Source organism: Sorex araneus, chromosome 11 (genome assembly GCF_027595985.1).
Source record: "Sorex araneus isolate mSorAra2 chromosome 11, mSorAra2.pri, whole genome shotgun sequence".
In the NCBI taxonomy this organism is placed as follows: domain Eukaryota; kingdom Metazoa; phylum Chordata; class Mammalia; order Eulipotyphla; family Soricidae; genus Sorex; species Sorex araneus.
The window spans coordinates 26,157,641-26,298,899 of record NC_073312.1 but is presented as its reverse complement, the minus strand read 5'-3'; the positions used below and the strand labels follow the sequence as shown (position 1 = coordinate 26,298,899).

General features: G+C 53.0%; 1 protein-coding gene across 4 annotated transcripts; it reads left to right on the top strand.

Moving 5' to 3' along the window:
- Positions 1 to 43,026: 43,026 nt before the first annotated feature.
- Positions 43,027 to 135,715, top strand: PAX2 (paired box 2). 4 transcript variants are annotated; one of them, XM_055119060.1, is made up of 12 exons: positions 43,027 to 43,075; positions 53,378 to 53,488; positions 56,947 to 57,112; positions 57,752 to 57,949; positions 87,567 to 87,652; positions 88,845 to 88,964; positions 94,121 to 94,189; positions 112,884 to 113,059; positions 115,033 to 115,159; positions 130,821 to 130,922; positions 133,033 to 133,119; positions 133,561 to 135,715. In XM_055119060.1, the coding sequence occupies exons 1-12, from the start codon at positions 43,051 to 43,053 to the stop codon at positions 133,680 to 133,682; spliced, it is 1,389 nt and encodes a 462-aa protein (XP_054975035.1). In that variant the 5' UTR covers positions 43,027 to 43,050; the 3' UTR covers positions 133,683 to 135,715. The 4 variants fall into 4 exon arrangements, with proteins under 4 accessions (XP_054975035.1, XP_054975032.1, XP_054975031.1 ...); XM_055119057.1 differs by lacking the exon at positions 94,121 to 94,189 and having other exon boundaries at positions 133,542 to 135,715; XM_055119056.1 differs by lacking the exon at positions 94,121 to 94,189 and having other exon boundaries at positions 133,561 to 135,714.
- Positions 135,716 to 141,259: the final 5,544 nt, after the last annotated feature.

The following is a 141,259-nucleotide window of genomic DNA, read 5'->3' as shown; positions in this document are numbered from 1 at the left end:
TGTTTCTTTTCCCAGGATCTCAGGAGACCAGCAGGGGGTGCCTGTCAGGTCCCTGGGACCAGGATGGAGGCACAGGCATTCTGAGGCCAGCTTTGGCCTCAGTTTCCCCAGGGATCACGCTGGAGGTACAGTGGAGAATAATCATGGAGGTCCCAGAGAACCCCGTCCTTTTAACTTGGAACTTGGTAGTAAAGGTGGAAGGATTCTTGGGGGGGTCCTCAAAGTTGCAGACAGTCCCGGAGACAGGACTCAGCCAAATGGAACCCCCAGGCCTGCCACTGCTCCTTCCTGCCCACACCAGTCCCTGCTACCCCTACATCTCTCACCCATCCATTGACGCTGCCACCTCCTGCTCCTGGAGCACCCCAGCTGGGGACCCTCCAGCAGCCCTGCAGCCCCTTTGCCCCCTGCCTCCAAAGCACTGGGGCCTCAGCATCGTGGCTGGGGTTTGAATCTGGATTTTGTGACTTACTACCTAGAGGATGTTAGCAAGTGACTTCACTCTTGGGCTTCAGATTCCCACCTGTCAGATGAACGCTAGGCCGCCATCATGCTGACCCGGGTTTGTGATCGCCCTAGAAGGCCTTGTAGTCACTGTGGTTCCTCTCGTTTGCTCCCCTCCCACAGGCCGTTCTCGGAGGTTCTCAGTTTGCTTCGTCCTATTAGGCAGAGTCTCATCTTCCTCCCAATAGAAGTCAGAGCTTACACAAAGGCCAGTAAGAAATAATGTGCTGACCAGACCAGTCAAACCTTCCTCAAGTTTTAATCCAGTCAAAGTCATTGATGGGGCTAAAGAGACAGCACAGGAAGTAAGGCACTAGCTTTGATGTGGCTGTGGGTAGCGGTGACCCTGGTTCGAATCCCTGGCAGCACATAGGGTCCCGTCCTTCAAGCACCACCAGGGGCCACTCCTGAGCCCAGATCCAGGAATAGCTGGGCACCACAAAGTGTGGTCCAAAACCCCCCAAAAGGACAAAAAGTTATCGATCCCCCAGATTAAAGTCTTGCTAATACTAATCCCCTTCTCCTCTAGTTAACGGATCAAAGGCACCATTTGTCTGCCTGGTCCTCTCCAAAGTTATCACCAAACCCCACGGCTTCTATTGGAAGCCTTCCTAGATGACACCAAAGTTAAAAAAAAATAAACATGGGCTAGTGCTTTCTCCCAAGTTCAAACAAACATACCCGTGCTTCTTTCTGTGAAGAGCTATCACATTCTACTAAAGACAAATGTCCATGGGATAGGTGATGGAATGTCGTATGTGAAAAAAACCAACTGAAGGTGCTTTGCTAAAATAAAATTTTGGGGAAAAATAAAGCCAAAGGTTTGAGTTTGTCTGAACTAAACAACAGGCTCAATACATGAGTTTCTATGAGTCATACTGAGTAAGCCTGTGTTCCCTATCAGAAATGCAGACTGTCTCCTGGGGAGGGAAGAGCTTCACTGATATACAGAATGAGGGGGAGGGCCCGTGGGAGACACGCCCTGAAGAGGGTAGGTGCTGGGCTGACCCTCCTCTGGTAGAACTTAGAAGCTTGGCTTGGCCCGAGGAGAGAAGAGCAGTGGGGGGACATAGGGGTTAAACAGGGCTACGGAGTTTCTGATCTGTGCCAGCACATGCTGCTGGCTTTCATCCATGTGTTCTCTCTCCCAACCATCACTCCTGGAGATGTGCATTACCACCCCCGACATCGATAGATAAGAAGCCAAATTTGCAGACAGGAAAGTGACGTGTCAAGATCCCACAGCATGGTCCCTGAAGGCCACGCTCTCCTTCCTCCTCACTGTGGGGCCAGGTGTGTGCATGGAGAGGGGGACGCCTGGCTTGTGTGGAGCATGGCATGTGCCCAGAAATGGAAAGCACCCGGGTACTGGTCCCTGGCTAGGGGGCGTCACCTCTGTGACATCCCGCTCTCCTAGAAGCCTGGCTCATGGGCACTCAGGAGGAACTGAGAGGTGGGGAGAAGCCGTCCCCACCCCAGCTCCTTCCTCTCAGCCTTGGGTCACAGTCTTCCAGGCCTCATCTTCTCCGGTGCTTTTTTACCCTCTTTGCCTCACTGCCCAGCATCCCCAATTCCCGCTTCATTTGCGACTCCACCTTCTGTGTGCTCCTCCACAGGCCATCAATGACCTCAGCATTTCTTGGCTTGATCAGCCCAAGTTTCAGATTTTGTGTCTGTCAACGGGAATGATGGCATCACCCACTTGTAGCACTGAGCTAATACCCGAAGAAAAATAAGGAAGGAACATGTACGTGGGACAGAGTGAACATTTAGTAAATAATGGTGGGGGCCAGGCATGCGGCTCAGTGGTAGAGCACTGGCCTTGCAAGGAAGAGGTCCTGGGTTCAACCTCTGGCACTACTACACAATTAATGAATATTGCCTGTACTAATTTTCTCCACCTTTTTCCTGCTTGATCATAGATTCTGATGGAGGGATTCCAATTTGGGATCTGTGAAACCCCCAGATTCAGTAGAGGTATTTAGAGGATCCACATACTTGAGCTTTTATATAAATATCACTGTCACTATCACTGTCATCTCGTTGTTCATCAATTTGCTCGAGCAGGCACCAGTAACGTCTCCATTGTGTGACTCGTTGTTACTGCTTTTGGCATATTGAATACACCACGTGGAGTTTTTCAGACTCCACTGTGAGGGTCAGATACTCTCAGTAGTTTGCCGGTTCTCCAAGAGGGGTGTAGGAATCGAACCTGGGTCAGCCGCATGCAAGGCAAATGGCCTACTTGTTGTGCTATCGCTCCAGCCCAATATGTAAATATGGACTCTCTAAAATCTTAATAAAGGACACTTATTCACAGACATGTTATGAATGCAATTTTAACACATTAGAGTTACCATCATGATAAATGTGGGTATTGATGTGTTTTTTCTATCAATTAGAAATTAAAACTTGGGATTGGAGAGATAGTACAGTGGTTAGGCACTTGCCTTGCATAGGTTCATCCCAGTTCCGATCCATAGCATCCCATATGGTTCCTCAAGCACCACCAGGAGTAATTCCTGAGTACAGAGCCAGGAGTAACCCCTGAGCATTCCCCAACCTTCCCCACCTGACAAAAAAATATCAAAACTCAAGCCATCCTAACATGTGTCAATAAGACACTTCATGCCTCACTTTTATACATTAGCTGGTATAAAAAAGGGTGAGGGAGTTTCTACTAAGAATTTTTTTAAGTGTGAAATCCTTAGGTTTTGTTTTATTTTTGTTTATTTTTATTTATTAATTTTTTCCACACCTGACTGTGGTCAGGGCTTGTTCCTGACTCTGCGCTCAGGGATCCTTGATGGTATTGGGGGAGCCATATGCAGTGGTGGGATTGAACTGGGTTCAGCCACATGCAAGCACCTTAACTCCTGTACTATCTCTCTGATCTGGGAAAGATATTTCTCTCCAGAAGAAATTTTTTTTTCAAATTTTTAACGAATCACTGTGAGATACAATTACAGACTTACAAACTTTCGTGCATACATTTCAGTCATACAATGATCGAGTACCCATCCCTCCACCAGTCCCATTAATACATTTATTCCTTTTGTTTGTTTGTTTGTTTTTTGGGGTCACACCCAGCGATGCACAGGGGTTACTCCTGGTTCATGCACCCAGGAATTACTCCTGGCGGTGCTCGGGGGATCATATGGGATGCTGGGATTCGAACCCAGGTCAGCTGCATGCAAGGCAAACACCCTACCCACTGTGCTATTGCTCCAGCCCCTCTCCAGAAGAAATCTTTCGTAAAGCACAAAGAATCACAAAATCAGTTGGCAATTTGGTATAGCAATGGAGCTAAAGCCTTGATTATGTGAGGCCCTGGGTTTTATTCTTGACCTCACATCAAAAAATGAAGAAGAGAAGGTGAAGAAGGATGAAGAAAGAGGAGGAGGAGGGAGAGAAGGAGAAAGAGGAGGTGGAAGAAGAGGAGGAGGAGGAGGAATGAAAGGGAATCATGAGACCTAGGTCCCAGCCCTAAATTTGCCACTTTTTCAAGTTTCTTAAATACTTTGAGGCTTAAATTCACATATAGGTAGAAGAATACATGAGAAAAATGACTGGTACTCTACTGTGATAATAACAAAAGCTAATGTTTACCAAGCACTAATTCCAGAATAGGTCCTGAACTAAGAGTTAGCATATGGCATTGCATTTTATTTTAGCAACAACCCAGTAAAGGGAGCTTTACCATTAATCTCATTTACAGGAAGGACCTTAAGGCTTGGAGAGGTTAAGCAATTTGCCAAAGATCACAAAACCATAAACTGCAATGTAGGATTTTAATCTAGGCAGCCCAACAGAAGAGCCAGCGCTTAAAATATGGAGCACTTAATGAGGAGCAGGCACTGTTCACAGTCCGTTCACATGTTTTAATTCCTGGAAGCCTCACAACAGCTGTAGCAAATGGTGTGTTCCAAATGGAACAAACTCATTCATCACTAGAGGTAAAAGCTAATCCTTTGCCTCTGAATCCAGGTTGGCCACGTGATTCATGCAACCAATAGGGTGTGACTGAGAGATATTTTGGGTTTAGGCCTTAAAGGACCTTGCAACTTCCATAATGACTCACTGGAAGTCACCTACCCCGGGAGAAGTTGGAACTAGCCTGCTTGAGAGTACCAAAGCAAGGACGAGGCCCTGCAGGAGAGGACTGGATAGTATTTCAGCTTTCCAGCCAGCAGAAATGGTCAGACTCATCAGGGAGACCAACTTGGATATTTTGACCCCAACTGAGTTTTCAGATGCTACAGCGCCCAGAGTGAATGCATCAGCACCATGGGAGGAAGGATGGAAACTGTGTTTCTAACCATTGCTGATTTAGTCACTGAGAGCAAAGATGGTCTGTCACAGAGCAAAACAAATGAAAACTAGGTGTGGACTTTTATCTTCTTCTTTTTTTTTTTTTTTTGCTTTTTGGGTCACACCTGGTGATGCACAGGGGTTACTCCTGGCTCTGCACTCAGGAATTACTCCTGGCGGTGCTCAGGGGACCATATGGGATGCTGGGATTTGAACCCGGGTCGGCCGCGTGCAAGGCAAACGCCCTACCCGCTGTGCTATCACTCCAGCCCCGGACTTTTATCTTCTTAATTTACAAAGGAGAAGACCAGGGCACACAGGGCTGAAGATAAGTATAGGGGTGAAGGCACTTGCTTTGCTTATGGCCAACTGTGGTTTGATCACTGGCACCACATATAGTCCCCCAAGTGCCGCCAGGAGTGACCCCCCCAAAAACAGAACTGGGAGTTATTCTCAGTACCACTGAACATGACTCCCACCTCCCCTCCAAGAAAAAAAATCAAGGCATAGTCAGTTCCAATAAGATCTAGGATTAAGCCACTAAAAGGTGATGAAGCAATGGGGCTGGAGCCATAGCACAGCTGGTAGGGCATTTGCCTTGCATGCGGCCAACCTGGGTTCAATTCCCAGCATCCCATATGGTCCCCTGACACCGCCAGGAGGAATTCCTGAGTGCATGAGCCCGGAGCAACCCCTGTGCATTGCTGGGTGTGACCCAAAAAGCAAAAAAAAAAAAAAAGTGACGAAGCAAGACTTGAGTTGGGGCATTCTGGCTTTAGAGACCCCATGAATAACCACTGTGGAAAACTGAAAACATGTCCTTAGTCTAATGCCCAGGCCTGGGAGAACGTGAGTGTCCATGAGGAAGAGCTGTGTAAGTGAGGGGCAGTGAAGATCAGGAGAGTAGCTGGGGTCATCTGAGTATGTGACCCAGAGAGGGAGGCCCCAGGGGAAGTGATGTCATTTGGGGCCAGGAGGCTGGCAAGCAGGAAAAGGCAAGGACACAGGCCCTCTCCACAGCCTCTCAGCAGGAACCAACTCGGCCAACCCCTGGCTTCTGCTCGGTGAAGGATTTTTGACTTCTCACCTCCAGAACTGTAAGATAATAAATGTTGTTTTGAGCCACCAGGTCTGTGGTTATTTGTCACGACAGCAATAGGAGCTGAGGAGAGAGAGCCAGATTGAAAGGCAGCTGGACCCTGTCATGGGCTCAAGCCAGGTCAGTCTCCTTGTCATCTCCTGCCATGTTTGGTCACTCTGGTCCCTGCGAAGCATTTTTCCTCTCCATCTGTTGAATTTGTTTCTACTCACCTCTTCCAGGAAGTCTTCTCGGAACATTCTGGATCACCTGCTCTGTCCTGCCTCTGCAACCCTGGATGTTTGCACCTTCTTACTCAGCACTAATATCTGCGCTAATGTGCTGGCAGACAGCCCAGCGTGGCTTTAATGAGCGTGAGTCATCACATCAGAGGCCATCAGGCTGAAGAGGTCCTGAGAGAGTCAATCCCTTCATTTTCTGGATGATGAAACTGAGTCCCAGGGAAGGAAAGGGAGCCACTTACCCAAGGTCGTGGAATTGGGACTGAATGATGGCCTTCTGATTTCAAATTCATGAGCTCGTTCATTCAGCAAATACGGATAAGGCCCGCACAGTGGCCGGAGCTCCGACCTAGGTGCTGGCAATCACAAGCAGAAGAAATCTCAGTAATCAATGCTCTTGGGCTTGTAAATGAGATGCATGTTTAGGTCAAGACCACCCAGAAAGAGAATTTCTCACCTTGATAAGTATTGGGAAAGACAATGGAAATACAAAACATGGGGAGCAACCCTAAGCTAGGAAACGAAGTCAGACTTCACGGAGAGGAGACCTGGGAGCAGAGAGGCAACTCCTGCTGAGTAGTGTTCACATGGCCTGTCTAGGCCAAGAGGGGAGGAAGAAAGGGTTTCTAGGCTGAAGAAATGTCATGCGCAAAGGCCCTGGGGTATATGGGAGTGGTATAAGGGGGGAAGGGACAGGGCAAGAGGCTGAGAGACAGGGAGAAAGAAAGAAAGTGCAGAAGTGCCTGGCTGTGAGACCCTAGGCGCAGGCCCAGCTGTGAGATGGGATGGTTACACATTACTCTTCATCCCAATGGCCAGGGGAAAGAAGGGGTTAAGCAGGCAATGACATGATCATTTTTTGAATTTTATGATGTTTTCCCCCCCACCAGGGCCTCTCCTCTCTCTATAGACATGTTAGAGATGATTATTACAGGGAGTTTTATGCCACTCAGTATTCCGTGCCGGCCCTAGCCTTGTACGAAGCAGGTGCCCCATAAATATTTGTTGATTAACCTCCCAGCAGCCTGTGACGCTGTGGATCATTCTCTCCCCTTGCAAACACTCCTCCCAGGGCTGCCGCGCGCCCCGGCTCTGCCCTCCCCACCCCACTCAGAGGGGCCTCGGTCTTCCCTCTTCTTCCTCTGTCCACACTCTGTGCTCTGTGCCTCTCTTGGCCTGCAGAGGCTGGCGCGCTTCCTTCCGGCAGATCTCCACGGGGCTGCGACATTTTGTGCATCCTCAGAGCCTGGCACAGTGCCTGGCACCTCATAGTCACCAATAAATTTCTTGATGAGAGGATCAAACGCATGATCCTGTTTAATGAACCCAAGGCTTGCTGGAAGGATTCCCTGGGGACGGACGTCAGACAGTGGTTACCTGTGGGCAGTGGACACCGGGGAAGGGACACAGGGAAGTTCCTGGCACTGCAAGGCTGAGCGGAGAGTGGTCACAGAGGGATCTGCAGAGGTCAAGTTCTCTGAACTGCAAGTTTAGGATTAATGGTCTTCACTGTCTATGAAGCACTTCTCAATAAGGAGGTAACGCCAGGGCCCTGGGGAGAGGGTCCAGAGGCAAAAGCATAAGCACATGCCCAACTCCAGTCCCATCCCTGACACCACATGTCCCCGATCACTGTGGGTGTAGCTCTGGTGGGTCTGAGCATAGTTGGGGTGTCCTAAGTAGACCCGAGCAGCACGCACAGGTCCCGGCATTGGTTCATCAGGCTTGGCTGGCTGAGAATTGCTGGGAGAGGTCTGTGGGGTCCCCTCAGTGCCACTTGGAAGCCCCCAAATAAATAAATAATTTTAAATAGGGATTTTTTTGTTTGGGGGACATACCTGGAGGTGTTCAGGGGTTACTCCTGGCTCTGCACTGAGGAATTACTCTTTATGGTGCTCAGGGGACCATAAAGCATGCCAGGGATCAAACCCAGGTTGTCCGTGTGCATGGCAAGCACCCTACTTGCTGTACTATGGCTCCAACCCAGACATTTTAAAATAATTAAAGAGTGAAAATGGGGCAACCATTTTCTCCAGTGGTAGAGCTAGAGGTCCTGGGTTTGATCCCTGGTATTGAGTGGGCCCTGAGCACTGTTGGATATGTCCCTGGTAGCCCTCTGAGCACCAAACCCATTGAGCCACATTGACAGGAGGGTCAGGAGTGGCCCTAGGGTGTCCACTCTCCTAGCATAAAAAAGGTAAAAAGTGAATTCAATCTCATCACTCTGATTCCTAATTATTGGGGCGTCGACACAGATGCCCACCCCGTTATCTTGCCTATCCCCATGCATCAACTCTCCGGCGTTCCTGCTTCCACTCTTGTTTTCACTATGCCTCTCTCATGTACTTGCCAAGCCTCCAGCCATCTTGTTGCCACACCACCCCTTCCTCTATCTTTCCTTGTCCTGCTTTTCAAGACACATCAATTCAAGTGTTTACCCACCCAGCGGTTACCCAGTGGTTTACCCATGGTTACTCAGACTTTAGCGTACCCCCCACCCCTGACTTTCACCCTGGGCGACATGTGTGCAAAAGGGAGATTAGATGAGGTGGGGTAGGGAATCTTAGGGGGAAGTTATCACAGAACTCTTTAAAAACAGAGTTTTTTTTCTTGCTGCTGGGAGAAATTTAAAAAAAACTTTGGCCAGAGAGAGTCAAAGTTCAATAATGCACTATTGCTGGCTTTGAAGCTGAGGAACCACAGGCACAGACCAGCGAGTGGTGTTCCGGAGTGAAGAGTTACTCCCAGAAATAGTCCAGAAGAGAACAGGAGCCTCAGTCCTAGAGCTGCGAGGAAGTAGCTTCTGCCAACAGGAATGGACATGGGAGGAGATTCTTCTCCAGAGCCTCCAGATCAGAGCCCAGAGATATAGACACCATGAGATTGGAGGAAAGAAACCAACCAAGGCGTGAGATCCACAGCGTGCGTGTGTGCATACACACACACACACACACACACACACACACACACACCCATGGTCACCAAAACACCAAAATATCAACAACAGCAAAGGAAAGTAGGTATAAAAATAAGTTAAATTAAAAGAGAAAATAGAGAAAAAAGGAAAAGAAAGGAAGGAAGGAAAAGAAAGGACAGAAGGATAGAAAGGAAAGAAAGAAAGAAAGAAAGAAAGAAAGAAAGAAAGAAAGAAAGAAAGAAAGAAAGAAAGAAAGAAAGAAAGAAAGAAAGAAAGAAAGAAAGAGAGAAAGAAAGAGAGACAGAGAGAGGAAGGAAGGAAGGAAGGAAGGAAGGAAGGAAGGAAGGAAGGAAGGAAGGAAGGAAGGAAGGAAGGAAGGAAGGAAGAAGGAAGAAGAAGGAAGAAGAGAGAGAGAAGAAGAAGAAAGAAAGAAAGAAAGAAAGAAAGAAAGAAAGAAAGAAAGAAAGAAAGAAAGAAAGAAAGAAAGAAAGAAAGAAAGAAAGAAAGAAAAGAAAGAAAGAGACAGAGAGAGGAAGGAAGGAAGGAAGGAAGGAAGGAAGGAAGGAAGAAGGAAGGAAGAAAGAGAGAGAGAAAGAAAGAAAGAAAGAAAGAAAGAAAGAAAGAAAGAAAGAAAGAAAGAAAGAAAGAAAGAAAGAAAGAAAGAAAGAAAGAAAGGAAAGGAAGGAAGAAAGAAAGAAGAAAGAAAGAAAGAAAGAAAGAAAGAAAGAAAGAAAGAAAGAAAGAAAGAAAGAAAGAAAGAAAGAAAGAAAAAGAGAGAAAGAAAGAATCAAGTCTGTCCTGACTTCTGACCTGAATAACCAGGTTTTTTTTTTTAACTGAGTGTTGGGGAGCTGGAGAGAGAACTCAGTGGTTGAATGCAGCATGCAGAAAGCCCAGGGTCTGTCTGCAGCACCACATGGCTCCCTGAGCACTGCCCAGTAGAAATATTAGTCTCTAGGCCTCTCCCCAAACCCATCCATCCTGCCCACTGCCACCAGATTCATGGTCCAAAGTCATAATCCAGATCACATCAAAAATGCTTCCTCCGACAGTATAGCTCAGTGCTAATGGTCTCAGCTGAGGCTGCAGGGGAGGAAGCTACTCTTAGCATCTCGTGACTCCAGTTGAGTTGCTTGCCCTTACACACAAATTGGGAAAGAGGACCCTACTCAAAATAGCTGCCACGACTTACAGAAGAGTGCTTACAAAGATAGTTTGTATGGCCCAGGAGAGTCAAGCACCCTACTCTCTGAGTGGCTGCTGGTCTATCACTGTCCATGGCTCCAGGTAGCCTACAATTCAGTTCTTCAGTCTGGCCTTCCATTCACACCCCAGAGCCAACATCCTCCTTGTTCCCATTATCACCGAGTCACAGGCTGCATAGTGCAGGAACTGTTTTGAACACAGCCTGATCTCCTACCCTCACGTGGCTCCCCACTGCTCTGCTCTCAGTAGATTCCTGCGTTCCTCCCACCACCAGTCAGAGCCTGGCCATCCTGGCCTACTCCTCTCTGGGCCTCTCCTCTCCATCTCTCACTTGTCCCTCATCTCCTCCAGCTTCCCTCTGCTCCTGGGACAGTCACACTCTTCCCAGAACACTCTTCCTTCCCTTCCTGGCCTACCTAACCACCCTGTGGTCTTAACCCCATAACACCCTTCCAATCCCCAATCTAATGGGGGCTTCCTCCAGGAAACCTTCCCTAGCCTCTCAAAGTGGGCCAGACTCCTCTCCAAAAGGTCCAAACTGCTCCTTTGTATGCCTTTTCATAGGATTAACTTCTATCGCTCATGAACACCCCTGTGAGAACTGTACATGCCACATTCTTAGTATACAGCATGAACCTGAACACAGAATCTATGTTTGGTAAATGCCCAGGAAAGGGATGCATGAACAAACAATTTCCAGGACTCCACTACATCATTCCTTTCCTATGGACCAGATGCTCTCTCCTTTCTATGCCTTTGTTCACTCATGCCCCTCTACCTCACATACTTTCTTGCTGGCTCTGCTCTTTTATGATTTGGACTCATCCTGGCAGCCTCTGCAGAATCATCGTGCCCAGAATCTGGACCTCCATCCCTCCCTCTGCCTGCCCAGAGCATCTACAGATTGCATGATTTTATTCTGCCGGTGAAAGGGATGCATGTACTTTATAGACATTTTCAATAATACAGATAATACAGGAAATAGGAAAAAATACATTTCAAATGCTCCTACCAGGGATAATTGCCACTTTTATTGTAAACTTCATCCACTGTGTCCTCACATGTAATCATGGACATTTTTTTAAGCTCACAACAAATCAATGAGTTTATATTGTTCTTGTTTTGGAAAAAAAAGTTGCAAAAGAGAGAGAGAGAGAGAGAAAGCTTGGGTAAGTTTAATCAGATCCCAAAGAAATAGTAAAGAACAGAGTCCAGGGAGCCAGGGCAATAGTACAGCAGGTAGGGCATTTGCCTTACACATGGCCGACCCAGGTTCGATCCCCAGCATCCCATATATCCCTGGCACTGCTAAGAGTGATTCCTGAGTGCAGAGCCAGGAGTAACCCCTAAGTACCACTGGGTGTGACTCTCCCCCAAAAAGAACAGGGTCCATAGAGATAGCTCAATGGGCTGGAGCATAGGTGTTGAGCTATACTTGTCCTGGCTTCAATCATCAGCATCCCCTGATTCCCTACACACTCCCTGAACTGTCAAGAGCACTAAGCAGGGAGTAGTCACCCAAACAAAACAAAACAAAGAACAGAGCTCAGGCAATCCCCAGCCCAAAGGACTTATTGGTCTTTGCTCCCTCCCAGCCCTTCTCTCTCCCGTTCCCCCACTCCTCAGGCACCAAACCTCACCCCCATCTCCCCCAGATACATTCCCATCAGCCCATGATTCTGCTTTCAAGAGATTCCCCTGGAATTTTTAAAAAATCTTACTTTGCCTTCTTTTATTTTATTTTTGGTAGTAGATCAGGCACAAGCTAAGGTACATCAATTACTGGCCCAGTGTGTAATAGCACATTAAGACAATGCTCACTCGCTCTTCTCAAGAATAAAGGAAATCTTTTTTTTTTTTTGCTTTTTGGGTCACACCTGGCGATGCACAGGGGTTACTCCTGGCTCTGCATTCAGGAATTACTCCTGGCGGTGCTCAGGGGACCATATGGGATGCTGGGAATCGAACCCGGGTTGACCGTGTGCAAGGCAAACGCCCTACCCGCTGTGCTATCGCTCCAGCCCCAAGAATAAAGGAAATCTTCATGTGTTTCTCTGGAATAATCTCTGAGCTTATTCACTTTTTAAGAAGTCAAATGGGCCAGAGAGAGAGAGAGAAGAGATAAAGCACTTGCCTTGCATGCAGTCAACCCAGATTTCATCCTTAGCACCGCTTATGGTCATGATCACTGCCAGCAGTGACCTCTGAGCACAGAGCTAAGAGTAAGCCCTAAGTATAGTTGGGTGTGGCCTAAAATCCAAAATCAAAACCAAAACGCAAAGCCAAAACATAACTGTATGTGTATCAGTATATATACATATGTCAATGGATGGAAAATGTTTGGAATTGGAGAGATAGTACACGTGCTTGCCTTAAATCCCATAGGCCCTGACTCGAATCTCTGACACTATATATGATCCCCCAAGCACTGCCAGGAGTCACTTCTGAGCACAGAGCCAAGAATAGCCTCTGAGCACTGCAGGGGGTGGTCCGAAATCCAATATATAAATTAAATTTGAAAAGCAAAAATTTCAAGATATGGAACAGACCTGTTCAGTTTTCTCTCATTTATGAGTATATAATAATTATATGCAATAATTATATGCAGTGTTTATATGCAGTGTGTCTATATGCAAACACAACACCTGTGTAGTTGCTTCTGGGAAGAATCTAGATATTGAATGTGAAGAGTAGGAGGGAACTTGATTTTCGTCATATACTCAAGCACTGGAGCGATAGCACAGCAGGTAGGGCATTTGCCTTGCATGCAGCCAACCCGGGTTTGATTCCTCTGTTCCCCTCGGAGAGCCCGGCAAGCTACTGAGAGTATCCTGTCTGCATGGCAGAGCCTGGCGTATTCGATATGCCAAAACAGTAACAACAAGTCTCACAGTGGAGATGTTACTGGTGCCCGCTCGAGCAAATCGATGAGCAACAGGACGACAGAGCTACAGTGCTACTCAAGCAGAATGTTTAAGCTCTTGCCAATTTCATACCCCTAATAGGCAAAAACCAATATAAAGCAATAATATCCTCCAAGTTTTCTCTGACTCCTCAGGAAAACACTGCAATGTGAATGTTTACAGCTAAGAATGTATATTGGTCTGTCTGTAGTCCAGTTCCCTGCCTGGGGCCTGCTAAGTAAGGTGGACATGGACCTTTGCAGAGACTGAACACTTGGTCTAGCGGCCAGCAGGATCCTGGCCCAAGACTTGAGTTCCTGACTTGGCCCTGCCAATGGCTGTTGGTGGGACCTTGGGCAAGTCACTGGCTGTCTGAGACTGGATTCTGTCTCCTGCATCAGGGAGGTGGAGAGTTCTCCATCAGCCCCTGATTTAACCCTGTGGCCTTTAATCCGTCTCCTTGGCCGGGAGAGCACTGTCCTCCTCCCTCCCTCCTTACTTTTGCTCCCACTCTTGTTTCAGGACTCAGCTTTCATGTCACCTGGAAGGAAAGCCTTGCCGACCTCTTTGGCAGGGTCCTGTCCCCTTGCCCTGGGCTTCCCTAGAAGAAGCCCAATCTATGTGGCCTCCCTAAGGCGACCGCAAGCACAGACCTCCCACCATGCACAGAGCCTGGCACGTGGTTTGGGCTCAGTCAACATTTGCTCCGAGAGTAGATGGGCTGTGTTGCCCTGACCCACACCCTCTCCCCAGATCTTGTATCCTGAGACATCTGAGCAAGCTCCTCCCCATCTCTCACACAGGAACCCCCTGCTCTTGAGTCTCTCAGCATCTCCAGGGCACCAGAGTGGGCCATCATCTCTACCCTGCAGTCCCCAAAACGACCTCCTAGAGGTTCCAGCCTGGTCTCAGCCTATCCCTCAGGGTACGGGTCCCACCCAGACCTGGATCAGGCACCCCCCACCAACCCCGACCCATTCCCCACCCCCAGCCGAGTGTGAGAACACAGTGGCCCAGCCCAGCTTGGCGGCCCGGCCTATCAATCCTGCTCCCAGGGGTACAAACCAATTTCTCTTGCTTTCCTGAGCCCGTCTCCCTGGCGGAGCCTGGAGGAGCCTTCAATCGCATTAATCCCAGCCTGGCGGCGGTGACGAAGACAGATTTCTCGACCAAACGATCCATTTGTATCTCTCGTGCACTCACTTGGTTTTTTTTCCTTGTGTGGATGTTCAAAATATCATGAAAAAGGCGTTCGCCGGGTAGCTGTGGCGCAACGAAATAATAGAGTGATCCGGCAATGCGCTCCTGACCTTGCAGGACAGCTAATCCATCCGCACATCTATCTTAATTATTCCCGGTTACAAAAGAGAAACTCCACCATCCATTCATTCCAGGCTGGCAATTCCATTTTCCACCCCCACTCACGCCCCATTCTTTCTCCACCAGTCCCCTCACCAGATAGGCCCTCTCCCGGCTTGCGCTCCCGGCAGCCTCGTCCCGGCCAGGCCCAGGCCCTCCTCGCCCAGAGAGAGGAAGAGAGGCCTCCTGACTCCAGTCCCCTCAAATTCCATCCAATGTCCCTTGGTGGAGGACAAGCTGCCAACAGGATTAAGGCAGAGCAGGGACACACACACACACACACACACACACACACACACACACACACACACTGTCACCCTCACAAAGACAGCCTGACTCTCACAGGCAAACCTCCTCGGAACCCAGCAGACAGGCCCACCTGCCTCCCCACCCCAAATTGTTCCATTTTAACTCTCCTGCTGCCTGGCACAGACACGGGCACAGATGCTAGGATGGCATTTTGACGAAAGGCAGATGCCATGGGGGAAGCCCTTGGTCTGTCTGTCCACTACTCCCCAAATCCTCAAACCCCGCCGGAGAGAGGGAGAGAGGGACAGAGAGGGAGAGAGAGAGGGAGAGAGAGAGGGAGAGAGAGGGAGAGGGAAAGATAGAGGGAGAGATAGAGGGAGAGAGAGAGGGGGAGAGAGGAAGAGAGGAAGAGAGAGAGGGAGAAAGAGAGAGAGGGAGAGAGAGAGGGAGAGATGGAGAGAAGGAGGGAGAGAGAGGGAGAGAGGGAAAGATGGAGAGAGAGGGAGAGAGAGGGAAAGAGATGGAGAGAAATAGGGAGAAGATGAGAGAGGGAGAGAGGGGGAGAGAGGGAGAGATGGAGAGAGAGGGAGAGAGAGGGAAAGAGGGAGGGAGAGAAAGAGGGAGAGGGAGAGATAGAGGGAGAGAGAGGGAGAGAGGGGGAGAGAGGAAGAGAGAGGGAGAAAGGGAGAGAGAGGGAGAGAGATAGGGAGAGAGTTGGAGAGAAGGAGGGAGAGAGAGGGGGAGAGAGGGAGAGATGGAGAGAGGGAGAGAGAGAGGGAAAGAGGGAGGGAGAGAAAGAGGGAGAGAGGGGAAAGGAGAGAGGGAGAGAGGAGAGAGAGGGAGAGAAAGAGAGAGAGGGAGGAGGAGGCGGTGGCGCAGAAATCCTGCAAGTAAGTGGGAGACAGGAAGGAGGCAAGTCGGGAGGGGGCAGCTCCGAGAGAAGGTCATGGAAACGCTTGTGTGCAAGTGTCTGTTTGTGTAACCCAATTCGAGTTAATTGTAGAGATTCACTTCGGGAATGCCCGTGCCAGTCTCTAAAGCCCTTTCTAATTCTACCCCTTAACGTACAATTTTCAGATCCCTCATTCTAATGATTTTAATGCAATCAGCAAAACTAGGCATGTAATTGTCTTGGCTCTGTGCTTGGTCACGGTGGCTCCTGGGAGCCCCGGCTCCTGGTTCTGAGCCCCCTCCACTCATCCTCCGTTCCCTCCTCTCTCACCCCTCACTCAGGCCACCAGTACCAGGACTTTTAACTCTGGGGCTTCGGGAGAAGCTGAAGCATTTCATTCCCCGGTGGCACCGAGGAAAGGAAGGAGGGTGTCCAGGAGCAGTGGTCAGGGCAGGCTGAGGCCCCAGCCCGGCTAGATTAGATGGCGGGGTTAGGGCCCCTCCCCAGAAGCAGGAGGCAGCCTGGGCCAGGCCTGTGGGGCGGTGCGCAGGGGAAGGGCCATTTGTCCTGAGACAATGGCAGAAAAGGGGTCTCCAAGCGGCTGTTGAGAGCCAATTTGTAGTTGTGACGGCCTGGGTCGCTCCAAAGGCTGGGAACAGCTGGAGCTCCGGGTGACTGATGGGTGGGCCCGGGAGAGGGGCCATTGGTCTGGCAGACACAAAGGCCCCAATGGTGCCGCGGGTGGGGCCCGTCAAAATCATTAAGTGCTGAAGATGGGAGCCGGGGACTTCAGATGGGACCAGCGTGTGTGGGGGGAAGAGGTCAGGAGCCCGCCCCTCCCCCCTGCTGCCCCTCCTCCCCCACCATCCCGGTTCGGTTGGGAGACTTCGCCCCCACACCCTATTAGCATCTCATTTGCATAGACCCCCCCTCTAGCTCCCCCAGCTCCCAGCCTCCTCTCAGCTCTGTCTGAGGCCACCCCCAGGCCTTCTCTAGCTGTCCCATCCTCTTCTGAGGGGGCTGTTGTGGGGAGTGCCTGGGTGGGGGTGGGGAGACAGGACGGCCGCCTGCTCCCCGGCCCGGGGAAGACACTGCGGGTGGGAGTGTGATGCTCCTGATGCTTCTCTCTTCCACTCCGGTGGCGCTTCTCCCCCTGACGGGGGTGGGGAGGGGTAGGGGCGCAGCGAGGCCCCCCCGCAACGCTGGCTCCAGGAGGGAGCCAGTGACCCGGCCAGGTGGCGATGATGCGGCCGGCCGCGCTGGTCACTCTTGGCCGCTCCCTGCGCGCAGCCCGACCCCCCTCGCACGGGTCACGGCGCCGGCAAAACTCCCTGACACAGAAACGCCGCGGGGCCTGCGCGTGTCGAGAACAATCCTGGGCTGATGGGGAGCGACAGCCGCTCCGCCGGGCCGGGCGCCGCCGCTCCCCGCGCCGCCTGCCTCCGTCCCAGCCTCCCAGCCCGCCACCCGGGTGCAAGGAGGAGCACGAGGGGCTGCTGGGGTCGCGGGGTGGGCGCCTTCCTGGGGGGCGAGGTGACCCTTGCAGAACCCTTGTTCTGTTTTCCTTCCTTTTTTTTTGCTAACTGTGTGGCTCATCTCACGGGGTGTGTGTGTGTGTGTGTGTGTGTGTGTGTGTGCAGTAACAAGCCCTTATGTGAATTCCCCCAGAAGCATAAAGCTTCACCAGGGCCAAGGGGCTGTGGGCAGGGCGCTGCCACCCCAGGCCTGGCACTGACTCAGCAGTCCACAGAAGGGAAGTTAGGGTGCTCACCAGCACCTTGGTGTGTCCCCCTGACACTCCATGTCCCTCCAAGGCCAAGGGTGTGAAAGGACTGGCTATGGAGAAAGGCCCGGTTGCACTGAAGGAGCTTCTTCTCACTGTCTCCGGTGGATACTCAGCCCCGCCAAGCCCCTCATTCGCATGTCACCCCTCTTCACAGATCCTGGGGTCAGGCTCACACCCAGAACACTCATTCACAGTCACCCACAGCCCTACAGCACCCAGCCACGGTCTCCTCTCAGCCTTCCTCCAGACCACCCTTCCCCATTGAAGGCTTCCTTCACCCCCAAGTCCAGTTGGTCCTTCTCCAGATGCCTTCTGCTCTCCTCACCCAACCTCCTCCACACAGCAGCTGCTCCCATCCCCGAGGCTCCAATCTGTGTGTGTCGGGGTGAGGGGGACAGGGACCACAGAGCACAGCTGCCAGGTTCAGACAGCAGAGCTGCCACACAGGGGGTACCGGGGATGTGAACTCACCTTGCAAGCAGGTGCTCTAAGCCCCGCGTATTCCTCTGAGCCCTCCTAGCCACTGGTCTTGAGATTCAAGGAAAAAAAGCTTTCCTGCTTTACCACCTGACCTCAGATCCAGATTCGGTCTAGAAGAAGCAGAGCCTGAGGGAGAGAAGGAGGGAGCCTCTGAAAAGTCCCCCCCACAGAAAAGGCCCATGTGAAGTGCCTGTGGGGCAGCTCCCTCACCAAGCCTTCCTCCTCCTCCTCCTCCTCCTCCTCCTCTTCTTCCTCCTCCTTCACTCTTACCTCTTAAAATCTAGGGCCCAGATCTTCTAGAAGCTTCCTCCTGGAGCCCCCAATCCTGGCTTTCCTGGGACTACTGACCTGCTCATGCAGTCACCAAACCTGAGCAAGGGTCAGGGGCTCGGGGCGTTGCACTGTTGCCTCTGAGGCCTCAAGGCAGCAGTGTGCGACTTCCAGTCAGTCGGACCAGGAGGCCAAGGACCATGTGCTTCTATCTCCCCTCATCGACCAAGATGGTGCCATGTGGGGAGAAGTTGATTTCTTACCCCTGTGCTATCCCAACCCCACTCCAAGTGAGACGGTGTCCAGAGTGAGCTCCTGTCGCCGCAGTGAGCATCCAGCCTCTCCCAGGCTCATTCTACAACCCTGATGTCTGCCTCTCTGTTACCATCTGGGGCCACTGATTCTTCCTCTAGCTTGGAAACATATTTTCTGAAGCAAGAAACCAAGGTTACCATCCTGGCTCCTTCACTGCCCAATGCGGGGGGGGGGGGGCATCAGGCAGATCACTACCCACAAGTCTCTCTGCCTCAGTTTCCTCCAGGCCTGTGGGGTGGTGATGGGGGTGCAGCCGGTCTGGTCTGGGGTTCCAGCCAGCACCAGCAGCCTGAGCTCCCACTCACTGAGAAGGAAGGGAGAACAAGGCAACATCTCTCCCAAATTCGTGTACCCCCAGGCCTCCCAGAAGAGTTTGGACCCAGAAGGCTGGGAAGTGCTGGGAATTAATTGCCATCAGACCTCGGGCCGCTGTTCATCTCTGTAAACAAACATTTTAATATGCAGTAATTAATTACATCTGCCACACCGACCCTCCTCTCCTTCATCCTTCTTCAGCTTTTCTACTGCTCACCCAGAATCAACCTCCTCTCCTCAGTCTTCCCAGAAGCCAAGGAGGGCTTCCCTCCCCCATCTCTCCACCCCCTCAGTACACCCCCTCAGTACAGGTGCTCACATCTGCTAGGCGACTTTTTTTTTTTTCCTTTTGCTCTTCTCTCTACCCGTCTGTCTTTCTGACAGTCCTTTGTCTCTGGTTGTCTCCGCCTGGATTTCCCTCCCAAACAAAGTTTGATGCCAAGGACACATGCAGAGAGAGGGAGAGAGAAATGAGGAAGCCAGGATCTGCCCCAGGCCCCTGGCACATGCGCACAGGCTTCAGCCCCTCAGTGATCCAAGACCAGGTAACTCACTAGCAAGATCCCAAAGGCACAGTAGGTCCTGGAGCCTGCGGGAACCCTGAGAGCATTAGGAGAGCAGATCCTCAGCCCTTCCCGGATTCCACCCCCTGCCTGCATAGCAGCTCAGAGGGGTCACATCCCCCCGCACCGGGTGAGACACTCGCCCACACTACAAAGACATTCACCACCCCATGGGCCAGGAGTCGCACCACTGGCTCCACTCCCGCGCTGCCACCGTTTTGGTTTGCAGATTACAATGAAATCGTCAGTCGGGCACTGTGGGCACATGGGTGGCGCCCCCAATCCATAGGCTGGAGTGTCCCCTTTTCCTGCACAGGCTCGTCGTGTCCTGCCAGGAGTGTCTGGAGCGGGGTGGGGGTTGGGGGGGGAACACTGGATCCGAGGGGAGAAGGCCAGACCGGGAAGGGTGCACTGGGAACCGCGGGGCCCCAAGGCCCGGCCGGGCGGCGCAGGGGGAGCAGGGAGCGGGGTGGGCGGGGTGGGGCGGGCGCCACCAGGCGTGGCGCAGGGAACAGAGCAGAATGAAATGCAGATGCAAAACGTGCTCGTAAGAGTTTCCTCTCTCTCCCCATCTGCCAAAGCCGAGATTTTAATCTTTAATCCATGAGCAATCAGCGAGCAGCGGCGAATGGCACATTACAGATGTTTTACTGTCGCGGGCGCTCGCAGCTTTCGCGCTCCGCACAGGCGCGCCCCGCGCCCCCGCCCCACCACCCCTCCCCCTCGGGTCCCCCTTCCTCCTCCTCCTTCTCCTCCTCCTCCTCTCCCCCTCCTCCTGCTCCTCCCCCTCCTCTTCCTCCTCTTCCTCCCCCTCTTCCTCCTCCTCCTCCTCCTCCTCCTCCTCCTCCTCCTCCTCCTCCACCACCACCCCTTCCTCCTCCTTTGGGGGACGCTTAGCTCCACTCCTGACCGCCTGGAAGGTGGGAGTGGGGCGCAGGGCCATTAACCCTTATTAGCGGGCCTGGTACTCGGCGGGTAGCGGAACCTGCAGTAGCATCGACGGGACCGGGGTGGCGCTCTTGACTGCGCCGCGGGGGTTCTCCCTCCAGGTGCAGATGCGGGGTGGGGGGCGATCGAGGACGGGAACGTCGTCGAGGGTCCTGCAGGCCAAGCTCGCCCACCTTTCATCTTTTCCCCGGACTCCTCCACCCCGGGGTGGGGGGGGGGCTGCTTGTGGCGGCTCCAGCGATTAGCGCTCCAGATGTTCGCCGGCGCTGGGGCGCTGATAGCCAGATGTTGGGCACCTCTGTTCTCAAGTGTGGGACCCAAATCCCTCTGTGTCTGGAGGGAGGAGAGCGCCTAATCCGGGTGTCTCTAGGGAAACCTGATGGGAGGGCTTCGAGGGCCGCTTAATGAAATCTCACTTCCGTTAGTCGTGTTCTCTGTAAAATAGGGGTGAGGGGGGTGTGAAAATCCTTCCCACCTGGTGTGAGGAGGAATCTGGAGTCGTTGTCAGGTCTGAGCACAATTTGTTCCTCTCTCCCTCAAAGGTGAGTTGATTAATACCCACCCTCCCCAACACACACACTCTCACACTCAACTCTGAAATCTTTAACAGTGATCCTAGTTTGCAAAAATAAATAAATAAATAAATAGGGGTGGTGGGTATGGATTTTTTTATTATTATCATTTCTCTGTCACTTTTACTATGCCCTAAGCTCCACAAGGCCCAGAACTCTGCCTGGCCGTTGTTGGTGTCTGCGTTTGGCACAGGGCCTTGGCACATAGTAGCTCACCAAATAACTCACTGGAGGCAATGGTGCTTCTGCAATAGTCACCTGTCACATGTCCATTTTCACTGAGGACAGGCCCAGCATCCTGCGCACCCCCCAGCCGACATGCACGACACCCCTCCCTCCCTTCAGACTCATCCCAAACTGCCCCCTTCCTCCTTTCCAGGCAATGGCCCCTTTAAAGTCCCACTACTTCCCCCCCCCCCACTAAATCGGGCCTTTCTCCTTAGCCCCCCACACCCCCCACCAGGGAAATGTGTGTCCCACTCTGAACTCTGAACCAGGACTCTTTAGGCCAACTGCTTTACTCTCCCTAGGGTCCCCCCTTTTTTTTTCTTTTTTGGGTCACACCTGGCAATGCACAAGGGTTACTCCTGGCTTTGCACTCAGGGATCACCCCTGGCGGTGCTCAGGGGACCAGATGGGATGCTGGGGATCGAACCCGAACCCGGGTGGGCCTTATGCAAGGCAAACGCCCTACCCGCTGCGCGATGGCTCCAGCCCCTTCTAACTCTCTGCTTCACTCCCAGCTCTCGGCCTCCTCCCTGCCCTGGGCTGGCGGCTGGGAGACGAGCCCTGCCAGAGGGGCGGCAGAGAGGGGCGCGGGCACGCCTCGAGGCCGGTCCCAGGCCCAGGCGGGAGACTGCTCGGCAGAGACGGTTCAGGAGCCCCGGAGGAGGGTTGAAGAAGGCAGGACTGGAAGCAGCAGGAGGACTGAGAAGAGAGTGCGCCGGGGGCTGTCCCCCCGGGAACAGGGCGGCCGGAGGGCTGCAGGGGCTCCAGCCGCTGCGCCCGGAGCCCCCCAGACGGACGCCGCTGGGTGGTGGGAGGGGGGCGCTGCCCAGGGCCCCGCCGCAGGGCCCACGGGCGGCCCCGAGAGGCGGCGGCGGCCAGGGGAGCCGGAGTGAGAGGCAGCGGAGCCGTGTGTGTGTTTTTATTATTATTATTTCTGATTAAAGAGGAATTCATCTCGTATCTGCCTCCTGCCAGGGGCCGAGGCGCCGCCATTGGGGTTAACGGTGCGGAAGAATACAAAAAAATTTCATTGAGGAGGATTATAAAAGTTACTAGCTGGAACATTAACAGAAGAGTAACTTGTAAAAAATGCAATATTACAATATTCACAAGGACGGCAGAGCGTGGTAAAGCTATAAAATTCAACATTAAAATCTTCCACAGCCTAGATAACCTAGTTAACAAACATGGTATTGGAACTACTTTTCCGTTGGGCTGAGGGATACGAGCTGGGGGCGCTGATCACGCGTCGTGGCCACCGCGGAGGGGGCGGGGCGACCCAGGCCCTGCCCCGCCCCTTCCCAGCCTCAGCCTCCTCCCCAGGAAAATGGGGATAAGCCCCCCTGCCGAGTACTGGGAACCGCCTGGGGATGCCCCCCAAAACTTCAGGAGGACTGTTCGTTTTTGTGATTATTGTTGTGTGAAATGATAAAAACAGCTCAAAATGGACCAACACTGCTGAATAGAACGTACATTCCTTTAACTACAGAATATATGCCCAAGTGTGTTGTAGAGTTTTCTGTGGGTGTGAATGTGTTCTAAAGAAAGAATATGTGAGCACGTGCAGGGAGTGTGTATCCAGGGTTTTATATGGATGTGCATGTTCTGAGAAAACTATTTATTAATGGTATCTAAATGTGTATGTAGGTAAAGCACACAGGTTGCAGATATTTAGGATGTAGGGCTTGTGGTCATAAGGTCATAATGTGAATCTGTGTGGGCAAAGTGAATACATCAGGTGTATGTGTATGTGCATAGAACTATGTGTGGTGCGGGTGGATAAGAATAGGTATTTGCTGAGTGTGCGTGTGTGTGTGCACGGAGTATATTCATGAATAGGCTACATATATCATTGCAGGCATACTGTATTCTTTATAGCAAGATGTGTTTATAAAAAAGAGTGTAGGGGTCAGTGGGATAGGACAGTGAATAGGGTGCTTACCTTGCTCACAGCCAACTTGGATTCAATCCTCCACATCCTATATGGTCCCCCAAGCCTGGCCAAGAGTAATTCCTGAGCACAGAGGCAGGAGTAAGCCCTGAATACAAACAGCTGTGGCCCCAAAACAATAAAAGATAAAAAGAACATATAACCTCAGGCTCTGCTAATACATATGCACAAGGCACATATATTATGGGGCATTATGGGTTGCGAATATGTGCAAAGAGAATAGAAAGTACAACATATTTATTGTGTGTGCTAAATATGAATTAAATGTATAAGATCTGTACAGGATAGTGTATGTACACATGTGTGTATCTAGGGCATAGGAAGTGTGTGTAGGCAGAGAGTACAATGAGGATGTTTGAGAGGAAAGTGTACCCATGTACTTTGTATAAATATTCAGGGACCTGTAGAGCATTCATACACAAGCAAAACACACACATGTGAAAGGCATGTGTATTGTATGTCCATAAAAAGTACAAAAACATTATGTGAGAAATCTAAGTATGTGAAGGGTCAGTGTCTGCAGGTACAAACAAGAGGGTCTATTTCTATTGGGTCCCCAAATGTGATGTGATGACTAAAGGCACAGGCTCAATTACAGCTTTGTCATGTGCCAAGTGTATAACCTTGGGAAAACTGACTTTGGTTGCCTCATTTTCCCATCTGCAAAGTAAGGGTATAATATAAGCTCTACAACTGTAGAGTTGTTACTAGGATTCAATGAGTTTTACTTGCTGTGGTAGGTAGATTATTAACTAGTCCCTTCAAGAATTCATATTATAGGGGCTGAAGCAATAGCAGAGCGGGTAAGGCATTTGCGTTGCACGCGGCTGACCCGGGTTCGATTCCCAGCACTCCATATGGTCCCCTGAGCACAGCCAGGAGTAATTCCTGAGTGCAGAGCCAGGAGTAACCACTGTGTATCACCAGGTGTGACCCCAAAAAGCAAAAAAAAATAATTTATATTATAATCCCCGAAAACCTGGCATTGGGGTCTTGGGGGGAAGTAGGTAGGTAGACACTGGTGATGGGTGTGGTACTGGAATTAGGTATGCAGGAAACCATCACTAACAGTATTGTAAATCACAGAACTTCAATCAATTAAAAGAACAGTTTAAAAAAATTCTTCAAAACCTATGAAGGGGCTGGAGCAATAGCACAGCGGGTAGAGCATTTGCCTTGCACGAGGTCGACCCGGGTTTGATTCCCAGCATCCCATATGGTCCCCTGAGCACCACCAGGAGTAATTCCTGCGTGCAGAGCCAGGAGTAACCCCTGTGCATCACCGGGTGTGACCCAAAAAACAAAAAACAAACAAACAAAATCTATGAATATGTTAAAGATGTTGATGATGTGACTACCGTAAGGATTTTTAATGGGATTATTCTAGATTATCCAAGTATATTCAATGCTATCTCAAAGTCCTTAGAAGAAGGAAGCAGGTACCAGAGTCAAAGATGTGAAGATTGGGGCTAGAGCAATAGCACAGTGGGTCGGACGTTTGCCTTGCAAGCAGCCAACCCGGGTTCGATTACCAGCATCCCATATGGTCCCTGAGCACCTCCAGGAGTAATAAATTCCTGAGTGAGAAGCCAGGAGTAGCCCCTGTGCATCGCCAAGTGTGACCCCAAAAGCAAAAGATAAATAAATAAATAATGTGAAGATAAAAGCAGAGACCCAAGTGATGATGCAGCCACAAGCCAAGGAATGGTGGTGGCTTCTAGAAACTGGAAAAGACAAAAACTAATTGTACCCTAGAATCTCTAAAGACCCACCTTAGACTTTTGAACTCTAGAATAAATGTGTTGCTTTAAGTCACTACATTTGTGAAATTTGTTATAGCAGAAAGATGAAACCAAAAATTGCAAAGGGCTTACTTACAACAATGTCAACTCAACAGCAAGTACCTAATGAGTATTTGTTAAATAAATTCCCAGGATGTAATACTTATGGTCATAGGGAAGAGGCCTAAAAAGTTCATCAGGTCTCAGATTTGCCTTCCTCTTCCTGGGATCTCCAAGATTCTGGACCCTGCCAATCTGTGTCCCGCTACCATAAGTACCACACACACACACACACACACACACACACACACACACACACACACACACACACACTTTTCATGTGTATGTATTACTGGGAGGAAGGGGAATGATCCCTCAATGGCTGCCTGCTTAGTCATTATTCATGGGCTGGGGTAGAGGCTGCTATTAAGGATCTCAGTTGAGGCTGAGGGTTGAATGAGGCGTAGTCCTGGAGGGTGGCAGGTAGAGAATCTTCAAAACTGGTTCACTTGCATTTTGGCCCAAGCTTGACTGGAGAACAGCATTGCTGTAAGGGAAGGAAAACTCGTTTGGGAAGTTGTTGCCTTGAGAAGCAATGGAGTATACATGTGTCCTTGTACATAAGACCATTAGTTACACTCAGCCACAATTTAGCCATAAAACTCAAGCCACCAACAAAAGAGTTCTTGCATAATGGTTATGATTCGCAGATGGGGACAGGGACATCAGAGATATTTCCATGACATACTGGAATGAGTGGATTGATTGATACCACAATATATTTAGTAATTATTTTGGATGTTTTGTTTTGTTCCTGTTTGTTTGTTTCAGGGCCATACCCAGCAATGCTCAGGGGTTTCTCCTGGCTCTGCACAGTTTCTCTGGCAATGCTGGGGGACCATGTGGAATGCCAAGGATCGAACCTGGGTCGACTTCATGCAAGGCAAACACCCTGCTGGCTGTACTATCGCTCCTCCCCCTTCTTTTTTTTAATTATTTAAAGTTTAAATATGGAAGATGTGGGAGTGTATGATTATGAGCATCAGTTTCCTCACTGCAAAAAGCAAAGAAGAAATTCTTTCTTGCCTCGCTGGGTATTGAGACTCATAAGAGAGCATGCTCTACAGTCACTTGAGAGCGTTATTATTAATTTTACTTTCCAAATCCAGTTGGGATTATTAATGCCTAGAGCTCTGGAGGCAGACTCTCATTTTCTTGAGGCAATTGTAGAACATAGGACAGCACTGGGGTACGAATAGGAAGGGCAGGTCCCAAGGAACTCATGACCACGGCTACCACTTTAAGAGCTGTCTTTTCATCAGGGGAAAGGCTATGGGAAGCCTGACCTCCAACAAATATTTGCTTGGGAGCTGTGGAAAAACATTTCCATACAGTAATAGCAGGGCACAAAATGATAAAGCATTCTCAGGAAAAGCCAACAAGGTTACAAGAGTATATTATGAAAGTCTCTATAAGCATGGAAATGGTCAAGTACCAAACTCGGAAGGACCAGGTAAGGCTCCAAGGACTGCTAGGATGGCCCCATAAACCCCAGCTCTGCAAGGCCTGAACATCATTGCATCCTTGGGCCCTTGCATTGAACCTCTGACCTAACTGGCTAAATATCTACAGTGGAGCTCAAACGCCCTCCCGGGTATCTCTTGGGGGACCCTAGCAAAAGGATATTCAGGCAAGGATCTTGACTTGCCCACTCCCTAGCCACAATCTGGGTGGTATAACTAGCTTTTCCGCCTCAATTTTCTTATCTATAAGATGGATTATAATAGTTACAGTTGTTGTGAGAATAAAATACAAGAGGAAGTATTTATCAAAGGGCCTCACACAAGGCAAAGCTCTCAATAAATGGTGATTGTGATGATATTGTTTGCATCATTATTCCTCCCCCTTCTGAAAAGAGGCAATGAAGTTCTATGTGGTCTGTTTGCCTGATACAGACCTGCTTGGAAGTAAAGTTTCACCCCCAGAATAGCAATTGTGCAGCTTTAATTCAAATAAGCCCCAACTTCCTTATCTATATAAAATAGGGGATCAGTGTTACCAAACTCACAGAAATACCTATGAGTGTGAGATTTTTATAAATATATGTCCACAAAGCCATGGTTGGCCTTTAGCTGGGTTGACTGGGCCTCCACTATCTGTCACCTATGCAATTAGTGCCAAAGCCAAAATATATTGATGGGGCCAGGATGAAACTCAGCAGAAGAGCATTTGCTTGCATATATGAGGCCCTGGGTTGTCCCTGGCACAGCAAAGCAACAACAACAAACTTAAATTATAAAGAAAAAAATATGTTCTCTGTTCACCTTGCTCACTTCCTTGACAGAAGCACTGGTTCCAGATTCCTATGTCTTTCCAGAGCTCATCGACACCACAAAAATATATGTATTCATGCACATATGTCTCCTTTTCTGTTGCCATTAAATAGTACTTTACATATTGCTTCATGCCTCCCTTTTTTCACTTAATCCACCTTGGAGATTTCTCCAGATCTATATATGAAGATTCATTTCATCCTTGGTTAAGACTATCTAGTATTCCATTGAATAGATGTTTACAAATCATTGAATCAGCCTCCCACTGAGGACATTTAGTGTACTTCTAACTTGAAAACATTTCAATGACTACATAACCATCATTTGATCATCTGACTAAATAGGTGGTCTTTTCTTTTTTCTGTGCTGGGGATCAAACCTAGGGTTTCACATACAAGGCACACACTACTATAACCAGACCTATATCCCTAGCCCTGGTTATATTGTTTTAAAACCCTTCCCAGGAGCTGAAAAGTGATAGAGTTGAGTGTAAGTCGCTTGTCTTGCACGTAGTCAATGCTGTTTTAATACCAGGCACCCCATGTGGTACCCTGAGCACAGAGCCAGGAGTAAGCCCTGAGCACCACTGGATATGGCTCCCAAACTAATACTTTCCGATGAATTTCAAATAAAAACCAAGATTTTTCTGGTTAGTCTAAAAAAATAAATTAAGTTTCATATCACTAGCTCCCATTTATTCATGACAACCACATTTCTTTATTGTCCTTTTTGGGCCACGTGAGCGCTCACAGGCTCCTTCTCCTTCCCAACTCTGGGCTTAGAGGACCACATGGTGCTGGGGACTGAGTCCAGGCTTTGTATAGGCAAAGTATGGGTTCAGCCCACTCATCAGTCTCTGCCCAACAATCACGGTCACATTCTTTAGAGAGATCTTTCCCTCTCCAATTGTACCCAAGCCTTGTTGTCTTCCCAGTCCTTTTGGTGCTTCAAAATAAGGCCTCTGAGTTTATGAATCCCTGGTAAGACATACTGTATATATGTCAATAGTACCTGGTAGCTAATAAACAATTAAAGCTTTTATCACTTTTTCTTTCATGGGGGAATTGTTCATCTCCCATCTTTGAAATGGGTCTCTTTTAGGGGCAGAAATTCTTATCTTCATGCATGTAGGTTGTGTTCCTTTTCGGGAGGTCATAGTGGTGGTACTTAAAGTCTACTTCCAATTCTTTTCTCAGAGGCCACTCCCAGAAGTGATCAAGGAGCCAGAACTTTGGTGCCAGGAATTGACCCTGGGGTTGGCAGTATGCAAGGCCATAACACCTTTACCCCAGTACCATCTTCTCTGGCCCTGGATTGTTTCCTTTGTTAAAAAAAATAGAAAAGGAGGGATTTTGGGCCACACCTAGCTGTGCTTATGGCTTACACTTGGCTCCACACGCAGGGATCACTCCTGGAGGGGCTTGGAGGATCAGATGGGATGTCAGGGACTGAACCTGGGTTGACTACATGCAAGGCCTTACACTGTACTATCCTTCTGGCCCTGAGGTTTTTGTTTTGGTTTGTTTTTGCCTACACCCAGAGGTGCTCAGGGCTAATTCTGGCTCTGCAAGCAGGAATTATTCCTGGCAGACTCAAGGACTCTGGGTGATTTGGAGGATCAAACCTGGGTTGGCCACATGCAAGACAAATATGCTCTCTACACGCTATTCTATCACTTGGCCCCTGGTTGGCCCGTCATATTCTTAATATGAGGACTGTGATCCAAACAGAAAGTTTTGCATGTTCTAGAAGATCTTTACTCAGGCACTCAGTCCTTCCACAGAACTTAAAGGAGAGAGGAATTTCCTTCTTTATCTGTCCTGTCCTGTCTGAAAAGTGAAGATCAACCTGACAGGCTGACCATTAGCCACTGGCCACAATTAAATAATTAAATCAACTTTAAATAAATATAATTAAAAATCATATACGCAGGCATGACTTTTTTGGTGGGGATCCATACCCAGCAGTACTCAGAGATTACTCCTGACTCTGCTCAGAGATCGCTCCTGGAAGGGCTCAAAGGGACCGTATGGGCTGTCAGGGATTGAACACTGATTGACCACACATAAGCACCCAGCCCACTGTGCTATCTCCGCAGCCCTTGAATTTGGATTAACTAAGAAGTCAGGGGCTGGAGCAATAGTACAGCAGGTAGGGCATTTGCCTTGTACGCGGCTGACCCAGGTTGGATTCCGAGCATCCCATATGGTCCTCTGAACACCACCAGGGGTGATTCCTGAGTACAGAGCCAGGAGTAAGCCCTCTGCATTGCCAAGTGTGACCCATAAAGAAAAAAAAAAAACGTCATCTCAATACAAAGCTGGAAACCAGCTATACCCCAGGAAGTCAGCAGGGTCACCCCCAAGATCTGAGGACTAGAAAGGAAAGAGCAGAGCCCATCAGAGGGGACAGCAGGAATGTTCAGAAGACAAATTTCTGCTCTCATCAGAAGCAATGAAAAGCCCTGTCTAAACCATACTGGGCATGTAAGCTTGAAATGGGGACACCCACTAACCCCCAAGATCAGCTGAGAGCAAGTAGGGCTCTTGAGGTAGCTGGATAAAAGCTGAGTTGTTCCTCGAAATAGGAGAAGTACCCACTAATCCAGAAGCTGTTCCAGAGACGGAGGTGCCTGGTGCAGCATAGTTAGGAGCTAAGGAAAGGGAGGAAGAGGAGCAGGGAGAGAAGCTGGGCAACATGTGTGACCTCACATGTCCACATACCTGAGTGTTTGGGACATAGAATTTGGTAACTTCTATTGCTTTGTGCAGTGGCTGTGTGTGTACTCAGGAACTGTGTGTGGTATGTGATGAGTTACAAGCACAGAGATCAGTTGCATTATGGTTTGGAAATTCTGGTGTGTATCTTAAGGGCTATATGTCTTGGGGACTATGTAGCCTATGTGATGGAGACAGTGTGTGTATGGGTACAGTGCATGTGTGTGTTGTGTGTGCAGTGGGGTTGTGACTGGATAAGGACCTGTAGGGGGTTGCATGTGTGTGTGTGTGTGTATGTGTGTGCATGCATGTGTGTGTGTGTATGAGAGGGGCTGTGTGAGTGTTAGAGACTATTGGGACATGTGTCATGATTTGTATGAGCGTAGCTGTGTTTGTGGTATGAGGGTATGTGATATGTGGTATGGTGTGTGTGTGTTAGAGGCTGTTGGGATGTGTGTCATGATTTGTATGAGTGTGGCATGGATGGTAGCACTAGAAGAGATGGAGCTGTCTTCTGGGCTGGGATTCTCAGACCCTGGATGTGGGTTCAAATTTACCCTAGGAATCAACCCAGGAGGCAGCAGGGGTGCATGAGGGGAGGCTCAGGAGTTCCCTCAAAGGGCTCTTCTTGAGTCTATCAGGAAAATGGAGATGTTGCTTGAAGAGAGAGAGATGCTGCTTGTCAGAGAGAGGGGAGAGAGAGAGAGAGAGAGAGAGAGAGAGAGAGAGAGAGAGAGAGAGAGAGAGAGAGAGAGAGACCAAGTGGGGACAGGGAAGGTCATGCAGAAGAAGGCAGGGGAGGAGGGGGGTGAGGGGAGAGAGAGTACAGCTTGTAGGGCGCTTGTCTTGCACGGGCCCAGACCGACTGGACCTACGGGGGCTCGATCCCAGGAGGCACCAGCAGGAGTAATTCCCGAGTGCAGAGCCAGGAGTTGGCCCTGAGCATCGCCGGGTGTGGTGGTTCGCCCCGCTGCCCCGCCAAAAAAAAAAAAAAAGAAGAAAGGAAATGGTGGGGAGAGTCTGGCTCAAAGGCCAGCGGAAGCGATGGACGCGGGATAGAGGAGAGCAGAGAAAAGGCGCGGCCTGCGGGAGCGGGGCGCAGAGAGCGAGGCGCGCGGGGCGCGGGGCCGCGGGATCAAAGGGCGGAGCGGGGCGCGGGTGGGGGCGGGGAGCGGGGCTGGGGACCGGCTCGGCGGGGGGAGTTGCGGGCGGGCGCTCGGGCGCTCCGAGGCGCGCGGCTCCCCGGGGAGGCGGCAGACATCGGCGGAGATGTTACCCGGGAGTTGGAGACGATGATAAATATGATAATTTGTATAAAATCTGAATGGGTCTTGTTTTCAGGGAGAATGCCTCGGATGATGAATGGGCCCGGCGCTCAGATAGATGGCTGATAAAAAGTGTATTGGATTGTTGCAAGCGATTTTAATTCTCATTCCGTACCTGCAGACGCCGCGCCCGCCGCCCGGCCGCCTCCCCCTGCCCGCGGCGCGGCGCTGGGCGGCCGGCGGCCCGGCCGGCCTCGGCGGCTCAGGAGGCTTTTGAAATGACTCTAATTACAGAGTTATTAATTTTAAGAGGAGGGTGAGCGGGGGGTTTATGATTATTAATCGAGCGCCGACGTGCGGCGTGCGGGTTGGGGCCGCGGGCGAGCGCGCTTGGAGTGCGGGGGACGCGCCGGGCCCTCACGCAGCTCCAAACCCCGCGGGCTGCGCGACCGTGGCGGCCAGACCCTTTCTGGGTCCGAGCGAGGGGGGGCCCCCCAACTGACACCTCGGTGCACGCCCTGTACCCACTTACCCCGCCCCCACCCAGGGAGCCCCACGAGCATCCAGCCGGCCTGGGCCGCGCCTGCGCAGCCAAGCGTCCCGCCTGGCTCTGGGCAGACTCAAGGGTCGCAGCCGGGCGGTGGTCGCGGGCAATGGTCCTCCCGGCGCACACTCAGGTTGAGCACCAGCGCACCCCGAGTCTGGGACCACTCCGGGTGGGCTCTTTGAAAAGATTGCCGCTGACAATCATCACATTGCGGGGAGGTGGAGGGGTGGTGATTAATAATGGTCCAAGCGCTGTTCAGGGCGCTTTTGCGCTTCCTTCTGCCCATGAAAAGGGATGAGCCAGCGCACTTGTGAGGAAACTTAAGACTGAGAGTAACTTGTGTTTGGGCGGGGATAGATTTACTTCAGGGATGCTGCGGAAACACTCTACCATCGCTGGCCCCAGGCGCTACAACCCTCCTGACAAAGAGCTTGTGGGTGGGGAAGCCAGAGGGAAAGGTTCCGCTGCTCATTTACCTCCATGCAGCTATCTTTAACCCACTGCTCTGGATGGCCTGGCGGTTCCCTCTTGGAGGGTTTTCTCAAGCCGAGGCTGCAACTGGGAGGTGAGAAACAAAATGGGCTTTGCTCCCCAGGACCTTAGGAATAATATCTAAGTGGAGACAGCCACTATTTTGAAAATCCTGGCAAAGCCATTAGCAAGAGCCATTTGGTCGATTGGACGATTGGTTACATTCTAGTCAAAAAGTGAAAGCTGTTAGGGAAATGGCTCAAAGGTCTGGAGCACAGGCTTTGCGTATGGGAGCCCCGGGGTTCCAGCCCTGCACCACATGGTTCCCCAAGCCTGGGAGTGAGCCTTAAAAGCCAAGCCAGGAGTAGCCGCTCAGCACTGCTAGGTGTGACTCAGAAATGGAAGGAAGACCCTTCCGCCCTATACCCTCGGTCCTTCCTGTCTCCCTCTACCCAGATGGGCGATAAACTGCAGTTCATTAGTTTTTGTTTGTTTGTTTGTTTGGGGGGGTCACACCCAACAGTACTCCTGGCTTGCTCCTGGCTTGCATTCAAGGATCACTCCTGGTGAGCTCAGGGAACCATATGGGATGCCCGGGAATGAACCCAGGTCAGCCATGTGTCAGGCAAGTTCCCTACCTACTGTACTATCACTTCAGGCCCTGCAGTTCATTATTCTATAAGAAGGCAGGTATAGGCTCCACAGAACTCGATCAGTCCTGAGCTTTTCCAACTTCTACCTTTAGTCAATAACTCTGCCCAAAGACAGACAACCATGGGCCTACAAAAAGGAGGACCTGTAGGGTATTCACACTCCCTGGGAAAAAGAACAGCTGGTCCTCTGGTCTCAGTGAGGCCTGCGGCTGGTGGGTTCTGAGGGCAGCCATGGTACTATACTAGGTGGGCCCAGGGGAAGTTAATGGAGACGCTGAGCTCAGGAACAGGAACCTCTGAGCTGCTTCAGTTCCCAAAGCCCATCAGGGTTAATCCAGGAGGTTCTGGTCTTGGCTAGTGTTAGGATCAAAAGCCACCCTGGCCTGGTCAGGGAGTGAGCACGCAGGGCTGGGACATGGGAGGGTACAGGTCTGGGATGCTGTGGAGTGGAGCAAAGCCTGGCAGGGAGAAAACCTAACATTATCTGCATGAGCAGCTCTTAGGGTGCAGGCTGAAAGTTTCCACAGAGCCGGGTGAGGGCTGGTGGCTCTGCAGTTTCTTGACCCATCTGTTCTGGTGCCAACTCTAGTTTTCATATTCAGAGCCCTGGGGAGAGGAGAGAGAAGGGTGGGAGGTAGTTAAGCAGCACTTGGGGAAGACCTGGAAAAACAGAAGAAAAAGGTTGGGGCTGGAGTGATAGCACAGCGGGTAAGGCCTTTGCCTTGCACGCGGCCAACCTGGGTTCGATTCCCGGCATCCCATATGGTCCCCTGAGCAAGGCCAGGGGTAATTCCTGAGTGCAGAGCCAGGAGTGACCCCTGAGCATCGCTGGGTGTGACCCAAAAAGCAAAAAAAAAAAAACAGAAGAAAAAGGAAAACGGAAGGGCTCCTGGATTTCACCAACTAGATGTCCCAAAAGAGTCTTTTCTTTTTAAATTTTTGGCTTTGGGGGGTCACACCTCGCGATACTCAGGGGTTACTCCTTGCTCTGCACTCAGGAATCACTCCTGGAGGTGCTCAGGGGACCATATGGAGTGCCAGGTATTGAACCCAGGTCAACCTTATGCAAGGCAAACGCCCATCCCCCTGTGCTATAGTTTGGGCCCCAAAATAATCTTTTTAAATACTTTGAGTCCCTGACACTAACCAGCATCCCTTCTTTTTCTTCCCTTTGGGCTCAAGGGACATTTAGAATTACTGGTAATTAAGAATGTCTGTTATGGGGCTGGAGTTATAGCACAGCAGGCAGGGCATTTGCACGCGGCTGACCCAGGTTCAATTCCCAGCATCCCATATGGTCCCCCAGCACTGCCAGGAGTAATTCCTGAGTGGAGAGCCAGGAGTAACCCCTGTGCATTGCTGGGTGTGTCCCAAAAAAAGAAAGAAAAAGAATGTTATGGAGGCAGTAAGTAATACAGATGCCACCTTGGCCACTAATTCAGTGTGTGACTGGGGAAAAGTCACTAAAACTCTCCATGCCTCTGTCTTATTATCCAGAAAATGGGGTTAATGAAGGACTAGAGGTCAAGCACCTGGTACCATAGCTAACCTTCAGTTATCCCTAGCATGCTAATTGTTTTTACAATCATTATTATTGTTGTTGTTATTACTCTTTTTCCTGGCCTTTACTCATGGGCCAATTCCTCTATGTGACTGTGATTTGTACCCTTGATTCCTTGTCTCCCAAGGGGAGACATCAGTGTTCCATCAGTGCATTGCAAAAGCACAAGACTGGATTGGCATGGGAAATTTGCTAGTGCAGTCAAACTTCTTAGTTCTAAGAATTATCCAATATGGTCCAAGGCCTCCAGTGGATTCCTGAAACCTTGAATCATGTTAGGCACTACCAGTTCTTCTACTGCTAGGCAGAATATCAATAGGAGTAGCCCCAGGACCCCAAGCTCCAAGGAGTGTGGCCTCTGTTTTTTTTTAAAAAATAAAGATTTTACTATAGAGCCAGAGAAATAACAAATTGGGTAGAATGCTAGCCTTACACACAGCTAACCTAGGTTCAAGCCCTGGAACCTCGTATGGTTCCCCAAGCCCTGCCAGGAGTGATCCCCAAGTGAAGAGACAGGAGTAAGCCCTGAGCACACTGAGTGTGGCCTAAAAATAAACAAAAATCTTATTATTGTAGCAATTAGTTCTAAACTTCAGTTTGGTAAACTGGAAACCAATGATATGGGAGGGACGACCACTGAACCCTTTATTTAATACCATCTAACAATTTCATAAGGCTGTTATTATTTTTCTTCTTCTTCTTCTTCTTCTTCTTCTTCTTCTTCTTCTTCTTCTTCTTCTTCTTCTTCTTCTTCTTCTTCTTCTTCTTCTTCTTCTTCTTCTTCTTCTTCTTCTTCTTCTTCTTCTTCCCTCCCTCCCTCCCTCCCTCCCTCCCTCCCTCTCTCTCTCTCTCTCTCTCTCTCTCTCTCTCTCTCTCTCTCTCTCTCTTTCTCTCTCTCTCTCTCGTTGGGGGCCATACCTGGTGGTGCTCAGGGGCTACTTATGGCTTGATGTTCAGAGGTCAGCCCCAGGGAACCATAAGAAGTGTACAGGAGATCAAACCTGGATTTTATACATGCAAAACATGTGCTCCAGGCTTTACAACTCCCTCTCTTCCCCAAAGGCAAACATTCTTATCCTGTTAAACAAAGTTAGATACTTAGGCATAATGAGCTCAGTTAAGTGACCACAGTCACATTACTGGGCACATTTGGATCTGGGAAGGGGAAGCCTACCATTTCTCACTGGGCCCTGCTTTCCTGCCTTGGGGTTGTTTAGTGGGAAGGTTTCCTGTTCTGTCCTGCATGTTCTTCTATGCCACTGCCTGAAGTGCAGAGGCACGGAGGCCCTGCCCACATCCCCAGCCTTATTTTTCTTGTCTGACCTCTCACCCCACCCGCAGAGGGGCCTCCCAGAATTCTTTGCACTTTCCCCAGTGAGTCAGCACCTCCCCCTGATGCTTTTGCTCTGGGACTCCCATCTGCCTGGGAATGGTCTGCTAGACTCTCCCCTGTTACTTAGGGTATATATGATCATCTTGGAAGATCTCAGAAGCTTCCAACATCCCCAGTTGTTTCTCTGCCTCCTAGTTAACCCTCTAGAGTGAGGACCTTCCAGGCTTTCTTGGTGTATAGTTCTCTCTTTGCTGCTAGAGAATGTCCTAGAAAGAAGGGCCTTGTTGGCTTCACCTCTCCAACTGGGGTCTCCAAGCAGAGCAGCCGTAGGATGATTCCTGAGGTGCCCTCTGGGCCAAGGCAGCTTGGCAGCTGCCTCCAGTGCTCTCCAGACCCACACAACCCACAGTAGGCCAGGTTTGGTCAGTGCAAGTGCCAAAGGACAAACAAGCAACTTCCTGGAGGCCACCCCACCCCAGAGTCCACTCCTTCCCTGACCGGACCCAGCAAGGCAGGCAGGACAGGCAGGAGGCGTGGACTGGATTGGACCACGTTGACAGGTAAGTTCCAGGCTGAAGAGTTTCCTGGTAATTGTCAACCCACGGCTGTGGAGGGAAGCCTTCCCCTCCTTGTAGGGGCTCAGAGGTTGTCTGCAGCCGAAGGGGAGGATGGGAGAAGTCAAGAGTCCAGCAGGAGTCAGGCACTCACAGAGATGGAGACCACCAGGATGAGTGCCCTCCCACCTTTGTCAGAGCCCTTCCATCTGGAGACAGCTACTCTGCAGAACTTCCTCGTTCCAGCCTTTCCACTCCACTCTCGCCTCTCTCAATTTCTCTTCTGCCTGTTGCCCCTGCTCCCTCCTAGCTGCTGTCCCCTCACCTCTCCTTTCCTCCTCCCCGCTAACTCCGCGCGGGACGCGAGTTCCGCGTCGGGAACTGCGCCCTCCGCTGGTCCCGAGTGTCGTTCTCGCTGCGTTACTCTTTCCTCGCGGCTGCGGGCGGGCGCTCTGGTCTGGGCGCGGGGGAGCCTGTCCAAGCCGAATGCTAAGAGGCCCTACGGAAAAGTGGGTGTGGGGGAGATCCGAGTTGCGGGGACCCTAGGGGTGTGCACTAAGTGGCCCCGGCCAGCCCGGCCGGGGTCCCCATCTCTTTGCGCGCCAGAGCTGGAAGTCTCAGGCGCCCCAGAAAGAATCTCTAGCCTTTTTTTTTAATAACCACCCCTCCCTGCCTCGGATGGGGTGACCCCCGCAACACTCACTACCCCACCTGTGACTTCATCCTCGTCACAACATTGCTTCTAGGGCAGATTCTCCGAAGCTTACAGCTCCGGGGAACTTCGCCTTGGAGTCGGGTTCTCCGCCCTCGGAGTGGCCTGGAGCCCTAGGGTGCGCTGCGCTCCCCTCCAGAACTGGGATGGTGGAGGAGGGGTGGCAGAGACCCTGGTCCAGAGCCCTGGACGCGGGCGGTGGGGGTGGGGGATGGTCCCCTGCGGAGCGGGGGAGGGTGGGGAGTTTTTGTAGATAGACAAAAGCTTTTGCGCTTTTGGTTTTCTTTTATTTTCTTTATTCTTTTGTTCTCTCCTTAATCTCCTCTTCTCTAACTTCTCTACCCTCTTAATTTCCTCCTTCTTTTCATTCTCTTCTCCTCCTCCTCCCCCTGGTCTGCATCTCTCTCTCTCTCTCTCTCTCTCTCTCTCTCTCTCTTTCTCTCTCTCTCTCTCTCTCTCCCCCCCCCCATCAGTCTCTTTATCTTTTACCTATTTCTCCCTCTTCTAATAATAGTGGCTTCTTCCAGAATGTCTCGCTTCCTTTGGGCGTCCCTTCCTGGCCCCTTTAGTCCCTGGGCTAAAGTTGCGCTGTCTCCCTGCGTCCTTACTCCGGACTCAGCGCTTCTTTGTCACTTTTTCGTTCTCCTGCGGCCCTAGCCTGGCTGGCTGAAGTCTGACTCCCCCCGCCTCCGCCACCGTGATTTATTCTCCTCTCCCAGCCGAATCAGGTGCTGAAGCGAGCCCCGGGAACGAGGGAGCAGATTTCTCCCAGGAAGGGTTTTGTGAACTAAACGATGCTAATGACGGGGTGGGGGACGTGCCGCCCGAGCAGGGGAGGCGGAGCAGAGCGCTGGGCGAGTCCAGAGGCCAGGCCTGCCCGGGGCCCTCCCAGGCCGCCCGCCTGCCCGCCACCCCCCACTCTCCTCCGCCGGGCTTTCGTCTTTCCCTGGGAACTTTCCCGTCGGAGTTAACTATTAACCGCTGGCGAGAGGCAATTTTCTTCGGAATTTCAGCGATTTCCTTTTCCGCGGTGGAGGCAGATTAACATGCAAATGGAGAGACGCTGGGGTTTGGAGTCTGCGCGCGGGCGAGGATGCCCCTGGCCGGGCCAACGGTGTCCTTCGGGACCGCGGAAAACTACAGTCCCCCGCCCCCTCCAGGCCGGCGCACGAAGCCGTGACCAAGCCGGTGCCGGGCCGGTGCCCCGGTGCCCCAAGTGAGGGTGGAAAAAGCCGAGCCCTTGTGTTTGGGGGCGGCGCTCTGGGCGAGGGGGCAGGACCCAAACTGGCGTCCGCGCCCTCACTGGTAAAGCCGGCGGCCAACAACAGTTTGGTTCCTTCTGGGATCCCGGCTCAGAGTTGGAGGCGTCCTTGGGGGACACTTGGTAAACTCGAGAAAAGCCCTTGGGCGTTGCCGACCACCCCTGGCCCAACCTGTCACCCATTTCCTCCCCCTCAGCCACCCCGACTGACCATCCCTTAATACCATGCACGCACGCCCAGGGGCTGGACTTTTGCAAAGTTTCTCAAACTTCTCCCGCTGGAAGCCAAGTCCTCGTCTTTTCCTCCTTTCCTCCCAACGGGAGATTCTTTTCCAGAGCAGGACGGGGACCGAGAGGGAGTGGGAGGGGAGCGCCGGCTTCGTGGCCTCGAACTTGGGAGAAAGCAGGCTCCGAATGTTGGGGCACCGCTTAGCTGGGAGCCCCGGCTGTAGGCGAGGCCGCCGCACCCTGTGGTGATCCAAGGCGGAAAGTACTGGTAGCGGCCTCTGAGCTCTGACCTGCGTTGACCACTCGGGGTTGGCCCCGCGGTGCCTGGGCAGGGAGCCCGGCAGGGCCCTTGTGAGATGCGAAGGCCCAGCTCGGGCTGCCAGCCCCTCGCCTTGGCGAATTCTCGGCGGCGCTCTCTGGCTTCCCAGCGCGTTTCTCTCGGTCCTCGCCCAGGGTTACGCTGTCTCCGCCCGCTCTGTCTCTGGCGGGGTCGTCTCTGTCTCTCCATCTCTCCCTCCTCTCTGTCTCTGTCTCTCTTGTTTGTTTCCAGCGCGCGGACACTGATTGCGCCTTATGAAGTTCTAACTGGTTTTGTGTCAGGAAGATCTTTCTCGCTGCTACCCAGCCTGGCGTGACGGATTAAACATCAACTAGTTAAATAAAAATTAATATCAACTGCCTCCTAACTTCTAATGTCATGTTGTTTATAACTAATGAACTGATTAGGGGATAAACACATCACGGAGACATTCAGCTCTCCTGCCTGGGCGAACTGTAGCCCTGTGCCCACTCCCCTGCCAGGCCTGCCGGCTGCCAGGCCAAAAGCAGGGCGGGGGCTGGAGAGGCTATGCCCCCTCCCTTGCACCTCTAACTGCCTTGCCTTCCTCTCCCTTTCTTTTTCTCTATGCATTTCCTTTTTTGGTCTCTCCTTTTTCTTCTTTCTTTCTTTTCTTCCTGTCCTTTTTCCTTCCTTCCCTCCCTCTCTTTCTTCCTCCCCCCTTCTTTTCTTCCTTCCTTCCACCCTCTCTTCCTTCTCCCCCCTTTCCTTCTCTCCTCCCCTCCCTCCCTCTCCTTCCCTCCCTTCCTTTTCTCCTCTCCTCTCTCCCCCTCCCTCCCTTCCTCCCTCCCTCCTCCCTCCCTCCTCCCTCCCTCCTCCCTCCCTCCCTCCCTCCCTTCCTTCCTTCCTTCCTTCCTTCCTTCCTTTCTTCCTTTCTTCCTTCCTTCCTTCCTTCCTTCCTTCCCTCCTCTTTCCTTCCTTCCTTGCTTGTCCTCCTCTTCTGTTCATTGCTTTTCTGCAAAGAACAGAACAGTCACCAGAACTGTGCTTGGTTGGGGCTGTTGGTGTCCTGTCTAGCCCCCACCCCTTTTTTCTGTGGGAGTCTTTACCATTCCCTTCCTGATCCCCGCCCCCTTACTTGCATACACACCCTTCCCCATTATTTAGATCCAACCATCCCCAGGTACATTAACTAGTAATGATTAAAAGCATCCCTGACTGTCTTCTGCCCTGCCATCAAACAGAAGACTGCAGTCTCTTCCTGGACACTTGTCGGAGAATGGCACCCTTTCCCAACTAGAATGGGGGTGGGGGCGGGTAGGGGCTGTGTTTTCTAGTCTTCTATGCAACTTGACAGGGGACTATGAAAACAGAAATGATGTACTTTTTCCTTCCTTCCTTCCTTCCTTCCTTCCTTCCTTCCTTCCTTCCTTCCTTCCTTCCTTCCTTCCTTCCTTCCTTCCTTCCTTCCTTCCTTCCTTCCTTCCTTCTTTCCTTCTCTCCTCTTGTCCCAGAGCAATTCATGTAGGTTCAGGACTCCATTTAATTTTCAAGGAAAGAAAAAAGCACTTTAGTGTCTTCCCTCCAGGGGCCTCAGAGCCCTCTCAGAGACCTTCCCTTCAGCCACCAGCTCCAGCCTGCCCAGAGCAGCCTCCAGCAGGGCCCTTTCCCAAAAGACACTTAAACCAAATCACAATTGTCATCATGACAACAATCAGGCAAAAAGGCATAATCACAGACCTGGCCCAGGCAATTTTTTTCTCTAAGAAGCCACAACATTTAAACTTGGTTTGCCCCAGACCGCAGGGTCTGACAAGACAATAACAACCGAAAAGGGCTTTTAAAACCAATTTAGCACACGTGAAAATGTAATTCTAATGAAGAATCAATAGGCTGGCGGATCATTTTTCCTGGGACTCCTTGGAGAACCTGAGAGAGACTTTCAATCAATGGGGCGGGCAATGAGCAAGAGGACCCGAGAGACAGTGTGGGACAGGGGTGAGGGCTGGGAGACAAAGAGGCAGAGCCTGAGGGAGGAGGCAGGGGGAGGCCAAGGTAAGAGCTGGGCCCTCTGACTGGCATCACTTTGCTGACTCCCAGAGTCCCCAAAGAATATCCATAGAGCTTGGAGCTCCTTCCTCCTCTTGGTCCCTCTGGTATGCGACAGGCTGCTTAGCACAATGGCCTCAGCTGCCTTTCCTGGGCCTAGGCCCCAGCTCTGGCACTGGCCCAACCCCGCGCCCAGTGTTCAGGTAACTGTGACCAGCTGGCTCCGGAGCAGGCAGGGACACTGAGCCCAGTGTGTATGTGCTATTCTAAACCCTGCGTCCTCTGTGTCTGGAACTTAGGATCTCAATTCCTTCCCCTAAACCAGGAGCAGCAAGAGCAGTGACTGTGGGTCATACTTGCCATTTTAGAAATCCCAGGTACAGGAGCTCTCTAGAGAGGAAACCCAGAGAAGGGCAGGGATTATTAGCACCAGTTTAGAGTACAGGTAACAATGGCACAAAGGGCTCTGAGTAAAAGTGTGACTGGGCAGGTCATGACTGATGTGTGTAACTGGGTACAATTCCAAGTAGGTGACATCTCGTGTGTGTGTGTGTGTGTGTGTGTGTGTGTGTGTGAACCGAGTGACCACATGAGGCTGTGATTTATGTGTGTGTGACTAAGGTTTCATTTTTGCATATTACTCTCACATCCTTGTCCTTGGGAAAGTTGGTTTTGTGTAAAACAAAAAGAAGTACTTTTTTTTTGGTTTGCTTTAAAGTTTTTGTGCCCTCTGATTGGAAAGTTGTTTGATTAATAGAAGAAATGTCAGCCAAGGAGGATGTTGGCAGTTTGGCTATGGTTTACCTGAAAGGGAAACTTTTTAGAAGTTCAAATTAGGAAGCAGTGGGTGAATATCTTGCCCATGGCCGTCCACATTCACTGCCCCAAGACGCACATCTTGCCAGAGGAACTTATTCAAAGAGAGTTGGACCTACCATGGGGAGGTGTCCCAGATTCTAAGCTAAGGGGGCTCCAGGGGACCTATGACCCCTCACCTGGTGCCTTTCTGCCTGGGGGTTGGAGGTGGATATGCAGAGGTGGGACCTGTCTACACCTGGGGCTCAGGCAGTACTTTCCTTGAAGCCTCTTAGGGTTACTCAGCAAAGCATGAGGATGGGGAGGGGGTAGCAGCTATAAGGGGGTGTAACAAGGAGGGCAAATGAGATGGTCTGAGGAGATAGTGCTAGAAAGGTGAGAGGATATGGGCAGTATAACAGGGGGCAAGAGGGTACTTAGGAAAAAGGTGGGTTCTGAGGGCTTATGGAGAGAATTAGGGAACAGCTACAGCATGCTTGGATGGGGCAGAAAGCTGGGGTGTTGGGAAGGGAGGATGGATTCCAGAGACGGAGGGAGAGGAGCAGAATGTTATGGTGTGGTATGGCAGAGGTGGGGGGGGGCCCTAATGGGGTGGGGGGCATGGCTCTAGTGAGTCTCCCTGTCCCGGCCTTTGCCATTCTCTTTAAAGGCAAGGAAATGAGAACTTTTCCTATTGTTCTGAATTTTAAAATTAAAAATTGTGGAGCGGGGGAGTCCGTGAAGGATTTTGTGAGCAGATCCAGGATGTTCTGGAGTCAGAGACCTTGGCGGGTGGCGGTGACCCTGTTACCAGAGAAAGTTGGGGTGTGTCTGTGGGAAGCCTGTTTAAGACAGGCTAAAACGGGGGGTGCTAAAATTGGGGGGCGGTGGTAAGCTCGAAGCCACAGGGTTAAAAAAGTTGGGTAGGGTGAGGACTGAGAGTGTTGGGGAAAGAGAAGCGCATAAAGTTGGGGAGCGCGGGGGAGAGAAGCGGCGGGGGCTCGCCGGGCATTCGCTGACGGGAGCGTGCGGCAGCGAAGGAGGGGGGTGGGGTGAGAGGGTGTGTGCCCGCGTCTGGCTGGGGATTCGGTCTGTGGGTGCCTCCGGCAGTGCGGGGTCGGCTTGCCTGCGGCTGGCTGGGGTCTTGGGGGGTGGTGTGCGCGTGTGCGCGGGGCGGGGAGCCAGGGGCTCCCCCGCGCGTGGCGGGGCCTCGGCGCGGCCGGGGGTGCGGGCACGGGCGCGAGCCGAGCGCACCGCCGAGGCGGCGGGCAGCCGGGGTTATCGGAGCCGCTCGGTCTTGGGTGGCTGCGCCCAGATCTCCGGGCGGCGGCGGCCAAGGCGAGACGCGCCGTTGGGCCGCGGAGAAGCCGGAGAAGCCGAAGAAGCGAGAACCAGGCCCAGACGGCAGCGGCGGGGACCAGAGCATGGAACAGCCTGCCGGCGGGGCAGGTAAGAACCGGGGAGCGACTCATCCCCGCGCCCAGGGCAGGCCTGGGATAGGAGGCGGGCACTGGGTGGGGGGCGATGGTTGCGGCCCAGCGCAGGACCGAACCCCCACCCCCTTGATTTTTTTTTTCATGCTCTTACCCGCTGGTGTGGGGGCAGATGGTACACGGGAACTGGGGCATCTCTCCCTCCTAGGGTCCTCTAAACCCTCAAACTTTGCACCCAGAAAAACGAGATCCTCACAACTTCTTTCAGTCTCTGCAGAAGCCAACCTTTCCTCCCAGAGAGCGGGCAGGACTAGGGCACACCACTCTCCTGGGTGCATAAGGATTTCCCACAACTTCTTTCAAGTTGGGAGCTTGGTCAAGGACCCCTTCCGGGGGCGGGGAGGGGGGAAATGGCGTGGAGTGGGCTGTGCTGGAGGTGGGCATGCACTGGGGTAGTGAGTGCTGAAGTGTGAGCAGGGTTTTGGAAGACTCTTCGCCCCCACAAAGCACCAACTCTGGAGAGGTGGGGGGAAGGGCAGGGGTCGCCTGCTGAAGGGATCCAGGCTCCTGGTGGGGAACGAGAATCCAGAGCTTTTCACCACTAGAGCGTCTGTCTGTCTGTCTCCCCCACCTCACCTCTCCTCCAGGACAGGCAGCTCAGCTCCGTCTACCCACTTGTCTGCCCTCGCCTCACAGTTTAGGGGTGCAAAGAGAGGGAGACAAGTTCCCATTATTGGGGATGGGGGGGGGGCTTGGATCAAATTCCCAAACCCTTCCACTGCAGTCAGGAACTAACTCAGAGTTCCTGCCACCTTCCCGACTCATGCTTCACCTTCCCCCAATCCCCTTCCAACTCTTTCCTCCTCCCCACCTCCCACAACAGCGCAGGGTCTCGTTCTTTCCACGGATAAACTGTCTCTGGCCTTGGCCAGTCCTTCCTGGGACACTCAGCTCAGGCCCAAGGTGGCCTCTATTCCCCCTTGGGAGTTTTGCCCCCTCTAGGGAAGCAGCGCCCTCAGGAGTGTTCACTGTGGTCTCCTGGGCCTTTAGGGCTTTGGGCCACTCCCTGCACCAGAGGTTTAAGTAGGGAGATCAATAGCAAACAGTTGTAATGATCTAATTAATTATGGCAAAATTAAAAGCGAGTACAAAATCAATCTCTGATGGTGTTGAAGATGGAATTCAATTGAGAGCCCATCTGTGCACCCCCTCGACCGTATAAATATGCAGCCCAAGGACAGACCTAATGGCTGGGCCTTCCTGGGAACCGCTCTCCCCTTCTTCCTGGCCTGCACAGAGCCCCTCTTTTCCTAGGACCCAAATCCACTGACAGTCTGGCAGAATCGACCTCACCTCCCCCCCCCCCCCCCCCAGCCCTCCTTCCTTCTCAGCCTCATTCGCTTAGATTTCCAGAACTCCCGCTTTGGTCTTTCCTTCCTCAGGGAAGGTGCTTTATGCTGCCCCAAGACTGAGAGGAATAGAACTGACTCCCAGTTCCAGCCTCCCCGAAGACCTGGGCCGGCCCCTCCCCAGCCTCAGGAGAATGCCCAAGATGGTCCGCCTCCTTGAGCACCGGGCAGAGCCCTCACCCCAAATTTCTGGAAGCCTGCAGGTCCCACAGAAAAGGGCCTATGCCTACCTGGGTCGGGCTGGGTAGGACTCTCCCGGGCGCGCGCGTGGCACAATCCCCGGAAGGAGCAGTTGCACCCCGCATGCACTCGTCCTTCCCTCCTCTTCCAGCCTCTCCACGTGCGGGATTGCACTCTGGCCAGCCCAAGTAGGAGTCGTTGTGAAGCTGGGCCCGGGGTGTGTGGGAGCTAAGGGAACAGTCTCCCACCCTCCCCGCAGCCTGGCCTTTCCTATTTCTTCTTTCTCTTTCCACCCCCCAGCCCTGCCTCATCTGACCGCATCTTTTCCTTACACTCATCTGGCCGAAGCAGCCCGGGCGCCCCATTGGGCCCCAGCGGCTTGTTCCAAATGACAATGCGCAGCACGCGAGCGGGAGTGCGTGCCTGGCGGGAGCCCCAGCGCGGTGGCCGCGGCAGCCGGGTTTGCGGAAGAAGCGGGTCTCACTTCTCTCGCTGAGGCTGTTCGCAAACAGCGAAAACTCAGCCGACAATAAGAGGGGAAGGGAGAAGAGGACAGAATCGGCAGCCTAGGGGCCACGCTGGTGTTTAGCGTTGCCTCCAAGAACCCCAGGTCCATAAAAGCAAGACATTTCTTTGTGGTCCTTTAATTCCTCTGGCTGGCCCAACTGACACTCCAGCTCGCTGTTGCCAGTCCTCCTGGTGTCCCTCCTGGGCCCCTAAGCCCACTCCCTGACCCACACGGGGTTCCCACTTTTTTCCCCCCACACACACACCCACCCACCGAGACCCCTCCCTCTCCCTGGTGCTCAGGGACTGGGGGAGACACCGCCTGTCGCCTCCCCGCCCTCTTTTCCAGGCCTCCTCACCCCGTTATTAATTGCTGTGTTGACCTGCAGGATTGATTGGCGGCCCCTCTGGAAGAGGCTGCCGAGGCCTTGGCCTCAGAGCTGCCTCGGGGAGGGCAGAGAGAGGAGGGGGAGGTTGGGGTAAGGTCCAGAGCTCCTGTCTCAGCCCTGCCTGGGACTGGCTATCTGTCCCCACGCCCCTCTCCACCACCTCACACCCCTCTCTGCCCACCACTTCACACCCCTCCACCCAAACATGCAGATTCCCTCACCCTGGGCCCATAGACCCCCAAGAAGACACATCAAAAAGTCTCCTTAATTGATTTAGGAATGGAAAGAGGCTTCCTCTCTCCCCGTAAGTCAGTTTTAATATATTCGTTAGCCCGGGATCCAGACCCAGACCCTGTCCAGACCTGGAAAAGTGACCTCCTGGGACCCATTAATTTTGTCCCAGATTTACTTTGCATATTTTTTCTTAACTTATGGAGAGTTAAGGAATAATCTTAGAAGATGCCAGACAACCCCCAAGTCTCAAACAAAAACACTTTCTCTACCACCAGTTCCCCCACCCCAAAGCCCAGGTAGAGGCTTCACTCTGACTCCGGGGTGGGGGGGGATAGTCAGAGCTTTTGTTTCAGTTTGGGGGCTCTGGACCCCAGAAGGTGGAGGACTGAGAAATGCCACCGCCCTGACTGGGGTCTGACTTTACAACGAAGGTCACCCTCCCTCCCTGTCTGCCTAAACCCCCCTGTGCGGGCATGAGTCACTCACTCCCACACAACTACAATTACAAATACAACACCCCCCCCCCCAGCCCCAGCCCTGCTGCAGCCCTACTGTTCCCTTCCCAGGCTACAGGCCAGAGGGCCAGGAACCTGAGCGGGAGCGAGTCCCTGGGACGTCCCGGCTGCGGGACGTGGAGGGCAGAGGCTGCAAGCTTGCACAAACCTCAGCCAGTCCCCTGTCGGCCCCCTCAACCTCCTTCCCCATCCCACCTCGCACCCGGTTCCCCCAGTGCCCTGCGCTCCCGTTCTTTGTCTGCAGCCACTTGGCGGCGGGCGCCGAGCTGCCCGTCCCCCGCCCAGGCGGCCCTGCCCCGCGGCTTCCCGGTGAGGCTGGCGGGGCTCCCCCGCCCCCCACCACCCCCGGCCTTACCCGCTCCCGCTCGCGCGCGTCCTCCGCCTGCACCTCACCTCACCTCGGCGCGGCTGTGGGAGAGGAGGAGGGCGGCGGGCGCCGCGCACGCATCCATCCGAGCGCGCAGATTTGGTGCCGGCTCGCAACTCCGCAAAAACTCAGCCCGCCGGGGGCCTCCCGCCCCCTCTGCCACTCTCGCTAGCTCGACGCTGCCGGCGTCTGGCCCCTGCCTTTCCTGCCACACCGGCAGCGACTGCTGCTCCTCCTGACCTCCCCCCCCCCCCCCGCGCCCCGCGCCGCATCTGGAGGGGCGCTCCCCTGCCCTGCATCTCCGTTCTGTTTAGGCTGCCCCCGGCCACGGTCTCCTCCGAAGCCCCCTTGGTCGTGGTGGCAGTGCGGGGACGTCTGGGGCCCGCTGCGTGGTCGCCCTCGACCACAGCCGGGTCAGGCTGCAAAGCTCCAGGCCTGGCTGGGAAGAGGGTTAATCATTGGCCACGGACACCCGGACTCACTCGTCCTGCCTTAGGGAGGAAGGGAAAAGGCAGATGGCCGGCTTGGGACCCTGGTGGTGCCCAACGTGGCCCCTTCAGGCCCGGCTGAGGCAAGCGCCTTGCGTAGGTCCCGTGAGTGCTCCTGCCACGTCCCTGTTCTTCCTCCCTCTCCCCCGCTGCACCTCCCTCCTCAGGCCTCTCCCCCAACACCTCGTCTCCTCAGACTTTGGCAGGTTGACTGCAGGTTCTGAGAGGACCAACTTGCTTTGTTTGGAGCTGGACTGGATGCGATCCCCTTCCCGGAGCCTCTGCCAATGGGCTAACTCCTCCCAACGGTTTTGGCAGACTCGCCCAAAGGGGACCGTGCCCGAGGCCACAATTAACCTGGCTATGGTGGATGGGGATGGAAGAGGGGTTTCTCCAGTCCTCTGACAGCTGCACTGGGCAAGTGTGGGAATGGAGGGGTGCCCATGAGGATGGGAGTAGAGTGATGAACACTGGAGGGTGGGGGGGAGGGGAAGAGTCCAGGAAGGAAAACAGGGGAAACTGAAAGAGAGGCCCTAAGGCAGTCTCAGGTTACCAGGAGGGGCTCGAAGTTGAGTGGAAACACCATTCCCAAGGTCAGAGTCTTTCCCTCCCTCTCTGGGACAGGCTCCAAAGCTGGGCGCCTGTTCCTTAGTCTGCAAAGAAACACTTGGGTTTCACAATACCTCCCTATTGGCTCACCTAGAATTATCCCTATTTTACAGGTGAGAAAACTGAGGCCAGAGAAGCACAGGGATTGGATGTGGGGGTGGTAGTCCCCTCCAATGGGACGGTGGGGTGCCTGTTCCTTCGGCTGTGCCTGAATCGTTGAAGGAGGAGCTGGGGTGGCTGTGTTCAGGGCTGAGCCCCAGTCTCAGGGCTCCCAGGGTCTTTGCTCACTCCCCTCTCTAGTGCTCCTTTGGATGGTCAGCCGCCTCCCATCTGTAGCCTGGCTGGCCCTGTTTCTCCAGGCTTCACTGTTGCTTTCCCCTCCCCAAAGTTCCCAGTAGGGTGGTCCACAGGCATTGGCCACCTGGCAGGCCCGTGCCGCTAAGAGGCTGCTGTTGTGGCCAAGTGGCTTGTATTGTTTTTTCTCCTCCAAGGGGCTGTGAAGGGCTGGGCGGGTCGCAGGGCCCTCGAGAGGGAAGCCGGGTTCAGGGGGGTGGGGCGCGGAGGATAAAGGCACCGCACGTGCGAGCCACCTCCGCAGGAGCAACAGACTAAGCAGGCGGGGCAGCCTGCAGCCGGCCCCGGGGCTTCAAGCAGGGAGCCCAAATATTGGGAACAAAAGCGGGGGAGGGAGGAAAGAGGAGTGAGAGCAGGAGGGAGAGGGAGGGAGCCAGAGAGAGACCGAGGAAGCAGAAATTAGGGGGTCTTAGATGGAAAAAAAAAAAGAAAGTAGCTTTAGGGGGAATGTGCCGTGGAGTGTGAAATTGCAGCCCATGGTGCTCCATATTGTACCAGAAGCTCTTCCAAAAAAAAAAAAAAAACCACCATCCTCCAACGTGACCAGAGGGCTTGGGAGGGGGAGGGGCCGGGAGGGACTGGGAGGCGGAGGGGAAGGGCCAGGCGTGGAGCAGGCCTGGCCGGCCGAGCAGGAGAAGGAGCCGGGGAACACCACCACTGGCCGACAGCTGACAGCCCTAGTTTGTGCCTGGGGCACCAGGACCCCGGCAGTGAATGGCTCAAGGTGGCGGATCCGGCCTTGGATCTTCCGCACAACTTTTCTTTCTCGTGGTGGTGATTTCCGAAATGGGACCGAATCAGGAAGGGAGCGCACGCTGGAGCAGCTGCTCTCCCCGCGCTCTCCTCCTTCTCCTCGTCCTCCGTTGTTTTTTTTTTTTTTTTTTTTTTTGCTTTTCTTCCCTTCGGACCAGCGCTTCCCCACTTGATTCAAACAGCTTTAACCACCCCGCCCCCCGAACTTTAATGCGTTTAATTTGGTCCGCGCTGTGGGAAGCATTTCCTAGGGAGATACATTTAATTTCGGAATTTCTAATCCCCTCCCTCACAGCTCGGGCCTGGCTCCCCTCCCTGCGCCCCAGGAGGTGAAAGGAGGAAGGCGGGGCCACTGGGGAGGGGCACAGCTGGGGTGTTCTAGAAGCCTCTTCCACCCCCCCCTTCCACCCCAGCTGCCCTCCCCAAACTATTCCAGTTCAGGTCCCCTGTCAGAAGGCTGAGCTCTGCCTGCAGAGGGGCACGGCCACACCTTTTCCTCTTGTGGCTCAGGCTGGGCCAGGGAGTGGGGAGCCTGAGCAGGAGGCCCCCAGAAAGGGACTAGGTGCAAAGCAGAGTGTCAGTCGGGGTCCCTACCACACGCCCCTACAGCAGTCTGCCCTCAGAGCCATCCGGAGCTGTGGTTCAGGGAGAAGAAGCTTGAGTTACTTAGAGTAGCTATGGATGTGTGTGTGTGTGTGTGTGTGTGTGTGTGTGTGTGTGTATGTACTTGAGGAGGGGGGTTGGAGACCCTCCACCTCCAGGCCCCCATCCTGGGATAGACCAAGCTCAGTCTAGGCAACTGGAGGTCCAGGAGGCTGCAGCTCACTAACCAAGAAAGGAGGCAACGGGGCGGAGTGCAGTGGACGCTGGGGCGAGCCTCACAGGGAAGGGAGCAGAGAAGGCGGAAGGCCCCGAGATCCACAAGGAAGATTTATTGGGCAGATCAGATGCACAGAGGTGGCTAATGAAGCAAATCCTGCAATGGGTATCAGAGCAACTCCCCAAAAGTTTATTTGCCTTTAAATTTCCGCAGGGAGGCGGGTGCCTTGTTTGAAGTGTAAATGCCCCTAGGTTGGGGGGTGGAAGGGCCGCTTTGAAAACACTAGAGAGAAAAGGTTCATTTAGAGGCAGTTGGGAAAAGCAACCAACCCTGACAGGTCGGAGCCCGGGTTGTGTTTGGGGTTGGGTTGTTTTCTTTCTTTCTCTTTCTCTTTCTTCTCCTTTCGACCCCCTTTCCCCTTCTTGCTTTTTGCTTTTTTTTTTATCCACTACTAGACTCTATAGAAGAAATTTTAAAAAGGAGAGAATGGGAAAGGGGCACCTGGGAACAGCCAGAGAGCAGAGACGCCTGTAGGGCAGTCCCGAGTGCTGAGCCCAGGAGATGCAGAGCCAGACGAGTGAGTAAGGTCTCCTGATGCTCCAATCCAGGACTTTCTAAACCCAGAGACTGGCTGAAGCCCAGGAGGAAGCTGCCAGCAGTTAGCCTTGCAGGGGCAGGGGGGAGTCGGGGAGAGGCAATCCAGATACTGCTGGGCTGGAGAAAAAGTTCCAGAAGTGGGGTGGGGAGGTGAATCCTCCTTTCAGGGGCTCTCTGGGAGTTGGATCCTGGAGGGATCCTAAGGGAATACATGAAAGAATTCCTGTGTGACTACAGCATCCAGTACACTTTAGGTCTCCCTTTACAAAATGTGAGAAGTCCTCATTGCCTGATCTTGGACATATCTGCAGTCCTTGCCTGCAGTAGGTCTAACACAGAGGCATGTCTATCTGATTCTAGAAACGTCTACTGAGTCTTGGTGGAGGGGGTTTCTCCCACAGTCCTGTTTCTCCTCTAGTGTAGACTCCCCAAGACTTAACTTCCTGGTCCTGTATTAGGGACCTAGAGCTAAGGACGCCTTGCATTCTCAGCTCGGCAGCGCCTCTCTCCTCCCCAATTCTGCCGTTAAGGCCTGCCTGGAGGAAGCTGGAGATTGTTCTACCACCACCTGTGAGCTTCCTGCTCCCCAAACCCAGGAAACTGTTCCTTTTAGGTGCGCGATTCTGCTTTCCTTTTCCGCTTCCCACACCAAGTTAGTGCGTGTTCGTGGGGTTGTGAGGCCAAAGCAAACCCGAGAGCGCCATCTGCAGGTCTCCAGAGGAAGGAACTGACCTTTCGGGGCTGGACGCTGTGCCTTCAACCTCCTGCGCAGGGGAACCAGCTCTGGCGCCTAAAGGAAGGGGTGGGGTGGGGTGGCTGCTGGGACGGAGAGGCGGGAGGGGTGGGTTTTTTTCCTCCCAGAAATTACTCTGCAGGTGGAGCTGAGGTTCTGGAGGATCCAGGAAGAGGGGCAAATGCCGGGATCCCAGCAAAGCCCCTGAAGAGGGGGAACTCAGAAACCCGGTCAGATTGAGCCCGGCCCCAGCACCACCGAGGAGGAGTAAGGGCACTCTGAAAACCCCGGCTCGAGAGGCCCCAGGAGCCTTTTTTCTGGCTGAACTGGGCGGATGTGGCCCCTCTCCTAGCTCTGGGTTCTGGTCAGAGGGACAGCGGCGCTAGTCCCGACCAGGGTGTCTGAGCGCAGGGTCCCGAGGCGCGGAGAGCCCCGGCGGCAAGTGCGCAGCGCCGACTTCCCTGAGCCGCCCTTTCGCAGACCTAGGCAAGCGGGGGAGGGAGGAGGGAGAGTTAAAACATCAGCTGAAGTGCCAAGATGATTTATGAGATGAGGGAAAATATTTCATAAAGATCTCCCGGATATTCTGTACTTAACCAGTTAGGAGACAAAGGGCTTCTCCTGCCTGGTGCCGTGCGAACGGACCCGCGCGGGCGAGACAGCGGGAGCGAGCGGGCGAGGGTCGGGGAGGCTGGCTGGGCCGGCGGCTCCGGCAGGAGCGGGGCCGAGCGCGCGGTCTGCGCGGCTCCGGATGCTGAGCGGGCGACGGGCGGCGCTCGGCCGCGATCGCAGTCTCTTCTCCCCAACCGGGCAGCGCTGGCTCCCGCATCCTCTGTCGACAGCGGGCGCCTCTGCACGCTCTCCCTCCCCAAGCCCCTCTCTCTCCGACACGAGGGTCCAGGAGTCAAGTCCCTGCGCTCTCCCGGCGTCCTTTGGGTCTCACAGAGGCAGGTGCGTCCTCACCGGAGTCTGTACCAAGCGTTCCAGGTGGCCCAGCCCCACTGAGCAAGGGAACGAAGAAAGCCCAACATGCAGCCTCGCGTGGGACGGGAGAGCAGACACCACAGCGGGGCACTTTGCCCCGGAATGAGAATCAGGGGGGGGGGGGAGCACAGGATGGGAAGGGACCTCTGGAGGGACAGACGAAAGGGAAGGACCAGAAAGAGGAAGGAAGGATCAGGAAGGAACGGAAGGGAACTCAGAGCTGAGAGTTGGAGCGGGGGTTCTGTAAGACTGGAGATGCCCACCGGGCTCTCGACCTCCTGGCCCAGGCCGGCACGGGCCGCCGGAGCGCGGGGTTGGGTGAGTGGGCCACTCGGAGTCCGGCTCGGGCGGGCGCGCGGTGCTGCTTTGCGGCCCCGAGCGGTTGCCTGAATATTCATTAGCTCTGTCGCTCTTTATCCTTATCTAACGTTTATCTTATCGGCGAGTTTCGTTTCTCAGCGTAGTTTTAATCCGGGGCTCCCCTTCCCCCCTCCCCCCTCGGCCCTCTCCCCTCCCTCCCTCTTCCTTCTCCTGCCGCTCCCTCCCTCCCGATCCCCCCTCCCGGCCCTCCCCTCGCCAGCACCGGAGTGACAGGCGCGGGGCCCTCCTCGCCGAAGCTCGGGGCTCCGGCGCTGGCGAATCACAGAGTGGTGGAATCTATTGCCTTTGTCTGACAAGTCATCCATCTCCCAGCGCGGGGAGGGGGAGGGGGTCTGGAGGGGGCTTTGCAGCTTTTAGAGAGACACACACCGGGCGCCGAAGCTCCAGTCTCCGGCCGAGTCTTCTCGCAGCCGCAACCCACCTGGGGCCGGCCCGCTGCCGCCTGCGTCGCTCGGCTCGCTCCCTCCCTCCCGGCCCAGGGCCGCGGCGGCGCGCGCCTGCCTTTTCCGGGGGCGGGGGCCCGGCCGCGCTCTCCCCTCGCGGAGGCGCCCGCTCGGACATCCCGAGGATTGCTACTTCTCTGCCAACTTCGCCAACTCGCCGGCACTTGGAGCGACCCGGCGCCCCGGCCCAGCGCCCTCGGGCCGCCCCTGCTCCGCGCTCTCCGCGCCCGCCGCCTCTCGGATGCCCGGGTTCCCGGGGAGCTGAGCGAGCCGCCTTCGCAACCCCCCCAGTCCAGCCTCAGCCCCGGCCGCAGCCGCGGCGTGCGCCATGCGCCCCCAGAACCCTCCGGCCCCACCCGCCACCCCGGGGCCGTTCTGCTGACTGCCCAGCCCCGCGCCCCGACGGTGGGAAGTTGCGTTCGCGGCGCCTGTCGAGCTCCCGCCGGCCGGGGAGGATCCCGCGGGGAGAGCCGCGCCCCCAGCCCCTGCGTGCTCCGCCGCGGACGGGCGCCCGCTCATACCCCCCTCCCACCGTCCCTCCCTTTCCCCCTCAAGTCCTGAAGTTGAGTTTGAGAGGCGACACGGCGGCGGCGGCCGCGCTGCTCCCGCTCCTCTGCATCCCCATGGATATGCACTGCAAGGCAGATCCTTTCTCCGCGATGCACCGTGAGTACCGGCGCCCGGCTCCTGGCCCTGCTCAGGGCTCCGCGTCCCCACCGCGTGCCCTCCCCCTCGCGGCCCTGGCCCCCCGCGTTCAAGTCCCACGGTGGAGGCTACTGCCTCACCGCTTCCCCTCCACCTACTTCGTTCTTCCTCCTTCGCAGCGTTCTCAAACCTCCCCTTTCTCTTTCTCTGCCGCCTGTCACCAGACTTCTCCTACCTGCCTCTTTACCTTCCCTGCTGACATCACCACCTTCCTCCCTTCCACCTTCTCCGGACTTGGGGACCCACGCACATACACCTCCACGCTCCCACTCCAGCCACCCCATTCCTGGCCACCCTCTGCCCCCACCCCTCTCCCCCTTGCAGGACTAACTGTGGCAGTTTTCAGGAGGCTGTGTGGGTCGTGTTGTCTGTCTTCCCTCACTCCCTCCTCCCTATCCTCGTCTCGACCCTTCTCAAAGTTCCGTTGGGGTTGTCCAGGAGGAGACCCCCAGCTCCATCAGCCTCCCAGGGAGAACAATCAAGCAGAAAAGTATGGGGGTGGGGTGCCCTCTTTTGACCCTGGCTCCCAGGATTTCCAGAGCCTCCAGCCCAACCAAGGCTTCTTAGGGGCTGGTTTGAAATCCTGCCGCTTCTTTTCTTTTTCCATCTCCCAGCCCTCTCCTTCCCCTTCTCTTCCTGAGTTGGAAGTCTGAGATTGGCAGGACGTGGTGGTCATCTTTATGCACCTCTCTCCAGGAGGTGATCCAAAAACAAAGGGGTTCCGAGGAGAAATCCAAGTCAGCAAGAGTGAAAGGGGCTTCTGGAGGGGTCTTCTGGGCCGCAGAGCTCCCTTCTAATTTTGCCGGCTGCTTATGTGCCTCTCACTCCCTGGTGAGGCTGGTCCAGCCTGAGAGCGGGTCAGGGATGGGACAAGCAAAAGAGAGGGGTGAGGGAAAGAACAAAAGGAAGGCCAGAAAGGAGAGAGAAATAAAAACAAGGGGAAGCAAAGACAAGAAAACAGAAAGGTTTTAGGAGAGAGGAGGAGAGAGAGAGACAGACAGAGAGAGAGGGGGGAGTGGAAAGAAAATTAATGAAAATATTGGAAAAGGAAGACTTGTTTTAATGAAATTTGAATTTATTTAATGCCTGTCATGTATCTTTAGCTTGAAGAGCAATTCTGAAGGGGGAAAAATGCAGGGTTTTTTTTTTTTTGAAAGATAAATGGAAAACTTCTCCTCCTGAGATTAATAATTAAGTATGATTTGTAACTTTTCACAGGGAAAACTTTTTAGACCTGGCTTAGACCTGTGCTTCAGACAAGAATGCCTGGGTGGTGGAGAGCTGTTTCTCTCTAAGCATGCATGTAGCATCACAGGGGAAAGCTTTACAAAATACTTTTGGGATAAAATCTATTTCCCTGAATCGTTTCCAAGCCGGAGAATGCGGGGCCTCAGGGGGCGGCGGGTCTCGGGTGCTGAGACCCGGCTCATTCCGGCCCATCTCCGCCAGGAGTGGAACCAGGTCCCCTCTCCGTCCTCCCGGAGACCGACCGCGCGCCGCGCAGCCCGCTGCCGCAGCGGCTTCACCTTCCTCTTCTGCTGCTTCCGGGGCGCACTCTCCAAGCTCCCGCAGTCCTGGTTGTCATTTTGAATCCCAAAGGGAAGGCTGGCGAGCGGAAGGTGCTAGGAGCCGAGAGAGAGCGGGGACGCGAGGCCGGCCGGGGGCGGCGGTCCAGCTCCAGTCGCAGCGCGAGTCTGCGCCGCCGCCGCCGGCTGCAGCGGCGCATTCCAGGCCCGACTCAGCGCCCGGCCGGCCCCCAGCCTGGACCCGCGCCGGGCCCCCTTCCTGTGCCCATCCCATAGATTGGGGACGAGGGGCCGGGCCAGGAGCCCGGGGAGGCTGAATTATTCATCTTTAATCTGCCCGCAGCTGCCGCCTTTTCAGACTGGTAACGCGAGTTCTCCCGGGGCCTAAATTATTGATGGTTGGGGGTTTGGAGGTGTGTGTGTGTGTGTGTGTGTGTGTGTGTGTGTGTGTGTGTGTGGCCGGGCTAGAGCTAGGGACACTAGCCAGAATAGGGCGCAAAATTAGAGGTAGCCTCCCTTCCTGGCCTCAGATCAGAGGTCTCACCCTGGGGGTTTCCCAATCAGGCCTTGTTCTCGGTACCCCCAGGGGGGTGCCGGCGAGCAAGGAGCTGCTGGATGCGGAGGTTCCCGCTTTCTCCGAAAGTCGCCCGCATCCGGTCAGGCTAGGGCTGCAGGTTGTCGGCCGGCTCGGGCCTGGCTCAGCTGCTGGAGCGCTGCGCGGGAGAAGGCTTCGTAAACGCCGCGTCGGCGGAATCGCTCTGGGTGCAGGATTTCTAGACCATTGTAGGCCGGGGAGAATGTGGTGCAAGGCAGCGTAGCGTTGGGGAGCCCGCGCGGGAGTCGGGCTGAAACCCCGCGCCTGCTTCCTGGCCGCCAAAGCCCACGCATGCCCTTGCCGGGCGGTTTCCAGCGAGGCCGCGGCGCGCTCAAGAAGAGGTCGGAGACATGCCGCCGGCTCGTGCTGCCTGCGCAGGGTGTCCTGGAGCTCTTAGCCCGGCTGGGCGACTGTACCCAGACACCTGGGCGAGGCGGGTGTGGGGTGAGGTGAGCCGGGCGCACCGCAGCGGACAGGAGTGCGGGAGTAGCCGGCCGGGCTAGCTGTTTGCTCCGCTGCTGGTCGGTGTCCAGCCCGATGGAGTCCAGCGTTTTTCTGCAGCCCACTTTCTTTCAGCTTTGACAGGAAGAAGGGGGGGCGAGGGTTTATAGGATCCCCCAAATATCCAAAGATAGAGAAAACAAAGAACTGATTTTAATTTTTTTTTAAAAAAAATAGGAAAACAAAAACTAGGCATAGTCATAGGGAAACTTCCGTTCTGGTTACAAATAAATACAAGAAAAGAGGTAGAGGGCCAAAGTGGGGGAATATCAGCCACTTAGCCCTTGTGTGCAGAATCAGTCCGCCTAGAACCCCCTCCCCCAAATCCTCCTTCTCCCAAGTCCTCGCACCGCACCCACCGACTGCTCGCTCTGGCCTGCGGTTCGGCCGGCTCCGGCGCCTGCCAGGACCTTCCTTTCCTCTTTCCTACTTTCTTTGCTGCTGGCATAACTTCCCCTTTGCTGTTTTCCTCCTCCTTTTTCCCCCTTTCCTCCCAGCCTGCTTCCCCGTTCTTTCCCCGGCTCTCTGCCTCGCTTTACACTGGTCTTGAGCCTGCCTCATCCTCCCCCAGTGCTGTGGCCAGTCGGCTTCAAGCGGCATCCGAGTGTCGGGTGGGGAGCGCGGTTCCCACCCCCAGTCCTGGGCGCCGGAGCTGCGCTGCCCGAGGTCCCTGGTTTCCCCCGCGTTGCCTGACCACCCTGCCTGCTCTTCGCACGTCCCGGGCCTCCGACCCTGACTAATGGCCGGTCTCTGCTGTGTGGGGGGTGTTGTGTTTTTTTCTTGTCTCTCCCCAGCAGGGCACGGGGGTGTGAATCAGCTCGGGGGGGTGTTTGTGAACGGCCGGCCCCTGCCCGACGTGGTGAGGCAGCGCATCGTGGAGCTGGCCCACCAGGGCGTGCGACCCTGCGACATCTCTAGGCAGCTGCGGGTCAGCCACGGCTGTGTCAGCAAAATCCTGGGCAGGTGAGGGCCTCGGAGCTGCCCCTGGGGGGGCCCTGCCTCCTCCGCCTCAGCAAGTTGATGGGGGCCTCTCGCTGGGGTAGTTGGCTCCAAACTAGGGGACTGGGGACAAGTGAGATCTTCACTCACTGGGGAGAACTGGTTCAAAGAGCCCCAGAGTCAGACTTCCTCCTGGGTGTGGGCTGGGGCGCAGCCACATTCCCTTCTCCAGAGAGGGTGGGGTGTCTCTTCTGGCCGACTTCACGGGGATGAATGGAACGAAACAAAATGGGTTGGGGGGAGTGATGAAAGTCAGTGTTGGGGAGTGTGAAGACGTTCTTCAGGCACCCTGGGGTGGCTTCAGCCCTGATCAGTTGAAGGGGGGGGGTCTCCTGCCCTGCCTAAGTAAGACGGGGACTTGCCCTTCCAAGGGAACCTATTACAGCCAAGAGAGGGGCACTCTTACCTTCCTCCCCCTCATGCACCAGCCACAAGTCCCTCCGCCCTGGCCAAGCACCCCCCTGGATGCCAGTTTAGCCACTTAGTCACGCTGAGCCATCCCCCCTGTGCTGCTGCCTCCGTTGGGGAGCGTGGGCCCCTGTCCCCGCCCGCGCCACCGCCTGCTTCCCCGCTGACACTGACACTGCCGGCCTTCTGGCGCAGGTACTACGAGACGGGCAGCATCAAGCCTGGAGTGATCGGAGGCTCTAAGCCCAAGGTGGCAACGCCCAAAGTGGTGGACAAGATTGCCGAATACAAGCGCCAGAACCCAACTATGTTCGCCTGGGAGATCCGAGACCGGCTCCTAGCAGAGGGCATCTGCGACAATGACACAGTGCCCAGCGTCTCCTCCATCAACAGGTAAGCAAGCTGCCTGGACCCACGGGGGGTCCAGGCCAAACTCCAGCTCCTGCCTGCAGAGCTGTCTCTGGAGTCTTTCTCCAGCCTCCAGCCTTCCTCCCTGCTCCCCTCTCCAAGTTCTTTGGGCTACTGCAGAGAGGGGTTCTGGGGAGAGGGGAGAAAGAGAGAGAGAGAGAGAGAGAGAGAGAGAGAGAGAGAGAGAGGGCGTCTTCAGCTTCGGGCCGGGTATTCCCCGCCAGGCTTCTCCCGCTGGCGTCCTGGAAATGAATCCAAGTGTTTGTGGTAATTAAGACTCCAAGATTACGCGCCTCGGTATCTAGAGACAATCACAGCCCACAGCCGAAGACTTGAAAATGACCAGTGTCTATTCATCACCTCCAAACAGACTTCCCTTTCTGATGGCATGCTCCCTTCCCCAGGGGCAGCCAACTGTCCTGGATCCCCCACCCTCTCTGCCAAAAGCTAGCCTCCCGGGAACCCAAACCTCACTCGCGAACTCCGCACGAATTTCCAGCCTGTGAGCATAAGGATCCAGGCTCGGGGAGCAAACAGCGACTGACAGTCAGCACTTGGCAGGGAGCAGAGTACTGGGGTGTCAAGCAGGGAGGGACCCATCTCCCCAGTGAGGCTGAACTTCAGACGTGTGTCTTACCTCCTCCCTTAGACTAGTTCGTTCCCCCAGCACAGGCTGAGGCAGTTGCAGTTGACACGTGCTGAACTGAGCTGGACCTAGAGGAGCACAAGCTCACTGGGCTGTGGTGGGAGAACCCACTCGACTGCCTGCTCTGCGCCTGGGCCCCCCCCCCCCCCCGCTAGTGCACAACCTGCACATCTGTGCAGGGGCGAACACTCAGGCAGCAGGGGGAGGAGGAGTAAGTGCTGGACCGAGGCTGGACTCGATCTCCACAGAGACCTGCCCACCGCCCTGGCTAAACAACCCTGGCCAGCCTTTGCCCCCTGGCTCCTACTTTAAGGCAAATCCCCCCACTAACAAGGAGGGTTTCGTCCCCTTGTTATTTTTTGCCTTCTTCGTTGCCTCATTATTAGGACAACTAATATTTCAGAGAGTGCCTTTTCTTTTGAAACTGGCATCCCCCATCAAGTTATTTAAAAGATTTTGTTTCAAATGATGTGGAATTATCCCAAATCATCCTGCGAACAGCAGGTAAAATTAGCTGGTAGAATGTACCTTGGCTAAAGAAGATTCCCTCTGCCACACTCGTGCAGTAACGCACTGCGAGGCGACCCCAGAAATTATCCCAGTGTGTGCCATCTGTATTAAAATGGTTATTCAGTTATGAAGAGGGTAACATAATACTGATCAGCTAATTATACACCCTCCGAAAATCCTCCAGCTCCCTGGGCCAGACCCAGCCTGCTATTGAGAGCGCAGTAGTTTGACATTCAGACTCTTTACCTACAAGCGGGAGAAAGGTTCCCGGTGCTGGGGAGCCGAGTGAGTCTTTTGCATTTAAAAACAAAACAAAACAAAACAGTGGATGAGACTCAGGCAGCCTTGGGGCAAAGGTAGGGGAAGTGGATAGCAAGGGGAAGGGGGCTGGGCAGGGCTGTGGGAGCCACAGCAGGGAGCCCGGACTGGCCGCTGGTCCTGGAGGGAGTGGGAACTGGTGAGCAGAGTGGTCCTGCTGAGGACCAGGGTGCTGGGACTCAGAGGATGGGCTGCCTAGTGTTTCGGGGAACCGCTGCTGTCACTGCGGTCGCTGAGAGCATTTGCATGCCCTGGGGGGAGGGGAGGACTTGTAAGACAAGAAGTGTCCGTTCAGGTGATTTGCTTTGTTTGATGGGTAGAGGGCTCAGAGCAATTAAGGCAGGCTTGATAGCCCTCCCTTACCGAGTCTAGCACCCCTGTGTTCCCTCTCCCCAACATACACCCCTTGCTGACAGAGCTGGTTTGGGAAGCTGCCTCTGGTAGAAGTTTGGGGGATTCTCCTAGTCTAAAAAGCCGAGGGGAGCAGGGGGACGGGTGGTCTCAGGATCAGGCTCCAGAGATCTTGAGGTGCGTAAACCAGAGTTGGAAGAAAGTAGGCAGTCAAGCCCCAGGGGCGTGGGTGTGGGAGGAAGTCCCTGCAGCTAGGCAGCATGGACAGCTGCAGAGTCCACTCCACTCAGAGGGGCCTCCCGGGGCGCAGTGGCCATCTGTGGGCAGGTGTTGTTGGGAGGAGAGGCCTGGGGAAGCCGCCAGCAGTGCCGGCAGCCAGTTTTCTGGGCCAGGAGGTCAGTTTTCTAGCTGGCTCTGCCACAAGGAGCAATTAGGGTTTTCTTGATTTTGCTTTGGGACAGAATCCCTCCTTGTTCCCTTTTTTTTTTTCTGTTGTTTTGTTTTGGGGCCACACCAGGTGGTGCTCAGGGCTCACTCCTGGCTCTGTGCTCAGGGATTGCTTCTGGCAGGGCTTGGAAAACCAGGACTGACCAGATGTGGTGCCAGGATTGAACCGGGGTCAGTCACATACCAGGCAAATACCTTCACCCCTGACCTAGCTCTTTAGCTTCTATGCTGGGACGAGTTCCAGAAACTTTCCCATCTGCTGCTGAGTTAGAGAAGCACCCAGGCTCTGTTCCTGTTCACTGGTGTTTACTCAGAAGGGAGAAGGTTTCCCCTACAGGCTTTCACCTTATTTTTTTTTTCTTTTTGGGTCACACCCAGCAAGGCACAGGAGTTACTCCTGGCTCTGCACTCAGGAATCACCCCTGGCGGTGCTCAGGGGACCATATGGGATGCTGGGAATCGAACCTGGGTCGGCCGAGTGCAAGGCAAACGCCCTACCCGCTGTGCTATCGCTCCAGCCCGGAGGCTTTCACCTTAAAGCCTGGCATGCTACTGTTGAAGGCAGGGTGTTGCTGGCACTGGTGATGCCAGGAGCTGGACGAGTAAAATTCTCAGTGCAATAGGCAGAGCCAGAAAGTGTATGCATTGGGGGAATGGGCTACTCATGGGTTTGGAGCTTGGTCTGTGGTGAGGTATTCCTCTGTTGATATTTTATAACTGCTGCGAGTCAGGGCATGCGCTTCCGGGCAGCTGGCTAAACAGTCAGTCTATACATCACACCCTCCAGAGCCAAATCAGGTTTTCTATCTCCTCCTCCCCAAAACAGATGCTGCTGCTGCACTCGAAATATGCCATAAACAAAATTGATTTCCATGCGTTAGAACTGGCTTTGGCTTTTTTCGGCTCCGGTTTGTGAGAGAGACTTAGAGATCCAACCCACCTCCTTCCTTGGGAAATCCTTATAGGGAAACCTCACATAGAGTAAGTCAAGGAGGTCTTCCAACCCCATACCAACTGTCAAAAACCTGGATGGTTGACTCAGCATGTTGAATGTCATTCGTTGCTTAGCACATGGAATTTACATGACTTATTCTCAATATTGGGTGATTGGTTGCTGAGTACAGAGTGATCAACTCCTTTTGGGTGTGGAGGAGAGGGTTTGGGCCACATCCTGTGATGCTTGGAGCTTACTCTTGGCAGAGATCACTCCTAGCGGTGCGCAGGGAACCTTATGGGGCGCCCGGATCAAACCCAGGTTGGACACGCACGGGTAAGGCAAGCCATCTTACCCGCTGTACTACCGCTCCAATCCCCAGAGTGATCAACTGTTTTTTGTTTGCAGGTTGTAGCTTCTAGGTTGTAGGTTGAACCTGTTTATAAACAGGTGATTTGTGATGGCACACTGGGATTGGGAAGTGGCTTGAGAGTGGACAGGCTGGGGGAGAACTATAAGAAGGGGAGAGAAAGTAATTATATCCCTAAGCAATGGGCCAGGCAGGAGGATTTTCCTGAGTACATGATAGTCTTTAGGTTTAGTTGCTGCTCTGGACAGAGTTTAGGTCCTATAAAGAACAGGCACAGACTGCAGAGAATTTAGGGCTTCTGATGAACTCAAGGAACTGTCTTGGGATGAGCTCTCCTCCCTGTTTGTCTGTTTTGCTTTCTCGGGGATCAGAACTACCCTGCCCCTAATCTCTGGAGTCCATTCTCCCAGAGTCAGTTTCTCAGGAATCTGCCGCCACACACACACACACACACACATGTGTTGCCGGCCTGCTGGCTCCAGTGAGCACTTTCTCCTAGCAGTGGCTTCTAGAAGTGCCCCCAGTTCTGTGTTAAAAAAAAATCCCAACCCTGTTGTTCATGGGTCTTTGTTCTTCATCAGAGGCTTGGCATTAGAATGACGGTGACCTGCAAGTGGTCCCAGTAAGCTGACAGGGTCACACTCATCCTCCCTGAGGAATGTTGAAGACATGTTCAGGGCTGGAAGCTATATTCTCTGAACCTGAACTCAAATTCAGGGTCCAGAAACATGGTCTATAGGATTATTGCATCAGGCTTGGCTTGACTCTGAGTGAGAGGACAGCTTAATCTGCTATAGCTCCAAACTCTGCCATTGTTTGGGACCCAAGACTTTTGACTTCATAGGAAAGACCCAAGGCAAGTTGGTGAACTAAAAATTCTGCATAGAGAAAATATGACCAATGAAGATAGAGGACTTGTCTCTGTGGTCCTAAGCCTAGCAATCCAAATCATAAATAGCAGACCAACCTGCCAGGTGGTTATCTAATCAACCTTGCTCCTCTATCCTTCTCAGAGAGGGACCAGCTACTTCTTTGGTCCTGTCTTCACAAGGCAAAACAGAGGTATGGCCATTGGTTTCTTTTTTTTTTTTTCTTTTGCTTTTTGGGTCACACCTGGCGATGCACAGGGGTTACTCCTGGCTCATGCACTCAGGAATCACTCCTGGCGATGCTCAGGGAACCATATGGGATGCTGGGAATCGAACCCGGGTCGGCTGCGTGCAAGGCAAACGCCCTACCCGCTGTGCTATCGCCCCAGCCCCAGTTTCCTTATTTCTTAAAAGGAGTTGCTGACACTGTCTTCCTGAAAAACCCAATTTTGTTCCCTGATTTCAGATTGGCCTTCTTGGCCAGCAACCATACTGGTCTAACTGGCTCCCTGTTGGCTGGCCTGGAACGAGCCATGGCTGGTTGCCCTGAGGTATTACCTCAGGAAGATTCTCTTGGGGAAAGCGAGACAGGAGAGGGCTGTTGCTCATGAAAGCTCCAGGTGGATTTGGGTAACGCAGAAGAAAGGGGAGGGGAAACCTTGGATAAATAAGTAAATAGTGTCCCAACTCTTCTGAGAACTCAATAAAACAATCACATCAAATATGAAGAGGCATAAATCTTGTGTCTGCACAGGTAACCTACTCGATTGCTTTTATTATCGCTCAGGCTGCCCCCATTTATTACCGTCCACAGCCTGGGCAGAGGAGGTTGCAGGCAGGGTGGTCTCCAGTGCAATCCTACACCCTCAGAGGCAACAATCAGCCCATACAGCCCCTGATTTCGATGGGAGCTTGGGAAGGGCCCATCTGTCTGCATGAAAACCAATCAATAACTCTGTAACCAGAGCCCTTGTCACAGGGAAATGGACAACACAACAGTTCAATACAGGGGCCACAGGGGGAATTAGCCAAGTGGAGATGGGACCAAGCAAGAGCAGCCCCCAGAGAAGGCGCAAGGGGTGCCTAGAGCAGGGAGTGTAGGGGAGGGCATGGGGGTGAGGCTGGGCACGGCCGTGGCTTTGTGTGCATGTTGGCACATAGTGAAGATTGCTGTCTAAAGTCGATCCGGGGCGTGTGAGGGGCTGTGTGGTCTGCGGGTATGGAGAACCCGTTGGAGAACGGACTTGTTCTGCAAGCACAGGATAGGGTATTTGTGCAGGTGATGCTAAGGGTTTGTGTACAAGAAGAGCGCAGCTTCTATAGAAAGAGCAAACAACAGTAGGAATCAGGGCAAAAGATGACTCAAGCATCCCCAACATCGTGCTTTAGAAGAGGGTATACCGGAGAAGCCCCTGTGGGATAGGGGTCCTGTTCCCCATTCGCCTCACAAGGACCAGCAGAAGAATCCCTCAAGCCAGAGCTCCACTGTCTGCTCCCCACTTCTCCGCTGCCTACCTCCAGCCACGCCTCCACTCTGTCCCTTCTGCTGTGTCCTGAGGCCCTCGAGCCCCTTAGGCTGCTCCCAGGAGCTGTACCCCATCCTGTGAGGAGAATTCCCTATTCTATCATTTGCTGCTCTTAGTTTCATTTTTAAAAATTGAGATGACATTAGTTTATGTGACTGTATGTGTTATAGAACAGGTTCACTTCCTGTTCTTTATAAGGATGAGGTGAAGGGAGCAAACCAGTTCTCTGAATTCTGTGGAACCCCCTGAATACTCCCTTCAACACCTGCACCCCATTTTCTGAGTGAGGTGGCAAACGTGGAATTCCTGCAGGGGACACAGTGACAGGGGTACTTATGCTCATGCAGATCCCCTGGTCTAATGGAGAGCTCAGGGTTCCAGGCAAATATGAGGGGGGAAGCTGGGCTCTTGTAGTACTGTAGCACTGTCATCCCATTGTTCATCGATTTGCTTGAGCGGGCACCAGTAACGTTTCCATTGTGAGACTTGTTATTGTTTTTGGCATTTTGAATACGCCACGGGTAGCTTGCCAGGCTCTACTGTGCGGGCGGAATATTATCGGTAGCTTGCCAGGGTCTCTGAGAGGGACGGAGGAATCGAACCCGGGTCAGCCTCGTGAAAGGCAAGCACCCTACCCTCTGTGCTATGGCTCTTGTAAGCAGTCTCCAAATACCAGTGCAGTGTGAACAGGCAGAAAATGTAATTTCCAGGCCTGAGCTATAGTACAGTGGGTAGGGCATTTGCCTTAAGCGCCGACCTGGGTTCAATCTCTGGCATCCCATATGGTCCCCCAGGCACTGCCAGGAGTGTTTCCTGAGTGCAGAGCCAGGAGTAACCCCTGAGCATCACTGGGTGTGGCCACCCAAAAATGTCAAAAGAAAAGAAAAACTCAATTGTCTTGAGGTCTACCCATCTACCACTCAACTACAGGTTGAGAGGTTCCCCCCTCCCCACCCTGGCTGAACGGATCTGTTTTCCTGGTGCTCTGAACATTAAATATATGTGATGGCTTCTAGGCACAGAAACGGAATGCTCCATCCATTCCATCCGCGGTGGGGTGATAAGGACTGGTGTGAGTCAGCTTGTGTCTGCTCAGATGAAGGGTGGGGGTGGGTGAAAGGCAGGGGTGCCCACAGGACATTACATCTGCAATCACAGATAGGGGCTGAATGCCTCCTCCTTGGTCCCTGCAGACCAGTCAACAGTAGGAGCTAGGCTATTGTGAAAAGTGGCACTAGAATAGATTGGACTCAAGATTATGCATCTCATCAAATGGGCAAATGGAGCGAACTTTCCCTTTCATTTTCATTTGCATGTAGCACTTGGGTTAGCCCCAGGAAGAGGGGCTGGGCTACAGGGCTGCCACCTCTGCGGGGAGCCCCGTGTCAGCCCTGTTGGCAGGACTCATTAGGGACTCACAGTGTAAGCAACCGAGAAGATGCTCTTCTTCAGGGGCTCTGCCTGTGGTAGCGCACCCCCACCGTAGGGCACCCCCCCCCAGCAGGAGGCGGAGCAGAGGCACAGTCAGCAGCAGCAGAACCTCAGGGCTGGTCCCAGGGCAGCCTCCAGTTCCCCTCCAGAAGCCAGGCACTGGGGACGGCAGGAGGAACCAGGTGGAGGATCCCTTAGCTGGGAGAGGACTGAGACCAGGCTCCATGGGGAGATGCCGGGTGTGGAAAAGGGGAGAATGACCTGGATGCTGCAGAAGGAGCAGACCGTGTTGCTGGGAAGGTGTGGGGGAGGGAGAGGCTGGGCCTGTAGCTCCTCAGCAACCCTCAGAAACAACTAGGCTCCCGGAAGTTTGGGTTGTTGTTTCGGGGCCACATCTGCTGGTTCTCAGCTGTTACTCTTGACTTTGAATTCTGGGATCACCCCTGGCACCGCAGGGAACCATATGGGATGCCAGAGTTTGAACTCAGGTCAGTGCTGTGCAAGGCAAGTGCCCTGCCCACCGCACTGCCTTTCCGGCCCAGGCTCTCGGCTTCAAGAGAGAACCTGATCAGAAGAGATTCTGTGTTTTCCCCAGAGGGAGAGGGAGAAGTAGAGTTGCTGGCCATCCAGACAGGCCAGGTCCGTTGGAGGGACACCAGAGGGAGACAGATGTACCCCAAAGGGCCGACGGGCTAGAAATGGGCTCTGAGAGGCACGTGTGGCTCAGACCCACAGAGGCCCTCCCAGGAGCTTCGGATGAACGGGAGGTGTGAGCTGGGCTTGCAGCCCCAGACAAAAGGCATACAATCTGCTTTCTCCTCTTTTTAAAATTCTGGGTAGGTGACAGAACACATCATTTAGTCTGGTTCAGCTCCGGATCACGTGGTCCGCAGCCCCCGACATATGTAACGGGACATAACTAAGACAGTTCCCCTACTCCTCGCCCTGACACCAGGGGAGAGGGTTTATTCCACAGCAAAGAGGGGTGTTTAGAGACGGAAAGGGGAAGCCACAGGGAAGGAGGACGAGTGGGCAGGGACAGAGGTGATGGAGGGCTGGCAGAGAGCTCAAAATGCTGAGTCCACACTTTGCATGCAAGAGGCACCCCGTGGTCCCTCGGGCACTGCCCAGGACAATCCCTAAGCGCAGAGCTTGGGAGTAGCCCCTGAGCACCCCTGGGTGCTGCCCATAACTGAAAAAGAGAAACGAAGAAAAGAAGTGAGGAGGAAAAAGGGACTTAGAATGGTCTCAGACTTCTGCCAGTCTAGATGGGGTTTTGCGGGGAGCAAGTTGCAGGGAATCTAGTCACTTGAATTGGGGACTGGATCCCACTCCTCTCAGCCAGAACATGGTAGGAGCCGGGGGAAGCCAGGGCTCTGGGTAACTGACGAAATCACAGAGGGCAGGAAAGAGAAAAGGAGAGAAGGGCGGAGGGAGAAGGTAGGTGGAGGAGCAAAGACGCAAAGACAGGCTTGGGAGAAGAAGTCAGGACGGGGAGTGTGTGGCCATCTGTGGTGGGCGTGTGGCTCACTGCCAGGCCGGCCAGCCTGGCAGTGAGGTCACTAGCCTGACTCCTGGCAAGAGGGAGCATGGGAGAAAGACCCAGAGCCTGGGAGGTCCCGGCTCACCGGGTGCTGCAGGAGAGAGCAGCCTGCACCAGGGGCTCTGCTACGAACCAGCCTTCCTCCGCCTGCCTCCAGCCTTGCCCGGACTCCACCAGGAGCAGAGGAAGCCCGAGACAGGTTGGGCAGCTGCTGGCAGGAGAAGCAGAGAGCTGAGAGGCAGGGCAGCAGGCCAGGAGGAGAACTGTGGTAGGAAACCAGAGAGAGGAAGGACTGTGAGAGGGCAGGAGCACGAACAGCCATACCCCAGAGCATGGGCATGGGACTAGACTCTGGGGCGCCTGGCCCTGGTCCTTTTGGGGTCCTGGAGGTAGGAGGGGGGATTTGCTGGGCTGGTGGGCAGATCAGAGATGGTCAGGGTGAGCACTCACCTGCTACTCCTTCTCCTACAACCTTTGTCCTAATTCTGTGCAGGACAAGACGGTAACCTGCCCGAATGAGGTATTGGAGTTGGTGGCTCTGTGTCAGCGACTCTGTGTGGTTGTTTGGGAGCGAGTGTGTGTGTGTGTGTGTGTGTGTGTGTGTGTGTGTGTGTGTGTGTGTGTGTGTATTCACCCGGGCTCCAGTGGCTCTGCTGTTTATGCCCCAGGATGCTGCCTAGGTGGCTTGTGGGAGTCTTGCCAAGAGGAGCTGGGGAGAGGGTTTCCAGCCAAAGGGCCCCAGTGCAGAGCTGCCGGTCATTGTTGGTCTCTTTGGGGGTGTTGCTGAGAGGGAGCTAGGGTTGTCCTGAGGTGCTGGTGAGCAGGGGTCCTGGCAGATACACCCCCACACCTTCATCTGCGTGCATGCACACAGGTGCATTTCCCTGGTGGTGTTGGGTGGGGTGGGTGGGGTAACAGTCCTACGAGAGGTGATCCCAGGTGTTTGGTTTGTGTCTGCTGGGGGGGCTCACAGGCATGCACCCCTCGGTGGAAACAAAAAGGCCAGGCCATTGATCTTCTTTCATCCAGCTGGGAGTTTGGGTCCCTCTCACGCCTCCTCTCTCTTCTCATGACTCAGGCCAGCTAGTGGCTTGGGAGGCTAATCTCGGCAGACTCTAATTGAAGAGCAAAGAGCATTTGATAAGATAAGGAAGGCCATCCTTCCTCCAGGGACCAATAGAGGTGTCACGTTCCCTGCTCCACTCTGCTGCCCCTGAGCTGACACAGTGGGGGTGGGGTGGGATTTTCTACTGTCAGGAGAAGCGCATCCTGCCACCCACACATCCTGTCTCCCATCCCCACGTCCATGTCCATCCTCAGGGCCTGGAGAGAGTGCCTCGCCCCACAGAGCACCCCTTACCCCCCAGGACAGAGGAGAAGGGAGAGGGAAGATGCCAGGAGAGAAGTCGGGGCAGAGAAGTCCGGCAACGGCCAGTCCCCGCTCATTTTTTAACCACAGAAATGGACGAGGTATAAGTGTTGGCGGGAGGGTACCTTGTTATGGAGACTCTGGAGCCTTTTAGCCAGTCTGGCCTGGGTCCAGCTTCCCCTAGAAATAATGGTCATCCTCATTCTTCCACCCCCATCCTCACCCTGCACCCAAGGTCACTGCTTGCCCTGGACTCTGGATCAGGTCATTCCTGGAGGTCAGCACGGACTCCGTAGGAGGTGACCTCCCAGGGTGGGGACAAGAAAAAGTTGCAGGAAATTTATTTCATGGCCCATGGCTGCTTAGAAAAGGCGATTCCAGCCGACGGATGTGATAAATGTTAACTGAGCATTAATCGCATTAAAGAGGGCCCTATAAACTTTTCATTTCTAATTAAATTCGTCCAGTGATGCTGCCCAAGCGAGTACTCTGGGCCTTTGTTTATGTGGAAAATTAAAATGCAAATACAATGGGATTTATTTCCAGGAGCAGAGGGATGGGCTGGCCCTCTGGCTACTGGTCTCCAGGCTCATGAGGCCAGGTAACTGTCTCTCTGGAGATGCTGTTTCCCCCTTGGAACACATTCCGTCATGAAAGGAGAAGCCAGAGTCCAAGGTCAAATGGAGTTAAAGGGCTGGAGTGATAGCATAGTGGGTAGGGCATTTGCCTTGCATGCAGCCAACCCGGGTTCAATTCCCAGCATCCCATATTATGGTCCCCCGAGCACTGCAGGAGTAATTCCTGAGTGAAGAGCTAGGAGTAACCCCTGAGTACTGCCAGGTGTGACCCAAAACACAAAAAAACAAAAACAACAACAAAAAATGGAGTTAGAAATGAGGAGATGTGAGATCTTAGAAAAAGGCCAAAAGAGGAACCTGAAATATAGCCGTGGGCTCAAAACAATAGCACAACAGGTAGGGCGCTTGCCTTGCATGTGGGCAACCAGGGTTCAATCTCCAGCACTCCACGTGATCCCCTGAGCCCCACCAGGAATGATTCCTGAGTCCAGAGCTAGGAGTAAGCCCTGAACACGGCTGGCTGTGTCCTAATTCCTTCCCCTATCCTTCTCACGCCACACACCAGAGAAAGCAAGAAATTTAGGCTTGTCCTGGCTTCTGTCCCTATCCCATCTCACTTCTTCAGGAGGATCCCCCTCCCGAAAATAAAAAACCTGTGCTTATGCATGATAGATGCTGCACACCTTCTCCACGGCTCTGGGAAGAAGGGAAGAATGTAGGGGAGGAGACTGAGAGGAAGCAGCCCCTCGCAGTCCTGCTCCTAGGAAACAGATCCTCGGTGAGGAGGACCTAGGATCTGCCTCTCTGTCTCCAGGAGTTTGAGTCAGCTGCTGTCCACATAATGGTTCCTCGAGGCTCTCTCTGCCCGTGCCCAGTGGCATTGACACAGGGCAGCAGAGCAGAGAGGCACAATCCAAGAACGCTGCGCTTGCACGCCCACATCCACACCGCCTTCTTGCGAGCAGAGCGAGCCAGTCACTCCAAAGAATAAACAAAGGTACCTTGCAGGGGCCTCCTTCAATGCCCTGATCTCTTTGATAAAAGCGATAACCCGAAATACTCTTGAATGGAACAATCTAAAGTTCCTATTTGCTCAAACATAAATTAAGTAGAGTGGAGAGAAAAACCTGGGTTAGAAAAATCATTGGGGTATATCGGTGGAGACACTGAAAGATCGCTATGCTGCTCTGGGCTTAAGGAAGTTGTAAATAGCATTAAAAAAAAAAAAGAAGTCGTGAGGGAACGAAAATGGAGGTAGGAGAGATGATGAAAGGCAGGGTATTAAATCACAACGAGGGGTACACATACAAAATTGCAAACCAGATTGAGGCCAGGCTTCACAAAAATCTACAGCTTGGCCTGATGATACGGAGAGATACTGTCGGTGTCCAGAGGGCAGGTGAGACCAGTCAAAGTGGGTTGGCCGTAATGGTCTGTCCGTGTGGGACACTGAGATTCACATCAGCCCCACCAGGCAGAGATCTGACTGGAGTCCTGTGGCCAGTCCTGGCTAGAGCCTTAAGAGGATTGTGGAGGTCTTTAAGCACATGAGTCTCTTGTGAGCTGGATCCATGTTCTAATGAATCTCCCGGGCAGTAACCCATTCCTGGAACAGAGAATTGACTAGTTGCTTGACTAGTTTTGTCAAATAGCTGCTCTTCCTGTCCTCCTTAGTCGATTATATTCTGGGTTCTTCTTTTCCTCTGAAGTACTCACTTTTGCCTCTGGGAAATCACGAACGTTTGCTGACAAACAGGTTAAAACTCTGTTTTTTAAGAGACATCTGGATGGAAACCAAAACCTTCGGTCAGCCATCTATAAAGGTTGTCAATGTGATGCCAACTATCTGGCAATTCCTAGATGCCAACATCATTGATAAAAAAGTCCTAGTTTCTCTCCGGATATAGCAGCGGCAGAAGCACTGTTTTCCTCTTATTGGGGTTTCCTTTCACTGGGAAATAACCCCTTCTGCCAGGAGAATATTCTAGAAAATAAAGCTTGGTGGTTAGAAAACACTGTTGATGCATTGGCGTCATCCGATTTCTGGTTTGAAGGGAGGTTAAACTTGACTGAAAGTCAAGTGTAGACCTGGTGGTTAGAGCATTTTTTTTTTTTGCCTCATCCGGTGGTACTCAGGGGTTACTCCTGACTCTGTACTCAGGAATCACTCCTGGTGAGCTTGGGGGACCATATGAGATGCTAGGAATCAAACTTGGGTCAACTACGTGCAAGGCCTTATCTGCTGTGCTATCTCTCTCGCCCCAGATAGAGTATTTTGTATCTGAATAAATGACAGACACTTGGCCCTGAGAATTGATCACGAGGGAAGTTACTTTGATCAAGTGAGTATAAGTTGTGTGTTAGGGTTGACTTTTTGTGAGGAAATCCACTTTGCTATATTAAGGGAGAGTATCAGTATTTTATTTTTTGGTATTGTTTGTTTTAAATTTATTTATTTATTTGATAGACCCTTATAAAGCTGTTCATAATTGGAGTTCAGTCATACAATATTCCAACACCCATCCGTCCACCAGGATACATTTCCCAGCGCCAGTGTCCCCAGGTTCCCTTCCATCACCCCCCCATACCCCAGCCTGCCTCTATAGTAGGAGCTTTTTTCCCCCTTTGTCTCTGTCTTTCTCTCTGTCTGTCTGTCTGTCTGTCTGTCTGCCTCTCTCTCTCTCTCTCTCTCTCTCCTTTTGGGCATTGTGGTTTGCAGTATTGAATATCAGCATTCTTATAGATAGGATCTTACAACCTATCTATTTTATTTTATTCTTTCATTTACTCATTCAGAAAACCTTTGCTAAAATATTTACTATGTGCCCAGGGTTCACATATGCTTAGGTGGTATGGGAAAGTAAGAAAGTGGGCTCTGGGTGTTGTCACCTTTGAATCCAGCTTCCTTTTTCACTGGTTAAGTGATTCTGGGTAAGACTCTATCCTTCTGGGACCTCCATCTGAGAGGAGATAATCATGTTACTTTCGCCTAGGTTCTCCTGAGGGTCACATGTGTTGGTCCACATGAACTTGTTTAGAATTAGGACTAATTCTAAACAAGAGCAGATAGCAAGTGCTCAATTAATGCTCAATTAATGCTGGTTGTTATGACAGTAACAGAATCAAGTGCACGTATTTTTTTCCTGTATCAGTATGCATTTGGTTTTTGTTTGTTTTTGTGCCACAGCCAGTGATACTGAGGGGTAATTCCTGGCTCTGCTCAGCGATCACTCCTGGCAGTGCTTGGGTGACCTATGTGGTGCCAGGAATTGAATCTTGGTCAACTGTGTGCATGACAAGCACCCTATGCTCTGTCCTATCACTCCACCTCTGTTATTGTGTATTTGAATCTGGGGGGCATAAACAGCAAAATATTTATGTAAAAAAGCTTGAGGAGTTCAAAGGATGTTTTTTGAATAGAACTGTGCATCCTGAATGCCTTCGAGATTTACGGCCCCTGTGAGCCTTGCTGTGTGCACTTTGTTCCCCCACCACAGAGCAGAATTTAGTTGGGTCATTGTCCTCTTCCCCCACTTCGTCTGTGAATTCAAACTGTATGAGTGTGTTTGTGTGTGAGAATAAGTGTGTACATTAGTATACATGTGTATGTGTACATGTGTGTTTGTGTATACATCAGTGTACATATGTGTACACTGGTGTCACATGTGTATGTGTGCACATGTATGTTTGTGTGTGTACCAGTGTACATGTATGTGTTTAGCATGTGTATTATTTTTTGTATGAAGATATGTGTGGGTTGTGTGTTTATTGTTTGTGTTGTGCATGCATGTACATGCACATGTGTGTATGTGTGTGGTAGTGTGTGTTGTTTATGTGTGTGGTGGTATGATTATATCTTTGTGGTGTGTGTACATGCGTATACATTCATGTAGGCGTGTGCATTGTGGTGCATGTTTGTTTTGTGTGCATGTGTGTACATTCATGAGCATTTGTTGATTGTGTATATGTATGTGTACACATGTGTAGTGTGCATACTTGTTCACATGTGTAGTGGTATGCATTGTTTGTGTGTGTATGTATTTACATGTATGTATTTTTTTGCTTGTACATATAGTGTATTTGTTGTTTGTGTGCATGATGTGGGCATGCATGTGTGTGTGTATGTGTGTGTGTGTGAATCCCTGCATGCCTGACTTGGCCTGACTACACATTCCTTCTCTGGGATGAACCTGCCTTTTGCTTGAGGAGTTGAAGGTTGGCATTTTCTGGACTTCATGGCATTTTCATGGGTTGTGATACTTTGCATTAAAAAAAAATAAAATTAAGCAGTCATGGGAAAAAAGTCCTTACTTGATGGGTCCAAAGAATGCTTGTGATTTTTAAATGTCATAAAAGGCAGAGAAAAGAGAGGTAAGCAGGAAGAGGAGGTGAAAAGAGGAGAGAAAATAAAGATAAGAAAGGAGGAAAGAAACATGAGCAAATATTTGATAGGTGCTGCATAGCCAAAGTTCTAGGGAAGCGCAGGACATGTTACGGGTACAGTTATTTCTGTTGCTAAGAAATAAAAGATTTAAAATTTTTATTATTATTATTTGGTTATTGGTTTTGGCATTAGTAGTAGAAAAACTCATTACCCTGACCCCGAAAGAGCCTCTGATGCAGCATCGTTGGGAATGACGAGTAGAGAGGCTACTAAAATCTCAAGGCTAGGACGAATGGAGACGTTACTGAGACCGCTCGAGAAACTCGACGATCAACAGGATGATGATGATGATGATGATGATGATGATGATGATGATGATGATGATGGTGATGATGATTTGGTTTGGGAGTGACACCTAGAAGTCTTCTGGGGCTTCTCCTGGCTTGGTGCTTGGAGTTATTTCTGACAGTGACCAGGGGATGGTGCTATACTGGGAATTAAGCCTGAGGCTCCTGTGTGCCAGGCGTGTGCTATCTCTCCATCCCTTATGATTTAAAGATTTTAATTAATTTATTTATTTTGGTGCCTCCCAGGCAGCCTCCAGTGGGCCCAGGAAACATTCCCTGTGATACTCTGTCAGCTGAGCTTGATGGTTCAATGCTCTCGGCTGGCAGTGCGGGGGGCTGCTCAGACTAAGTGGTGTCGAGGGTCTCTAGATAACCTGGCGATACTGGGGGCCATGCGGTGCTTGAGATCATACTAGGGCCCTGGTGTCTGCAAGGCACATGCTCCTGATGCCTGTTTCTGGGATGACTATGTCTCCAGCCTGGGAATAAAAGATTTTTGTTTTGTTTCCTTTTGGGGCCAGACCAGCAGTGCTCAGGGCTTATGCCTGGCTCTGTCATCAGGGATCACAAATCCTGGTGGGTTTGACTCTATTGGGGTCAAACCCAAGTCAGCCGTGTGCAAGGCAAGTGCTCCATACACAGTACTATCTCTCTGGTCAGGAATAAAAGACTTTTAGAAAAAAATTTCTAGAGAAAATTTTTACTTTGGGCTTGACACAGTCAGTGCAATGACCAAAAGCAGTTGGGCAACAACAAATTCTCCTGGAGATTTTCCCAAGAACTATGATGAAAAGCAGAGTTTTGAAACCTGTGACTACACACTCCTTAACTTTAAGGGGAACCTCTTGGAATGAAGTTGAGACCCCAAGTTCTTCTTGCCTCTTTGGCCAAATTCAGGAATCAGGTTCAGCTCAGTGGCCTTCCATGAGATCCTTACCCACATGCCTTAACCTTTGCATATCTGCTTCCTTTCTTACTCCTTCCATGCTTTCCAGTGTAACCCCAACTCTGCCATTTTTCATCCATATATGTTAACTGGCAAAGATGCTATTTTTTTCATTAGAAAGTAAATATTTTTTATTTAGCTATCTTTGAATCACAAGACTAAAGTCATTCTTAACAATTTGAGTATGTGGTGGGGGCAGGTCATTCCTAGTGATGGTCAGGGCACCATGTGGTGCCAGGAATTGAATCTGAGGGTCTCACACGCAAAGCATATGCTCCCTCACCAAGAACAAAATAAATAAGAAGCGCTCGCTTCAACACTTGGAGCCATCTCCTGGACCCAGAAGGTAAAAACCTTAAATGAACTAAATTTGAATTACAAGAGTGCCATCACCCTCAACAATTGTTTGCTTTGTTTTGTTTTGTGGTGGTGTTCAGGGTAACTCTTGTCTCTGCATTCATGAATCACTCCTGGTGGTCCCAGAGGATTATAGGGGGTACTGGGGATTGAACCCAGTTCAGCTTCGTGCAAGGCAAGTGCTTTACCTGCTGTACTATCTCTTTGGCCCCTCAACTATTTTCTCTCTTGATAAGTGTTTAAATGGGAAACACATTCCTTTCTGTTTCCCAACAGTTATGGGCTGATGGTGTCCTCAGTATGAAAATGGGCACTTGTAAGTGCTCATTACCCCCAAATGCAGGCTGTACACATCTCTGCTTAAATCACACACACACTCTTTGATTTATCTTAGAATTTTGTAGACATGAGCATAGAGATGTACATGATTGTACATAAGCAGAGGTGAATCTTATGACTGGCCTATGGTGTATAAATATAAGAACATATCAAGTTCCTAAAATAATAAATAATATGGCTAGCTATAAAACTAATAAAAATATGACTAGCTATTCATGGTAATAATAGTAGCTAACAAGTGCTCACTGAAGTAGGAACGGTTATAAGCATGTTGCATGTGCTCATTGATTTCAGACTCATGAACAACCCCATAGGGCTTTATAGAATTATTTATAGATGTGGTAACTTGAGTACCGAGAAGTTAAATAACTTGCATAGGTCACGGGCTAAGTATCGGAAGTAGGATTTGAACCCATGCAAGTACTGGCTCCAAAATGCACGTGCTAAATTGGATTTGTCATAAACTCTGATCACAGCGTAGGCATGTGTCATGCTTGGGGAACCTGGTCTATTTTGCAGTCTGTTGTCCAATCTCATCTCCATGCACTTCCATACAAGCTCAGAACAAAGGTTCTGTGCCCCAGTAAACACTCACCCATGACACATGTTTCTGTGCCCTTCCCTGGGGGTGTGGGCCACTTTTGAGTCTTGTCAACTGGGGACATTGAGAAAGAAGAGGCTGATGCCCAGAGCTTCAGACTAGAGGAACTGCCAGTTCTTGGGATTAGAATGCATGCTGCTCTTCTCATTGGGATTGAAGGGGTTTATTCCTCTCCTTCCTTTGTGGGCCCCGCCAGGGATTTAGACTCTCATGAGGCATAGGGTTTAGCCCAAGGGCTGAATTCTTCAAATGAGACAGATGCAGGGAGCCTGACATCAGGGTCTGTGTCGGGGATCAGGTCAGACTGGGGCAGCTCCTTTCAGGAAGCAGAGAACTGTGCATTTGGTTTGGAAGGAGAGATTTGTCCTGCATTTCTAGAATCAGCAGCCGCAGCCTGAAAAAGACCTATGCAAATGACCAAGCCAGAGTAAGTTAGAAGGAAAAAGCTAAAGGATGGATAACGTGCTTTTAATTATCTATATATAGTAAAACCAAAGGATTGCCCCCCCACCCCCCACCTAACTGAAAAAGCAATTACCAAATCATACCCCACCACTGAGATCCAATGTCATTACTCAACTCACATCACCAAGGAGACACCCATTAACCTAATCTCTGAGACATACATTACGAAAAAGGGGGTGGGGGGAGGGATGCTGATATGATCAACGAACACAATAACTCAAAGCAGAAACACAGACACTGCCACTGAACAATACTCAAATTCCTCCAAGTCAGTGTTACACAGAGTGCAGTTGCCTCAACACAATGCCACAAAACACCGAGTCACAAACCTGCAGCCAAGTGCTGGAATGCAAAGACACAATGCAATCCATGGTTGCACGCAATACAATCCAAACTCCCTGTCCCACAGACACACCCATACACACAGGCTGGGTGTGTGCCACCGAGTGCCGGTTCACACTCTGGGCTGATACATACAGATGTGGGTCTCCAGGCATCACCCCACTGCCACAGGCACCGCCTCCCACCCCCACGGTAGCCTCTCCAAGCCCCACACTCTCCTGACACAACACAGTATAGCCTACCAGAAAGCCGCACACCCTCCTGCTTCCCCAGCAGATGTGTCCACACTGTCACCTGCAATAAGGTCTGCAATGAGACATTTGCTGCTGGTCAGAGTCAACTGTCTCCTGAGCCCACTTCCCCACATAGGACACATCAGCTCTCTCCTGGATGGGCTTTAATAAGACCTTTTGGCTGTTCCTGAAAATGATAGAGCAAAGGTGGGGGTAGGATAGAAGGGGTTCATCAAGCTGGGTGCAGGAATTCCCCTTCCTCCACCCAGCCCTGCCTCCAGTGGCCATTCCAGAGCCGAAACCCTCTTGCTGGGTGTTCACTGAGTATCGATTCCGTCTGCAAGCAATTTTAATATTTCTTCAGGGACTTTCCAGCAACAGCACAAGTCATTAATTCACCCTCCCAAATTGCTTATTCAATAGCAGGAACATGGCTCCTGAATAAAGTCCCAGAATTTATGTGACTCGTGCGAGTCAGGAGGTCAAACAACTGTTATGGAGCGAAGTTAAAAATCCAAATAAAATATTGACACTTTTTTGGGGAGGGGTGGGCGGGGGGAGAAGTAAAGGTATTTAAAATAGGTTTTTGTTGCAATGCCCCCAGGATAAAGAATGGAAGGAGACTGAAGACAAGTTGGAGTTTATAAAATCAATGGAATTTATTGTACATCTACTTGGCATTTAATAATTCTCTCATTTCCACACCCCTCCCCCACCCGTCCTGGACATAGACAGAAAGATACACAGGTGTACAAATGCATATTGAAGCGCATCAATAATGGGGCTCAGGACAGTATGAAACTGCAGCAGTGATGGGGGCATCTCAGATACGCCAGAGAGGGTACAAGTCGCTAGTGTGGAATTCCATCTGATTGTGGCTTACATATTTGACAGAAATAGGCCTCCCTGAGCCGAAATTTCATGACGTGGGTCTTGATTAAATAGATCCAGTATCGTACATGTTGGATCAATGCATTACAAGAGACATGAATATAAAGATACACCTACTAATCATAGAAACTGACAAGTATCTGTATGCAGTATTGCCACACAATCATGTATCTTGTTTGGAAACTAAAATAAGTAGATTGGGCAGATAAACGATAGATGGACAGAGATAGGGCGTTTGAAATCTCTCCCCTCTAAACCTACCAGTGCGCAGAGAACACACGGAAACCACAGACACTTAACCTCGAGATGTGGTTTGGTTTGTAATGGAGACTCGATGCTTATCAACACGCAAGGTGGCAGGTACCGCATTTCGAGAGCCACAGCCCCGTGCCATCTCTGTTTATCACCTGCACAGATAATTTCCTCAGTTATCCAGATCTCAAATGTGAAAAGACAGAAGGGAAAATTTTGCTCATGCCTGACGAGTTAATAAACACAACAAGGTATTAATATAGACATTTCCAGAAGAGGTAATAGGGCCCAACCTATAGGTTCTGCAGTCACAGGCCTGGACCTGGTCCAGTGCTCTTACATAGCACGTGATCGGTTGTCTCCTTGGGAAAACACAGGACTTGCCTATTTGAGAAGGTTGTATTTGGGATAGGAAGGAGAATCCCGATTTGGCTAGAGTTACTACAATGCCTGTTAAGTTGTGAATGTGAGTAAGTGGTAGTCATTACTTTTTCTGCAACGCTTACTCAGACCCTTCTGCGTCTCTCATCTGTGCACACAGAGATTGACTAGCCAGCGACTAGAGGCTGTTTTGAAGCCAGGCTCCAGGTTTAAAACCTGGTCCTGCTACTTACACAGCTGTGTGACTTTGTGACAAGTTACCTGACCTCAACTTCAGTTTCTACTTCCATAGACTGGTAATAATCATCCTCATAAATTGTCATAAATAAATAATGAATGAAAAATATAGTACTTGACACATAGTAATAATACATTAGCTTAAATTCCTTAAGATTATATTATTATTGGGCTGGCGGAAGATCCCAATGGGCTGAAGCATATACTTTGCATCCGGGTTTTATCCTGAGCACTAAACCAGGAGTAGCCCCTGAGTGCCTCTAGGTGTGAACCCAATTTTTTTTAACGATGCAATTATGAATGAAAACTGACAGTCGTATGCAACAAATCATTTCAAGTACTTCCTTTGTGCTGACACTATTGGTAGATGACAGAAATAAGCGGTGAGAAAAGTGGCCATCCCATCTGCCTTCCTGAGGCTTTGAGTCTCAGGGAAGACTCTGAATTGAAGCAGGAAACAGGACCCTGAGGGGAAGTGGGGAGCAGATAAGAAGAGACTGGAAAGCCAGAGGAGAAGTTCGTTGGCAAAGATTGTTCAGGCCAAGATGAGGATTCTTCCAGCAGGCAGTCGGAGATAATTGTAGCATCAGCCACATCATGTTCTTTCCGGAAGAGACAGAGACTGCTAGAGCAGCACCTGGTGCTGGAGTAAGTAGGTGAGAGGTGGAGGGCATAGAGGCAGGGAGGCCAGGGCGAGGAGGACCCTCCCCCGGCCCCCCAGCTTCCTTCTATATTCTCAGGGAGGTAGAGCAGTGGAAGACCTGCAACAGGCGGGTAGGGCCATGTGGTGCCCGCAGTGATTTAGAGCAGCACCCCCTGTTACTCTGGCCTCAGGCAGACTTCTAACTTCGGGAGTCTCCCGCAGAGGATGCTGGGGTGGACAGCGAGTGGAGCCCAGCTCGGGGCCGAAAGCTCTGACAGATGAGGGCAGGGCCAGTGGCGAGAGGAGCTAGTCTGGTCACGCTCCGGGCTTGGCACGCACTGCAAACTGGTTTCCAAATGGTTAGTTAAACACATTGCCCCTTAATTTTTAAACCTATGCATATCTTGAAGTTAAATCAATCCATATGCTTACCATTCATCATCTAAACCATCGCTATTGCCCCCTTGGGCCGGCCCCATGGCCCATCTAGCCCGGTAAATTGTATCTGGCCTGGGCTCCCGGGGACACATGATAGAAGGTTCAGCGTCCTCAGTGCTGTCCGCTGGAGTCTGGCTTGAGGCAGGAAATATTCCCAGGGCCTGAGGAACCCACTGGCAACCTGTTATCCAGGAATTTACTGAAATTGAGTTGGAAATTATTTTTCTTTTAACCTTTAGATTAGTTTCTACAGAGGACAGTTTGCATTTTGGAGTCAGTTGGAGTTAGGATGAACAGAGGGGGGAAAATGTGGATTGACAGAAGTTGGAGCAAGGAAGATATCGATAGATAGATTTGGGGGAAGCATACCTGGTGGCTCTGCACTCAGGGGTTACTCCTGGCAGGGCTCAGGGGACCATATGGGATGCTGGGGATTGAATCTGGGTGGGTCATGTGCAAGGCAAGTGCCCCTGGAGTGAGGAAGATTTTATAATTGAATCACCATGGGATACATATATAGTTACAAAGTTGTTCATGATTGGGTTTCAGTCATTCTATGTTTGGAGTAAGGACGATTCTTAATAACACTTGCTCCCCATCTATTAGGGATAGTTTGCATACCTGTGGTTTATGCTCACCTCAAATCTTGAAGTGTCACAGAATGATCTGTAGAACTTGCTTCAGTGCTGATTCCTGGGAATCTAGTCCAAATGCTTGGGCATCAGAAATTCTCACCCAGGTCGACAGAGGCTCCTGGCTTTGCATTTCAGCACCCATCCTGTCTAGGATGGCACAGTCCCATGGCAGTGGTTCAAGGATAGAAGCTTGTCCTCTACAAGCTTGTTATGGCTCTCACCTCTACAACTTCGTTTATGACTTCTGAGTTCAGAAGAAGCAGAAGCCCCTGACACACACACAGTGGGAGTAAGATGGTGGGGGGAGGAGCTGGTGTGCCCCCAGCTGGGTCCTGCTCCAGCAGAAAGCAGGCTCCTGCCCAAAGTTCTGGAGAGCGGTCTTGCCTTTGTTAGCTGCCCTTCCTGGGGCCACATAGTGTGACTCGACACTGCCCAGCTGTCAGGCTGGAACCCAAGGGCACAGAGCAGCAGAGCGAACATTCCTGAACTCTGCATAGGAATGCCAGGTCGGGTTAAGCACTCCTGTGTTTTTCCGGGAGTGACCGTCTGTGCTATTCTCTGGGGCACCCATAGGGAGGAAGGAATTCATTTCCATTTTCTGACTCCCAGGATATACCTCTGGTGGCCAACAGCAGGTAGGGTGTTTGCCTTTGCATGTGGCCAAACCAGGTTGGATCCCCAGCATTCCATATGGTTCCCTGAGCTCAGTGCCAGAAGTAAGCCCTGATCACTGCTGTCTGTGGCCCCCAAACAAAACTAAACAAAAAAAAACAGGACATCCGTCTGGGAGTCTAGCTCTTCTGAGTTCTGAGAAGTAGAGAGAAATAGCATTTGAGGAAGAAGCAGAACTTTCCTGAATGATCTATCCCTGCCCTCCTCTTCTGTCACCAAAGCCCCCAGCTGTTTGTGTGACTATGACTTGCCTGGGACAATGCCTTTTGAAGGTCCATCAGGCACTGGACCCATTGAAGCTCTTACATGCATTCATTGGGCAGAATTCCTTCTGCTGATGAAATCTCTCTTTTTCCCTTGACCAACACAGCCTTCAGTCCTCAGGGAGCCCTGGGGAGTGTCCTGAGGTCCCTGGTAGTAGACCTCCTGCTGCTTGCTTGTTTCAGTGCCCAAGGAGACCACTGAAATATCCCTCCCCACTCTTCCTATGACCTGCCAAGTTAGGAAAGGTCTTCCTCATGCCAAGGCTTACGCATTTTCTGCCAAGACTTTTGTTTTGCTTTTTCATCTTTTTTTTTTGGTTTTGGGTCATACCTGGTGGTGCACAGGGGTTACTCCTGACTCTGCACTCAAGGGATCACTCCAGGCAGTGCTCGAGGTCCATTTGGGATGGTAGGGTTTGAACTTGGGTCAGCCGTGTGCGAGGCAGGTGTAGTACTTGCTGCACTCTCTCTCCAGCCCATTTGCTTTTTATGTCTTTGTTTTTGACCCACATTGGGTGGTGCTCAGAGCTTATCAACGGTACTATGCTCAGGGATCACTCCTAGCAGTGCTTGGAGAACCAGGATGTGGTGTTGGGGATAGAGTCTGGTTTGGCTTCTTGTTCCGTTTGAGCAAAATAGTGAAATGACCAGGACTGAGACCAACCGCTTGGTCCCCCAGAAGTCATTCCTGTATGGACAAGGCCTCTGTTCTTTTTTTGGGGGGGGTCACACCCGACGATGCACAAGGATTATTCCTGGCTCTTCACTCAGGAATCACTCCTGGCAGTGCTCAGGGGACCATATGGGATGCTGGGATTCGAACCCGGGTCGGCCGCGTGCAAGGCAAACGTCCTACCCGCTGTGCTATCGCTCCAGCCCAAGGCCTCTGTTCTTAGCGGCTGGATGTCACCAGGTCATGTCTGGACATTCATGTGTCACTGTGAGTAGCTGGCTCCAGTAGGGTTTCCACTCCCATTTCCCAGGATGCTCTGTGCTCAGGGTCCTCAGAAACAACAGAACAAGAGAATGTAAGTAGCATCCAGGGCTTTGGATTCTGGGCTTGGAAGTGGGGGGAGTGGTGCTCCTAAAAGCAGGTGTAGCATAGTGGGCAAAGATATGAATCCCAGCTTCTACCAACTGAATTCATACCCCAGACTCACCGTGTCTTAAACAGGTATCCTTGGGCAGGTGATATGACTTTTCTGCAAAATGGGTTGTTGTGAGACTGAAATGAACTTATTTTTGCTTGTTGGGTTTTGGTGGGTTTTTTTCTTTCTCTTTGGGTCACACCCGGCGATGCTCAGGGATTACTCCTGGCTCTGCAGTCAGGAATCACTCCTGGCGGTGCTTGGGGGACCATATGGGATGCTGGGAATCGAACCTGGGTCGGTAGCATGGTGGGAGGTAGAGCCCTACCCACTGTACTATCGCTCCAGCCCTGGGTTTTGGTGTTTGAATCGTCATACCTAGTGGTGTTCAGGGGCTTCACTCTGGCTCCATGCTCAGGGATCCTTGGCAGCAGTCCTCAGGGGACCATGAATTGCAGGAGACTAATCCCAGGCCTCCCACACGGGAAGCATGTACCCAGCCCAAAACAAAAAATCAAAACAAACAAAGGTCTTGAGCTGTCTCTGGTCCCCCAACATGTCTTTGACGCACTCATTGCATCGCCAGCACACTGTGACTACTCACTGGGCAGCATCCATTGTCCACTGAGTGTTTCTTACTAGCACGCCTGCTTCGAGAAATCTCCTTCTGGAATCTGAGCAATCTCCTTCTGGAAACGCTGCCGCCTCCCTCTCTCTCAGGTGAGCTGTCTGAGGTCACCTCAATGCTAATAGGACCCCTTCTTGCTCCACCTCTGGGGGAGTCTTTGTTCACCATTTATTATGGTGTAATATAATACAATATAATATCATACATAACATAACATAATATGATGGGTAGGTTAACTTGGAAACCCTGAGGCGGACAGTGGATGGATGGATAGATGAATAGATACATTTGTACTAAGTATACATACATTATATCATTCTATTGATTTGTAAAAAGTTCCCGGTCTGCCTGGCTGTAATGAGATTTTTGAACTTTGCGTGGCGATCAATGAGAGGAATATTATTGGCCTGGAGAATTGATATACCTGCTCTCAGTGGCTTGTTCTGCTCCCAGGCTGCCCCGGCCCCCCAGGTGTACGATTCCAGCAGACACTTAACCTTTTTTACAGTGTCATCAGGCTAAAAGGAATCTAATAGTGACACAGGACTTGTGCTCAGCACTCTGCCACTATTGCTTTCCTGTCACAAATAATTTATAGCCTTCTATTTCCATCCCCAAGCCTACACCCCAGCCCGCCTCCCGCTTTCCCCCCAGCTCCCAGGAATCAATACACTCCCAGAGCCACCATGAGACTTCGGGGGACAAGGGGACAGACAGACAGACAAAGAGAGAGAGAGAGAGGAGACAGAGAGAAGGGCGCGACAGGACTCTCCCCTGTGCTTTCTGAGTGTGGCGATCTCTTTCTTCAAGAGTTTCACCTCATCACCTGCTTTCCCGCTAACTCACCACGCCCAGCAGACAGGGTTGGTCTTCGCATGGTGGGAGGCAGAGATCATCTAGAATGAACTGGAGCAGAAGTGACTCACCTGCCTTGTCATCCGGCCTCTAGAGCTCTGCCAGTGCTCTGACCCCTCCTGGGTCCTGAAGGAGCTGTTGCATGGGTCTTGCCCCGTGTCTGAGGCAGGGGTCTCCACAGACTGTCTTCCTGAGACTCTCACAGGCACCCTCAGTTGGGGCCAGCCCCTGACACTCACTGCCACTCTTTCCAGGGGCTTTGTGGAACTTTCAAGGACCAGCCTGGGGCAGATAGAGCTGAGGGATCCTGGCTGCCTGTGACTCAACCCCTCAACGGAAAGTAGCCAGGCCTTGGGGTCACCCATAGGAATAATAATACCAATCATTATTGTTATTATGAGTTAATATTTATTGAGCCACACGTCCTCCTCATTAATTACAGGGATTGCCCCATTTACTCCTCCCAGCTGACCACAAGTGGATTGTATTATTAGTTTATTTAACAAATGAGGAACTAAAGAACTGCCCGGGGGTTGCCAAACAATTAGTCACAGAGCCAGGACACACCTTGTAAGGTTGGGACATGTTCAGTGCCCCAAGTCACCATGCTGGGCCAGGAGAGGTGGGCGAGGAGAAGCCTCTGAAAGAGGTAGGGAGCAGACACGTTGGCAGGTCAGTCTTTCTGTGGAAACAGGAAACGGCCCCTCCAGTGCCCCAAGCAGAGCTGGACCCTCCCTGGGTCTCCCAACCCCCCAGGGATCCGGATGGAGATATTTGGCTGTCCAGGTCTGAGCCATGAAGTGGTTGAAGAGATAGTACAGCAGGTAGAACACGTGTCTTGCACATGGCTGGCCTGGGTCACCCCACATGGGTCCTGAGTAAGCCCTGAGCACCACTGAGTGTGGTCCAAAAATAAATAAATAAGTAAATAAATAAATAAAGGAGGAAAGGAAGTTGTACCTGCTTCACTGGCAAGTGCCCACAACCCAGGAAGCTTATATGACCCCTACAAGCATTAGTGACTCCAAGCAGGCTCTCAGCCCAGCCCTCTCTCATGGTTCCCCAAACTGCTGCCACGGGGAGTAGTTTCCCATCATTTGTTGCCTCGGTTAATGCTGCCCCGGTATCCAGGGCTCAAGGCTTTGGATGATGAAGGTTGAAACCCCAGTGCTGGTGTCCCCTGTCCCACTCCTGAGGCACCCCCTGGTGCATAGTCCCTGTCGTCTTGCGACATCCCGGAAGCTTTGGCTGCACTGACAGGAGCAGCTGTTTAGAGCTGCTCAGCCCCCTTCTAGAAGACATCTTGTGTAGACCAGTCTACACTGCCTCCGTGTTTTCACCATGATTGTGCTCCAGATCCTTCCTCCCTGCTCTGGAAGACCTGGGAATTCTAGTTTGATGGCAGCTAGAAACTATAAAAACTCCTTTAGTGGGGCTGGAGACGGAGAACAGGGTCAAACAGTGCATGTGGCCAGCCCCAGTCCTGTCCCTGGTGCCACATGGTCCCCAAACATTGCTGGGTGCAGAACCGTCCTGGGCCCCCTTGGCCCCTGCACTCAACCATCAGTCCCTTTGACTGAGAATCACTAGGAGAGGTCCCCAGCTCCCCTGAGGAACCCCCAAAACCTTTCATTTTGAAACTTGGGCCAGCTCAAACTATGGCGCCTCTCCTGCACACTAGCTCCTCCATCCGTCTGCTGAGTCCCCCGGTGAGTCCAGTTTTTCTCTCCTCAAGGCCTTGCCTTTTTGGCCACCTGGCCTCTCAGCTACCACTTCCTGCCTCTTGCGTCCACGCTCTTCTCTCTGTGCCTTTTCTCCCTGCCCCTTTCCTCCTCCTCGTAGCCACCCTTTCTTTCTCAGGGGTCTTGAGAATATACTTGCCTAGGACACTAGTGGTCATCCCAGACCCCAGGCTGGGCATCTTCTTGTCGCCATCCCCCTCCATCTTCATGTTCCCCAGTAATGCCTTGGATTGTTTTCTGGAAACCCCTTTTTTTGTTGTTTTTGTTTTTGGGCTACATCTGCTGGGGCCTGCTCCTGGGCACCTGGACATTCCCCGCCCACCTCAGGTGCCACAGGCCAGCATTGTACCCTCCTCACAAAACACTCCCTACACCCCTCTTCCTTACAACAGAGCAAATATATAGCCTTCCGGTTACCCAGACTTGGGGGCTGGGTGACCACTCTGGACTCCAGGGGGCTGCCAAGGCCCTGCCATTCTGTCTCATTGTGTCCTGCAATGTCTCTTCTCTTGAGGTCAGACTCTTCTTGGCGAGGCCTGTTCTGTTATTCTCTTCTCCCCTGAAGCCATTTTTCCATGTCCCCTCAAGCTTAGGAACCATCCATAGGCTTGAGACCCACTGGAGCTGGTGCCTCTGCATTGGGGGTGGGGTCTGAGCGCCTCTGCTCCTGGGCGACCCTTCCAGGTGCTCAGCCCCAAGGTCGAGGTCCCCTCGGAGCTCTCCTGCCCTCCCACTGGCAGGGACTTGTCTCCATTGCCTGCTGCTGAAGGCCATCTCAGCTTGAGACTCATTTGCTGGCAGGGGAACTAGCAAAACCCTCTGAGGAGCAGACAACACCTTTGGCAAAATCGCTCACAAGGGCACCTGCTTTGCCCCAGGGGCACCGGGCTGGTCCATCATCTCCATCCTGGCCCAGGTTGAGCTTTTGCATATCTGAGCCCAAGTCTGTTGCATCACCGATAAGCTGCTTCCCTCCCAGCTCTGGGGTCTTCCCTCTGGATCCCCAGAGTGCATGGAGACAAGGGTGCCCCTGACTTTTTACCCAGGATGGTGAAGAAGCTTACGGGTAAGACCTTGGGAGGAGGCCAGCAGGCCTGTGAGCTGGAAGTGGACAGGGCTTAGGCTGACTGGAGCGCTGGAAGGGGGTTGGAGAAGCTGATCAGGGCCTGATGTCTGTGCTGTGCTGGAATCTAGGACCAGTGGAGGGTGCTCAGCCTTGCCCACTCAAGCAACAAACATTGTCCCTTCCCTCCACTCTGGATGGATGAAAATGAGTCTCAAGTCAAGCCAGCTCCCAATGGATCCCCAGGCCCAGGAAGTCCTGCTGCTGGAGGTGAAAGGCCTGTGGTTGAGGAGTGAAAGGTGTCCCATTCACTTTAGGGCTATTCGCATGCCCCCAAGGGGGAAAGGGCGCTGTGCACCTGTTCTGGTGGCACGTGGAAGAGTGGGGTGCGGATTCCTACCTGGGGAGAGCAAGTGAAGTGCGGGCCTTGCATATGGCCAACCCAGGCTCAAATCTCTGGCATCAGGGCTGGAGCGATAGTACAGCAGGTAGGGCATTTGTCTTGCACACGGCCAACCATGGTTCTATCCCCGGCATCCCATATGGTCCCCCGAACATCACCAGGAGTAATTTCTGAATGCAGAGCCGGGAATAACCCCTGGGCATTGCCGGGTATGACCCCAAAAGACCAAAACCAGAAAGATCTCTGGCATCTCCTAGGATCCCCTTAGTTTCATCATGAGTGATCTCTGAGCACAGCTGGGTGTGGTCCTCAAACAAACAAAGAGACCCAAGAATGAACCAAAAGCAGCTGGACGAGGTGGGGGTGCATGAAGCCCATGGAGGGCAAACACAGGCCTGGCGGCTAGGGTGCAGGCTGGGGCACAGGGCAAGGGTGAGATGAGGGGAAGGGCTTGGCCCTGGCAGGAGGGGGTGTGTGACAGTGACCCTTTGTGATACTGTTACAGGATCATCCGCACCAAAGTCCAGCAGCCTTTCCACCCAACGCCGGACGGGGCCGGGACGGGGGTGACTGCCCCTGGCCACACCATTGGTAAGAGGCTCAGAGAAGGGGAGAGACTGGGGCCTCCAGGAGAGCCAGAATCTACCCTGGGGACTGCCTGCCCCACGAAGGCCTAACCCCCCCACCCCACCCCACTTCTAGAGGCCCAGACCGCCTCCCAAGTTGAGCACATGGGTGGTCTCTGCTGCCAGCCATAGCAGATGTCTCTCTCCTGTATCCTCTCTCCATCTTCCTCTCCCTCATCAGTACTTTTTCTTTTCTTTTTCTTTCCCTGATCTTCTCATCCTCCATCTGTGATTTGGTCTCCTTGTCTGTTCTTCTCTCATCAATATTTTTCTTTACTCTTGTTGTTTTTTATGGACTTTCTTCTCTCTCTCTCTCTTTGTTCTCCTTCCCTCCTCACCCCCTGGTCTCTGGGACCTGCCCCTTCATCCCTCCGTCGCTCTTTCCTCCCCGCAACTGTCTCTGACATTCACTCTCCATTTCTCCCGTCCATTGGGTGACTCTCTCCAACCTCCTTCACTGACCCTCTCCCAGAGACCAGGCTGGGTGGCAGGCATCCATGCCCTGTGGTCCCCTGGCAGTTGTCCCCTCCTGGGCCTGCATGACTGCGTGCTGCAAGCCAGGGCCAGGCTGTCCCCAACTAAGCCTGTCACCATGCAATGCTTGTGCCTTCAGGGGGAACGAGGAACTTCTCAGGGGACTTTAAGGATAGAGGTGACAGAGAGTGGGGCAGCTTGCCCCCAGGGACTCTCAGGAGCACTCCTATGTCTCCAGAGGAGCCGAGCCTGAGTGTAGGAAGTCAGCGCCTCCCATCAGGACTGGGAAGGTGGTCCCAGAGCCCAAGGGATGGGAGCCCTGAGAGAACCCTGAGCGAGCCCTGAGCAAGGTGCTGTCTCTAGAAGGATTTGCCCAGCCCCAGGACTGAGCCAGTCATGCCAGGAGACATCCCGGGGGCCGGGTCCTCATCTGGAATCTGAGCTACTTCCTAGATGGACTCAGCCTAGGGGGTTTCCATTAGCCTCCAGGGCCCCATGAGAGTTTTGCTCAGAGTCTGGGGCTGGCTGCCACTCCCAGCGCAGGGCTGATCGGGAACACACAGCCTCAATCACCCTGTCGCCACTGTCTGTCCATGCTGAAACACCTTGAAGGATGGGGCCTGGGACTCACCACCCCCCTTGCTGACCCTGCTCTCCTGACGACCTCTCCCCTTCTCCTGCAGTTCCCAGCACGGCCTCCCCTCCTGTCTCCAGCGCCTCCAATGATCCAGTGGGATCCTACTCCATCAACGGGATCCTGGGAATCCCTCGCTCGAATGGGGAGAAGAGGAAACGTGATGAAGGTAGGAGGAGGGAAGGGCCTTGGCTGCCCGTGCGCGCGTGCTTTGTCCTGGGGTGCGGGCTCCGGTTTCGGGCCGGCCTCACAGCTGCTCTGCTGTGAGATCAGCTTCAGTGGCAAAGCCCAGGTCCCCCCACTGCCCGGCTGGCTCTGGGGGAGAGGGAGGCAGGCATCAGCTTTGCCATCTGCTTAGCAGCCCCGATGCTGTGCCTTTAGCGGGGGGTTCGCCCGGCATATCCCCAAGGACAGCAAGAGCTGAAGCATGGACCATGGTCCGCTGGGACAGTGGGGGACAGCTGGCCTCTGACTTAAGGACTCTCTGCCCTGCCTTGTCCTCACCTGACCCCAAGCCACTGGAGGCAGAGGGAAGTGGGGTCACATACAATCAACCCTGATTTCCTCTTGTAACCCGCGGTTACTGCACCCAGGAAAGCCACTTGGGGGACTCAACAGGAACCCCCTCTCTTTCCTTCTCCATGGGAGGAGAGGCCCCTCAGACTTCTTGTGCCCTTCCCCTCATTCCCGGTCAGATCTCCAGGTGCTCCAGCTGTGAGTGGGGAGCTGAAGGGAGAGAGCAGTGAGAGCAGAGTGGGGCCAGCAGCTTGGGAGGAGTTTTTCAAAGGTGACATTAGGGGGCCCCTGGCTCTCTTCTGATGCTGAAGGCCAGGTGCGAGGCTGGTAGCCCGGACAAAGGGGGGCTCCAATGTTTGCAGCCCATTTCCTGCCCACATCACGGACCCCGAGGGAGGGCGCTCACCTCTGCTCTGAAGTGCATCGTCCAGGAAGTAGGCAAACGCAGGGGCCATGGAGCGCGCCTCCTGCCAGTGCAGAACAGCCTCCATTCTGCCTTTTTTCATGCTGGCCCGCCAGCATCTCCCTCTCCTCCTGAAACTGTTCTGTTTGGATCATCAATCATCTGGTCATCTTGAGCAATGACAGGCCCTGGATGGGGGCAGCTTTGGAGGCAAAGGAAGTGAGAGAGCGGGCAGATCGGCGGTGCCGAGACAGCGGGAGCGGCGTGGCCGGCAGAGCAGGGACAGTCTAGGGGAGGCCTAGCCCGGCCCAGCAGCCCTGGCCTGGTGCTGGCCTCCTTCCAGAAGCCCTAATGGCCTCGTTTCACAGGGAAACAGCTTGTCTGGCTCTATTTCTCCTTCTTCCAAAATATCCAAACCCATTTGGCTGCCACGGCCTTTGCCACTCACTAAATTTCATTGTGGTTGTTTTGGCGGCCGCCGCTAATGAGCAGGGGGAGGCTGTGCTCTCGGGGGGCTCTCAGGCCAGGGCTTCGCGAAGCTCCCTGGCACCCTCTGTGATCTGGAAGATTCTGCCTCCCACCCCCCCTGCCCCCACTCCCACCCCCGAGGTGGTCTCCCCTCACCAGCGGTCCTTGCAGTTCTTAGAGTATGTGACGCCCAGAGGTGGGGTGCGGGGTGCTCTGTTCTTTTCCCCTTCGGCCCTTCTCCTCTGCGGGCCATGAGCAGAGCAGGGACAGAGCGCCCTGGCTGGAGGCTGTGTCCAGAACAGTGTGTGTGCCTCCTCTCTGAGCCCCTGGCCACGTTCATTGTGCCAAGCTTTTCGATTCGGTGGCCCTTCCCTGGCACTTGATGCCAGAAGGCTCAGTGCTCTACGGTACCCAGCAGGGCACGATGCGAGGCTCATCCTTGAGGAGCTTTTAGTCTGGAGGGGTTTGTCCGTCCATGAGCACCGGGTGCCGGAGAGTCCACCAGCTGTCTGTGTGCTGAGGGGGGCCGGGGAGGGGAGCTGAAGGGGGCTGCGAGGCGGAAGGGACATGTTCAAAGGCAATAGTCCTGTGGAATTCTGTCTATCTTATGAGACAGCCTGGTGACCAGAGGTGTGGGGGGAGGCGATGCTGGGGCATGTGGGCTAAAAGGGCCCCTAGTAGAAAGGGCTGAGGCAGATGAGTGAGGTGGCAAGAGGCCAGGCCAGGGCTGGACCATGGAAAGAGCTGGACATCTCTGTCTGTAGACATGGGTGGGCTCTGGGAGTGTCAGAGCAGGAAGGGAGAAGGTGGATCTGGCCCCAGAACCCTTAGTGTCCAGCACAGCTAGGTGATATCAATGGGGATATATGTCAGGGACCCGTGGACTTTTCCCGAAGAACAAGAGTTGGGACCTTTCAGCTGCCTTTTACTGCTTAAACACGGACTTCCTGGGCCTGCCCAGGGGAAAGAAGGATCAGGGACCCTACTTTGGGGGAGAGAAGGAGAAACCTCTTGTCTGTGTTTTTTCCATCCCTGTCCTCTCCCTCTAAGCTAGAAGCAAAACTCCCTCCTCACCACCACGTCCACATTTGACCCCTGGCCCAGGTGGGAAGGAAGAGGAGGAAAGGCAAGGAGAGAGCCACAATGGACCTCCCCAGCCCCCACCACACACACACACACACACACACACACACACACACACACACACACACACACACACACTGGGTGCCTCCAAGCAGCCAGGCCCAGTTTGCATTCAGGAGCAGCTCAGATGATTAAGAATAGGGGAGATAATTATGTGTCAAGATGATGTAGCCCAACTCCGCAGTCAGGCCAAGGTAGCAAAGCAGCTGGCAGGCCGGTCCAGGAGGCTGCCTCAGCCTGCACTGCAGACACCCTGGGGTGTCCTTTAGCTATCAGGGGCCCAGCAGGCCGAAGGAGAAATGGACTTGGGGTCATTGAAGGATACTGAGACGGGAACAGAGACCCACATCAAGGGACAAGACCCCTTCTTGGGTGTGGAAGACCAGGTCTCCCTCCCTCTGCCCCCTGCCCAGGTGCCCCCTCCCTCACAGCTGTCTTTTCCACTGAATCTCATGCCCTGAGGGCAAGCCTGGAGCCTCTCTGTCCTCCAGAAGTGGCTCGGGCCTGCCTCTGGGTCCAGTGCAGCCTATTCTTCAGCTCTAACAATGTCACGGTGGTGGGCATTAGCGAGGACAATCATTGCCGCGTGTGCTGGCATTACTGGAGACAATCTCAGCAGTAGTTATTGGTGTTCACAGTGATAATACCCAGAGCATTATTGGCATTGGCACTCGGAATATGGACAGTGTTATTAGTATCTGCAGCAATCATATCAGTGGGGATATTAGTAAAGGGCCGATCAGCTGTGACTCAGGGGAGGCGGCGAGCTGACAGTGACCGCACGCCCGCTGGAGTCACCGCCTCCTGTCTTGGCCTTGGGACCTAGAGAAGCCCCCCGCCTCCGGACATTCCTTTGAGAAACGTGCTAGTCAAGCCGCTTTAAAATCCCACCCCCCCCCCAAGAGCTCCCAGAATGAGTGAGGTGGACAGAACAGAGACAGATGAGTCACGAGGCCTGAGTCACAGGCTAAGTCACAAAGCACCCGGAGGCCATCTATCCATCTGACATGGCACATTCCCAGCCAGGACCCCCAGAAAATTCCCCTTCTTAGCTACAATTGTGAGGAAGGGAGAGGGCACATCTGAGGGACCTTCCAAGGACACTGCTTCCCTGGCATGTGCAGGTCCTGGCCCGGGTGGCCGGAGGACACAAACCCCTCTTTCCCTTTCTCTAGCCAGGCTGACAAGCCACAGTCCTTGCTTTCACCTAGGTACTTCCGGCTGCACCCCAAGCATTGCTCTCCACAAGCTGTAGCCCAAAGCCATTGCCTCCTCTGTCCAGAAACCCCATGGAAGCCATCTGGGGTGCGTGGGTTGAAGATGGGTGTGTGAGGGGCTGTGTGTCGCACTGTGATGGGGATTACAGGGGTTGTGGTTGGTTTTGCCTTTCATTCATTAGATGCAATTGAGTAGCACCAACAGGTGCTGTTGTGCCTTGGCCGGCAGGGCGGGCTGTTCACTGCAAAGGGTTGTCACCTGTCCTGTGCATCCTTCTGCTGTGGAAAGAAGTGGTGGCTGGGAGAAGAAGTGGGGTCCTTAGTTTTTCTTCTAAAAATTCCCTGGGCTGGGGAGCTTAGACTGTGGAAATGAGGCCCCCCCCCACCCCACTGCCCTGTCCAGCACGCTGGCTGTACGCAGAGCAGGTGTCAAAGACAGACCCCCACCGAGAAGGATTTAGGCCAAGCCAGGGGGCAGTCAGTCTCTGAAGGGTGGCACAGTTGGGCACTGGGGCTCAGTGGGGGAGGGAGAGGCACCGCCTCGTACCTTGGACCAGCTACTTCACTAGCCTCCTCCATCAGCTCAGCTTTCTCCAGTGGAAATCACAATTGTGCCTCCTGCAGGTAGCCCTCCTGCAGGACACAGCTCTGGGGTGCCAAGCTCAAAAGATGGGTCCTTGTGGTCCTGAGGAGAAGGTCTAACTGGCTTATGTGTGGAGAGGAAATGAAGTCCATGGGGGATGGAGACATATTCAGGGACAGGCTCTCTGTCCTTGACGTGGTACCCCGGAAGTGAAGCAGTCTCAGAGAGCTGGGTGAGCGCATCAACCACCATGCCGAACTAGAGGCATTGGTTCATCGCTGCTGGCTCATTTGTTCTGCAGTTCTCGTGCTGAGGTCCTGGTCACCTCTTAGCATGCCCGAAGGGCCCCTGAAGACCCCAGCTGTTGTGAGGGTGTCACTGGTCTTAGGAACCCTTCCATTCCGACATGAGGTATTGTTCCTCTGCCCCCCAGTGTGCCTTCCTGCTCCCACAGACAAGTGGACTCACCTCGAAGAGCACATGCTTATCTCACGGTCCCGTATGCAACTCTGACAAGGCTTGTGCATATGTGCACGCGTGTGTTTTCTCCCGTTCCCTGGTCTTTGGGTGAAGGAGACGTGGTGCATGGCAGCTCATTTACTGGGGCATGTAGAGCTTCAAAGAGATGAGCGGTTACAAGCGTGCATGGCCCTGTCCCCCTACCTCCACCCCCAACCCCCAGGGAGCCAGGAAGAGCCCTCAGCCAGCCCTGCGTGTGCCCAGCGCCTGTGGTCATGAGGTGCACATGGGGCTGACTGTGGAATTTTGCCCTAAGGGCCGGGGACACCTCAGCCTGCATTTTGTGGCTGGGTTGTCCTCAGGCTGCCTCTAGGGGTGCCCTGGGTCTAGGAGACTGGGGCTGGCAGCCCTCCTGCTCAGGCTCCGAGCCCTACAGAGGAGAGGAACTGGGTCTCCCCGCCCCAGCTCTTGCCCGGGCTGCTCCCTGCCTGTCTTTCGGGATCTCTCAGTGTGTGTCTGTCTCTCATTTGCTCTAGTTGAGGTTTACACTGATCCTGCCCACATTAGAGGAGGTGGAGGTTTGCATCTGGTCTGGACTTTAAGAGGTATGGGGGCCAGAGGGGACCTGGTGTGGGGGTCAGGGGAAGTAGCTGGTGGGGGTGGGCTGGTTAGAGATTGGGTCCCCAAGGCCCAGAGAGTAGTGAGGGGGAAGTGGAGGGGCACTAGGAAACCAAGAGGCTAATCAAGTCTCCAGGGCCTGGGTGGCTTCTTCGAGGGCCACTGTTGGGGGGGGCTGGGGGCTGAGGCCCCAGCGGCCTGGAGGGTCAGGCCCTTGGTGGACAGGGCCACTTTTTCTAGCCCTTGGAAAAACAAAGAGCAGATCAGGTAGTAAAACAAAAGCAAAGGAGACCTGGAAGCACCTGACAGCGCTAATTCATCACAGCCCAAGTTTTTTCCTGTGTTCCCATTATATTTGTTTGTAAAAGTGGAAATCAATTTTGAAGGTAATTTTCTGGAAAGAATGGAAGGGAGGTGGGAGGGCCGGATAAGGCAGAGATGGTAAAAGGAAAAATTTAGGCCAGGCACAGCCCAGGGGCAGCTCTTGGCAAGGTGAAAGAAAATTGCATATTCAATCTCCATCCATGAATCTCCCTCGCTGCTGCCCGCCTCCTGCTTGAAAACAATGAAGGCTTTTTCCCAACGCTGGGCAGGGCCTCGGTATCAGACTCACTTTAACTTCAGGGTCATTAATTCCCTGATTATTGAAGGAGAAGAGAGGGTTGCAGCATTGGCCATTCCAAAGGCACCCCCACCCCATGTGATCGGAGCTTGGCCGGGATGGGGCGGGGGCAGCGGGGGGCCGGAGGTGAGGTTCCCGTTGGTGAGGAGCAGAGGCTGGGAGGGAGGACCCGGGGAGCCCACTGGACTGGGGGGAAGGCAGCCAGGAGGAGGGTGGAAAAGGCAGTCATTACTGCATACCTCTGTTGTGTTGTTATTGCAAATTAAAAGTAGCATGTTCCAGTCCACAGCTATCTTTGGGGAGGGAGGGGCTCCGAGGGAGGTGGGGGATCTTATCATTGCTTCTTCAGCAGACCAGCCGCGGTGTCACCGTGTGAGGTGACATTTGAATTTACAATTCCGCTGAGAAAAGCCATTAATTCACAAATTAACATTTCTCCCTCTCCCTCTCTCTTTAACACTCTCTCCCTCTCTCACATGGATGTGCAAGCAATTGAAAAGACAAAGGAAATAGCCTTAAGGAAGAGACTTTACTGCTAGTCTGTCTGTGCGGAGATTGCTCCCCCTGCTTCCAGATAGATAAACCAATTACCTGAGCCGCTCTGCTCCTGGCCGCCCCGCGATCACCCCCTTTTGTAGGCGGCCTCTGCGGTGCGGCTTCCACTCCGCGTGGCTGGATTGTGGAAGCCGCCTGCCCTGGTCACCGGCCTCTCTTCCCCACTCTTTCAGGGGTGGAGGGGCGAGACAGCGGGAGGAGCTCTGGTGTAGAGGCAGGCAAAGGAGCAGAGGCTGCTAGTGGCCAGCAGCCCCGGCCCTGGACTTTGGGTGCTGGTGAGCCCCCTGCATATCCCCCCCCACACACACCGCTGACTTGCAAAAAGAAACCTTTAGAGACTGAGGCAGCCACCGGGACCTGTTCTCTGGGGTCTTTTGGTAAGAGCTGTGGGCGCCTGGCCAAACCCGAGGGGGCTCTGAGCAAGGGAATGTTGGGGGAAGCATTGCCGCGTGCCCACCGCTCGCGGGCACAGGATTCAGCCAGGAGGTGGGAGGCCTGCGGGAAGGGGTCCAGAAGAAGCCAGAGGGGGTGCTGTCTTGGGTAAAGTAGGAGAAGGGGCACTGCTTCCTTACCTGGCCCAACACTCGGGTGCAACCTGTGTTCACCCCTAAACCTCACACCTACCAGACTGAAGGGAGCTTCTTTGAAAACACCCCACCTGCCCCCCGGTGTGCGGGCCTCAGGGGGCCGGCCCGCAGTGCTGGGCAGTGAGCTCACCTCACAGGCAACATGGGGCCTCGTTCTGCTTTCGCTCTCCTCCAGGCCTACCTACACACTGGCAGGGAGCTGGGAGGAGGCTGAGTTCTGAGAGAGGCGTCCAGGTCCCTGCCCAAGTCGCTGGTTCTTGCCCCGGCACTGTGCTAGGCAGCATCCTCACACACGGCCCGCTGCCATGTCCTCTAGCCCGCCCAGAGAGCGTCATCAGCCTAGACCAGCGCCTTCACGGCAGCAGACCCAGAGCTCGACTTAAATTTGCTTTCTCCCAACCAGTCGGCAAAGGCTGGCTACTGTTTACTCCGAGACAGAGGGAGAATTCCGGGTCAGCGCGCGCGCACACACACACACACACACACACACACACACACAACACACACACACACACACACACACACACACACACACACACACACCCCTGTGTGAACCCACCTCACTGCTGGTAAGATCAGTAACCTGGGAGATTAGCCTGTTCTCACTTGAGTGGGGGATTCTTTTTCCTTAGCTGGGTGTCGTGCTGTCGTCAAACCCAGGAGATATGGGCGTACGTTTGCCAGCTGGACACAGACATGGTTTTGTGCGGGGGTTCAGGAGGGGACAGTCCCTGTGTTTATGCCTAGACTATGGCCCAGTTGGTTTTTTGAATTTTGGTTTGGGGGCCACACCAGGCAGCACTCAGAACTTAACTCCTGGCTCTGTGTTAAGGAATCAGTCCTGGTGGGCTTGGGGTGAAGCCCACCCCAAGTGAAGTGCTGGGGATCAAACCCCGGGCAGCTGCTTTCAAGGCGAACACCCTCCCTGCTGTACTGTCGCTCCACCCCAAATGGGGGCTCGGTTGGGACCCACCTGATCTGTCCCGCCTTGGTGCATGAAAGGTTATATTTGATGGTTTGAGAAAGTTGCAATTTAACACCAGACTATTTCTTTCCCCCATAACATGCCAAAAAAGTCAGAAGCCATCATTGGCTGCTACCCTCGAAGAGAAAGTGGAGGTTGGCAGAGTGGGGGTGCCCTGCACCCCTCCCCACACAAACTGGTGTGGCTAGTGCTCCAGCGTCCACTTTCTCAGCGAAGGCCCCTCAGTCCTCCTTGCTAGCCCTGTGTCTGTGCACTTGGGTATCAGGCGCCCTCACTGCCCAGGTGTCCCCGTGGCTGCCCCCTTCCAGGAGCAGGAGAGGTGGGGCTCCCTCTCCCCTCTCTTCTTGGGCACCTCTCACTTTGCCCTTTGCCCCCAAGCATAAGATGCGGGTGTTTGCCCTCAAGACCCTGCCTGTCCCGTCCCCAACCTGGCCTCCCCCTCTGCAGGTAGCCGTGAAGGGCGGGAGCCTGGGGACCCCTCCAGAGAGGCGCTGGGGAGAGCTGGGGGTGCCAGCTGCCAGGGGAATGGGCCTGGCAGCACCCCCCACCCCACTGCTGGCTATACAGGACAGAGCCCTGGAGCCCAAGGGAGGGTCCCCACACCTGCCTTCCTCTCTCCATCCCCCCTCGCCTGGTGGGGTGGAAAGGCCAGGAGGGTTGGGGGAGGGCTGGGCTCGGCGCAGGCTGGAGACAGATCACAAGCCTCAGCCCAGTGGCAGCAGCGCCAGTAATTCAAACCATCCTGACCCTCCGCTGAACCCGAACCCGCTGACCTTGACAGCAGTAGACAAGGGAGGCCTCACAAACCCGACCTGCGAAGGGGCTCCCCGCTCCCACCCTGCGGCCCAGCCTGCAGGTGGCTCCGAATTTGGCCACCCCCTCCCCAGATATGTCAGCGTGGCCCTCCCAGAGCCTCCTCAGAGGCCCTGTGCACTGTTCCCCTGGGGGACAAGGGCACTGCGGGCTGGCTTCTCCCTCTTGTCCTCGCTCCCTCTCCTTACTGCACGCGCGTGTGCATGTGTCTGAGTGTGTGTGCGTACATGTTTGTGCATTTGCATGAGCGTTCATGTGTGTGCATGCGTGTGCGTTCCTATGCGTGTCCATATGTGTGCGCGCATGCATGTGCATTCACATGTGCGTCCGTGTGTGTGCGTTCACATGTATGTCCATGTATATGTACACATGTGTGTGCATTTGTATGTATGTCCGCGGTGTGTGTGTGTGTGTGTGTGTGTGTGGTCTGGGTGCACACGGGGCCAACGATAAAATGTGATGGAGACAGAGCAGACAAGGGGAGGGAAGGAAAGCCGGAGGAAAACAGCCCCAGGAACCGGCATTAAAGTCAGTGCAGTTTATGAAGTTTATGCTTTGCTCCTAGGGAGAGCTGGAGTCCATCCAACTGCCTCTCGGAGGCTGCCAGACAGCTCCAGAAGCACAGAGTGCAGGGGGGAGAGCGAGCAAGCCGGTGATGAGGGAGTGAGGCAGTCTCTCTCTCTCTCTCTCTCTCTCTCTCTCTCTCTCTCACCCCCAAGCCCTAGCAGACTATGAAGCCTTTGCTGCAGGGGTGCAGACCGGTGTGTTGATGAGCACTCCAGGGTCTCCCTCCCTCTTCTTCCCTCTGTCCCCATCCCTGTCAGAGGATCTGAGACCCCCCCCCCTCAACACACACACCTGGGCCACGTCGACAGCTTGGGGGGTGCACTAAGCTATTGCAGGGTGGACCCAGCTTGTGGAAAGGTGGTGTGGGAGTGTCCGTCCCCTGCTGTATCTCATGGGACGTGTTTCTTCCCGGACACTGATGCTCCAGTTTGCTCTGACCTCTTGGTTCCCCAAAGAAGGTGATACCACACCCTCGTCGGGGGGTGCTGAGCCTACGGGAGGAGGCAGTAGGCAGGTAGTGGAGGGACGGGCAGGGGAGGAGGGGCAGTGAATCTCTTCTGTTTGTTGGTTAGAAACGGTAGATTTGAGAGTGGAGAGATAGGACAGTAGTAGGATACTTGCCTTGCACACAGCCAATTCCCAGCACCCCATATGGTCCTCTGATCCCTGAGCACTGCCAGGTGTGGTGAGGGGGAGGAGGGAGAGAGGTGGGGTAGATTTCCAGTGCTGGGGGAGGGGGGGCTGAGTGATTTTTTTCTGAAGAGGAGCAGTTAGGCCATAGATCTAGGGGCCTCTGGGGGCCTAGTGGTACCTACTGAAGATTGATACTGAATTTTTTTTTTTTTTGCTTTTTTGGGTCATACCTGGACTGGAGCAATGGCACAGAGGGTAGGGTGTTTGCCTTGCATGTGGCCAACCCGGGTGGGTTCGATTCCTCTGTCCCTCTCAGAGAGCCCAGCAAGCTACCGAGAGTATCCCGCCCGCATGGCAGAGCCTGGCAAGCTACCCGTGGTATATTCGATATGCCAAAAACAGTAACAAGTCTCATAATGGAGACATTACTGGTGCCTGCTCGAGCAAATCGATGAGCAACGGGATGACAGTGCGACAGTGCAACCGTGAGTCACTGAGTCAGTGAGTCACACCCAGCATTGCACAGGGGTTACTCCTGGCTCTGCACTCAGGAATTACTGCTGATGGTGCTCGGGGGACCATATGGGATGCTGGAATCGAACCCGGGTAGGCTTCGTGCAAGGCAAACACCCTACCTGCTGTGCTATCGCTCCAGCCCCATATACTGAGCTTTCTTAAAGAGACACAGGCAGAGGCTTTTCCAGGGAATTCAAAGAAAGTACAGATGAACAAGGCAGGAGGTGGGTGTTGTTAGAGAGACTTAGAGCAAGCTGAGATGGGCCTTTCTGGACTCTTCCAGACTCTTCATGCTCATAGACACAAAGTTCAGGGAGTGGGGTGGGGGTACATGCACTAACTTGTACATGGGTCAGGACCCTTGCTTTTGAGGAAGTGGCCATTGCCCCCTGCCCTGTGGTACCACCTTCTGCCTCACACCCTGTGTTTCTGAGATTGGGGCCCCGTGCAGAGGGGCAAAGTCAGCCCCCACCTCCGCCTGGGAGCTTGGTGTGTCTCTCTGGTTCTCCCAGAGCTGGAATGAGGAGAGGACAGAGGTGGTGTCCTTGGGAGGCGGCGACAGTGGAGGAGGAGACCCCTCCAGCCAGGAAGTGCCTGGCTGGATGGAGGTGGAAAGTGTCCAGGGCAGGCTTTCGCCCTTTCTCTCTCCTTCTCTCCCTCCCCTCCCGCCCTCCTCATCCCTCCCTCTTCCCTCCACACATCTTTATTGGTTCCGTAATAGCGTTGATTTGCATGTCAGGCAAAGCCCTGCTACACACACAAGAAGAACACCCCAGCCGTGGCGGTGTGGCGGTGTCAGCTCTCGCGGTTGTTCGACAGTGTAAAATTAAATTAATAAAGCCCCCAACACAGGAAAACATAACAGGAAATTAATGGCCTTTACTGTCGCTCTGATGCAGTCATTTGCAAGCCTGCTTTCCGCACCAAAGACTTCATAAATGCAAGCAGTTTCTCTAAACAAGCATACTTAGGGCGGCCTGGTATGTAATTTTTCGCCTTGCTTGTGTCCTTTGAGCTAACAAAGCCCCCTTCCCTCCTGGCTCCAGAGAGGTTTCTAACTGGTGCTGGCCCCAGCTGGAGCCCAGCAGGACACAGAAAGCCTCCTGGGGCCCTCTCAGAAAGCCCGGACAAGGCTTCAGTGCACCTTCAGTCCCCCCCAGGCCCCCCCTTGGACATCCCCCAGCCAGTGATCTGGTTGCTCTGGCGTTTCCCAGTCTGCAGGAAGGTTCTGCGCATGCTCCCAGGCAGAGAATTTGATCAGGCTGGGGCATTCCCCCAACCCACTCCACCTTTGCATTTGTCTTCTCTCCCCGCTACCTACCTGCTTCCCACCCCCTGCCTCAGTCCTCCCCTCCTGCACCTGTGACCCGCTTCCACTTCACCTGGGGCTCACACGTCCAGTCAGATGCACTTTGGCTTTAGCTGCTATTTCCTGTTCCTCTCCAGGTAACCTGGGGGCTCTTCGGGAGAGAAAATAGCTTATGTGGACAGAAAGAAGCAAGTCACAGCACTTGTATAATTCCCTGGGGCCACCCCGGCTGTCACTCTCTGGGCCGCTTACGCCACACGAGGGCCCTAAACGATCATTCGGCCCATACCACAGGCAGATGACTGTGGTGTGGCTTTGGGGTATTAGAAGGGGGAGTGTTAAGAAGACTGGATGCTGAGCTCTCTGGGGCCTTTGGGGCATGGCGGGCGTGTGTCTGAGGAGCCCATTTCCAGCAACTCAGGGAGGCTCTCACCCACCAGGCTGGCGGTCACTAGGAGTGCAGGGAACAAACAGGCAATGGGACTGGGTCTGGGAGAGACGTCTCCGGGGACACTCCCTGTGCAGGGAGGCCTGGCGCTGGGCTGGGGACAGGGCAGGTCCTAAGGCGCTCCACTCCCTTACAGCCCTCACTTGGAACATTCCCCACTAGTTGTTGTGGATGGGACACTGCTGGCCCATGCTCATTGTTCTGTTCAGGGTCTATATGCTCTTCAGGGATGAGCACGGGACTAGGAGTCCCCATTTTCAGATTTGGATTCTGGCTCCACTCTGATTTGGGGGAGATTTGTTGTTGTTGTGTTTATTTGTGTTTCAGGGAGAGGGCAGTTGTGCCACACCCAGTTGTGCTCAGGGTTTACTCATGGCTCTGTTTTCACAGACCACTCCTGGTGGGACTCGGGGTGGGGGAGGGACACCATATCCAGTGCTGGGGATTGGTGCTGGAAATCAAACCCAGGTCAAGTAAGCAGCTTTCCCCGCTGTACTATCTCCCCAGCCCCTCTAGTCCCACTTGGTATTTGCTAACTTGCCTCTGGTTAATCACATAATCTCTCTGACTCGCAGTGATCTTGACTTTAAAATAGAGATAATGCCATTTTACAGAGTAAGGGAGTGAAGATCTCTACTTGAAACCCTCTTTGCGCCTTCCTCCTTTCCTTTCCCATGAGTCCTTGTTAGTACCGTGAAAGACACAGGCCAGCCTGGGTGGATTTTAGCATCGCCTGTGTTGTGGTCCCTGCAGTTGAGGAGGTCCCGCACCCTCCTGGTTACCACCTCTGAATTCTTCCTTGACAGTTAAAGTCCCTCTTAAATACACTCTGAACTCTCGAGACAGTCCAGCCAGTGCAAAGTAGAATAGAACCATTGCCATACTCCACCTGAAGATTCTACATCCATAATGTAGCCTAAGATTGCATTCGATTTTTTAGCAGCCGTGTCAGACTCAAGCTCATATTGAGTTCGTGGTCAACTAAAACCTCAAGATCTTTTTCACATCAATTGTTCTCCAGCCAGATCTACCCCATTCTGCACTTGTGTAATTGATTTTTTTTTTAACCTAAACATAGGGCAGTCTATTTATCCTTGTTGAATTTCATCTTGTTGGTTTTAGCTTTTAATTTCACCCAGCTAAGAACACGAGGATTTCTTCCATATCATCACCCTAGTTGTTTTGTTAAGGAGTTGTCTCCTTTAAAATAAAGAAGAGCTGCTGGCCCACCAGTAAAGACCTTCCCTTCCTGGCTGTAATCAATGGATACTTTATATGCTATTGAGCCCAGAAGCTAACAACCATTTTCCATTTCTTCCTCTTGTCCAAAGTTAGAAAGGAGAATCTTGGTGAAATCTTAACATTCACACTGTCCTAAGCATAGCCTTAATCAATCCATTTTTGAAATCCAATTTAAATTGATGAGCAAATTGAACACCTGCAGTGTGTAAATCTAGGTCTGAATTGTAAAGGTCAATGGGACATAGCCCTGGACTTTAGAATCTTCTCTCTAGTAGGAGATAGGATGCCCAGCTTTTTAGGACTAGAATGTGATAGATTCTCAGATCCAGGCGTGAATGCGATAGTGAATCCTTAAAAGAAACGTTGGTTGCTTCCAACCATGGCAATTGAGACAGTCTTGGTGGGGAGAAATCTGGTCTCAGCCTTGATTATCTGGTTAATGTGCCACAACCTATTCTTGGCAAGTGTATATAAACTCTTGGGTGTCACTATTTCCTTTTTTGATACCCGCAAATTAACCACATAATACGTCACAAGGAAATCTTCTAAGGGATTTCCAAATCCTGATGTTAAATGTATTCAAGTGTATATGCTTGTCTTCTTCCAATTTTGTAAGGCAGGGTGGCATTGGGTCTTGTCACTGACTTACCCTTTCGTTATCACTCTATAATTATTAGAAAACAGTTTAGGATGCTGGGCTGGAGAGTTAGTAGAGGGGATAAGACCTTGCATGTACCCAGCTCCCTGGCACCACATATGGTCCTCCCAAGCACTGCCAGGGTCACCCTACACAGAGAGTCAGGAATAGCTACTCCAATCCTTGCTCCCCAATTTTAGGTTCCTGTTTATTTTTTTCCCTCCCTCAGGTCCTGATACAGGAATTACTGGGTCTATCGAAAGATTATTAGTTATCTGCGTGGCTTCCTCCTCACCTGGGTTGCTCCTGCTGATTCCATTTTGAAGATTCTTTTCTTTGCTAGAGAAGGCAGGCTAACTGGGGGGTTAGAAGTCTTGCCTCCTCACGCTTTTCTCAGCACTGCCTCCTTTTCCCATGCACTGACCCTCAACCTGCCTGTCTTTTTCTCCTTTCTCCAGCTGTAGCTTCCAGGACCCTATTTTGTTGTCTCAGCTTGTTCTGAGCTTCTGTCTGACAAGCTCATGCCTCTCTCATCTCCATCCTTGGTAATGGCTCCCTCCTTCCATCTGTTGTATGTCCTTTATAACAGGGGGGAAAAAATCCCTTTGTTTGATAATAAGTGTAATACATACTCATTGAAAAATATTTGGAAAATACAGTAATTTTTCAAAAATTGTCTATAACGTAATAGCTATGCTTGGAATTTGGTATTGTCTATGTACTTTTGTGTGCATACATAATTATGTATAATTTAAAAATCAAAATCAGAATGGTACTGTATATATAGCTTGTGTCATGCTATTTTCACTTAACATTCTATGGGACCATTTTCACATATCATTAAATATTCTTTGAAAACATGATTTTTTAATGGCTGCATAATCTTCCACTGTTCAGTGTACATGTCCTTTTAAAATCTAGGCTCATCATATTTTAAAGCTTATCCGTGTGCATCAACAATGATTTCCTTAAATGTCCCTCTCTTTCTACCTTCCCCCTCCCGCTCCCTTTACTTTGTCAGGTTGATTATTTGAGCTGTTAGGGCAAAATCGCATCTTTAGAGCTTCCTGCTTCTCTGGAATTATATTCCTTTCTCGAATCTCTTGATAGGAGATCTCATTCTTTTCTTCAGCACATGGCCGTTTGCTTTCCTCAAGTAGGGTTCTGTCCAGTGCGCAGTCTCTTTGCTGTTGTCCATTCTGGACATGCTTGCTTTCTCCCCAGGCCCCCTGCACATCCCTTGGATCAGCTTTTCTTTGTTGATCAGAATTAAGCAGCCCAGAATAGAAGGCAGGACATGAGGTTGAGGGCCTCAGCTTTCATCCTAACAATGACTGGGTCTGTGATATAAAATTTTACCTAGCCATTCCGTCTTCTTTCTTTCATGTTTCTAAGATGAACTAGATAAAATGAATTCCTGATTCCTCTCTTGCTATAGGTGTGATGCAACTGAATCCAAGAGAACAGTTTCCTTCTTTTCTTTCTCCTTCTAAAAGTTAAAACGTCGAACAAGTCAAGAATTTACCAACCTTTGCTTTTGAAATTCCACTAGACAAATCAGCCAACATTTTTTATCACTTACTCTGTGTCAGACTCTATGCTAGGTTGACAAAAATGATAAAAATGGGTCCCTGCCTTCAAAAGAGTCAGGGGTGTACTGGAGTAAACAAACATTAATAAATAACTGCAATACATAGACTTTAAATTTGGCTTTGGGGCAAATTACCTAATCTCTTTAACCCTCAGTTTCTCCAGGTTATGAGGTTAACTGCCAGAGGCAGATTGCCAGGTTTACTTCTGTCTCCTCTATCCCTTGTTAGCTGTGCAATTTTTAAGAAACTTCCTTGAACTCTGCCCGTCCACAGCCATGTCTACAAAATGTGGACAGTCATTGAAGCGTCTTGCTTAAGCGCTGGTGAAAATTAAATGAGTTCATATGTGTCCAATGCTTAGACAACAGCCTTATGTATAAAGTCAGCCCTTCGTGTAAGCTGATGTCATCATGAGGATGAAAGCAGTTTATTTATGCTAAGCCTGGCATCTGCTTTCATCCAAGTGGCTGAATGCATTTAAGTCCTCCTGACTTCTACAGCAGAGGTTACAAGAGCTGGCTGTGGGGAAACGCAGGGAGAGAAATCGACACTGCTGACTGAGGGGCTGGTGACCCTCTGGAATCCCGCTGAGGCGTCTCTAGCCCAGCAATGCTCTCAAGGCACTGTTCTGAGTCATGTAGCGGGGTGAGCAACAAAATTAGAATTTCAGCCAGGAGGGGCCAGAGCGATAGCACAGTGGGAAAGGTGCTTGCCTTGCACGCGGCCCACCCGGGTTCAATCCCTCCCTAGCATCCTATACGGTCCCCCAAGCCTGCCAAGAGTGACCCCTGAGCACAGGAGCCAGGAGTGAGACCTGAGCACCACTGAATGTGGCCCCAAAGCAAAAGCAAATAAACAAAAAGAGAATTTCAACCAGGAGACGGCACGTCCCTGTACCAGCTGCGTTCCCAGTGGCACCCAGCCTCCCCCAGCACCCTCCTCTCTCCACCTCTCTCGTCTTCCCTTCCCCCGGTGCTCCTGCTCCTCCTCCTTATCTGGGGCTCCCCTCCCTCCTCCCCTCCTCTTTCTGATCTCTCCAGTACCTCACATTCCTCCCTTTCCTCCTGATTCCTCCCTCCTCCCCTCCCCTTGCCATTAATTCTTGCTCCTCTCTGCATCTGGAAGGCAGCCCCATTTCTCAGCATCCCAAACCATGCTCCCCGATCTGAATCAGATGGGAGGGCCAGGGGGGCAGCGCAGACCCCGCGCTCCTGCCGGCATGGGGGTGGGGCCGGGGCTGCACAGCCGGGCCGCCCTGAATGACAAGCGGGGATATTGATCGCATTCTGAACTCAGCCCAGCCGATAGAAGGTAATTAATGACTCCATTTGCCTCAGTACGGAGGAGAACAATTGAGTTGGAAAAGGCAACAACTGGCATCTGGGGAGACTGGGGGACTGCCCCGGGTGGGGGCGAGCCCCTCGGAAGAGGAAGGCGTTCTGGGAGTTAGGACACGGGGATGACTGGGATGAAAGGCCTGGAAGAAAGGTTTGCTCCCCGTCTCCCGAACACCCCAGGGGCTGATGCCACCTGCCCCCTCCAACCCTCGCCCATCACCCACTCTTCCCACTTCCTCCACATTCCTCTCTTCCTCCTGAATCACCTCCTTCTGCGTGTAGGAAGCCTTACTAGCGCTGTGAGCTTGCCCTTTACTCGTTTCTTCCTTTGCCAAACAGAACTAGGGGTACCTCTTTGGCAAGTGTCCTGTGCAGATTAGCGACCACATATTGGAGCACCTGGAGCTCCCCTGCTATGCGAGGGCTGGGGGCAAAGCAGGCACACGTGATAGCGAGGGCTTTGGAGTCAGACGTCCCTGAGTTCAAGTTCAGCTTCCGCTACTAGTTGGATGATGTTGAACAAATAATCTGCCTCTCTCTGAAGAAATGAGAATGATTGCTATGAGTGACTCATCATTGAAAGGATTTAATGTGTATGTGGCAGTGCTTGCAACAGTGGTTTCCTCGTGAATAGGTAGATAATTGTGTCTGAACTTGAAAAACTGAAGTTAGGAGCTGGACATATGGCACTGTGGTAAGAAACAAGCCTTGTGGGTCTGAGGCCCTGTGGGTTTGATCCAGCACTGCAACACCAGAAAGGAAAGAAAGGGGAAGGAGAGAGGAGTCAAGAGAGCATGGGAGAGGTGGGAAAAGAAAAATGAGTGGAGAGGAGGGAGGGGAGGACCGGGGTGGGGAGAAGAGGGGAGAGGAGGTTGGAGTAATCGTTGGGCAGGTGAAGCACTGCTTTGCACAAAGCCAACCTGGTTTAAATCCCCAGGACCCCAAATCGTCCCCTGAGCACCACCAGGAGTGATCCTGGGACAGAGCCAGGAGTAAGCCCTGAGCACAGCCAAGTGTGTCTCAAAGGCAACAACAGCAAGAGAGAGAGAGAGAGAGAGAGAGAGAGAGAGAGAGAGAGAGAGAGAGAGAGAGAGAGAGAAAGAAGAAAGAAGGGAGGGAGGGAGGGAGGGTGGGCAGGCAGTTTAGTACAGCTCTAGACTTTGCTTTAGGAGACTTTCTCTGAAATGCCTAATTCTGCTGTCTTGGGATTTGGTGGGAACCCCCCCCCCCCGATCATCCCATTTATTATGAAGTCTTGATTTTGCTGACCTTGACGCATCTCTGAGCATCCTCACCTAGGATATGCTGTTATTTCAGTCCATTCCCACCACCACCCTACCTTTTGGTAAGTGCAAATTAAAAAAAAAAATACGACTGAGGGATACAGGTAGAAAGTACATGCAAAAAAGAAGAAAGTGCATTCACAGGGCCAGAGCAATAGTACAATTTCAATCCCTGGCATCCCATATGGTCCCCTGAGCCCTGCCAGCAGTGATTCCTGAGTGAAGAGCCAGGAGGAACCCCTGAGCATCACTGGGCGCTGCCCAGAAACTCCCCTCCCAAAATCAAACAAAAGAAAGTACATCCCCAAAGTACAAGACACCCTGTTCTCCCCCCTTCTCCTTCACCCTTCACCTTAAGATCGTGTTTGTGACTGTCTCCTTGCTGAGGTGCAGTCCACTGAGACCTCACTGGACACCCACTTGTGATTGGAGGTGCTGTCCAGGGGCCAGAAGGAGGAAGGTCACCTCTGCTCCAGGGCAGCCAGGAATAAATGGGGACTGATAAGTTTACGAGAATGAGAACAGAGCATTATTGCTGAGGAGGAAAAGCCATTTTTCCTTATGAAGTCTAGAAGTAGCACATGTCTGTTGTATGCAACCTGCATGACATGGGGAAATGTAGCCAAGAAGAAAACAATTCACCCTGATCACTGAGTCCCCATTGTTCCCTGTCACAGCGCCTTGGCCAAACAAGATGACCCTGGGGTTTGCTCTTCTATTCCTCTGTCAGACCCCAGGGGCCCACTGTGGGAGCCCACCAGTGAAAAAAAGACCTTTGCTGGGCCAGGGAGATAGTATAATGGGTAAGGCACTTGCCTTGCACACACACACTGATATAGGGTTGATCCATAGCTCTGCGTATGGTTCCCAGAACACTTAGTCCTGAGCGCAGTCAGGACTAAGTCCTATGAGGAAGGAAGAAAGGAAGGAAGGAAGGAAGGAAGGAAGGAAGGAAGGAAGGAAGGAAGGAAGGAAGGAAGGAAGGAAGGGAGGGAGGGAGGGAGGGAGGGAGGGAGGGAGGGAGGGAGGGAGGGAGGGAGAGAGGGAGCGAAGGAGAGAGGGAGCTAAGGAGGGAGGGAGGGAGTGAAAGAGGGAGGGAGGGAGGGAGGGAGGGAGGGAGGGAGGGAGGGAGGGAGGGAGGGAGGGAGGGAGGGAGGGAGGGAGGGAGGGATGTTTCTGGAACCAGCTCCAACCAGGGCAGACCCATTTTACCCTGGACCTGCCCTCTGTGACTGGGGCCAGGAGGCATGGTAAGGGATGCCTCCCTGCTCCTTTCTCCAGCAACCTGCTTTAGATGGTGGCGCCGTGGTTAACTGGGAATATGGGTGTCTGGGTCTCGTGGGCAGTGGTTCTGTGGGTTGACAGGAAGTATGTCAAGAGTGGGCAGGCCACTCATGGGCCAGAGTCTATGATGTTGGCAGCCTATAGGCATTGGGAAGAAGGGGCGTGAGTGACAGGTGGGGAGAGTTCTTGCCACATTCTCTGACAGCTCAGATGTGTGGGACTCACCTGACAAGTGACAGTCAAGACCAAGACCTCACCTTGTGCCCCCCACACCCCTGGGCGAGCCTGGCTCACTTTCTCAGTCACTCACAGAAGTTCTGCTCCTCGCCAGCCCCGTGCCTCTCCAGTCACAGTCCTGGCCTGACGCCCTGACAGGGGGATACGTCTACCTAGTGACATCTTTTCTGTCCCTGCATCCCCCCCACCCCCGCAGCCTACATCTGCATCCTCCCCTGCCTCCCCTGCTTCAGTCACGCTCTGCCAGCGCCCTGCAGTCTGGGGCCGGGCATTGGGCTCGAAGCCCAGACCCATCGCTCCTCTCTCCCTGCTGTCTCCGCTGACTCCCCTCCGGCGGTCCCACCTGCACTGTCTCTGCACCCTTTCAGGACAGACCCCTGCCAATGGCCAGAGCTGAGCCGCTTCCTTTTGACCTTCCCTGGGTTCCCCTCCTTAGCTGGCTAGCCGGGCTTCCCCGACGATGGAGTTCCTGCAGGTAGAGTTGGCCGGCTTACTCCTGGTGCCTGCCTTCCTGGTAGGTAAGGGGTCTCCCCTTCCTTCCTCTCCCTCTTTCTGCCCTGCCTCTGGCCCTGGGATTCCTCCTTCCCTGAGCCTCTCCTCCTGGGATTTGAGACCCAGAATTCTCCCCACCTCTTTCCCTCTCTGCTACTTGTCCCTGCCCCTTGCCTTGCACTTTCCCCTTTGGCCAGCTGAGAAAGGGCACCAGCCTCTCTGGAGAGGGCCTGTGGGTCTCGTGGTTCATTTAAGGGCACTGCCCCCTGACCCCCCCAGTATTTCCCCTAAAGGCCCTCCCTCTCCCCTGTGCACCCCAAAACTTTCTGCACCATTCATCGCCCTGCTGCCCTTTCCCTCCTCATCACCTCTTTTCTGCTTGCAGCATTTCCTCCAGCAGCCTCGTTAAGGGGGTTCTTACCTGCTTGCATAACCCTACTTTGCTTTCCCGAGCCTCTAAGCACCTTCCTTCCCTGACTCCCCTCCCCTGCTTGCCTTGCCCTGCCTCCCCCTGCCACCTCTGACAGTGGCAGCTCCTTCCTTCCCTCCCTCCCTCCCCACTCTCCCCTTCCTGCCATCGCTGCCTCTGTAACCCGTCTTATCACCCGGGCCTGAGTGTACAAAAAAAATAAATAAATAAAAAGGTCAGTGAGTGGAGGGAGCAGCAATAACCCCTAAAACAGTACTATCAGTGGAACATGATTGATCAATTGAATTCCATAGCGGCTGAAAAATGTGGGATTAAGTAGTGTATTATACGCACAATGAGTTGAGGCATGATGTTCATTTCAAGTTCATTTCGCCGGCCTCTGCCACCAGATCAGGCAATCAATAGGGGCAGCAGATATCATATATCACCTCTCTGCGGGCTGGGGAGAGAGCACCATAATCTCTCGCAAATTTAGAGTGACAGATTTGTCAAGATCTGAAGGGCCCCTGAATAAATGAAGGAAAAGAGACTCCTCCAGCCAGTGACCTGAGGACAAAGCTTCAGTTCAGCCCCTACACACACACACACACACACACACACACACACACACACACACACACACACACACAGAGGCTGAGCCCAGACACACACAGACATATACACAAATCTGCAGAGGCATGGTATACGGCTACCACACAATGCGCACACCCGTGCCTGTTATGTGGGAGCATGTGCTCACAGGCAGACGCACACTCTGCTCCCCAGGATTTATTTACATGGTGACATTGCAATAATCACACACAAAGACACTGCCTCCCTCGACCCTGGCTGCAGGACTTTCCAAAAAGGCAGGACTCCGGCAAGATAAAATCAGACACAATGCAGCACGCAAACAGTTACAAAGGGATAGGACAGGAAGGGCGGCATATCTGTGAAAGAGAAGCAGGCCCAGCAGCGGCGTGGGACAGGGGCTCATGCTCTGAGCACACACACTCACACACACTTATATGTGCACACATGCACACTAACATGCACACAGTCACATATACATGTGCACACTCACAGGCATACACACTCACACGCATGCCCATGCACACACACATGCATGATGCATGCTCACATACATGCACACAGACACACACATGCATGAATCTTTTTAGAAGGGTCTCTCAGTCGCTTACACAGTCACAGACATTTATTTGTCTCCATACATGTACAAGTGCAACTATAAACAGAATACTCACAGGAAGGAAAAATATAGCCGCACCCTAATTTATGTGTTTTTTTGTTTTGTTTTGTTTTTGCTTTTTTTGGGTCATGCCTGTCAATGCACAGGGGTTACTCCTGGCTTTGCACTCAGGAATTACCCCTGGCGGTGCTCAGGGGACCATATGGGATGCTGGGATTCGAACCCGGGTCGGCTGGGTGCAAGGCAAACGCCCTACCCGCTGTGCTATTGCCCCAGCCCCCGCACCCTAATTTATGAAGAGAACCCTATATACTATCCAGACAGAAAATCACTCCAGAGGCTACACAGAAAAACAGCAGCCAAATTTGGTGTCTATAGAAACTAGACACACATCGGCAGTGCCTCTCTGTCTGTTGTCTGCCTCATATGGAATCCTGGTTTTTACCTCTTCCCTCCTCCCTCTCTCTCTCCCCCGTCTCTCTTCCTCTGGCTTTTCCCCGCTGTCTCACCTCTGTCTTTTTATTTCACTCTCACTCTTTCTCTCTCCTCCTTCTCTTCCTCCCTCCCTCCCTCCCTTCTTCTCTCTCTTTCCCCCCTCCCCCTCTATCTCTTTCCTTATCTGTCTCCCTCTCTATTTCCCCCTCTGTCTCATCTGTCTCTTCATCTCTCTCCCTCTTTCTCTCTCCTCTCCCTCCCTCTTGCCCACCTTCCTTCTCTCTCCCTCTCCTCTCTCTGTCTCTGTCTCTCTCCCTTTCTCTCTCTCTCTCTCTCTCTCTCTCTCTCACACACACACACACACACACACACACACACACACACACACGCATCATGCTCACACTTTCTTTGCTTTCCCACCCTGCTGGAGGGAAGGAGGGAAGACATGAGGTCCCGTTTGGAGAACAGCCCCGTGCTCTGTCTGGGAGGCCAGCAGGAGCGGCCAGCTGCAGGCTGAGGTTAATCAATATGTAATATTTTCTATGGTCTCCCGAATGATACTGTACAGCGTTACTGTATATAATGCAATATTGATTATATCATATCGTATAATCACCTATAAACTGATATATATAACAGTCCCAAAGGAGAGCCTGGGGCCTCCGGCCTGGGCTGGCCCCAGGCCCAAGGCTCCCCAGATGGTTTCAGGCTAAAGGAAACCAAGGCTCGGTGGTGGTTCGTGGGGGTGACCCCAGATTGGGCCAAGGGAATTCAGAGTGAGGGGCTCGGAGTGAGGTGGCAAAGAAGCTGCTTTGCTCCCCGTCCACTCTGGGAACTGCCAGGGACTGGGCAGGAGGGCAGGGGCAGCAGAGTGGGGAAGCCTGGGCAGGATGGGAAGTGGACACATGTGTGAGACCCCCACCTTTCCTTCACAGAGGGCCTGGGTGCCCTGGGGAGACCCACGGGAGAGGCAGGGCCAGTGATGGGGCCTGGGCGGAGCAGAGGGCAGGCTGGAGGTTGAATGGGGCCTTTAGTGGCCTTTGCTGCCTGCTGTCACCCCTTGGCCCCGGTGCGCCCCAACCTGCCTCGAAGAGCCCCGCCTCGCTGACGGAGTTAATTACTTCACCAGTCTGCGCGTTACACTCAGCCTCAGAGATTTGATGATTTTCCACTCTTGGAGTGAGTGGGACTGAAACTCATCTCAGCGCCGGGTTCAATTCTCCACAGGCTTCCCGTGACTCCCAATGGCTCCCCGAGCCTGACACAGGGAGGAGGGGGCAGAGTGGTCCTGGGGAGCCTCCCCAGGGGAGAAAGTCTGGAATTGCCCCCCACTCCATCACCTTTGCAAATCCCCCTACGCCCTTCTCCAGCCTAGATGCTGGGAGTAAAGGGTGTCAAGCCCCAGGCACCCCTCCAGGGCCCCCCCTTTCCATTCTTCTGTGCTTCCGCTGCCTCTGCTGATGCCTCGAGTGTCTGTGTGTCCCCTAGATGTGTCTGAGGGCTCAGTGCCCAACGGAGACTCCCAGAGCGGCGTGGACAGTTTGCGGAAGCACTTGCGTGCCGACACCTTCACCCAGCAGCAGCTGGAAGCTCTGGACCGGGTCTTCGAGCGTCCTTCCTACCCCGACGTCTTCCAGGCCTCGGAGCACATCAAATCAGAACAGGTGAGGAGCGGCCACCTGCAGGCCCCAGAGAAGAAGCTGGCCAGAGCGAGCTTGGGGAAAGGGGTGTGTGAACTGCATTGCAGGGGCATTATGTGTGTGTGTGTGTGTGTGTGTGTGCATGCATACAGGTGTGTGTGCATATGTGTGTGTGCCTGTGTGCATAGACTCATTCACACGAGCACGTTATGGGAGAGTGAGGGAAATTTACTGTGGACCGTGGCAATTGGAAATGAATTCTGGCTCTTACGTGCCATGGGGTGAGTCTTCTCCCCCGTCAGAGCCTCAGTTTCCCCATCTGTACAGCAGAGGGTGTGACTGAGAGGGTAATGAGTCCCTTCCAGCCCCACTCCTGGCATCCAGGATTCAAGAATGCCCCCCGGGGCATGCCAAAAGTCTGTGGCAGCCTTTGCTGCCTGTCTATCTTCATGCCAGGAGAGCCCCCTCTGGCTGCCTCCTGCCCCATGCCCAGCAGTCTATGATATCCCGGGGTGGGGTACACCTGTTTACACACTCTCCACCAACCCACCCCCCGCAAGCCCACAGGACTCCAGCACAGACAGTAGGTTGGGGTGTCCCCGCACCGCCATCCCTGCCCCTGCAGCCCGGCTCCTTGCGCACACGTCACATCCCCAGGCCCGGCACGCGGCCCTGCGGCCTGCGCGCTCCCGCACGCGCACGCGCACGCGCCTGGCGCGGCCCCAGCCCCTGGACTCCAGCGGCTCCCAGCCACTCACCATTCTCCCCGCCCGTCCTTTTATCCCATAAGCTGTTTGTCTTCATAAAACAAAAATCAAAAGTCTTTTTAAGGTGCCCTGAGCCATAAACCAACAAAGGAGGAGCCGGCCCAGGCGGGCGGCGCGGAGCACCCTCCCCGCGTCCCCGGCTGTATTACAATGAATAACCTTTATTTACTTTCATTAGACTATTAAACACCAGCACAGTCATTTTTCCCCCTGAAACTCGGAGCAGGGCCCATAAAGCAAATCCGAAGCCTAATTGAGTTCATTTTAATTTCTCTCCGATCACAGCGAATTACTCTGGTGATAAATCAGGGGGCAGCTTCACCCCCAGTAGAAGGCCTAATTTGCAGCTAATTACAAAACTGATTTCTACAGGAAGATCAATACGAGAAGGAATTGGAAATGACGAGGCAATCCCGTCCAGCCAGGGTGGGGAGGGGGCCCTGGGGGGGCCAGGAAGCGGAAGGGGAAAAAAAAGGACCCGAAAGAGCAGAAAATCAGTTTTAATTTAACGTAATATTAATCAGAGCAACTTTTCCTGCTTTGTGCGGGGCTCCCGGGCTGCCCGGCTCTGGGGTCTGGCCTGGCAGCGGCTGCAATAAAAAGGCAATTACCCGGGTGTTTCGGGCAGGACACCCTTTCAGACTCCACGACGGGCCCCCTCCCACCCTTCTGTTAGCCATGTGGACTCTCCCCCTCCCCAATTTCATACCTCAGTGCACAGGCAGAGAGCGAGGGACCCACGGGGCTGTCTTTGTTTATTTTTTAAAAAGGGGGCGCCAGCACCCGAGAAGCAGGCCCAGCCGTGCCAGGCTGCAGGCTCCAGCGGGCCCTCCCCCGGCCCCGGCCTCTGACGTCACGTCGGGGCGCACCCCTCCCTTCCCCGCGGGCCCTGGCCGCACCCCGTGCCTGGCCGCAGGGGATCCCCACTGCTCTCCGTGCCCGTGGGTTTCTTAGGTGAGAGATGCTGCCCACAGTGTAAGGGCGCGGGAATAACCCGCCCTAATGCGCAGGCCGCACCTCCAGCTTCACCCTCCCTCCAGGCCGGCCCCGCCCCCACCGCGCACAGCAGCTCCCCCACCCCCGCCCGCCCGCCCCTCCTCTTCTGCCTCCCGTCTCCTGCCACCCCATCTGGGAGGGCGCCCTGTTCCTCCTCCCCATCTGCACAGGGCGCCTGGACCCTTTCTCTGCGTGTGCGTCCGTCAAGAGCTGTCTCGCCTTTCTCTCCCCCAGGGGAATGAGTACTCCCTTCCGGCCCTGACCCCTGGGCTTGATGAAGTCAAGTCGAGTCTATCTGCCTCCACCAACCCCGAGCTGGGCAGCAACGTGTCAGGCGCGCAGACGTACCCCGTGGTGACCGGTAAGGGGGCTTCTGGGAGGGTGGAGCACTGCTTTCTGTGGGAGGGCCTGGGCCCAGGCCATCTGGGGCGCTGGTGTGACAAGTGGGCCCCCTGCTGTGATATTTGCAGAGCTGGTGACCCTTCTGAGATGGGATATTTCCTGAACAGATGTGCAGGTGGCAGAGAGGGGAAAAAAATAAAAATTAGGTGATCAAGGTTCCTTCTGGAAAGGTCAAGTCAGAGGGCTACTGCCGGCTCCTTCCACCCCTGGACGCTCCTGGTCCCTCTCCCAGCTCTCTTCCTGCCCCTTCTCTCATCCTCTCCCCCTCTTTCTCTCCTCCCTCTCTGCCTCACCCTGACATTTTTCTTGCCTCCATCACAGTGCCCAGAGTTAGATGCCTCTTTTTTTTTTTCTTTTTGTGTCACACCCGGCGATGCACAGGGGTTACTCCTGGCTCTGCACTCAGGAATTACTCCTGGTGGTGCTCAGGGGACCATATAGGACGCTGGGATTTGAACCCGGGTCGGCCACGTGCAAGGCAAACGCCCTACCCACTGTGCTATTCCTCCAGCCCCGAGTTAGGTGCCTCTTGCTGCGGAGTGGACAGACAATCCGGCCCCGCAGGGAGCCTGGTCCTGAGCCAGCACCCCTGTGTCCCCACAGTGCCTGGGAGGGTAGGTCTCCTCTCTCCCCGCAGCCAGCGCTGTGACTGTAGCTAAGCCCAATTATTCCTCCCATTGCTTCCCAAAGAAGTCACCTGAGACCAGCCTTCCCTTCAAGGCCGGGGACCAAGCCTGTCTGTAGTAGAGTGCAGTGCGGGGGAGGGCCCAGCTCCAGGCAGCCGGGGCAGCTGGAATGGAAGGAGGCCGCCGTGCAGGGCCGGGCAGGCTGACGGCGCTCCAGGCAGCAGCGCTGCAGGTTCTGGAAGGCGCCTGGCACTGCGGAAGGGTTTCCGGGCCAGGGAAGTGCCCAAGTGGGAGAGACACACATTGAGGTGTTATTAAAATTCACCTAATTATTCTGGAGACACTAAAGCCAATGTGCCGTTTGTTCCCTGGGAGACAGAATGATGGAGAAGGGGCTCAGTGGGGATTGGGAGACACTGAGGCGTTACCTGCCGAGTGAGGGGCACAGGGGGTGGCCTGGGGACCCGGCAGCAGAGGGGCAAGACTGGCCCACCGTGGCACAGGGCCATGGTTCTGTCTCGCTGCTGATCTGAGCTGCACTTGGATCTGATGGGCACCTCAAGCCTCTACGGGCGGATTCAGAGGGCCTTATTTTCCATGAGTTTCCCAGGTTCTCCTCTGGGGGTCTCCTGGCACAACTATTTTCAGTCTGGACAGAACTGAGAACTCTGGCTTAGCAATCGGAGGTTGAGTTCCAGCCAGATTGGAAGAACTGGTTGTGATTTGGGAGTGTGGCAACTTTAGCCAGGTTAGGTGCATCAGTTGGTAGCCTGTTACCAACTGGCCATTGGTATGAGCCCTTATTAATGACCCCGACTTCATCACTCTCTGTTGAGTAATCTTGTCCCTACGCCGATGGCCAGAACCAGGCTCCTTCCTCCTGATCTGATGGGCACTCCAGTGGTCACTTCCCAGAGGTCGCTCACACCAGGTCACTGGAGAATGAGAGCCCAGACTTCTCTAGCGAGGTGTCCCTGTTCTCTGGCCTCAGTCTGGAAGGCAGAGACTTCCTGGGGTGCAGAGACAGATCTTCGGGGCAGGCTTCCGGCTGCAGAGAACTTGGGTTGGTGTAGAAAAGTGTCTCCACCTTGAGCACCACCCCCCACCCGCCTCCCCCCCATGGCCCTGGAACGGTCCCAGCTCAGCCTGGGAACATCTCCGGCTGATCCATCTGGATCCAAGTGTGAGAAAAGTTCATTTCAGACCCAGCTTGACATTCCCAGGTGGCAAGTTAGCACTAACATCTCAATCTGTATGCGACATTTCAATCAAGCGAGGAGTAACAAAAGCAGAACCATTAACATTCGGAGCTGTTCACCAGTGGTAATGACGGGGAAACTCGCTCAGAAACTGGAAATTACCAAAAAGAGAGAAGTGTGTGGAGAGGTGGGGGATGGGAGGGGGGCTGAGGGGCAGGGGATGATTTTTCTACTCTTCGGCCAGGATCCACTCTGTGGATTAATGGCGCCATTACCCGAGAAAGGGCTGCAGATTATGCTCATTCTTAAAATGTTTTTTGCTGGCAATTAAACGACTGCAGTTATTGATCTTTGTTGATTTTATGTCCTCCTGATTTGCATAATCTATTAAAGATGAATGATTCATGATGTGTTTATTGTGAGGACAAACAGAATTTGCTAGAGGTACCGTCAAGGTGAGAAACAGGGGCAGGCCCAGAGATCCCATGGGCCAGTCGAGGACTGGCTCCAGAATGGGCTTTGGTAGGGACTTTGCTGGGGAGCAAGTGAGCAGGATGCAGCGGCAGACCCAAGAGTGGGGGACTTGGGGTGAGTTCTAGGAAGATGGTGGCATCTGTGAGAGCTGGGCTCCAAGCATGGCCGGGACTGGGGCGAGGCTTCGAGTATAGCTTCGAATAATGTAGAAATTTTCCTTCAAGATCCTTAAAAAGTTCCTATAGGGGAGACTCTGAGGGGCTTTGGTGGTGAAGGAAGAAAAAGGAGCTCTTCCTAGTGGGCACCAAGGCCAGACAATGATGAAGGGGCGAATATTGGAGCTGCCCTGTGCCCACCACGGGGCACAGGCATACCCAGGGGTTCAGGCAGCCCTCTGTAGCCCCCAGGTCACCTTCTTGCGCCAGGACAGGTGGCTAAGGCTGCAAGCCTACCCCATGAGCCCTAAGACACGGGCCTGGAATGCCCAGCCCAAACTTATTGGTATTCCTGCCGCCTCCTGGCACTGGAGGCTGATTTCAGACTTCACCAGCCACTTGATGCAGCTGTTCCACAAGGTCAGGACTGAGAGGAGAGGGCCGCCTGGACTATTGTGTAGCGGGGAGGAAGGGACCCAGTAGGCCAGGACGCGACTAATCACAGTGCAAGCGAGGGTGGCCACTGGAGGCTCGGGGCTCCGGCCCGCAGCGCCTCCTCCCCACCTGCCATCATGGAACCAAGGAGAGAGACGGATTCTTCTGGGTGGTGTTTGCAAGTTCTGCCGAGATTTTAATTTCACTGCCTCACAACTCAGCAAGCTGCCAAGTCAAGCTGGTTATTTAAATTTATCACCCACTTTCCCTTCCGCCGCTGGGCTGCTGGAGCTCAGCGGCGTCTCTTCTCTCCAGCCCACTGCTCTAGGCTGCTGGTCTGGAACGAAGCCGAGTCTCTCCTAAGTGATAAGAAGAGGGGGACCAGTGAGATGAGAGAGTGGGTCGGGGGCTCTCGGGCCCGGCTTCCTCGGGTTCGTTAGCTGGGGCTGGCACCTTCTCCCACCTTCTTTCCCAGCCCCAGGAGCCCTGGGGAGGGGGCCTCCTGCCACCCTGAGCAGTTCTGGGGAGTCCCAAACGAGGGCCCTTCAGTGGGGTCTCAGTCCCCTGTGTGCCTTCAGCTCTTTGAGGCTCCTGCCTTAGACCAGGAAGAGCCCCCTTTCCCTCAGCCCTGCACCCCTTTCACTACCAGGCCAGGTCTGCAGCCACAGAGGTGACCTGGGAGCAGAGCAGCTATAGGTTCACGTTCCCCCACATCATCCAGGGATGCTTCTGAGCTTTCCAGGGTCCCTTAGTCTGGGAATGGTCCACTCTGAAGGTGAAAGGGGCTCCGCTTTCCCCACAGGCGGCCTGGTGCAGGCAGGAGTCAGGATGGAGCTGTCTCCAAGGCCCAGCAGACAGTCCAGGGAGCCCAGGGCCTACTGCCCCGAGGAGGGGCTCCTGGAGCACCCCAAGCCCCAGCAGAGCTATGGAGAAGTGTGATTCTCACCACCCTTTTAGTCCCAGAGGTCCAGAAACCAGACAGGGTGAGCACACCGAAACACAGGCAGATAAGATAGAACGATTGACTATCATTTGTCTATGGTCAAACATCATGCTTGGGTGCTGGAAACAGAGGGAGACTCCGGGTGGGGAGAGCATTCTGTGGGGGGACCGCTGGCAAACACAGGCCCAGACCCTGACTGGGGAGTGGGGTCTGTATTGTCACAAACCATCCAGGGGATGTGACCCTACAAGAAGAAGGAGGCTTGCATGTGGCGTGGCCCTCCACGGAGGCCAGCATAGAGCAAGATGGGACAGGACTTTCCAGAGACAGGAACACCAAACTCACAGTGGCCCAGGAAGCTAGAGGGGACAAAGTGTCTTTCTGAGAAATAGAGCCCCCCAAGACTGACCTTAGATCAGGTCAGTGGCAGGAATTCCTGCCAAGAGGTTGACTGAAGATGTACAGCATAGGAGCTGGAGAGAGAGCACAGTGTTGGGACACTTGTCTTGCACCCCATGTGGTGCTTTGAGCACCTCCAGGAGTGATCCCTGTGTGCAGAGCCAGAAGCAAGCCATGAGCACCACCAGGGGTGGCTCAAAACCAAAAAATGTTTTTTTTTTTTAATTTTAGGGGCTAGAATGATAGTGCAGTGGATAGGGCGTTTGCCTTGCACAAAGACACCCGGGTTTGATCCTAAGCATCCCATATGGTCTCCCTAGCACCGCCAGGAGTAATTCCTGAGTGCAAGAGCCAGGAGTAACCCCTGAGCATCATCAGGTGTGACCTCAAAAGCCAATAAATAAATAAATAAATACATTTTTAAATAATAGAAAATAAATTTTTAAATGCACAGTATAGATGGGCTGGAGTGATAGCACAGCGGGTAGGGCGTTTGCCTTGCACATGACCGACTGGGTTCGATTCCTCTGCCTCTCTCGGAGAGCCTGGCAAGCTACTGAGAGTATCCCGCCCACTTGGCAGAGCCTGGCAGGCTACCCATTGCATATTCGATATGCCAAAAACAGTAGCAACAAGTCTCACAATGAAGACATTACTGGTGCCCACTGCAGCAAATCAATGAGCTCAAATCAAAGGATGACAGTGATACAGTGATACAGTATAGATACCCTCTTAGACACCCCATGGTAACAAGGACAAACCTTGTGAGAGGTCATCCACACACCACCATGGGAGACACCCGCCCACAAGCATGTCACCCCCTAAGAGGAGTGTCTTAGAAAAAGTTATGCACCTCATAGGGCCAGAGTGTTAGTACAGTGGGCAGGACGTTTGCCTTGCATGCTGCATGCGGCCGACCCGGGTCCAATACCTGGTACTCCACATGGTCCCTGAGCCCACTAGGAGTGGTGAAGAGTGCAGAGACAGAAGTAATCCCTTAGTACTACCAGGTGTGGCCCAGAAACAAACAAACAAAAAAAAATTGTGCACCTTAAAGAAACAAACCATCATGAAGAGACTTTGCAGAAGCAATCAATAGGATAATCCCCCACCCCAACAACTGGAGATAACAGGGCAACCTTGGAGCATCTCTAAAGTAAGCCTATTTCATATTTTTGAAAAGATCAAAGATGAGTGTCTGTCTGTTTGGTCTGCATCACAGAGCTGGACTCTGTGTCCCCTGCCTACTTCTGCTCAATAGGTGGGCAGATAATATAAACCAAGATTTCTCCTGAGTTTCGGAACCAAAAAATGTAAAATAAAAACCCAGAAAGGTAAATAATGAAGACCATACCTTTGGGATATTGCTGTAGGGTCTGGGGTGATGGAAAGAGGGAAAGAGCTGGGCTGCAGCTGAAAGCACACCTGTCCTCTACCTGTCCCAACTCTCCGGGCAGCTGAGCCTGGATTGGTGGGGGGTGGGGGGGGAGGGACAAGATTAAAAGTTTTGTGAGCATCCTTCCTCCCTTGCCCTGGGGTCTGCGGATTGGGAGAGAGAGGGTGATTTTTTTTACAAGAACTTGGGAGAAACTTCTTTTGGTGCCTTAACGGCTACTGCTTGGAAGGACTTTCTGGCTAAGATGCAGGCGAGGGCCAAAGCCAGGAGAAATCAGGCAGCGCAGAGGAAGCTGTGAATTCAGCAGGGGTCCTGGAGGCTGGGGAAGGCAAAGTTCAAAGCTGAAAACAGGGGCTGACCCCAGGGTCCCAGAGGCCTGGAGAGCAGAGAGAGGTTTGAGAACTGGTAGGAGCTCAGACTTCTTGTCTAGGGCTGACACAACTACCTATCAGCAGGTGGGGGTGTGTGCTGGGGACACCCTCCTCCCGCTGCTCAGGGCGTCCTGAGCAGCCACAGGAACTGCCTCTTTCCTGTAGTTAACACACACACCCCTCCCAATGCCAATGCATTTCCCTCCCTCCATAAAAACAACAGCTTAGCCCCTGTCTGGCCTCAGGGACGGGTGGGGTGGAGTGGGTAAGGGAAGGGGGGGGCAATAAAGGCTGAGAAATGATTCTGAAGAAGGCTGGGAGTCTCCTAGCCTCTTCTGTGGGCTCAAAGACAAGGCTGATTAATGAGAGGAATTTAGGACACAGACATGAGAGTTCCTCTCCGGCTTGAAAGGCGAACTCTTCAGGGTGGAGGCTGGAGCAGGCCCAGGGCAGCCCCCAGCACCCAGCGGCCCCAGACCCTTCATTTAGGCTGGGAAGGCCCAGGAGATGAGGCTATGTTCCTCAAACATCCCTGAGGCCTCCAGCCATGTCCCGTGGGACCTCCAGCCCCCAGACCTGACTCTGATTTAATTATGAGGGCATTTCCATAGCAATGAGACAGTGACAGATAACACAGTGCCCGGGCCTGCATCCTAAGGAGCCATTGGATCCGGGCTCTTTCCCCCGATCCTTTTATCTCTTCCCCCTCTAGAGGAAAAGTACATTGAAAAGAAGGGACAGTAATCCACTCTAGGATGGGAAAGTCAGGTCAAATTTGAGCAGAGTGCAAACACTGTCATCCCAATCTCCAGCCCCAGCTCACTGGCCATCCTGTCTGTTCTTCCCCATACGGATTCCCGGGTGGAAGATCCTGGGCTGGGAATGGAGTTACCAAGGGGAAGGAGGAGAGAGTCCTGGGGCAGATTAGGAAACACGAAGGGTCCAGGGCCATCTTAGCAATATGTAGGTATGTGGTTCTAGAAGGAGTTCCATTGTGCTGATTACCTTGGATTCCTTTCCCACCCCACTTCCTCTCTTCCCTCTATCTAGTGATACCAGACTGCACGGCTGAGAATGCCAACAAGAAGCACTGGTTCCTCTATAGCAGGACTCACTCATTCACTTAGGGAGCCGGGAGAAAGGCCAGTCTGAATTTGAAGGAAAATATTTTCAAAGGGCAGGGAATGGAGGTCAGTGGTACTCCCCTTGACGTGCATGTGCAAGGCCATGGGTTTGATCCCCAGCACTGCAGAGAAATCGGTGGTTTTTATTTCACTGGCATTGAATAACGCACTCAGCTACTCAATGAACAAAGCTACAATGCCTTAGCTCAGAGAAAACTCGGGACACTACTGTCATGATTAGCTGGTTCTAGGGGTCCCTTCAGCTGCTGTGGATGCTTGTGGATGCTTTTTGAAGAATACTCAAGAAGTATTCTTCAAAAAGGATGTGCTGGCTTTAAACCTACTTCTCTATTGGGCACTTTCTCTGTTTTTTGGCTGGGGTGGGGGCAGGGTGGGGAAGGGGTACCCTGGGTGGTAGTCAGGAGTCAGAACTCAGTTGACTACAACTTGGGGGCCAAGGAGTGCCAGAAATCAAACTTGGGGTTTTCCGGTGCAAAGTTCCTTTGACCTAGATCCCTGGCCCATGAAGTCTTTTGCTTTTGCTTTTGTTTCTGTTTTTGTGTTTGCAAGCAGGGATGGAACTCAGGGCCTGCCTCACGCATGCGAGGCAAATAGGCAAGTGCTTTCCCACTGAACTTACCCCCTGGCCCAGAGGCACTTACTTTCTAAGACGAACAGACTGGCGAAGTAAAAATAAAGTCTGAATGGCCAGAGATCCTGAATCCTGGTGTCCTGATGAATGTGACGTTACAGGAATGGATTGGGACCAAGGGTTTAGCAGTGTCCTGGTGGTCCCAAAGCCACCTTGATGAGGCCGAAAAGCCCCCCCAACAGCCCCCCATCCCATGACAGGTAGACAGGCAGGCAAACCCCCACTCCCTGGCAGAGGGATCAGAATCCTTCCTTCCCCTACTATTAGCTGTAGCCTCAGGACAAAAAAGCCAGCGCTTTCTCAGCCTGAGCTTTGGAGGTGAGCCCTGCCACTATTGTTACCGCGCCCAGGGCTTTGCGTGCCTTCAGCCTGGAATCCTGCCTCTCCTCCCCGGGCGGCGCTGGGCAGGCTGGCGGGGAGGAGGAAATCCTGCCGCAGGCGCGCGCGCAGCCTAATGCCCCAGCAGCTTAAGTGGCCGTTTTCCTTGGGATTAGGGTTTCACTTACACAGAGCGCCTGAAAAACGCTGCGCTTTCGGAAGGATTATCGCTGACAATTCAGTGCTCTCAGAGAACGAAATAAAGCCGGAGAGGAACTGGGAGGCCAGGAGAACCGGGAGGCAGTGCAAACAGGCTTAACCTCTGCCCACCCAGCACGGGGCCTCGCTCTCAGGCGGTGGGAGCCTGAACCCAGCCTCCCGGCACCTGCCAAGCTCTAGTCTGCCTTTGCGAAGTGCGGATGGAGTCCAGAAAGGCCCAGGGAAAGTGAGAAAGGGGGAAGATCGGGGCTCAGTCAGCCTTTCTAGAAGGTACTCGCTGGGCAGGAAGATGGCTCTTTGCAAATGAGATTCTTTCCCAATGAGCTCTACCTTTCCCAAGGCCCCCCGAGGCTGCAGCTCCATCCAGGGGCAAGCTTCGTCTTCGGCTTCTAAGCCAAAAAGACTACACCCTCCCCTTCTCCAACCACCCTAGTCAGCGTGCTGGGAGGAGACCAGCTGGAAGCCCCAGAAATGATTGTGTCCAGTGGGTTGATTGGCGAGTGTAGACCTCACTGCTTACCTACCTACCGCCTACCTCCCCCACCATCCCCACCACCAGGGCTAGCATCAATGCTTAGGGCACATCAGGGACCAAAGGTCCAACTGTTGGCAAGCACTAGAGCAGCCACTCTGAGCTGGGCACAGACTCCTCTGTGGGACAAAGAGCAGGTTAGTCCCAGGCTCTTTGGGGAGGGCGCCCGGCAGGTGGGGAAGGCATACAGGGCATACAGCAGGTACCTCAAGGGAAACCCCTTAAGATAGTTTGGCTATTCAGGGAAATAAGGAACCAAATGAAACGAGAAGACAACTCTTTCCTTCTCATTGGAAAGAATCTTTTAAAGATTCAGAGTGGGGCCTGCCATGTCTTCTCAGTGTCTTGGTGATCTCTCAGCTGCTTAGGATGGGCACCAGAGATGTAAATGTGCATGGGATTACACATTCAATATCTATTATTTCTTGGTTTTATAAATTCTTGTGTCAAGGGCAGGCCCAGACTGCCAACCTTGAACAAATGGAATATCTTTATTTTTTGCTACCTTCTGAGAAGCAGACAAAAACTTGAGGAGAGGATAGTAAAGCAAGAGTTATGTTTTCTGGCCTTAGGGTTCTCCACTGTGTCAAGTAGAGAGCAAAAGTGCTCATTTTCAGAGAAAGATGCTGAGGAAAAGCATCTCTGAACTCATTGAATATCACTTTTGCCATATAAATCTACGTCTATTAAGTCCCAATGACGGGACTATCACTAGTCTCGGCCTCTGCTGCCGTGGCAGCTTCCTTTTTATTTTTTCCTTGATTGTCTGAAGGTTGACATTTTCCTTAACTTGCGATATCGCTTTCTGCTCCTTCACGTGTGTGTGTGTGTGTGTGCATGTGTGTGTGGTTTCTCTCCTTTGTGTGATCTTTATTTGGCACAAGTCTTTTCAAACAAACCAATGTCTTTCTATACAAAATGTAGAGATAGTTTTTTTTTTTTTGGAGGGAGCCTTTTATAAACAGTGCTTAATCTTTGAGTCATAAGCACTTTTAAGATAAAAAGCCCTGAGAACATTATATAACTGAAATGCATTCATGAACAATTTTGTAATGCTGCATGTCATGGTGATTCAATAAAAAAGTCAGAATAAATAAAAAATTAAAATGATAAAAAGCCATCTAGATATTACATGCATGTATCTATCATGTTTTAGGCTGGAGTGATAGCACAGCGGGTAGGGCGTTTGCCTTGCACGCAGCCTACCTGGGTTCGATTCCTCTGTCCCTCTCGGAGAGCCCGGCAAGCTACCGAGAGTATCTCGCCCGCACGGCAGAGTCTGGCAAGCTACCCGTGGCATATTCGATATGCCAAAAACAGTAACAACAAGTCTCACAATGGAGACGTTACTGGTGCCTGCTCGAGCAAATCGATGAGCAATGGGATGACAGTGATACAGTGATACATCTATCATGTTTTATGTACTGCTTCCCAATGTGAGCTCTCATAAGCAAGTCTGTGGAATGCTATAGGATCAGAGAACCCCACTTTAAAACCCCTCTCGTAGAAAATGGGAGAAGATAAAACATGTAAGAAATGATGTGATAAGATGTCCTGTACTGGGATTTGCTTAGCCAAATCCCAGGTTACTTTCCTGGATCAAATATCAGATACCTATTTTCTGGGCCTATAATATTTGAGCTTTCATTCTAGAAACTCACAAGTATTCTTCTTGTTTTGTTATCCATGTTCTTCCACTAACTAGCTGCAAAATGTATTTTGGGGGGTGTTTTCTTTTTTGGCGGGGGAGGCAATATATACAGCAGTACTCAAGGCTTACTCCTGGTTCTGTACTCAAGGCTTACTCCTGGTTCTGTACTCCTGGCAGGATCAGAGCACCATATGGGGTGCCAAGGGTCAAACCCGGGTCAGACAAGTGCCTTACCCACTATACTATCTCTTCCTCCCCTAGCTGCAAAATCTTGGACATAATACTTAGCCCCTATGAGTTTTAGCTGCTTTCCTATCAGATGAGAATTACAAACTGATGAGCACTGGAGGTTACTCTGAGGCTCATCCGGGAATTCCACTTTAGGAGACCCCCTCCCATCATCTGGAGCTTCCCTACCTTACTCTCTCTTCCTTTCTGTTTCCCTAAATAAAATCTTACTGAATTCTGAAATAAGTAAATGACCCCCTACACAAAGAAGGAAGACATTGTGGGCAGTACCTAGCATAGTGTAAGCCGTCAGTGCTTGTACAAGTGCAAATGTTAGCCTTGACCCTTGAGCCTGACAAAATAGCATAAATTATCTGGTTAACAAATTTTTCTAATTTCTTTGCTTTTCTCTGTGCTTGCAAGAGAAACTGCACTTAGATTCTCCAGAACCATTGATTTGCTCTGGCCCATTTGGTAAGGAATGTCTGACAAAAGTGCACTGTCTGATTCAGATGTAGTGATTGCTGAAGAAATTGGCTTTAGAATCTTCAGGGACTTCTGCAGTTGAACTGAGGAGGCATCCTCATCAAGTACAGTGCTTCCAACACTTCTGGGGACTTTTAAGATTCTCAACTACTACTGTTTCTCCAAGAGGCTCTTTGTTTTTCAGAAAACTCTCAAAGGAGATTAATATCCCACCCCATGGAGTTTTACTACAGACTTTCAGCATCGGTATTTTTTCTTTGTGTTCTGTTTTTCTTGCCTGGTCTCAGTGACAGCATTGACAATATTAGACATTGTTTGTGAGGTGATTTTTCATCTTTCCTTTGACTCTTTGGTGTAGGAACTGGCTTCATGTCATTCCTAAAAGGTTTTGTAAGAGACTTGGGCGCTAGCATTGACTCACTTGATAACCGCAGAGAGGCCATTTACCCAACTTTGAAACAAAGAAGGCAGTTAGTAGACTGTTCGTCCTGGTGTCTCTTTCATTTTTCAAATTTTTATAACTTTAGGAAGCAAGTTTCTAACATGAAATGCTCATCTTCCTTTAATGTGAAGGGTGTGATACATTTATGAATCCAGGTATAGTTGACCTGTTACTGGCATTATCAGGGAAGCAAAGGAAACCCTTTTCTGCTTCCTAGCTTCTGTTGGCTGTCACATTTCTGTAATCATTAAGTCTTGCCTTGTAGTTGCTTCTTTCTATTTCTATGCTTTCTGGTTGTTTGTTTTTCATGAGGGCGGCAACACTGTGGTGTCTTAGGGTTTGAGAGGGCATCTCTGCTCTGGTCTATCCCTTCAGTCTACAGTAATGCAAGACCTCGTGCTCTGTCGATTCTTCCTTACCCATACATATCCCATTACCCATGCACATTCTCTCACTTGCTCAAAGAATGCTGCTGGGCAAATGGTCTGATGGTCTTAGTAATGTGAAAACTTCCTGCACTACGCGTTTTCCATTATTGACAATGGTGTTCCACAAGAATATATAGCTCTGTCAAGAGTTGGGTCCATATTTTTCCTGCTCTTCAGGTGGCCCTGTATACTAATGAAGCCACTGAAAATGCTTTGTGTGCAATGGTGCACACCTTAGTTAACTCAGGAGTCCTGTATTGAGGGGGAGGTATTGGGGGGGGCCTCCTTGTAGCAACACTGGTGTTTCAAGTCTGTGCTGGAGGCAGAAAGCTTAAAGGGAGAATTTATTTGGGAATGCTTTTCCCTCATTCTAGGCCTCTTTGTTCACATTTTAAGAATGCCCGAAAACACTTTCTAAATTTATTTTGCTGGGGATGTGGGGGGATTTTGAGCCATACCTGCCTGGGTTTGAGCCATACCCCTGGGTCCATGCCCAGACATCACCAGGGGCACCACCAGAACTACATGTGGTGTTGGGATCAATCCTGGGTTGCCACTTGCAAGGTAAGCCCCTTAACCCCTGTACTATCTCTCCAGCCGCCCCCCCATCCTATCTTTTAAAAATTCCATCTTGGAAATATGTCTTTCAAGCTGGAAATGGGCCTTACCATTCTGCAGGAGAGAAAGTCAGTGGGAATAAGTAAGTGGCAGGGGTGCCTCCAGATTATCTGGACACACCTTTCTAGTTTTCAGTTCTCATGCAGTAAGATGGGAGGCTGTGTGACAAAACCATTGATTATATGGAATTCATGTGTGACAGCTTGTGGGAACCACGCAGCTGAAAATCAAAACTCAGATGCATTTAAATTCTTGTTTATTTAGAAAAAAAAGATTTCTTTTCTGGCTGCTTTGCAGATTTGAGATTGCAAGGCCAGGAGGAATGGGGTATCTTTATCTTCCCAAATGCAGAATTTCACACATCCTCCCTAATGATCCCGGGTCTTTGTGGGCCAATAAATGTTGTATTATTAGTCTTTCTTAGGAATCAAGAGATCTGTCACTTCAGCTAAGGACACTTTAGGAGTATACCTTTAATTGGCGAGAGAAGTAGGTAAAAGAAAGGCCATAACAAAGCCAGCACACACTCTTCTGTGTCTCTGGGAGTCATACAAAATCTCTTGTTTGACATTTTACTGTTTATTATTTCTGAGTTTAGGGAAGTTCAAGATCTTATAAATTAGATAGGTATGAGGGTGGAAATCATTCAGTTGCAAGAGGAGGTTAAATCACAATCCATGAGCTTCTCACTGTAATTGAACAATTACATCCTACAAAAATTCAATTCAAAGTTTATTTGAGAGGGGTTGGGAGAGCCATACCCAGCAGTGCTCAGGGGTTACTTCTGGCTGTGTGCTCAGGAATTATTCCTGGTAGTGCTTAGGGGACCATATGGGATGCAGAGGATTAAACCCTGGTTGGCTGCATACAAGGCAAATGCTTTGCTGTACAATCGCCCTCACCAAAATTCAAAGTATTTTTAGAGAAACAGATTTTAACATGGACATCTGGGTGCAATCTTAACCTCTTTAAAAGAAGCAAACAATATTAAACTCTCAGAAAATAGTATTACCTGTGGAATTGGCTACTGGTGCAATAGAGTGATAGAGAATTAATCAATGTGTCTTTATTGAACATTTATCATGTTCTCAACTATGCAAGATAGAGAAGACAGGGCCCTACCCTGAGGTTGGTTCTGTTCAGTTTGAAGAAGCAAGTCATGATGGGAGACCACAGGGCTGACACTCTATGAAATATGACATGACAAGCCACACAGCTTGGACAGAGAAGTTGAGAAGGAAGCAAGTTTTCTGATGGGTAGAATGGTAAGGGTTGTATAGGTTGGGCTGGAAGGAGAGGAAGACTCTAAAAAGAAAATAACAGGGCAGAAACAGAGCAGTTTTCCAGCACATGAACAGTGAAAACAGTCTAGGAGAGATAACAATCAGAGTCCAGAAAGTGACTGGGGAGAGAGGAGGGAAACCTTGGGAGATTTCAGAATCAAACTGCAGACCATAGAGAACCACTGATGGTATTTTACAAGATAAGTGGCTTGATGAAAGCAGTGTTTCATAAGAACAAACCAAGCTACCACATTTGAACAGACCTGAACAAGTAGAAGAGGAAGGCCACATAAGTCAAAAGAGTGTGGTAAACCCAAGGCAGATGGTCAGGAATTGAACTCTGAAGATAGCAGAGGGGACAAAGGACTGACATGGTGAAGGAGACTTGACAGCATTTGACCACAAACTTCATCAGACAGGGAGGGAAAGGCTAAGGCAAGTATTTGGGTTCAGCTATTTGGTCTGATGGGCAGCTGAACTGATTGGGGAGAAGCTGAATCCACTTCAGTTGCTATATTCGTGGCGCAGCTGATGCATACACTCAGCTGGAAATGCAGAAATCTCAGCTCATCTGTTTGCTGAGGGAGGGTCACTCAGCAATGTGAAGGTAGTGCCGGAAGACAAGTAAGGTCAGAGTAAAGGGGGGTGTGGTCAGGGGAGAGATATGGGGGGTGCTTCGGAAGAGACTTTGTGGGATGTGAGCCAGGAGAGGCAAAGGAGCTGAGTCACAGAGGCAGTGTTCTCGGAGTCCCCCACCCCTCCTGGGGGTGGTCAGGGTGGCACTGGCAGGAGAGGACTCTGGAAAGGATCAAGAAGAGGATGAAGCAGTGTGTTGGGTGCAGAAGTGCGGAACAGGGGAGAGGTGAAAGGATGGGGCATGCTCCTCCAGGGGAGGGGGCGGGGCCCCTTCCTGGCAAAGGAGGGTGGAACTCAAGTGCAGTGTGGTCCACAGGAGCCATCTGTGGACATGGGTACATCCCCTTAGTATAGACTCGCTTTGTCTTCACTGCAGGCCCCTGCCAAGGGAAGCTATGACAGCAACCCCCCTTTGCTGGTTCAGGGACAGAAGTCCCACGGCTGCCTGAGGTGGGGTGTGTGTGCACTTGTATGTGCATATGTGTGTGTGTGTGTGTGTGTGTGTGTGTGTGTGTGTGTGTAGATTTTGTTCACAGCACCTTGAACTGACCCTCTGGTACTGTCAGCTCAGAGCTCCCAGTTCATTTCAGGAATAGTTTCTACGGACTATTTAAAGGTCATCCACACTAGCAGCAAAATAGCCTCCTGCTCCCCCACCTGCAGGTCCAGCACCTGCAGCTAGCCCCCAACACCAGATGGGGGATGCCCCAAAAGATCCTCAAGGGTGCAAGGAATCCTCCAGCCTGCAGAAAGGGGAGATGTTCAGGGAAGGGAGAGTGACAAGATGACACTTGCTATGTTTGGCTGCTGGAGAGACCCCAGTGGGGGCTCTGAAGGACTAAAAGCCAGGCCACGTGGCTCCTACCCTACCTGCCTGCACAAAGACCAGAGAGAGACAGCGCTGTCTGCAAATGGTTCTTCCCTCCTGTGTGTACTCAGGGGTGAGCAGAGGCAGGCCCCCCTCTTCTGACCCTCAACCCCTCCTCCCCCTTTGTGTTTTTCCAGGTCGTGACATGGCGAGCACCACTCTACCTGGTTACCCCCCTCACGTGCCCCCCACTGGCCAGGGAAGCTATCCCACCTCCACCCTGGCAGGAATGGTGCCTGGTAGGTGACAATGCTGCAGATACTTAATTTATGGGGGTGACTAAATTGTGGGTGAGCTAAGAGATCTGTAGACTGAGGCCAGAGGGGGCAGGGCGACCCAACATCCACTCCCTCCACCAACCATTGCTCTCTCCCTAGAGGCTGCTGTTGGTCCCTCAGCCTCCCCCAAGAGCAACCCAGGAAGGAGCTTGCAGAAATGGCCCGGGTAGGCACCCCACTGTCTGCCAGGACCCCTCCCCAACACCCACCCACCTGTGCCCCGTGCCAGGGCTGGGGGTCGCCCAGCCTCAGCCCCAGCCTCAGCCCCAGCCCATTCCCAACAGCTGACACTGCTAGGGAGAGCTTGCCTTGGTTGCCATGGAAACTTCTAGCCAAGCACCATTTCCAGGAACAAGTCAGTCACTCAAAGCGCGCCCCCCGCCACCCCCAGTCCCACATCCACCCACAGAAAAGACCTCAGTCCCCAGGAGGGAGCTAGTAAGGGGCACGGAGGCCAGGCAGAAGCAGAGACTGGTTACCCTCTCCTGGGGGAAGCTGCGCCCTCATATGGGGGTGCTGACCCACCCTTCTGGAGGAGTTGGCTTTGGGCTGTGCAGGTCAGAGTCACACAGACCACACGGCGGGCGGGTTTGTGGCTGCATCCAGAGACTTCCTCTCCCAAGTCCTCACCCCAGACTGGGAGCCCAGCTTGAAGCCAAAGAGTTGAAGCTCTTATTTGCATAAACACCAAAAATACTCTCATCTTAAATGGGCGGGGTGGGGGAGGGGGGTCACGGGGCTGCTGTCTCCTGTGCCCCCTAAAGCTAACTCCCATGGTGGGGTGGGAAAAGGGAAATTGGCATATCTCTGGGTCATCCACCCAGGGACAGCTGGGTGGGCAGAGCCCGGGGGAGGGAGAATAGCCAAGAAGGGGCAGGGTGGGGGCTGCCGGACCTAGTAGGATAGGGGCCAGGGAGCCAGAGGGCTGGAGGACAGCTGGGGGTGTAGGTGAAAGGTTTCCTGCCCAGGGTTGGGGGGGCGGGTGAGAGGTGCAAGGAGGAGCTTGCAAAGGTGGCAGCAGTGAGCAGGTGGAGGCTGGAGAAGGTCTCAGAGAGGTGGGGGGGAGGGGGGCAGTCTGCGAGGAGGTGGGGATGAGGGGAGCTGAGGAGAGCTAGTGGTGGCAAGGGGGGAGTCGTTAAACAGAATCTAGTGCTGATGAGGAAATTACACTTGTTTCATTAGCGATGGGGAAGGAGATAGCTCAGTTCCTCTTGGTCACAGTTGAGCTCAGAAGCTCATTATCCTGCTGCACGCATGCTTTCCCTCCTCGTCAATAAACAGGCTTTCCAGTGGCTGCACCCCCCACCCCCACCCCAGCTCCCTCTCCTACAGGGGCCCCTTCTCCTCTACTTAACCCGCGGTTAGGGATCACTGTAAACAGTCTGGGGTCACCACACAGGAGAAAGGGCGAGGGGGAGACCCGGAGGCCTGGCCTTTCTCCCGCGGAGGGAGGGAGGCGGCTTCCGTCGGCGCCCAGCCCACGGGGCCCTCCGCTCACGGCAGGCGACGGTCCACCTGCTTCCCGCCGCTTCCTGGCCCAGCGCGCGGCCCAGGTAGCCCATCTCTCCGGGGAGAGGCAGGAGGGGCGCGTTTCCCAGCTGAGCCCCCGACACCCCCCAACACGTCTGGCATCGCGCTAAGATGCCATTCTTAGGGCTTTCTGGGACAAAGTGTCCCGAGGGGCTTTCTTCGCTTCCCTTCCCCACTTCCATCCGAGTCCCCTCTAAAAGGCCCCCCGGAGCCCTCCACAGCGCCGGCCCTGAGAATACTTCCCCAGATGGCGCAAAAGGCGTCCGCGCTGAGCCCCGGGCAGGCGCTGTCCGACACATCCCTCCACTCGCGAGGAGGTTCGGTACTCGCCCCCATCACCACCACCACCACCACCACCACCACGGGCTCTTCCCCGCGGACTCGCTTGACTGCTCCGCACGCATGCACGGCTGCAGCGGGCACTGCCCTGCCTGCCACATCCGCCTGCAACCTCCGACCCAGGGGTGGCCGCTGACCGGGCACGTCGGGTCCCCCGGGCGTGGCACGTGTGTGATTCCCTCCACTCCCCCACCTCCGGCAGGGAGCGAGTTCTCCGGCAACCCGTACAGCCACCCCCAGTACACGGCCTACAACGAGGCTTGGAGATTCAGCAACCCCGCCTTACTAAGTGAGTAACGCCACCTGGCCGGCCGGCGGCTCTGCGCGCAGCCGCGGCCCGCGGGGCGCAGCCGCTCCCGGCGCAGGGCCCACCCCAGCCCGCGTCGCGACCTCAGGGCGCCGGTTCGGGGGTCCCGCGGCCCCCCCCTCACTCCAGCCCGAGGACTCCCCTGGCCACCCCTCGGCCCCGCTGGAAGCCTGCGCGCCGCCCTCGCGCTCCGCGCCCCACGGAAGTCAGCCGTCGGGCGGCGGCGGCGGCGACACGGCGAGTCCCGCTCGCACCCCAGCCGGGTCTCCAGGGATGTGCGGGGTCCCCACAGCCCAGCACGGGTCGCCCAGCCCCGGGGAGGTCTTTTCTTTGCTTTTCTTTCCTTTTTTGTTCTCCTGTTTGTCCTCTCACCCAGCCCATTCTTCTCCTGTGTTAACTTCCAGGTTCCCCTTATTATTATAGTGCCGCCCCCCGGGGCTCCGCCCCTGCCGCTGCTGCCGCTGCCTATGACCGCCACTAGTTACCGCGGGGACCACATCAAGCTTCAGGCCGACAGCTTCGGCCTCCACATCGTCCCCGTCTGACCGCCCACCCCGGAGGGAGGGAGGACCGACGCCACGCGATGCCTCCCGGCCGCCGCCCCAGCCCCAGCCCCCACACCCCCTCCCCAGGACCCCTGCATCCCTTCACGTCACCCCGTCCAAGGCTGGACAGGACGGGCGGAGCCGCGGGCGGGACCCTCAGGCCCGGGCCCGCCGCCCCCACCCCCGCTCGCCGCCCCTCCCCGCCTGCCTGGACGCCGAGAGGGAGGGGGCAGTTCCCGAGCCTGCTCCCGCCGCCGCCTCGGCCCAGCCACGCCGCCCGTCTCGGGCCCAGCCCGGCCCGGCCCGCCACTACGCGCGCGCGCGCGGGAGGGACACGTTTCTGTGACACACAATCAGCGCGGACTGCAGCGCGGCCCGGCCCGGGGCTGCCCACTTCGGCTGCTCAGGCGCCAGGAGGCTTCGCTGGAGGGACTGGGCAAAGGGAAATGAAAAACAAAACGGATTTTCTATCGAAGGAGGAAGAGCGTCGCGACGAACCGTCGGAGGAAAGTGCTTCGCCCCGCGGCCGGCTGGACTGTCCCCCCCACCTTCCCAGGGTGGAATTTGAATGGGAGCCGTGGGGAGCGGGCTCCGGAGATGCGGGCTAGGGTCGTGAGGTCTTTGCAAGCTTGGCACGCAGGTCCCAGCAGCCCGCACCCGCGGGGCTGACTTCTGGCGCGCCCCAACTCCACCTGAGTTGCCGAAGCCTCAGGATCAAACGCGCCTGCTAGTGACCAGACTCTCATGGGGCCCCTACCTCGGCGTCTCTTCCATCTCCTGGGCCCCTCCTCCTACCCGCTCGGCTACCTTTCCCCGGCCGCCCCCGTTCCTCTGCACCCTAACACGCCGCCCCTCTGCAGGCACGCTGTGCCCGCCCCTGGGGCGGAGTCCTTGGGCCGAGAGGGTCTTCCCCAGTAGGGGACCTGCCCCTCCTTTCTCCTCCCCCCACCCCCGAAACAGACTGGATCTGTTGCTGGAAGGAGCAGGTTCGGAGCTGGCGTCTGCACAGCTGCCGGGTGGAAGCATGGGGTGGGCGTGGGGGGCTGCCCATTCCCCTGCCCACTCAGACTACCACCACCACCACCACCACCTCCTCCTCCTCCTCCTCCTCCTCCTCCTCCTCCTCCTCCTCCTCCTCCTCCTCCTCCTCCTCCTCCTCCTCCTCCTCCTCCTCCTCCTCCTCCTCCTCCTCCTCCTCCTCCGGCAGGAACTGAACAGACCGGAAAAAAAAAGTCTACGTTTATTTAATATGATGGTCTTTGCAAAAAGGAAAGGAAAAAAAAAAGCAAAACAAAACCCCACCAGGCTGCTGCTTCGTAGAAAGACGGTGTGTGTCTCGCGTGAAGGCGACCCGTGTACATAACCCCGCCCTCCGCCCCGCCCGCCCGCCCGCCCGCGCCCCGCCGCCAGCCCGCCGCCCGCCCGCCTGTAGATCCGCCCCCGCTGTCTGTGCCGGGAGAGGAGCCGCCGGTCCGGGGAAGGGGGGGCACACAGCTCCACGCCCTCCGAAGCACAGCACGTCCGGGGGGAGGGGGGCCTTTTTTATGTTACAAAAAAAAAATTACGAAAGAAAAATCTCTATGCAAAAATGATGAACATGGTCCTATGGACTCCTCTCGCCTCTGTTTTGTTGGCTATTTCTCTGTAATTCCGTGTTTCGCTCTCTCCTCCGCATCTCTGCCCTCTTGCCGTCTCTTCTCTCTGCTTCTCCCCACTCTGGTCTGTCTGCTGTCTGCCCCCTCTCTCTCCTCTCTCTGTCTCTCTCTCTCTCCCTCCCTCCCTCCCTCCTTCCCCAGTCTCCTCTCTCCTCTCTCCTCCCTCCTGTCTCTTTTTCCCAAATCTCTCCTCTCTCAGTCTCTTCTCTCTCCTCTCTCCCGTCTCTCCTCTCCCTCCTCCTCTGCTCCCTTCTCTCTTCCTCTCTCCTCTGCTCCCTTCTCTCTTCCTCTCTCCTCTGCTCCCTTCTCTCTCTCTCTCTCCTCTCTCTCTCTCTCTCTCTCTCTCTCTCTCTCTCTCTCTCTCTCTCTCTCTCTCTCTCTCTCTCTCTCTCTCTCTCTCTCTCTCTCTCTCTCTCTCTCTCTCTCTTCCCCCCTACCTCCTCCCCCGCCCCCCTAGTCTTTTGTCTCTCCTGTCTCAGTCTCTGTCCCCGGCCGGCCCTCGGCCTCCCTCCCCGGCCCGGCCCGGCCCCCGCAGGCCCGTTCCGAGGTGGCAGCTCAGCCCCCGGCCTCGCCCCTCCTGCCCCGCGCGCCCCGGGCCGCCCCGCCCTGTAGTTGCTCTCTCGGTAGCGGCGATGCGCCCTGCATGTCTCCTCACCCGTGGATCGTGACGACTCGAAATAACAGAAACAAAGTCAATAAAAGTGAAAATAAATAAATAAAAATCCTTGAACAAATCCAAAAAGGCTTGGAGTCCTCGCCCAGATCGCTCTCCCCTTTCGAGCCTTTTTTATTTGAAAAAGGGAAAGAAAAGAGAAAAAAAAAAAAACGAGAAAAGAGAATAGTTTAAGGGAATTGCCGGCGCCCAGCCAGGCTCCAAGGCCCGAGCGGGGCGGCGAGGGTGTGAGGTTGAGGTTCGGGCTCCCAGGCCGGCCCACCCCAGCCTTAACGGCATTGGCCGGCCACGGGCCCCAAACCCAGGACCCAGCTGAACCCTCGACACATCCCCCGACGGCGCTTGGGCTCCGTGGCCGTTTTCAGTGCGTCGGTTCGTTTTGATTCTTTTCTTTCTTTTCTTTTCTTTTTTTTTTTTTTGTGCACATGAGAAATGAATAAATAATAATAAATAATAATAATAATAATAAAGTTTTGTATGTCACTTCCCATGGCTCCAGGTTTGTCTCTCCATATCTCTGGGACAGGCCTGTCCTCAAACTAGTCGATCCAAAATAATCCCCTCGATGACCGTGCCATTGCGGCCACCCACTCCTAACCTTGGCGGAGACGCTCTGAACCGAGCCCGCAAAGACGCGGCCCACTCTGATCTGCAACACCAGCGCACCCCTGCCAAGCCCGCCCGTGGAATAAAGGGGTCTTCCCTTCCCCAAATTTCACAATGATTCCATCTTTCCAAAAATGTAAAATAACTCCTCTATCCCGGCCCACTGCGTGGCCCTGCCTCTCCTCCTGCACCTTAGGTGCAGGTCGGGGTGCCTAGACGCGGGGTGGGGGTGGGGGGCGCAAGTCCTGCGGCGCTCGCTCCTGCGCGCAGCCGCAGTTTCCTCCCCCACCGCGTGCGTCTGGACTGGCCCCCCGCAGACGCAGCTCCCAAGTTTCCTGGTGCCCCGGAGAGGGTGGAGAGCTGGGAAGGGTGCAGAACCTGCGGGCTCCAGGAGCTCCAAGACGCGCCTCCTGCGCACCATGCGCCTTGCAGACTCCGGGTGGGCTCAGCCAGGATCGGTGCGGGCTGGGCGCAGGCGCCTTCACCGTAGGCGGCTTCCGCTTGGATTCGTCTGCTTGGGTCTGTGTGCCCGGGCGGCGGCGGGGCGGGTCTGGGTTGGGAGAACCGTGTTTTTCGGACACCCTTACGGTACAGGCGCTCCCGGGCGAAGGGAGGCGTGTCTTTCCCTGTTTCCTGTGTCTCTGTTTTGAGCCGGCAGCGCAGCTCCTTTGGGGCTGGGAATCTGCCTCAGTGCTTAAGCTGCTTTGCAGGTGTGGGTCCAGGGGGTGGACCCCCTCACCCCCCCTTAAAAAATAGCTCCAAAGAAAGGACGCAAAGGATAGTCCCCACTCGGTCTCTGCTATTGCTACTTCCCTTCTCTGTCCCCTCAATACACAAACACACCCCTTTCTGCCAATACCTCCTTGAAAGGCTTTTGAATACTGAGCTGCCTAGTGGATGAGGGGACTCCAGGCTGAAGCTGGAGGACAAGGGAGTGACTTTCCCCATGGGCTGATGTAACCCAGGCACCTCTTCCCCACCAGGATCCGGAGTCACCCATATTATCCCTGTCCCCCAACAAATCAGCAAGTCTCTAATCTCTCCACACCTGTAGCTTCCCACTGAGTTTTGTCTGGGGGCAAATCGGACTGAGCTCAGGGCTTACTCCTGGATTTGCACTCAGGGATCACTACTGACGGGGCTTGGGGGACCAAATGGGGTGCTGGGGATTGAACACCTCAGGTGGGCAGTGTGAGAGGCTATTGACTGCTTGCTGTATCCATCTGTCCAGCCCTAGAATCTTTTTCCTTTTATCCCCCCCCCCCCAGCTTTTGGGCCACACCCAGCAATGCTCGGGAATTTCTCCTGGCTCTGTACTCAGGAATCACCCCAGGCAGGGCTGGAGGACCATATGGGATGCCAGGAATAGAAAATGGGTGGGCTGCATGCAAGGCAAATGTGCCCAGCTGTGCTATCTCCCCAGCCCAGCCCTGGAGTCTTTTTATTCCCCATCTCAGCAAGGACTGAACCACATCTCCTCTGCCCCCTGCTCACTTCTTAACCACCAGTGTCCTGCAAAAATAACCTTCACGCTTCTTTAATCAAACTCCCTATCAACAAAAGAGAATTCTAAAAGGGTATTCCCAGTGCATTCACTTACAAACTCTGTAGGTGTGCTTGGAATCTCAGGACGGCAAAGAGAGCAAAAGAATGAGCCCAGGATCCATGGGCATAATTGGCATGTCCTCATCTCAGACATAATTAGATTGTCTTGGACCCCCTGGAAGATGAGCATCCCACTGTGGTGGCCCTGCTCAGAACCCAGGGAAAACCAGTGTGTCAGAGCTCCTGGTGGGAGGTTCACAGGTAAGGTTCTGGAAGTGGTCAGGGCACTGGGCTGGCCCAGGCAGTACTGTCTTCCTCTTCAGTCACAACTACTTCTCTGTGCTTGGTTTGGCTTCTGGGTGCTGGGAGCCCTGCCTGCCCAGGTCATCATGTTGGGGACCAGGGACTCCTGTTGGAATCCCCCCCCAGAACTTCTCACCTTCTGTTTCTGAATCCTCTCACTGAATTGGACGGTGAAAGTCCACTGTCTACAGTAATGGTCCAGAAACATGTAAGCTGTGTCTCTCCCAGATGCCTACTTCTGCTCAGAATCAACCGAGGGGCTCTAGGACATGTTCTCTAGTCTCTTTTCAGTCATTCACTAGACCTACAACCCATCTCAGACCCGAACCTCTTTTCTAGCTTCGGTGTTTCCCAAAACTCTCCAAATCCAAACATGCTCACTCTGCCCCCGTGGCATCCAGCTGAAAGACACAAAGTATGACCCTTATCAAACAATGAGTTGAGGAAACAGCTGGAACAGGGGCACACATGCCTAGTCAAAGTGTCTGAGAACCACTTTGTTCTTAGAGAGCAGTGACAGAGGGGTCCAGGAAGAGATGGCTGGAGATAAAGCTTCAAAGGAACTGTGAGGGGCCAGAGCAATGGTACAGCCTGTACCTTGCCTTGCATGTGGCAGACTAAGGTTCAATCCTCGGCATCCCATATGGTTCCCCTAGTACTGCCAAGAGTAATTCCTCAGTGCCTAGCCAGTAGTAATCCCTAACTCTCTGGATTATGAGTTGCAAAATGAAAATTAGAAGAACACAAAACAGCTGTGAACTAGACACTTTGCTGGACCATGAAAGTGTTCTTGCTCAGTGCCAGGTCCTTTAGGAAGCTGACCTGCCCACATCCCGTCCTGCCCAAGGGGACCTGGACTTTTACTAGAATTGAACGCAAAAATTCAAGCCCAGCCAATCAATACCCCCTCAAAGAACTAGGAAGACGGAGGAAATGAGGCCATACATCCTAATGGAGGGACCACACCCCCACCCCCACCATCTTCCCCATCTCACTCCTCTGGTCCCTGGAGCCTGGATCCCTGAGTCTTCCCAGATTCCTCCTATTTCCCCAACTTACCTCTGATCTGCCAGCAAAACCAGACTGCCCTGCCTTTGGACTGATCTTGGGGTTCCATCCTGCTCCCAGCTCTAATGACCCTTCAGCTGGTCTGCAAAAGCTGCTCCTGTCTTCGCCTGCCCGGTCCTATCCACTCTCCTGCCAGCAGTCAGAGGGCCCTCTGGAAGGTCCTGTCCCACAGCTGCCCAGAGCCCTGCAGGGAACCCCCTCTTCCCGCAGAGTCAAAAGCAGAGTCCTAGGGCTGACCTATTCCACCCGCCATGTGCTGTCTGCTCATACACACCCCAGTGCTGGTAACTGCCTCCCCCACATTTGTTTCTTCCACTCATTCACTGATTGTACCTGTTCACTTCTGTGCCTCAATTATGCTAAGCATCCACTTTCCCCAGACATTTGCCTCCCCACAGATCCCCCTACTGGATCTGTGACTGGCTTCGCCATTTCCTTGGGTCTCTGCCATAAGTGTTACCACCTCCCCCAAGCCTCCCCTGGTCCATTCATCAGAAAACGGACACCCCACCACCCCTCCCTGCTCTCTCCCTGGCTTCCCATGCCTGAGATGTTACCTTTTATTGGTGTGTGTCCTGTCCCCTCCTGTTTCAGTTGCAGTGACAGGATTTTTTCTGTTCTTTCTGCCACTGTAGCCCCAGAACTGGTCCTTGGAGTCAGCATACAGGAAATATTGGTAAGTCTATGCCGAGCAAATAAGCAAATGATAGAAATGAGTGGGAAGAAACAGTGAGAAAGCGAGAAACAAAACAGGCAGAGTAGAGAAACCCAAAATGTGGTATGAGAGATGCTAAAAGCCCACAGTTCCATAGAGGAGAACACTGTCCCCCAATCAGAGAGCCGAGTGGCTTAAAGGAGCAATGTTGGTCCCACATTGTTTCAGCAGATTAAGATGCAGGAGCACAGAATGCCAATAACTGCTGCCAATATTAGGAGTGACTCTCCCTTACCACCCAAAGCACCTGCAACAGTCCCCATTGTGGGGGGGGGCCCCGCTGGGAGCAGGGGTGCACCCTATCCTCAGTGGCAAACTGCCCCCGTCATCTTGTGTAGTTGTCACAGGGCAGTCCATTCATGTCACAGCAGCTTCTGCCCATATTTGGCTAATCGGGACCCCATAGCACATCCTGAACATAGTCAAGTTCATTTTTTAATTGTATACCATGAATTACAAAGTTATAAAAATAGTAATGATTGAGTTTTATGTGTTTATTGTTCCAAAACCAATCCCTTCACCACTACCCTTCACCAATGTCCCCAGTTTCCCTCCTGCCCCTCAGCCTGCCTCTGTGGCAGGCACATTTCTCCTCCCTCATTGTCCTACTCTCCCCTTCCCTGATTATTCTCCACCCCACCCCAGGGGCAAACTCCCTACTGAAGACCAATTCAGAGCCAGCAGTGTCCCTGGCTTCTCACAGGCTGGGAGAGAGACTAACTCTGGACTACGAGTTGCAATGACAGGGGACTTGGTACCCCTAAGGACTCCCCGCCACTCTGTGGAAAGTGCTTGCCTGAATGACACTCAGAGTCTGGCAGGGACATGCAGAGCAGAGACAGAGAGAGAAGTGTCTGTCATTAGAGCCCCTAGAGCTAGACCCCCATTTGGACTTTAGTGTCATAAGTTCATACACTCCCCATTTGTCACTTAAGCAAATGTGCTGAATGTCCGCTGATTACAACCAAAATGGTTCCAACGTACACAGCTCTGGAGGATATGAGAATCTTTA

What these genes read in the sequence shown, in the direction of transcription:
- PAX2 (XM_055119060.1), top strand. Translation starts at nt 43,051, where the DNA reads ATGGAACAGCCTGCCGGCGGGGCAG. An exon ending in TGCCCCTGGCCACACCATTG is followed by an intron (nt 87,653 to 88,844) that starts GTAAGAGGCTCA and finishes CTTCTCCTGCAG; the next exon opens with TTCCCAGCACGGCCTCCCCT. An exon ending in CCTGGCAGGAATGGTGCCTG is followed by an intron (nt 130,923 to 133,032) that starts GTAGGTGACAAT and finishes CACCTCCGGCAG; the next exon opens with GGAGCGAGTTCTCCGGCAAC.